This window comes from Myxine glutinosa, chromosome 12, assembly GCF_964187855.1.
Source record: "Myxine glutinosa chromosome 12, kmMyxGlut1.1, whole genome shotgun sequence".
NCBI lineage: Eukaryota > Metazoa > Chordata > Myxini > Myxiniformes > Myxinidae > Myxine > Myxine glutinosa.
The window spans coordinates 22,896,138-23,040,316 of record NC_136272.1 but is presented as its reverse complement, the minus strand read 5'-3'; the positions used below and the strand labels follow the sequence as shown (position 1 = coordinate 23,040,316).

Below are 144,179 nucleotides of genomic sequence, written 5' to 3'. Positions count from 1 at the left end.
CATATTTTGACTCTTAAAACGGTAATACGTGACCACGAAAGTTGAAGGTTATAAATGTGATATTCGATTGTAAAAATGGGAATAAACTCGATTTTAGGCAAATATAGATCACTGCCGACAATAATCACACATAGTTACTATAGTTACTATACCAAGACTTCCAATTGCAGGAACATCTAGTGTTGAAAGAAGGAACGATGAGACACCTTCAAATTTAGCATTGTTTAATTACATCAAGTTATAAAAAGTTGTTTTTCTTGACGAAATAGGCATTGGTGCCTCGGTTGCTATGGACGCCGAATTGGTTGCTATGCATTCACGAAACACGTTTGTTATCCGATGTACCATACTCTTACAGAGCGTTAGTTCTGACGGAACAGTTTGTTGGCTCGGGGTCATGCTGGGCGGGTTTGCCATCCCTCTCCCAGCAGTAGTTAGGACAGGTATTTGTAATTTGTTCATGGTGCCGGAGATAGCTCGCCTACTCTTCGCGAAGGACACCGTGGGATCTTTAACGTCCATTAAACTAATTCCGGCAGACGGGACGTCAAGGTTATCATCCACACACGTTGATGAATCACCCAGCCTGTGAAAAACCAGGATGGCAGTTTATAGCTGCGTCGGGATTCGAACCCAGACATCGAGGGGAATGTATGTTCCTCTCGGCTAATGCCAGCCCCCCTAGATTGTTCACTGCCTATAGATGCCGATCAGTGTACTACTCGTACATCCTCCAGGAAGGTGAGGAATGGACAAACACCGACGTTTTGAAGAGACCCTCTCGCAGATAACAAACTAGATGGTATTCATAGAATACTTACCCTGCGCAGTCAACTTGGTGTGAGCCAACTCTTCTATTTTTGAACGTTTCTTTTTTTAAAAATCTAATATGGCTGCCAGACCACGTGAGCGATGACATCATAAATTTATATTCTCTAAATAATTGTTGCATAGATCATGCTCAATAAATTTCAAACTGATCAGACTAAGCGTTGTCCCTGTCGAATTATGACGTCATAATTATGGCACCAATGACGTCATCGTTAAGAACACCTATTCCCCATATGGAGTTCTTTACAATGAGCCACGTTTAAATTTTTTCCATAGAGCGGTTTTTGGAGACATAGAAGTGCAACGTTTTTCGGTTTTTCCAAGATGGCGCCTGTTACACATGACCTATGACGTCATGATTATCATTAAACTATTCGAAAGGAGGAGGCGCTCCTATGGTGAAAATTTCGTGTCCATCAGACTAACTGTTGCTGAAAAAATATTAATAATGATCGGATGGATAAGTGTTGTATTTGTCGAATTATGACGTCATAACGAAGGCACCGATGACATCATCATTAACATATCTTATTCCCAATGGTGAGTTGTTGACAATGAGTCAGGTCTCAATTTTTTCCATGGAGCGGTTTCAGAGATATAGGGGTGCGAAGTTTTTCCAATATGGCGCCTGTACCACGTGACCTATGACGTCATAATAATCATTAAAATATTCTACAGGAGGAGGCCCTCCTAAGGTGAAAATTTTATGTCAATCGGACCAACGGTTGCCGAGAAAATGAATTTTAAAAATGCAGACACGGCACACGGCAAACGTACGCACATGAATGCTTAACCACGCTTTTCGCTTCGCGAGCGCACGATAACAACACAGGTATACAATCACCAATCCATACCACAATTGTTACCTGTCGTTCCTGCAATGTGCGTGCACCCATCTATCCCCATGGATTCTCGGAAGACATTTGTCCGTTTTTGACTTTGGTGGGAAGTCTCGGTTGGGACTCGGGTGCTGCGCATTTCTGGGTAAGGGCTCGGGCAGGAGTGCAGCTGCACCGCGGGAGGTTCGCGAGCGCGTGTAGTGCGCCAGGCATCTAGCGCCATGTCGGGTCCGCATAGCGCGACCACCGGGGTCGCCACGAAACGCTATAAGGTCGCGGAACCCGAGCCGTGGCGGATCGACGACGTGTAAAAAGGAAACTCGAATCCGGCACGCACCCCGAGCATCAAATATCACTCCTTGCGTCCCAACTCGGATGAATTAGGGTCAAGAGAACATTCCAGAACATTCCCGAAGCTGTGCGCTCACTCTTTCTGTTTAATGGAGGTGCATTCATAACAGGTTACCCGATCCGTGGCGTCTAATTCGACCAGGTGACGTGTGGTGTGGACAGGAGCATCGCGAAGCACACGTTCATTCATGGACAGGTGCTCTGTGTCTCCCGAACACACTAAAGGTCTTCATCACAGGACCAAGACCGCATGGGTTCATTGTATTGGGTTGAACCACGTTCCTTTGATCCGACTGATCATTTGTGACTCCTCTTTGCTCAAGATCCGAAAATTCCGTTTGTATTCAACAAGCGAACTTTAACCTGATGTTCTCAACATGTGCTTCCTCTACACCTTGAGGTCTACAGGTGTACTATCTCAGAGGGTACGGCTCCTGATATAGGCCATCAGCCAGACCCCCAAAATAGGGTCCATTGGTACCAAAATGAGGGAGTAAGCCTAATATTGATTTTTGGATAGGTCTTTACCCCTAGAATATGAAAATATGTGATAGCAAATTCAACCATGTAGCTAAATGGGTGTTATCACCTCATTTTCAAAATGGCCGCCAAAATGCATGTTTTTCTATTAAAAACACCATGTTTCATATTCTTGTAGGAATTTGTAACAAATAGCATTGCGTTTTGAGATGTTTAAGACTTTACAACTCTCTTAAAGTATGAAATACATCATCTGAACTTTAATCCAAGAAGATAGAATCCAATATGGCGCCCAATTTCACAAAATGGCTGCCATCATAGCAACAACTTTATGCACAAAATATGCACGAAAATAACTGGCATTCAGTAGATTTGCAAGTATACACATGGAAAAAAGTATCGCACCACCACGTATTTTCGACATAGTGGAAATGTATCAATGAATTTTTGCACCTTTTCGTTGCGGTGTAGGGTAATCTTGTGCAGCATTTTGTCCAGATGTTGGAACGCAATGAAGAGAACAAAATTGGGTGACACATTCCTGTTTAATGTGATTGTAACAAGGCCATTCGCAAAAGGGCGTTTTTGGTCCAAAATCATGCTTGACAAAAGTTTCAGTGTAAACCAATAATGCAACATGTTACAGGGGCCAAAAACTAAAGTTTGGCACCAAATCAATAGATGACCATCAATAGCCTCTGTAAGCACCGCCACAGTCAATATCGAGTGTAACCACCATTAGCTTGGATCACTGCCACAACACGTCTTCTCATTGATTGAATGAGACGTTGAATCTGGCGCTGTGGCAGTCTGTTCCATTCTTCATGCAAAGCCTGCTCAAGTTCATGCAAGTTCTGTACAGGAGGTTCCCTCCGACGTACTCGGATACCCAGAAAATCCCATACATGCTCGATTGGGTTAAGATCTGGGCTTCTTGCTGGCCATGGTAGTGTGGTGACTGCTTCTTGCTGAAGGAAATCAATAACTGCATTGATAGTTGGTAGATATCCAACCACATCTTCTGATATTGGCACCTCATCTCTGGTTTTGATATTGAACCCAGTCCAACTTGGGAGTGTCTGCTTGTCAGTAGTTGTTTGTCTTGCTACGACCCATAGTAGATTCTTGCTTCTGGCCTCTTGGGATGCTTTTCTGGCGTCTAAGACAAAGTTGTCATTATTCTGGAGAGGCTGGGGACCCACACGTGCACCAGCTACATATACTTCTAGCTCTTCGGACTCCATATTAAGGGTCCTCTTCTTGAGTTTCTTAGCTGGTGGAAGATTTGGTTTGGGAGGAGGAAGCGGTCCATAGATCTTGGATTGCACTGCCATTCCATTCACGCGATGTGATGTTCCCTTGCCTGTTAGTGTTTCTTCAAGTCTGTCTATGTTATCCCACGCCAACTGCGTATGGATATGAGGTTTGATGGATGTTGGAAGAGCAACTTGCTGGTTGAGTTCTGTTGCTAACTTTTCAACACACAGGGCTGTGTCATTCTCTTCTAGCTGGTCATAAGACACTCCATGTCCGAACTTGTTCAGTGTGCGTATGATCTCGATGTTGCCAGTGAGAGTTTTAACTGCGTACGAAAGCATCATATGTTTTGGTGGTTGGTGCTTTCCACGTGTCACAGCATATATCATGTCCTGACTAAATGACTGGACCAGGGTGGTTATCCTAGATGATTGAACCTTACTTGTCGGGTCTCCAGTTAGCAGCCCAATGAGAAACCGCTCCAGCTCATATGGAATAGGTGTTACATCCTCAGCATCTGATGGATGGTATGGCCAGGGTGTGGGTTTCATGTCGTCTTTGATTTTTGTACGAATTGTCGCTGATGTTTGATCTATGATCTTGTTGGAGTCTTTCACTTTGTTTTTCCATATTTTGAGTTCCCTTTGCAGACATTGATTTTGCAAGACAGCATCTTCCAATGATACATTGTCTGGTACCATCACCAACTTTCCCTTGTCATCTGGAAATATCTTCACCGAACTCCCCAGCTCATATTCAAGCGTTCTATGAACATGTTTCTTTGTGGACTGCGTTAGACAATCAATCCCATCAGACAGCATGTATTCTTCTAATTTAGCAGTGAGTGACATGACTGGTATGATGGTCTTGTTTGGGATTACGTCTGTTCTGATATAGGTGAGAAGTTTTGCATATGCTTCTTTCTCGATCCTCTGATACTGTGCAAAATCATCTGTCATTGGGTCCATCTGCACCTTCAACCTCAGGCTGTATACATTCTCTGTTGTAATTCCTGTAGCATGAGAAATGGTAACACGCTTCTGCTGCCACAATATCTCTACGGGTAAGCGCTATCATATCCTTGTCATTTTTCTTTATTGCACATTCTCTCAATCTTTCATCTGCTCTGAGTTGAACAACTTGTGAAAGTTTTTCACGTGTATGAGACCCCTTCACATACTTGTCTCTGCGACAGAAGATGCACTCCGTATCATACACTCTTTTCTCTACTGATGATCTCCTACATGGCCTTTTGGGAGCGCTGCTACCTCCTGCTTCAGATTCAGTGTCTTCATTGGCTTTCCTCTTTAGCATGTTTAAATCTCGTTTCATGGTGAACAGGCTCCTACATTTTCGGTGGTAGAATATTTCTGGCACTTCATTGCCCTCAAGCCCCTCTGCAATATTGATGATATGTTCATGGTTCCTAACCTTAGCCGCTTCCAGTAATGTCAACCAAGATGTGTAGTTTTGTGGGCTCACCAGATGATCATCGTCATCCGATCTTGTCATGTGTATAACGCATTCTTTGCTTTCTGTGGCGCTGTTCATTTTGGAAAATTAGTAGACCTCATCACTTGGTGTGTACTATTATTTCTATTCTAATCGTATAGCATCTACTCCGTTGCTCGTTGCTCCGACCACCGTTCCTACAGAAAAAAAAGCAAACAAAACAACAACAACGTTAAATTTTGTATGTAAAGTGGTGGCCATTTTGGACGCCATATTGGATTTATAGTTCTCATGAATATCTAATGACATTTAGAAAGTTGTAAAATCATTTCTAACCCCTAAAGCCAGGTATAAGATACCCAAATTTGGGGTATAGGGTGAATAGTGAAAAAAACACTACATTGACCATTGATATTTTGAGAAATTTGGCGGCCATTTTGAAAATGGGTGATAACACACATTTAGCTACATCGTTGAATTTGCTATCACATATTTTCTTATTCTAGAGGTAAAAACCTTGTCAAAAATCATTATTAGCCTTACTCCCTCAATTTGGTACCGGTTGACCCCCCTAGCTGATAGCCTAATATATATGTATATATATATATATATCGCTATATATAAAGGAGGAATGTCTGTCTGTCTGTCTGGATGTCTGCTTATAACTCAAGAACTACAAATCGGAGAAAAGTTTTAGACACAGATTCGGAATCAGCATAAAATCCCGGTGGTTATAGGCGACTTTTTATTTTAATATCAATGGTTTAAAAAACCGCGACAGCTGCAATTCCATGGTGTAGTTTGTGGCGGCGCTATTGCCCCTTTCCGATCCCATGACGCATGGCGGTTCCGATTCGCGATAAGGTCTATGCGCTATCACCGACACTTTTCCACCTTTTTCATACCTTTTAATCAGATTTACCTTATCGTCCATCGTAATCACATTATGCTTGGAAACACTAGCATTATCCTTCTTCGGACCCATGGCTAACACAGACACAGTAAAGGAATACTGTACGTCGCCGCTGTTGTGAATGCGAATCAGCGGTTGCGCGTACGTACAGTATACTGTACGTACATATTTATATATTTTTAATGTGCTTTTTATTGTATTTTAAATTGTTTTTTAGCTTCTTTTATTGTTCATTTATGTACTATTTTATTTATTTTAAATATATCTTTAAGGAAAACAAATGTTTTCACGTCCGTAGGAGTGACGTAAATTCACACATGACAAAATGCGCGCCATTTTTTCGCGCCAAGAACGAATAAACGGGTTTTTTTTTAGTTGAGATTTTATTCGAATTCAAATTTCATTAAATTCCAACTGTTGGAAACAATAATTATTTCAACTGTTGGAAATATTTTTTTGGTTAACCAACGACGGTCGATTTAATCTCGACCTTCCCCAAATGCGGAAGAGTGCGGCGCTGCAGGAGCGCAGGTGAAACCCAGGAAATGCACGTTGGTGTTCACAGTGGAAATGCCCATGGACGGCATCGTGGTTAACGGCATTGTGGTTAACGGCATTGCTACGAATTCCTTCTGGGAATCTGACCCAAGCCACAATCTCCCAAACCCATATCCGTGCAAGTCCTTCTCTCCCAGACACGGTAATGACTAACGTACCCTCCGACCTCCCCTCATCCTGCTTCCAGGCCCTGGGCTCCTCTGGCTTTGCCGATTGTGAGAGTCCAAAGCTTTTTAGCTCCAGTCAGAGCTGACTCGGTGCTGCAAAGTCTGCCATTTCAATCGTTGTGGGACGGGTCGGGTGTTGTGGGACGGGTCGGGTGTTGTGGGACTGGTCGGGTGTTGTGGGACGGGTCAGGTGTTGTGGGACGGGTCGGGTGTTGTGGGACTGGTCGGGTATTGTGGGACGGGTCGGGTATTGTGGGACGGGTCGGGTATTGTGGGACGGGTCGGGTACTGTGGGACGGGTCGGGTACTGTGGGACGGGTCGGGTACGTGGGACGGGTCGGGTGTTGTGGGACGGGTCGGGTGTTGTGGGACGGGTCGGGTGTTGTGGGACGGGTCGGGTGTTGTGGGACTGGTTGGGTGTTGTGGGACGGATCGGGTGTTGTGGGACGGGTCGGGTGTTGTGGGACTGGTCGGGTGTTGTGGGACTGGTCGGGTATTGTGGGACGGGTCGGGTATTGTGGGATGGGTCGGGTACTGTGGGACGGGTCGGGTACTGTGGGATGGGTCGGGTACTGTGGGACGGGTCGGGTACTGTGGGACGGGTCGGGTACTGTGGGACGGCTCGGGTACTGTGGGACAGGTCGGGTGTTGTGGGACTGGTTGGGTGTTGTGGGACGGATCGGGTGTTGTGGGACGGGTCGGGTGTTGTGGGACTGGTTGGGTGTTGTGGGACGGATCGGGTGTTGTGGGACGGGTCGGGTGTTGTGGGACGGGTCGGGTGTTGTGGGACTGGTTGGGTGTTGTGGGACGGGTCGGGTATTGTGGGACGGGTCGGGTACTGTGGGACGGGTCGGGTACTGTGGGACGGGTCGGGTACTGTGGGACGGGTCGGGTACTGTGGGACGGGTCGGGTACTGTGGGACGGCTCGGGTACTGTGGGACAGGTCGGGTATTGTGGGACGGGTGATGTTGAAGCGATCGTCAGAACGATGTTGTATCGAGACCAGAATCCCGCTCGGTTGACAGTCACACTGCCAAAGATAGGCAAAAGTGTCCTCAAGAGGCGGCTGGGAAATCACACCTTCGGGTATGGACGTTCAACGGCTCCCAATCGGCGAACCGCAAATTCACACTCAAAATCCACGTTACACACACACACCAGGTTAACGTCTGGATGCGGTGCAATGGTTGAAGCGAGGTGAAGAACCTGGAGCGATGCGAAATCAGGTGCGAGACAAAACGGCCAACGGTCCGTTCTCGAGACGTAACGGCACTCTAATGATTCTCTTCGGGAATCAACCGCAAAACCTGTCACGCAGGTTTATTTGTCACAGCGATAACAACTTTGTCGCAGGAATCCCTTTCCCAGGAAACCCCAAAGTTAACCAGAAATGTATACCAAGAGGTTTTGAGAAATTGAAAATTGACAAAACGTCATGTAGGCAATGTACTGTGATATTGCTCTAAAATATACATGTTCTTTTCATCATATATTTGTCTTATTCTTATTCAACCCGGGCGAAGCCGGGTACCTCAGCTAGTATGATATATACAGGCACGTGAAAAAGTAAGTACACCCCATGTAAAGTTTTGAATTTTTCAACATATTTCAACATACAGCTATTTGATCTTCATTTCAACAATATTGATAGATAAAGGTGATATAATATAACAAATATCATGAAACATTTACATTTTGTAGTCCATTGTATAATTTAAATAAACATAAATGCAAATTTCGCATGTGGAAAAAGTAAGTACACCCTTGGCTCTAATAGGTGGTATTGGCCCCTTTGGCAGAAACAACCTCAAGTAGGCGTTTCTTATAACTGTCTACCAGTCTCTGACATCGACTGGGAGAAATTTTTGCCCACTCCTCCATGCAGAATTCTTTCAGCTGTGCGATGTTTGAAGGGTTTCTTGCATGCACAGCTCGTTTCAAATCCCCCCACAACATCTCGATGGGATTTAGATCTGGGCTTTGACTTGGCCATTCCAGAACCCTCCATTTCTTTCTTTTCAGCCATTCCTTGGTGCATTTACTGGTATGTTTAGGGTCATTGTCATGTTGCAAGGTCCACCTTCGGTTGAGCTTCAACTCTCCGACAGATGGCCTCACATTATCCTCAAGCACCCTCTGGTACAATGAAGAATTCATAGTGGATTATATGATGGTGAGCTGCCCAGGTCCTCATGCAGCAAAGCTGCCCCAAACCATAATATTTCCACCACCATGCTTTACAGTTGGTATCAGGTTCTTGTGGTCAAATGCTGTCTTTGGTTTTCGCCAAACAAGTCTTCTGGTACTGTGGCCAAATAGCTCTACCTTTGACTCATCTGTCCAGAGCACATTGTTCCAGAAGTGCTGGTCTTTGCCGAGGTGTTCATTGGCAAACTTTATTCTTGCCCTGATGTTCTTTCGAGACAGCAAAGGTTTCTCCTGGCACACCTCCCATGTAGATCAAATTTGTGCAGCCTCTTTATAATGGTAGACTCGTGCACTTTGACGTCAACAGTGGCAAGAGCTACCTGTAGGTCCCGTGATGACATTCTGTGGTTCTTAGAGACTTCTTTCAGCATCTTGCGGTCTGCTCTCGGGCTGAACGTGCTGGGGCGGCCTGGCCTGAACAAGTTGGCAGTTGTTTGGAATCTTCTCCACTTGTAGATGATCTTCCGGACAGTCGAATGATTGATTTCAAATAGTTTGGAGATTTTTATAAATCCCGTCCCAGACGCGTCGGCATCTATAACCTTCTTTCTGAAGGCCTCAGAGCTCTTTTGATCGAGGCATGGTGACACCGCACACTTCAACAACAACGAGCAAACCAAACTAAATGTCTGAGGTTTAAATAAGACGGGTTCCTCCAAGATCCTCTCTGACGATGTTCTAATCATTTGCACCTGAGCTGGTGCACCTGATTCTAATTTTAGGTATTTGAAGTAGTGATAAATGTAGGGGTGTACTTACTTTTTCCACATGCGAAATTTGCATTTATGTTTATTTAAATTATACAATGGACTACAAAATGTAAATGTTTCATGATATTTGTTATATTATATCACCTTTATCTCTCAATATTGTTGAAATGAAGATCAAATAGCTGTATGTTGAAATATGTTGAAAAAGTCAAAACTTTACATGGGGTGTACTTACTTTTTCACATGACTGTATATATCTCTGTATATATATATATATATATATATATATATATATCTCTCTATATATATATATATATATATATATATATATATACATATATATATATATATATATATATATATACAGACTTGGCATTTAATATGGAATATATATTTTTTCTTGACTTGGGTATACTTTCTTAACTCAGCATATCAATCTGGTGAGTTTCTTTTACACTTTGGTGATTTATTTGTTGAAAGAACCATGTCACTGATTGTCTGTCGCAGCAAGAAGTCAACAACAGGATTATATCACAGGTGGCATGGCAAAATGTACGGACAGGTGCATTTGATGATTGGCTTCACAGTTGGGTATACAAGGGTTGTTGCGTTCTGTATTAGTGGAAAACAACTGCTGCACGTCTCCAAAAGTTATTGCCGCTTCCTCTGGAGATGGTCCTTCAACTCGATGTCATGGAGTGGTGGCTTTACGAAATTACGGCATGAAACAGTGTGCTATTGCTCGGCAGTATGGCATCACTCAAGGTCAGGTGTCAAAGATCCTGAAACGAAATGCTCATAAGGGTGTCCCTACTCCAATACCGAGGCCAGGACGTCCCCGCAGAACCACAAGGAGGGATGATCGCCAGCTGCACCGGTTAGTCCGCAATGGCCGTACCAAGTCAGCTAATCGGCTTAGGGCTGAGTGGCAGCAACTGACAAATGTGCCTGTATCCAGAAGGCTAGTCAACCAACGACTGGTTCAAGCAGGCTATCGTGCCAGGCGTCCCCTGAGAAAGCCATGCCTGACCAGACAACACTGCCAGCGCCGATTGCAGTGGGCCAGAGAGCACCGTCAATGGCAGCCAGGACACTGGAATCACGTGATCTTAAGTGACGAGTCTAGATTTCTGGTCTATCGTCAAGATGGCTGCGTCCGAGTGCGCAGACAAGTGCATGAAGTGTACAACAAAGATTGTATAGTGCCAAAAGTCCAAGCAGGAGGTGGTGGGGTGACCGTTTGGGCTGCTTTTCATGCAGGGCTTTTGGTATTTCAAAACTGACCGGGTTGTTCTGAATGGAAACCTGAACCAGTTCAAGTACAGGGTCATTCTGGAAGAAACATTGCTTCCATTTGCTCGTGCAGCCTTTCGAGCAAACTTTGTCTTCCAAGATGACAATGCACGGCCTCATCGTGCTCGCATGATCCAACACTTTCTTGCTGACCGTGGTGTAGAGCATATGGAGTGGCCTGCCATGTCCCCGGATATGAATCCGACAGAGAACTTGTGGGCAGAATTAACGCGTCAAAATCCACCACTTGGACCAGCAGCCGACCTCTGTGTGTGAATTGCAGCAGGCTATTGTCACTGCATGGCAAGCGATTCCTGTCCAAACCTTGGGAAATCTCGTGAACAGCATGCCTCAACGTGTACGTGCTCTCCTGAATGCTCGTGGGGGTTACACGAAGTACTGAACTGTAATTTTACTGTCCGTAATCCCAGTCGTAATTTAACTTTTGTTTTTGTGAATTTTTTTTTTGCCTTATGTGCAAAATAAAGATACAATCGTACCACGATACTTCTGGAAAACGTGCAGAAGTTTAACACAGTACTGTGCATGAATTGAGTTCGATATCAGTTTACATCACTTTCAAGGATCGATTTATTTGTTTCGAAATGTCAAATGTGGTTTTTGTTTCTTTTAAAGGTCACATTAACAAAATCTCGAATAATTTCAACATAATTCCAATGAACTTTTGGTTCTAAGACATCTTGAAAAGTAATTTCACTCCCACAAAAAAATATTCCATATTAAATGCCAAGTCTGTGTATATATATACACATATACACAGTCGTGGCCAATGATATTGGCACCCTTGCACTTTTTTCAAATAATGCACCATTTCTTCCAGAAAATTGTTGAAGTTAAAAAATCTTTTGGTATCCACAAATGTATTTCTTTAGTTTGCAGTGGAACAAAACAAAAAAAGCTGAAAAAATAATAAATGTTAGCTTATTCCATACAGATATCCTAAAATGACTCGGACAATATTATTGGCACCTTTTGGAGGTTGTCAGTAATAATTAGATTTCAAACAGGTGATTCTCCTTTACTTCGGAATTGAACTCACCTGTGGTGAGTTGCAGGTGCCTGCAATATAAAAATCACTCATTCAACCAGTTTGAATGGAGAAAAGGAGTCATTCTGCTGTTTTGTGTCACTGTGTGTACCACAATGAGCATGGAGAAAAAAAAAGAATACCAGAGAATTGTCTGAGGAGGTCAGACACAGGATTGTAGCCAAGCATGGACAATCTCAAGGCTACAAGTCCATCTCCAGAGACCTTGATGTTCCTGTGTCCACCGTATGCAATGTTATCAGGAAGTTTAAGCCCCATGGTACTGTAGCCAACCTCCCTGGATGTGGCCGCAAGAGAAAACTTGTTCGAAGATTACAGCGAAGAATTGTTCGAATGGTGGAGAAAGCACCTCGATCAACTGCCAAACAGATTCCAGCTGACCTTCAGACACAAGGTACGACAGTTTCAACTCACACCATCCGTCGCCAACTCAATGAAAGGGGGTTCTATGGTAGGCGACCCAGGAGGACCCCATTGCTAAGAAAGCCCGACTGGAGTTTGTCAAAACACACCTGAACAAGCCAAAATCCTTCTGGGGGAATGTCTTGTGGGCAGATGAGACCAAATTAGAGCTTTTTGATAAAGCACATCATCTCTATGCTTACAGAAAATAAAATCAACCTTCAAAGAAAAGAAAATCTTCCCTACAGTCACACATGGAGGAGGTACAGTGATGTTTTGGGGTTGCTGTGCTGCCTCTGGCACTGGGTACCTTGAATGTGTGCATGGCATCATGAAATCAGGAGATTACCAAGGCGTTTTGGAGCGCAATGTTCAACCCAGTGTCAGAGAGCTGGGTCGCCGTCGAAGGTCATGGATCTTGCAGCAGGACAATGACCGCATACACACTTCAGAAAGCACCCAGGAATGGTTCAAGACAAAACGCGGGACTGTTCTGAAGTGGCCAGCAATGAGTCCAGATCAAAATCCCATTGAACACCTGTGGGGAGATCTGAAAACAGCAGTTTGGAGAAGGCACCCTTCAAATCTGGGAGAACTGGAGCAGTTTGCACAAGAAGAGTGGGCCAATCTGCCAGTAGAGAGGTGGGGGAAGCTCATTCATGGCGAAAGGAAGTGATTGACTGCAGTTATTTTGTCCAAAGTCTGTGCTACCAAATATTAACTCTAGGGTGTCAATAATTTTGCCAATGCCATCTCTTTTAATTTCCTGATTTTAAAGGATATATTAAGTTCTGAATCAAAAACAAAAGTTCTGTAATATTAACAGTGAAATAAAGAATTGTGGAGACTAAATACTTTTGTAATTTCAATTTATTTTTTAGAGAAAATTGTGAGTTATTTGAAAAAAGTGCAAGTGTGCCAATATTTTTGGCCACGACTGTATTTATACATATTTACAGATTTGGCATTTAATATGGAATATTTTTTTTGTCGGGGTGAACTTACTTTTCAAGATGTCTTAGAACCAAAAGTTCATTGGAATTATGTTGAAATTATTCTAAGATTTTGTTGATGTGACCTTTAAAAGAAACAAAAACCACATTTGACATTTCGAAACAAATAAATTGATCCTTGAAAGTGATGTAAACTGATATCGAACTCAATTCATGGACAGTACTGTGTTAAACTTCTGTATGTTTTCCAGAAGTATCTCTTTATTTTGCACATTAGCCAAAAAAAATTTCAACAAAAACAAAAGTTAAATTACGACTGGGATTACGGACAGTAAAATTACAGTTCAGTACTTCGTGTAACCCCCACGAGCATTCAGGAGAGCACGTACACGTTGAGGCATGTTGTTCACGAGATTTGCCAAGGTTTGGACAGGAATCGCTTGCCATGCAGTGACAGTAGCCTGCTGCAATTCACGCACAGAGGTCGGCTGCTGGTCCAAGTGGTCGATTTGACGCGTTAATTCTGCCCACAAGTTCTGTATCGGATTCATATCCGGGGACATGGCAGGCCACTCCATATGCTATACACCACGGTCAGCAAGAAAGTGTTGGATCATGCAAGCACGATGAGGCCGTGCACTGTCATCTTGGAAGACAAAGTTTCCTCGAAAGGCTGCACGAGCAAATGGAAGCAATGTTTCTTCCAGAATGGCCCTGTACTTGAACTGGTTCAGGTTTCCATTCAGAACAACCAGGTCAGTTTTGCCCCCTGCATGAAAAGCAGCCCAAACGGTCACCCCACCACCTCCAGCTTGGACTCTTGGCACTATACAATCTTTGTTGTAGGCTTCATGCACTTGTCTGCGCACTCGGACGCGGCCATCTTGACGATAGACCAGAAATCTAGACTCATCACTGACGATCACGTGATTCCAGTGTCCTGGCTGCCATTGACGGTGCTCTCTGTCCCACTGCAAACGGCACTGGCGGTGTTGTCTGGTCAGGCGTGGCTTTCTCAGGGGACGCCTGGCACGATAGCCTGCTTGAACCAGTCGTTGGTTGACTAGCCTTCTGGATGCAGGCACATTTGTCAGTTGCTGCCACTCAACCCTAAGCCGAATAGCTGACTTGGTACGGCCATTGCGGACTAACCGGTGCAGCTGGCGATCATCCCTCCTTGTGGTTCTGCGGGGACGTCCTGGCCTCGGTATTGGAGTAGGGACACCCCTCTGAGCATTTCGTTTCAGGATCTTTGACACCTGACCTTGAGTGATGCCATACTACCGAGCAATAGCATGCTGTTTCATGCCGTAATTTCGTAAAGCCACCACTCCATGACAAACAGCATTGTCGAGTTGACGGACCATCTCCAGAGGAAGCGGCAATAACTTTTGGAGACGTGCAGCAGTTGTTTTCCACTAATACAGAACCCTTGTATACCCGACTGTGAAGCCAATCATCAAATGCACCTGTCCGTACATTTTGCCACGCCACCTGTGATATAATCCTGTTGTTGACTTCTTGCTGCGACAGACGACCAGTGACATGGTTCTTTTAACAAATAAATCACCAAAGTGTAAAAGAAACTCACCAGATTGATATACTGAGTTAAGAAAGTAAACCCGTCAAAAAAAAAAAATTCCATATTAAATGCCAAGTCTGTATATATATATCGTGAATAACGTACACAGGTGTTTAAATCGGTGCCGGTGTGCCATAATTTGTCCGTAAATTACTTTTTGGGTAAATTTATCGAATTACCTGGAAAGTGAGCAACATGCGTCCCATCTGGTTGCTGGTGATCTCATTCCATAAGTCTGCGGTGAGATCATCGTATCCCGTTTTGGGTCCCGGGAACGGCCACGGGCAGCTGTCACGGGCAGGTTTCCCGATACATCGGCGTCGGGTATCACGAGCCGCGCTCACAACGCTAATCACCCCGGGGGGGTCAGGGGGTCCACATAGTGAGGGTGGGGGGCAGGCGAATCCCAATTAGTAGCTCTTGTAACCCACTCGCTCGAATCAGCGGGGCATTGAAAGCGAGGTATGTGTTGGAACCTGCATCGCCCCATGGAAATTCCGTTCAGGTCAAGCACGCATCTAATGCGGACGTTTTGGGAATGTCTTTGGATATAACCAAACACCGAGTGCGTGCACCATTTACCACCAGTAATCCCGACACCGTTAATAACAACACATTCTCGCGTAAAACACGCACTTGTCAGATCGCACGTCAAAATAACGTGGCAAGTGCAGGAGGGATCCGTGTGCAGGGTTCTTGAAGTTCTACAACAAATCGCAGAACATAACAAAATTCAAAATTCAGTATAAGAAAAACTTTGGGATGTGACGACCTCCTTATGAAGCACCAATCCAACAGATCAGGGTCCAATCGGTAATTGAACCCAGGCTAAATAGCTCAAAATCAAATGTACCATCCAGTTAGACATTGACTATACATACGGTGCATTCAGAAAGTATTCAGACCCCTTCACTTTTTTCACATTTTGTTACGTTGCAGCCTTTTGCTGAAATCGTTTAAATTCATTTTTTCCCTCATCAATCTGCACTCAATACCCCATAATGACAAAGAGAAAACAGGATTTTAGAAAGTTTTGCAAATTTATTAAAAAGAAAAAACTCAAATATCACATTTACATAATAGTGGGGGGGCCAATGTAGCAGATTGAAATGCCCGGTGAAATTGCTTGTTAATTTTTGGACACTGGTTGGGCTGTCTTTAGGGATGATATAAGTTCTAGAAAAAATATGTCTCCAATTGTTTCAAGTTCTTTATGGCGGCCATTTTGGATTTTCAAAATGGCGGATGTCGAAAACGTAAAATTCCATTATCTTGGCTTCTAAATGACCTAGAGTTTCGATTCTGGTGTCCAGTTGTACATTTTTGGGGATAGAGAATTGAATGAAACCTTCTTTAATAACCTACAAGGGATAAAAATAGGTTTTTATGGCACAGCCGAACCAGTGTCCAAAATCTAACTTAATGCACATCTATCTTAATTGTTATTTGTTATTTGTATGTTCCAGATTCGTGACCCTGAGCTATGATGGAGCCAAAAAGCAAGAAAACCAAGAAAGAAACTGATTTCACACTTTGCATTCAGTGCCAGGATCCCCAAGGTGCACTAGTGACTGAGCCAGCACTGGGCTCATATGCAAAGTTTCTCCAGTTCATCCAGGAGAGGGCACGATATGGTGATGCCGACTTCAAACAGATCAGCGAACGATTAAGCTGTTTCACTGCCACTGACTTGAGGAACAATAAAGCAAAGTGGCACCGGGCATGTTATGGATCTACATGCAACACTGCTCACCTGGAGCGTGCTAGAGTTCGCCACCAGAAAGCCTGCGAACATGGCGACACCCAGCATCTTCATAAGAGGTGTGGACGTCCTTCTTCTGCACCTGCCGCTGCAAGTACCTCAGGTTCTACGCAAGACGAGACTCTTCGCTTCACACGTTCATCATCAACTCCATTCAACAGAGACCTTTGTTTCTTCTGTCAAGAGGTCACTAAGGAAAGTGTACATGTTGTATGCACGTTCAACGCAGGTAAACAGCTGAAGAAAGCTGTTGAAGAAGGCAGCAACCACAAGTGGAAAGTTCAGCTGAGTGCTGCCATCAGTGCACATGATGCTCATGCGATCGACGTCAAGTATCATCTCCCATGCTGGGTGCAGAATGTCCAACGTGCTCCCAAGAGTGGGACATCAAGTGATGACAAAGAACACATACTGCAAGAAACTAATGTTATCAAAATAGCCGCAGACATTGAGTTTGTCAGCCTTGTTCGCTCTCTACTCCAAGCTGGTGAAATTCTCAACATGTCTGACCTGAAGTCGGTTTACTCCAGGATTCTTGACAATAATGGTGTGCACAATGTCCCATCACCTACTACCCAAGGCATGAAGGAGAAAATCAACTCTCACATTGATGACGTTCACTTCATGAAACCAAAACGTCGAAACGAGTCAGACTGTGTATTCTCCACTGCCGTGCGTGATGCAGCTGTCGAAGATGCAATGACGAAGACAAATGAAAAAAACATCGAACAACTGTTTGAGAGTGCCTCTGTTCTCCGCAGTGCCATTGCTTGTCAGAACAAGCACCCATGGCAATTTGAAGGAGAAATGAACACTGATGATGCTGAAAAGCATGTACCCAAAGTACTCTATGCTTTCCTCCGCTGGCTACTGGAAGGACCAGCCACGAGCATTGAGCCAGAGACTATGCGCTCAGCCACTATTCATCGAGATGTTATAACCATCAGTCAGAACATCATGTACGGCTACAAGTCAAAACGCCAAGTCACGTACAAGCCCAAAGAGCCAGATGCACCATTCCGCCATCGCTTAGAATGGCCACAGCAGCTTGCCGTTGCCATTGTAGTCCATCAGTCCACCAGAAACAAGAAGCTTCTGGATTTCCTGCATGGGTTCGGTCTGTCTGTTGATTATAGTCGGATCTTGCGGTTGGAGACACAGCTGGCCAACTCAGTCATAGAGTCTACGACAGAACAGGGTGTATACTTTCCAAGAACCATGCGCATAGGGACGTTTGTCTTCTTTGCAGTGGACAACAGTGACTTCAATGAAGACACACCTGATGGGAAGCGGACACTCCATGCTACAGCCTGGGCACTCTACCAACGACGGGAACATGCACCCTCCACAGATGAACATAGAACACTGACACTACATGACCGAAAGGCCAGACACCGCTCACTCAAGGTTCTGACTGCTCCAGACTTTGTTCCTTGCCAAGCACCAAACAAACAATCTGCCACAGGTACCACGTATAGCTTCAAGACACGGTCAAACCCAGATGTCACCAAGCCGTACTCTGCGACGGACACAGTGTGGCTACTTTCACGCACAATCATGCGAACAGCTGAAGCTGAGGACGTACAAGACGACATCATCCCACCAGATGACCAGCTGCAAGCTGCAGAACCCCAGCATGCTGACCCTGTTGGGTCACTCGTCCACGATCCAAAACAACCACCTGGCAGTAGGATCAAGCATCACGATATCCCAACTTGGACAGCCTACAACTCACTGCTCTCCTCTTCGAAGCCTCTGACAGAGGTCAACGCCCTGCCATTGGTAGCAGCACCAGCCCATGAATGGCAAACACTGATAACAGTCTTGAAACAGACACAGCAAATCAACTGCATGGTCATGGGTCCCGATAGGAAGACAGTGATCACCTTAGACATGGCCCTGTATGAGCGAGCCAAACAGCTGGAGATGACCAGAGATGACTGCAAAGGCAAGTGGGTACTGCGACTAGGGGAGATGCACACTGTGATGGCTGCACTGAGGGCTGCTGGGAATGCCATAGAGGACAGTGGTCTTGACGAGGCTTGGTCTGAGGCTGATATCTATGGCCCAACAACGACCAGACAAATACTGGAAGCCAAGCACATGAAGAGGGCTTTGGAGGCCCACATCACCACTGTCCAAGCCCTCTTCGACCTCTATGTGGACGAATTCTTCCAAGAGCATCCCCATCTGAGGGGCCCATGTACCCAGTCAGCACAACAGGTTGCCCAGAGCTGTCATCTACACAACCGAGAGGAGATGACAAGCGCGCAGAACAACATGCTAGCTGTCCTCGAGTCAAACGAAGTCCTGGAGGCCATGGCAAAGTTTGATGAGAGGAAAGAAGCCAAGAGTCCACTGTTCAAGTTTGTGCGACGCTACATGCGGATGATAATGCTGATATACACATTCATCCGTGCCACCCGTGATGGACAATTTGAGCTTCACCTGTCTTCACTGGATGAGATGTGCATATACTTCTTTGCACATGACAAACAGAAATATGCCAGGCTGACTCCCCGGTACCTTGCAGAGATGAAGGCCCTGAAGATGACAGATCCAGGGATCTACCAAGAGTTCATGGATGGGAACTTCAGTGTCCATAAGAATGAAATCCCCTTCTGTGCTGTAGGTGTGGACCATGCACTGGAGCACATCAACAGGATCATGAAGGTGACAGGGGGTATTGTGGGCATTACCCAGAATGCCAGTGCCCGCGAAAGGTTCTTTCTGACAGCACCAGAGCTGAGTAGGCTTGCTGAAGAAGCCCGTCAGATGGCTGGCTCACAATCAGCTACACGCAAGGAGCACCACGACCTATCAACCACAGTCTGGGCTCGGCAGGAAGACAGCATTCGTCGACTGAAGAATGTGATCAGAGAGTCCATGAATCCCATGACGCATGAGGGTGAAGACCTGACGACTATCATCACCAAGGTGGTGATGCCAGCTGAAGTACAGAAGGATGTCTGCAACCAAGATGAGATTGGTCAGAAAGCGTATAACACGTTTGTTGCAGAGCGCATCAACACAAATGAAATCAACCTTTGGGCCAGAATGGGAAAGGTCAAACTGAAGATGTGGAAGAGTGCCAGGAAAGCTGTGAAGCACAAACTGGCAGACAAGGTTGTAGAGCTGAAAGACGACAGGTCACTGTTTGCGCGCATGCTGATCGTGGCCCGCTCACGACCAGAGATCAACTTGAAGGATGCCATAGGTCAATATGAATTCACCGCGCTTCCACGAACCCTCTTTGCAATGGCTGGGACACTACTACCATGCACAGACAAAAGCAAGCTCATGGGCATCCTAGAAGATCTACCCAAGAAGTCAACTGGCACTGGTCAGCAGCCAGACATATTTGATAATCCAAAATGGCCGCTATAAAGAACTTGAAAAAAATGGAGACATATTTTTTCAAAAACTTCTATCATCCCTAAAGACAACCCAACCAGTGTCCACAAATTAACATTTGAATTCAACGGGAAAACATTGGCCCCCCCACTATAAGTATTCATACCCTTTGCGATGACACTTGAAATTTAGCTCAGGTGCCTCCCATTTCTCTTGATAATCTTTGAGATGTTTCTACACCTTGATTGGAGTCCACCTGTGGTAAATTCAATTGATTGGACATGATTTGGAAAGGCACACACCTGTCTATATAAGGTCTCACAGCTGATAATGCATATCAGAGCAAAAACCAAGCCATGAGGTCGAAGGAACTGCCTGCAGAGCTCAGAGACAGGATTGTGTCGAGGCACAGATCTGGGGATGCTGCAAAAAAATCTCTGCTGCATTGAAGGTTCCCAAGAGCACAGTGGCCTCCATAATTCTTAAATGGAAGAAGTTTGGAACAACCAGGACTCTTCCTCGAACTGGCCGCCCAGCCAAACTGAGCAATCGGGGGAGAAGGGCCTTGGTAAGAGAGGTGACTAAGAACCCGATGGTCACTCTGGCTGAGCTCCAGAGATCCTGTGTGGAGATGGGAGAAACTTCCAGAAGGACAACCATCACTTCAACACTCCACCGATCTGGGCTTTATGGCAGAGTGGCCAGACGGAAGCCTCTCCTCGGTGAAAGACACATGAAAGCCCGCTTGGAGTTTGCAAAAAAGCACCTAAAGGACTCTCAGACTGTGAGAAACAAGATTCTGTGGCAAACAAAACAAGAAACAAGAAACAAGATTCACCAGTTGACAGAAACTCTACCATGAAGTCCAAGGAACTGTCTGTAGAACTCTGAGATAGAATTGTGAGAAGGCATAGATCTGGCTAAGGGTACAAAACAATTTCTAGAGTGTGGAAAGTTCCCAATAACATAATGAGTTCCATCATTAGGAAATGGAAAGACTATGGAACTACCCAGACTCCTCCTAGATCTGGCCATCTGACCAAACTGAGCAACTGGGCAAGAAGGAACTTAGTCAGGAAGGTGACCAAGAATCCAATGACCACTCTGACAGAACTACAGAGTTCCTTGGCTGAGATGGGAGAACCTGCTGGAAGGGCAACAGTCTCTGTAGCACTTCACAAATCTAGGCTTTATGCGAGTGACTAGACAGAAGCCACTCCAAAGAAAAAGGCACATGACAGCACGCCTGGAGTTTGCAAAAGGGCACGTGAAAGACTCTGAGAGCATGAGGCTAAATATTATGTGGTCTTATGAGCCAATAATTGAACTCTTTGCCCTGAATGCAAAGTGCTACTTCTGCAGGAAACCGAGCACAGCTCATCACTCATCTAACACCACCCCTACCGGGAAGCATGCTATGGGGATGCTTTTCAGCGACAGGAACTGGGAGACTTGCAAGGATAGAGGAAACAATGAATAGAGCCAAATACAGGCAAAGATTTACGTCCCAACAGGACATTGCCCCAAGCATACAGTCAAATCATCACTGGAATGGCTTCAGAACAAGAACGTGAAAGTCCTTGAGTGGCCCAGCCAAACCCCAGACTTAAATCCCACTGAGAATCTGTGGAAAGATTTGTAGATTGCTGTTCACCGACGCTCCCCATCCAACTTGACAGAGCTTGAGCAAATATGCAAGGAAGAATGGGAGAAACTCCCCAAATCCAGGTGTGCAAAGCTGACACAGACATAACCAAGAAGATTCAAAGCTATCTATAATCACAGACAAAGGCACTTCTACGAAGTATTGAGGGTGCGAAGTACCGATGCGTACGAAGTACTGATAGCAACTCTGGCCATGGTGGAGATATCGGGTGGCCTGCAAACTGATTCTCGGAGGGAGAAATCCTTGCTGGGGTGGTGGAGGATGGGGAGTCGGGGAGAGATGAATTGTGTGTTGGGAATACAAGCAAAATAAATTTCAAAAATATGGATGCAGACACCCTACAGGGAAAGCCCTGTGTCTGTGCAGCCACACAGTGCAGCCAGAATGTGCTATAAGAAAAGTGACTGTACCTCCTCAAATGGGACAAAACATCATCTCAAAGTGGGGTGGAGATCTGCACCAGGGCGAGAAGCTATGAAGGTACTACCTGCCTCATAACCATCAAAGGTAAAGCTTCAGATCAGAAGCTCAAATAAAGAATGCTGGAACTTGAACACGAACATGAACACGTGAACCTTTACTTCCGGATAATAATGTTGCATGAAATAAGGAACGAAGAAATATATGTCGGCATCATTGTTGACGTTTTTGTGACGACTGTCATCAAACGGAAAAGTAATATATCTTAACGGAAAAGAAAAAGCGAATTTTTAATATTTGTCGACATGTTGCCTCTGTCATGTTGGGCGGTGGTTCATCACACACACACATACATCGTGGCGCGATTTTTAAAATTATATATCTGCATTTTTCCGTGTGTGCGTGAATTTTCTCAATTATTGCTGACTCTCAACCGAGTCTAAAACCATCGATACAAATGAAATCAGATGGTGAGTTAGATTGGAGATAAAGGCATGAGAAAGCCTTTGAGAATTCATTTCGTTCTATAAACGGAAAGTTTCATCGGATTTTCTTCCCGTTTTTTTTTCCACCGAGTCTAAAACTATGTTAGCGACTGTGAAAAATGAAATGATATAGCGAATTAGAGTTGAAATAAAACTGTGAGAGAGCAAGACACCACGGGCCTAACAAAACAGGCCTCAAAGCTATGCGAGTTAATAAAATGGTGGACATTTGTTTATGAAGCCTCTCACAGAATGGGTGGAGCTACTCTCTAAACGGAGTAAGCCACATCCCCGGATAGACAGACAGACAGACAGACACAATCACCTACGGCTAATATAATATAGATATGTGTAAGCTCTTACATGAGCCTCGACTTAGTATACAACACCCCCACACCCGCCAAAACAGGAAATCGCTAACAGAGATGTTTACCTTGAGACCTGGTAGGTCTCTGTTCAATCTCCTGAAACCCACCCACATGCGGAGATAGCTGCCAACAACAGGAACTTGCACACACACACATATACACACACAAGGAGATGGATACTTTGAGACCTGGGAGGGCTCCATTACCTTCTGAAACCCACATGAGGAAAACAACCAATGACACACACACACACACACACACACACACACACACACACACACACACACACACACACACACACACACACACACTTTCCATCACATTTACGATTACGGGCTCCAATAATATTGTTATGTTTATGGGGGGTAGGCAATGGAATACCTTAGGCCAGGTAGGATTGTATAGGGTCGTGTGCTCCGTATGTCATGTAGCCACCTTCATGTACTTACGTCAGGCCGCATGTCTGGTAAGATCGTATATGTGTCTCCATGTGAGGGGTGGAGCTATGCTAATTAGTTAGGGTATAAGGAACAATCCACTGTATATAAATCGCCTCTGTTGTTTTCCCTTTGTTCCATATGACACTTGCAACACCAGCCATGCATTCCGCACCTAAATTAAATAACGTAACCGCTGTCTGGATTCAGACATTCGAACACTACTACTGACGCCACCAGCCGAGTCATCGCAAGGGCCAGCAAGAGGGGCAGTGAGGCCCCGCCCCGAGAGGTAATGATTGATCGTGGCCGTGGAGCGATGCAATGGCACTAGCTGATAGGAGAGCGCGTGGACGTCATCAGAGAACGTTCCAGCATGAAGAACAAAAAGGACATGTCCTGCCATTTTCCCTCTTTTGGCTCTGGGTTTTCATAGCGTGCAGTCGCACGCCTCACTCTTGCGCTGGGTTTTCGTTATGAACTGGTCGCATTTTCTCTCTTCGTTCTGACATTGGTCATAGGCGGTTGCATTCATGCTCACTCTCTGTTCCTGGCTGCGGGTGGAAGGCAGACGCATCCTTCTCTCTGATCCCGGTGGTGCTGGTTTCGTGACGGGGGTGTTCCGTGGCATGTGCGCCTGAGAGACCTCGGCGCTTTGTGGAGCGTGGGATGGCGGAGGAGACAGTTTGGCTGCCTCGCGCGGGCGGCTGGTGGAACGCGACCGCGCCAAGGCGCGTTTCCCGCGCAAGGGCTCGGGGACCCATGCAGCGGCCAGCGGGGTTCAGGGACCACTTGAGGAGACCACGGAGTAGCAGGCAAATGCACCACCCACACATTTTTACTTTCCTTTATTTCTCCCTGTGTCTGTTTCATGAGTCCGTGTGGAGACGTCTCAATTTAGGAATTTTAGTTTACCGTACATTTCTTTGTTCCCTGGCATTTATTATTATTAAACTTATTACTTGTTGAATTTTAATTTCCTGTCTGTCTTGTTTAATTGGAGGCACGGGTTCACGGACGGCCAAGTGAAACCCGTGCAGGTATGCCTCGTCACCCTCCACCCTCGCTCGTGCTGAAGAGATAACACCGCCATAGTTTGGGTACGCCCAGGTACGTTAAAGCTCGATTGGTCATCCGTTATCCAGGGGTGTGAATTCCGGCGGTGAACACGACAATATACTTATGTTCATATGCTAACAGTAGCTAACGATGCAGGTAAACATGTTCTGTGGAACATTTCAGTGTGTACCAGAATAAGGAGATAAGGTTAGGATTACAAAGATAGCTCCATTTTCACCTGTAATTTTCTGTTTCTGCTCAAAAACAAATGTAAGGAAACAATCTTTACCTCCGCCACCAAAGGTGGATGGAGGTTATGTTTTCACCCCTGTCTGTCTGTTTGTCTGTCTGTCCGTTTGTGAACAAAATATCTCAAAGTTGTGGACGGATTCGGACGAAATTTGGCAGAGATGTAGCGTATGTGACAAGGACGAAATGATTAGATTTTGGTGAAGATCCGGATTCGGATCCGGCTACTAGAAATTTTCAGGTGATTCTTCACCATTTAGTCACCATTCTGGCCAACCAGGCGGAGGTATGCTCTCTACTGAGTGCCGTTGTAGTTTTTATTCTGTTTTATGCTACCTACACAAATGCAAATAGAAACCTGAATAATTCCGTGCTCTGGTCTTCAATTTATTATGTGACCACAAGTGCAGAAAAGAACAGCCATCTTGCACAGGGAAGGAAAAAGCAATTTTTTTCTCAACATCGTCAATAATAGCAAAAAAAACAAAAAACGAAAACAAAAACAAACAAAGAAGCAATCAACATTTAACGGTTCCAAGAATTACACACAAAACGTATTCAGTAAGCAGACAAGGCATACAACGACATATTCCTCAGTCCAATAGGTCTCAGTAAGATGGGTCTCCGAAACCAGCATCCACCTGTGCCTGGGCGATCTCTGCGAGTAGACCATCATCTTGCAGGTGAAGCTGGCACACAACGTGAGGAAAAGGTAACACTGACCATCGAGATTTCATTGTCTTTTAGTGATGGAGGTTACGCACGAACCTATTAGTGAATCCGTGGTCTTACAAAGCATGAGAATAAAATAAGAGTGATTGCCCAGTTAATTAATTAAATTGTTAAAGGACTATTACAAATACATGTTCCCCTTGTTTTTTCTCTCTTTCTCTAAACAAGAACAAAAATGGATTCCTGGGAGATCCTGCCCTCTGTGCGGGGATAACCAGTGTCGCAAGTTGGCGTTTGCAGTTTCGACACATGTGCCCATGTACACAAACCCACCTTTTTACATCACAAACCTTCCCAGAAGTTCCCTGAATCCATCGTAGTTGGAGTTGTTGAAATCCATTAATCCGTTCTCAAGTTATAACATGACAAACAAACAGACAGACAGACAGACAGACAGACACGGCTCCTTTTATAATATAGACTAGAATATAAGACCCGTCGCTTCGCTGATGGAAATACCAATCTTGGCTGCGATGGGGGAAGAAAAAAAAAAGATTCCTGGGAGATCCTGCTCTCCGTTCAAGGATAACCAACGTCAGGTGTCGGCATTTGTAGTTTTCACATGGGTGTCCATGTATCCATAAAAAAAAATCCCAACTTTTTGGGGGGGGGGGGGGGGGGGGGGAAGAATCACAAACATTCCCGGGAGTTTCCCGAATCCACCGTAGTTGGATTTATTGAAATCCGTTAATCCGTTCTCAAGTTATAACAGGACAAACAGACAGACAGACAAACAGACAGACAAACAAACAGACAGACAGACAAACAGACAGACAAAACAGACAGACAGACAAACAAACAGACAGACAGACAGACAAACAGACAGACAGACAGACAAACAGACAGACAGACAAACAGACAGACAGACGGCTCCTTTTATAATATAGATGTTGGGGAATAATTGTAATATGTATAATGTTACTATAAGCACTGCGGTAAATATGTAAATGCCGCTCAGACTTATCTTTCCACGTGTTATTTGACGTTTATGTTGCATAATATTATGAAAATATTGTTGATAAAAAAATGTCTTTTTCGTAAAAAATATATTTTACTTTAAGTTGCACTTTATATGGACAATCCAAAATGAAACTGAAAAAGTTTTCTTGTTTTCTCAACGCAGATAATAGCCGTATAGGATTGATGCAGTGCGAACAGGTGAACTTTTACCATTGAAGCGCACAATCATCAAGCACGATCGCAGGTGTGGGGCCTCTTACGGTCAAGTAAAGAACTAGATGCGATTCCCCCGGTCGCTACAAACGAATGCGCGCTCGCTGATGTCATTGTCTGCGAGGCAGCGGCGTGGCGTGGCGAGCGTTTCCATGGCGACAGCGGCGGCTTCTCCGTCGTCCGGGGGCTCAGGAATGTCCCGGCGCCTTCCCTTTGTCCCGGCAACGGGCAGAAGGCGACAAAGCGGCTGTGCGGCGGGTCAGGACAATCTGGCCAGGGATCGGGCCAGGTCCAACATCGGGCCAGGGAACATCACGCCGTCCTCTCTTCGCGACGATGTGTAACGCCCATGCGGATTTTATTGACGAAAGCCACTTCTGTTTGAACCGAGTGAACTTTGCTTCACGCCGTCTTCCTTGAAAAAAGAGAGTACGGAACATTGCGCAACAGGTGTGTGAGGGCGCAGGATGTGAGAATGCAATTATTGGTGCATCACACTTTGAGAATGCATTGAGTTCCTTTGAGATGATGGGATGGGAGCATCACATGGAAGAGGTGAAAAATGCACCAATAACGAAAAAAGAAAAAAGAACCCACCTTACCCCACAACGAAGAGCAAAAAAACAAAAAATGGAAAAAACAAAAACCAAAAACAAAACGAAAACAAAAAGACCACGAAAGCCTTTTTGTTTAAAAAACGACTTTTTGTTAAAGGGGGGGGGGGGGGGAACAAAAAAAAATGACAAGCATTTTTGTTTAAAAACGACTTTTTGTTAAAGAAAAAACAAAAAACAAAAAAACGAAAACAAAAAAACGACTAAAGCCTTTTTGTTTAAAAACGACTTTTTGTTAAAGAAAAAAACCAAAAAACAAAACGAAAACAAAAAAACGACTAAAGCCTTTTTGTTAAAAAAAAACTACTTTTTGTTAAAGAAAAAACAAAACAAAATGAAAACAAAAAACGACTAAAGCCTTTTTGTTTAAAAAACGACTTTTTGTTAAAGGGAAAAATAAAAACGAAAACAAAAAACAAGCAGTTTTGTTTAAAAACGACTTTTTGTTAAAGAAAAAACAAAAAAACGAAAACAAAAAAACGACTAAAGCCTTTTTGTTTAAAAACGACTTTTTGTTAAAGAAAAAAAAAAAAAAAAAAACGAAAACAAAAAAACGACTAAAGCCTTTTTGTTAAAAAAAACTACTTTTTGTTAAAGAAAAAACAAAACAAAATGAAAACAAAAAACGACTAAAGCCTTTTTGTTTAAAAAACGACTTTTTGTTAAAGGGAAAAATAAAAACGAAAACAAAAAAACAAGCAGTTTTGTTTAAAAACGACTTTTGTTAAAGAAAAAACAAAAACGAAAACAAAAAAAACGACTAAAGCATTTTTGTTTACAAACGACTTTTTGTTAAAGAAAAAAGAAAAAAGAAAAACAAAACGAAAACAAAAAAAACGACTAAAGCATTTTTGTTTTAAAAAACGACTTTTTGTTAAAGGGAAAAATAAAAACGAAAACAAAAAAACAAGCAGTTTTGTTTAAAAACGACTTTTGTTAAAGAAAAAACAAAAACGAAAACAAAAAAAACGACTAAAGCATTTTTGTTTACAAACGACTTTTTGTTAAAGAAAAAAGAAAAAAGAAAAACAAAACGAAAACAAAAAAAACGACTAAAGCATTTTTGTTTTAAAAAACGACTTTTTGTTAAAGGGAAAAATAAAAACGAAAACAAAAAACAAGCAGTTTTGTTTAAAAACGACTTTTTGTTAAAGAAAAAACAAAAAACAAAAAAACGAAAACAAAAAAACGACTAAAGCCTTTTTGTTTAAAAACGACTTTTTGTTAAAGAAAAAAAAAAAAAAAAAAAACGAAAACAAAAAAACGACTAAAGCCTTTTTGTTAAAAAAAACTACTTTTTGTTAAAGAAAAAACAAAACAAAATGAAAACAAAAAACGACTAAAGCCTTTTTGTTTAAAAAACGACTTTTTGTTAAAGGGAAAAATAAAAACGAAAACAAAAAAACAAGCAGTTTTGTTTAAAAACGACTTTTGTTAAAGAAAAAACAAAAACGAAAACAAAAAAAACGACTAAAGCATTTTTGTTTACAAACGACTTTTTGTTAAAGAAAAAAGAAAAAAGAAAAACAAAACGAAAACAAAAAAAACGACTAAAGCATTTTTGTTTTAAAAAACGACTTTTTGTTAAAGAAAAAACAAAACAAAAAACAAAACAAAATGAAAACAAAAAAACGACTGAAGCCTTTTTGATAAAAACGACTTTTTGTTAAAGAAAACAAACAAACAAAAAACCCCACTAAATATACTTTTTATTTTTTATTTTTTAAATTTCTCAAGATGCTTGAACTATTACCTGGTTTCTAATGCACGACTAAACCCGGGTTAAAAAATCACCTTGTTGCTGATTCCAACATCCCGGTTTGTGTTTCTAAAGCGAGTTTGGCCGCACGTTAAACCGACCCTTTCCCAAAGCGTGTGGACTCATGATGACATGACGGTTGCCAGTCAGGAGAGATGCCACTGGCCTACACATATTGAGACAAAAGTCAAAAGGAGAGACGGTCATTTTTTGGCCGACGATAATCCTAATTATTCTTTGTCACCTTTTGAAACTACACAGTTGGCTGAAGAGAAGAGAAAGGTGGCAAAAGATGTAGATGATGAGGTGTTTTTCATGAGGAAACGATACACGTTCATGATCAAAAGTTGCTTAGACCCAGTTTTTCTTTTGGGCCTAGCAGCGCATCCCAGACCACAGGCTCGACTAGTGATCTCGGGGCAGGCGAGTTCAGCCCATCGGTTGACATGTGCTGCACGATTCGACAGAATGCCTGCGGGTGTGGATGGCATATAGGTTGAATGTGTATGGCCTCAAGTCCCAATCTCATGCCTCATCGTTTAATACTTTGCAACCTTTATGTTCTCTCCTGCCACCTTCGTGCTTTTAAAACGTGCCAAATGGTGCATTTCCAAATAGTGCTGTTGGTGTTTCCCCGCTTTCCTATGTTCTTTTTGTTGAGTTCTACTCTGTATTCGAGCATGAGCTTAGACTTTGTATACAAAAAAGAAAAAAACTACGATAATTAGAATTGCCGTATAATTTAATCTACGATATGCAAACACACACACACACACACACACACACACACACACACACACACACACACACACACACACACACACACACACACACACATGTATATTGCAGAGTAAAAGGCGAATGAAACCAAGAGAGGTAACTTGATCTACTCTGCTATTCTAGCAATAAGCAAATGAGAGCAGATCCGGTGTCAAGGCTGCGAGACCATATCTCCTCTCGCTTGTTTATTACTAAACTAGGGCATGCCCGTACTATATATATATCTAAAATTATATCCCCCCCCCTCTATTTACATGAAATGGTTTGGTCCAAAGCGAACGGCTTGCGAGTACGGTGACAATCCCCCCCCCTCTATTTACATGAAATGGTTTGGTCCAAAGCGAACGGCTTGCGAGAACGGTGACAACCCCCCCCCTCTATTTACATGAAATGGTTTGGTCCAAAGCGTACGGCTTGCGAGTACGGTGACAATCCCCCCCCTCTATTTACATGAAATGGTTTGGTCCAAAGCGAACGGCTTGCGAGTACGGTGACAATCCCCCCCCTCTATTTACATCAAATGGTTTGGTCCAAAGCGAACGGCTTGCGGAGTTTGGTAAAGAAATCGCCATAGCGTGCACAAAGGCGCAGGAAAGCGAAAGAATCGCAAATTAGTTTTAATTAGTTTTAAAACATAGTTTAACGGCAACATAGTTTGCCAACGTGAAATAAATGAATACGCTCTCAAATGTGCCGTCCGAGGCAGAGTCTGTTCGCCACGTTTGGCACACGTGATAGCTCGCTGCTCTCTGATTGGTTGAATCGTTTTTTGGACATAGCTCGGTAACTACTTGTCCGATTAATATGAAACCTTGAAAAGGCACATCCTCGGGTCCCCAGCAATATACCTGGCAAGTTTCAAGTATATCGGACCCGTGGTTGTCGAGAAACAGCGGTCACAGACATACAGAGATTACTGGAATTATAGATAGACTAGGGCATGCCCGTACTATATATATATCTAAAATTATATCCCCCCCCTCTATTTACATGAAATGGTTTGGTCCATTCGCAAAGCCAAAGCGAACGGCTTGCGAGTCCGGTGACAATCCCCCCCCTCTATTTACATGAAATGGTTTGGTCCATTCGCAAAGCCAAAGCGAACGGCAGTTACGAATCGCAGTTACGATGAATCGCAAAGTAGTTTTAATTAGTTTTAAAACATAGTTTAACGCCAACATAGTTTGCCAACGTGAAATAAATGAATACGCTCTCAAATGTGCCGTCCGAGGCAGAGTCTGTTCGGCACGTTCGGCACACGTGATAGCTCGCTGCTCTCTGATTGGTTGAATCGTTTTTTGGACATAGCTCGGTAACTACTTGTCCGATTAATTTCAAACCTTGAAAAGGCACATCCTCGGGTTCCCAGCAATATACCTGGCAAGTTTCAAGTATATCGGACCCGTGGTTGTCGAGAAACAGCGGTCACAGACAAACAAACAAACACACACACAGACACACAGACACACACACACACACACACACACACAGAGATTAGTGGAATTATAGATAGATTACTGGAATTATAGATAGATAACCAGGGTCGATCCAGTTACGTACCCGTTTTGGTTGTAATCGTCTTTTCTCTCTATGATGTGTAATCCCAACCACCTCAATGACATATGCAGTGTGTGTATATATACTGTATATATACATTATAAATGATATACGGTAGGTATATATAAATACAGTCGTGGCCAAAAATATTGGCACCTTTGCACTTTTTTCAAATAACCCACAATTTTCTCTAAAAAATAAGTTGAAATTGACAAAAGTATTTTGTCTCTACAATTATTTATTTCACTGTTAATAGGACAGAACCTTTGTTTTTGATTCAGAACTTAATATATCCTTTTAAATCAGAAAATAAAAAGAAATAGCATTGACAAAATTATTGACACCCTCAACTTAATATTTGGTAGCACAGACTTTGGACAAAATAACTGCAGTCAGGTGCTTCCTATAGCCATGAATGCGCTTCCTACACCTCTCTACTGGCAGTTTGTCCCACTCTTCTTGTACAAACTCCTCCAGTGCTCTCAGATTTGAAGGATGCCCTCTCCCAACTGCTGTTTTCACATCTCCCCACAGTTGTTCAATGGGATTTAGATCTCGAATCATTGCTGGCCACTTCAGAACAGTCCAGCGTTTTGTCTTCAACCATTCCTGGGTGCTTTTTGAAGTGTGTTTGGGGTCATTGTCCTGCTACAAGACCCATGAGCTTCGACGGAGACACAGCTCTCTGACACTGGGTTGAATATTGCGCTCCAAAACGCCTTGGCAATCTCCTGATTTCATGATGCCATGCACACATTCAAGGCATCCACTGTTAGAGGCAGCACAGCAACCCCAAAACATCACTGTACCTCCTCCATGTTTGACTGTTGGCGAGGTGTTCTTTTCTTTGAAGGCTTCCTTTTGTTTTCTGTAAACATAGAGATGATGTGCTTTACCAAAAAGCTCTAATTTGGTCTCATCTGTCCACAGGCCAGACATTCTCCCAGAAGGATTTTGGCTTGTTCAGGTTTGTTTTGGAAAACTCCAGTCAGGCTTTCTCAGCAGTGGGTTCCTCCTGGGTCTCCTACCATAGAACCCCCTTTCATTGAGTTGGCGAGAGATGGTGTGAGTTGAAACTGTCGTACCTTGTGTCTGAAGGTCAGCTTGAATCTGTTTGGCAGTTGATCGAGGTGCGTTCTCCACCATTTTAACAATCCTTTGCTGCAATCTTCGATCAAGTTTTCTTTTGCGGCCACGTCCAGGGAGGTTGGCTACAGTGCCATGGGCCTTAAACTTCCTGATACCATTGCGTACGGTGGACACAGGAACCTCAAGATATCTGGAGATGGACGTGTAGCCTTGAGATTGTCCATGCTTGGCTACAATATTGTGTCTGACCTCCTCAGACAATTCTCTGGTTTTCTTTCTTTTCTCCATGCTCATTCCGGTACACACAGTGACACAAATCAGCAGAATGACCCTTTTTCTCCATTCAAACTGGTTGAATGAGTGATTTTTATATTGCAGGTACCTGCAACTCACCACAGGTGAGTTCAATTCCAAAGTAAAGGAGAATCACCTGCTTGAAACCTTATTATTTCTTCTTGAAACTTCTAAAAGGTGCCAATGATATTGTCCGGGCCATTTGAGGATTTCTCTGTGGAATAAGCTAAGATTTAGTATTTTTTCATCTTTTTTTGTTTTGTTCCACTGCAAACAAAAGAAATACATTTGTGGATACCAAAATATTTTCTAATTTCAACAATTTTCTGGAAGAAATGGTGCATTATTTGAAAGAAGTGCAAGGGTGCCAATACTTTTGGCCACGACTATATATATGTGTATATATATATATATATATATATATATATATATATATATATATATATAATTGTGTGTGTGAATACCACAATTAGTGAACATCACATCATGCATTTCTTGCCTGCACTCACAGACAGATCTCTGTAGCATCAAAGATTGGTCTTTAACAGCCTGTTCCACATCAGCACCAAGGCCAGAGGGGAGGAGTGATCCAAATGTGAACGCGTTTCTGCCTACTGCCCTTCGTCAGTTTGATGTTGCCACTCCCTACTCTTCCTCCACCCCCTCCACATAAAGCCCAACCATTGATGCAGCAGAGATTGGTCCGGAGGCAGTGGATGACGTACTGTTCATCCATTGGGTGACATATGCACAAGGGACCTTAATTTCATTATATATTTTCAGACTGCTTCTACATTTAACCCTTTAGTTGCTTGGTTTGCCTATCCGGGTGTCGTTAATGTAGGAATCTTTTATTTCACGAAGGTACTGGCACACAATTACACCTACTCTTTCACAATGAATATTTATTTCAGATCTTTAACATCTCCTAGTAAATGCCTGCAGATGGGATATGAAAGATTGTTGTATATTGAGAATTTTAAAATAATTCCCCAGTGGGAGCATATATGTCAGCTGCCTGCAAGGACCTGCCTCTGTGTAGATGTGACGGCCTGGACTTGGCACCTACCTTGACAGCATACTTGTAGGACTGCTCAGCCTCCATCCTCCTGCCGGCCTGGCCATCCACAGAGAAAGAGGACAAGAGGAATAAAAACAGTAGCAGAACATTAGTAAGCACTTTCCCACCAAAATAAAACACAGTGGCACATTGTCTGCTTAAGATCCTGCCTATAAAGTGTTTATTCAGGGCAGAAAACAATGGCGGAAGAGGGGGAGGAAAAAGACTCCTTTTGACGCGGAGTCTGGGGCCTCGCCCTCTCGGATAAAGGCCGGAGAATCATTGAGCGGAGACATAATGGGGTGGCATGGTTTTGGGCTGCCTTGGCGATGCTTTGGCAGCTACTGACAGCACGAGAAAGAGCTCATGGGTGGGTTAATGGCGAGCCCAATCCAAGACGTTCAATCCCCCTCGGCCTTTCAAAGGGCCTGCCTCATTGAGCTGAGTGCAAGAGCATCACCGGGCAGCTGGGGTAGCGGTAAGAAGAGCCACTGGCCAGGCATCAGTGTATTATGGTACAATATGGAGGGTGGTACTCTGAGATTTACATTAGTGTGTCCTTTCTCTGCACACATTATTTCACGCAAGACTGCAGTGGTGCTTTGAAGTTTCTCAGTTTCGAAACAGTGAGGCTTAAAATATGAAGCAACACAAGTTATAGTGCAAATCATTCCTGGCTTACAAGAATATGCATGACATTGACATGCAGCACACAGAACCTTACAATTCGCACACATGGATCCCTAACCCTAACCCTAACCCTAACCCTAACAACTCGGTTAAGGTACACACGCCATTTTTGGCTCATGATTTGAAGACAGAGATGTAACGATTTCTTATGTTTTCAATCATCTCAAAATACTAACCAAAAACCTACATTGCTGCAGACGTCCGCTCAGACCAATAGAGTGATGTATCGGAGCAAGATGGAATGATGATAACATGATATTACACTGAGCAGAGATTTACGTTTCGTCGAAGGTCAATCCGCATACCGATTCCATGTGCTTGAACTGACCTTCAGGCAAACCAGAGACAGGTAACCCCACACCACGGCGTTGCTGTTGTCCAAGAAGTTTGCTTCTGACAGTGCATCCTCCGCTTCCTCAAGCTGTCCAAGCTGATACAAGACAGGCTGAATGAAACCATGTGAACATGCCTCCAACAACATTTTATCCTTAAAAGTTTTTTTGTTGAATGAACATCGTTTCTGTGTTATGAAAGAGACCACGAGATTATGATGATGTATTCGACATTATTTCTTAAAGATATTTATGCATTTCCTCCACTTTTTGATATGTGAATAAAATAGTTCTTAAATATTGTTACGTTTATGGGAGGTAGGTGAAAGAATACCGTAGGAAAGGTAGCACTGTATAATTATAGCATGGACTGTGGACGCGTAGGAGAAATCTCGATGTACTTAAGTAGGGAAACTGTAACTTAAGGTTGTTTAAATGTTCTTCACACAGGGAGTGAAGACATGCTAATTAGTGCAGGGATTAAGGCTAGTTTTCCCCAGTGTGTGATTCCCCCTGTGATCAACCCCTAACATTTTACAAACCAAGCTAGGCCAGCCCCATGAACACTTGCCGCCGACAAAAGCCAAGGAAGAGCCGATCGAACTAGCCCCGCCTCTAAAGGACCTAATAGGAAACAGGCCATGCCCCTGAAGGACATGATTGGCCCAGAGGATGTGGGCAGGGTGAAATGGGAGGGACGTTTGGTGATTGGCTCGAGAGAGAAAAGAAAAATAGTCGCTCTCTCTCTCTCTATCTCTCTCTCTCTCTGGAGACAAAGAGGAAGGCTTGGCCATTTTAGGATGCGCGTACTTTTGGAGCTTTTGCAACTCTTGCAGTGCCGGTGTGAGGATGTTTTGGTGGCTGTGATGCTCTTCCGGGGAGCTGGGCCGCGTTGTGCTTGCCAGGCAGGGTAAGGAAAAGGGAGGCCGTCTTGACTTGACTTCACTTGACTCTTGACTTGACTTGAAAAGGGAGGCCGGGCATTTTTGACGCGTGGCACTGCCGCCATTTTGTGGCACTTCGACGTGCAGGCCTTTCGTTGGCCGTCGTTGCCTTGCGCTGCCATCCTCACCAGGGGAACTAGTTGGACAAGCTAAGTGTGGACAAGTACGTGTGCGGATGTATGTATGTATCATTGTATGTATCTATGTATCCATGTATGTATAAATCTATCTTTGTTGTTTGTACATATGTATGTATGTATGTGTGTATGTATGTATTGTCGCATCCGTAAGCCGGTAAACACCAGTCTTGGATGAATAGCCAGAACGGTCCTTAATTCCGAGGCGTGTAGTCAAAATTGGCGGTTGGTCCGTTGCGTGCGGGAGAAGGAAACAAAGCGCTTACCTCAATGGAAGCACACAGGTTTAATCCGAAACCAACAATGAACAGACACGACAGAACAAATAAAATGCAACAATAATGATTCAATGAAAACAGAAATCAAAGAATGAAAGTGTCGATGTAAACTAATTGCAATTCCTACTTTGAGGATTCTCCACTCACACACAAATTTGAACACACAGGGGAAAATAAAATGAAGTAAAATGAAATAAAATGGTCTTTTCATGCACTTAGCTCGGCCCAATGAGTTATTTTGCAAAGGTGATGGTGATGGTCCAGTCCGATGTCCCCTGCGCCGGAGCGCCCCAAAATGGCGCCAGCACCACGCGTCGAAGACGCCGAGGCATGAGGCAAGCAGTCAAGACAGCCCTATTTCACCTTCACCATCAAAGGCCACGCGGACCCCAGCTCCTTGATGAGCCCACGTGTTCCCCACCTTTGTCGAGATGCTGCCGGTGCAGCAAAAGCTCCACGCTCCTTCCAAAGCGCACCAAAATCACCAACACAACAACGCAAAAAGATGGCGCCCTTCCTCCTCCTGCACAAAACCCCAGGAGAGTGATTCTTCTTTCAACTGTCCTTTTTCCCTGGAACTTTCTTGCTCTGATGTCACACTGGCCAATCACCGAGCCCCATTGAATCACCCCATGGTCGTGCTCGAACAATGACGAACTTCGGGCGCAGCCGTCAGCTTTGCTAGGCGTGAGCGTCATTAAGGCGTGGCTTACTTGTCAATTGGCAATGTTCGGGTATTGTCGGCATATCCGGTGGTTGTTGTTTAAATGGAGGTTTTTACAGCCAGAATTGTTGTAGTTGTAAAAATGTAGGGAAAAGTCACAGGAGGCAATCGCATACTGGGGGGAAACCAACCTTAATCCCTGTCTAGTTAACACAGCTTCACCCCCCGTGTGAAGACACATAAACAATCTTAAGCTCCAGTTTCCCTACTTTAATACATTGAGATGTCTCCTACGGGTCCACGGTCCATGCTATTACAAGACAATCCTATCTTTACTACAGTATTCCATCACCTACCCCCACAAACATAACAGTATGTATGTATGTATGTATGTATGTATTGTTATGATTTTTTGGGTAGGGGAATATATAGACTTAGGTAGACCTGAATAGGTATCGTGCTTCGTCTGTTGAGTTAGAACCGAACCCTAACCCTAACAACTCGATGTAATAAGTCCTGTTAGCCCGGTTTGTCGGATCAAGTGTGTACCTGTGATCATACGAGGATGATCCAGTGATAGGTAGAATAAGGACGAAGATAATTCCCCTGTATGTGAAACCTCGGTGATCATACCTGTGTCCCGTATGGCAACGCACTCTTATAGAAATTAGCTAGATCCATTAGGGCACCACATTAATTAAATCCCCCACTGCCACAAGACGATAAAACTTACAGGAAGAACAGGCAGGAAGCCAGTTCGGGGCACCGCCGATGGGGCCGCAGTCAGCCACGTCACCAGCTGCCATAGCAGGCAAACATCGACCAGGCAAGCTGAGAGCCATGTCCAGGGAGAACTCGTGATTGGCCAGGGGAGGGGCAAGCAAAGAACAGGCCACCGATTGGCAGAGCAGGGAAGGATGTGTGATTGGTCGGGGAAGGGACAAAAAGCTTCCCCATGATCCCCGTGAACAGTAAGGAAGGTGAAGGAGCGCCACACTGATTGGCCATCGACCGATGACACCAAGGCCAATCAGTGCAGAAGGTGTGAAAGATGACGATTAAATGACGCACTGATTGGGAGAGATAGAGAGTGACGTCAGAAGACGATCAGCAAAACAACTCGCTGACTGACATTTTCTCTCTTCGCCTCTGCCTGTCTTCGACTCCGCTTCTCTCTTCCCTTTGCCTCTTGCTCTGGACTGTCCCATCTTGCCTTTGGACTTTGGTGGGGCGACCAGCGCCGACGATTCTCTTCCCCTGCGTTCGCATACGAACGACGAGCGAGGCTTGCAATTGGAGCGCTGACGAGCGATCGCGTGGGCGTGCCAAGGAACGCTCAGCGCCAACGACCAGGCAGTTCGTGCCAACCGGGGCCGCGCTGGACGACAGAGCTGCACAACCAGACAATTCCTGACAGACGCTACACATCCAGAGACAGATAAGCTCGCATTCCACAATGCGACGAAACGTTTATTTTATTCATTTCCCCATTGTTTTGTATATGACGTCTGTGAGTGGGATCCCAACCGAGGATTTAGTTATCGTCGCGTTCTTTGTTATCGGATCCGTAATAAATATTCCTGCTGTACATTTTACATCCGCTTTTGCTTTGATTTATTGATTTTCAGGTCGAAGACGTCGAACCATGAAGATAAGCGGCATTGTTCATTCCGTCTCGTGTATGGTCCGCCATCAATTGAGAAACACCTCGTTAAGCTCGATTATCCATCCGTGGTGTACTCTCGATGTTAACTGAGCGAGCCGCATGACAACTGGTGTCAGGAAGTGAGGATTTGAACCCGACGGACAATTTTTTTTGTCCGCGGCGGGAGATCGACATAGTCGAGCGTACATTGCGCTCGGCATTCGGACGAAAAATTATCATAGTCGGAGGCGCGATAAATGTTTTTTAGTCAATTGGGGTGCACGAAGCGCGACATCGAGGTTCGGAAATGGAAATGCCAAGGTTCGAAGTGAGCCAATTATAGATGGGGTGGAGCATAGAAATGAAACCTCCCTCGCTACGGAGACGGTCCCGGACGCTAACCAGGCCTTCATGCAATTTATAAGGGACCAATTGGGAGGATTGGAGGATCGACGGAATAAAAACATGAAGGTAATGAACAACAAAATGGATGCTCAGAGTGAGCAGATAGCGGGATTGAATGAAAAAATGGATGCCCAAAGGAATGAAATGAGGGGAGACATGAGGGAAATGGAAAATAAAATTGATGGGTTGAAGGGAGAAATGATTGCCCAAACCAAAAACATTGAAGGATTAAAGGGAGAATTGGAGGTGCAAATTGATGGATTGAAGGAGGGATTGAAAGAACAAATTGAAGGAATGAAAAATAGAATTGATGGATTGGAGGGGGAAATGGAGGGGATGAATGAGCAAATGAATGAACTAGGGAATGAAATGAAGGAAAGGAATGAACAATTGGAAGGAAAAATTGGGGAAATGGCACAGCAGCTGGGGGAACGAATTGATGGCATAGAAGGGAGAGTGCAGAACCAAATTACGGACAGACTGGGGGAATTTGAGGTTAAAGTAGAAACTAAAGTGGGGGAGATGGAAAAGTCCATGGGGGTAGAAATTGAACTTAAACGGGAAGAATTAATGTCAAAAATAGAGGAGGGCATGACCCAGGCTGTCCGAATGGGGGAAAAGTTGGAGGATAGAATTAGTGCCACGAATACCCGAATTGATAAAGCAAATGGAGACCTGGAGGGCTATCGGGGCGGGGTGGATGCCAGAATGCGACAACAACAGGGGGGGGGGGGGTGAATTGACCGAAGAGGTAACGGGGTTGGAAGCCCGTGTAACGGAGCAGGAGCGGGGGTTCATTGAGAAAGGCCTGTGGGGGCCGCAAATGGATAATGAAAGGGTGAGTGATGTGATGCAGGAGCAGTTGGGGACCTGGGACAGTCCCATGGAGGACAAGTCTGACCAGGCCCAAAGTAGCTTGGGGGTTGAGGTGAGTCGGTCGGTTGTTGAGGTCAAGGTGACCGATGGGACCCTCACCATGCACAATGATTGGGTACAGGAGGCTCCGAAATTGAATACCCAGCAGGGGGAGTGTGTTGGCTCCGAGCTGGATTTGGACTTTGGAGAGTCGGGAGATCGAGCCTAAGACGATTTGGTCCCCGTAGGGAATTTGGAACAGCTGCAGGGAGGGGCAGAACAACCTGTGGTAGGGGTTGTTACCTGTAGCTGTGGTTGTTGGACACCTGGGGTCAAAATTTTTAAAAGGAAAAATAAAGTTAAATTGAAATGGGAATTGGATGTGGAGCAGCCATGGGGGGGAGTTGGTCCTCGGGCTGCGGAATGTGGACCAGGAGAGGTCAATGGGGATGGCCTCGGGGAAAAGTTTCCCCTTTCAAAATTTTGTAATGCCAGCCAGCTGAGGGGGCTGGGCTGGCAGGATTTGGATGTGGGGTCCAACCATGGGTGGCATGGTATGACCTGGGCCCCACGGGGGGTCTGGTGGAGTGTGGCGTCCCTTTCCATCGGGGCGCCGCCCAAGCGGGTGGCTCGGGCCGGCAGGGTCACCAGATCCTGGTAGGGGTTAAGACCTCCAGGGGGTCCGAGGTGGTTCCTCAGGTGCCTTGGATGGCATATATGAGGTCCACACTAGGGGGAGGTGTTGTGGGTCGCGCTTTGGTGGTGGCACCACAGACGGCCAACATGGGCCTGATGTGATGACTATCCGGGCATGCGGCCTGGCACCCTCTCCCTGAGACTCTGAGACAGCCAGCATGTGATGACCTGCCATGCTGTGCTGGTCTATGGATGCGGGTCGATCCGCATGGACAGGAATGGACATAGCGTGCCGGACAACCATTAGAGCCTCTGTGGAAAGTGATGGTGTGAGAGTGATCTTTCACAGATGTTCAGTTATGATTTGTGGACTCTTGGTTTGGGAAGAGAGCCATGGGATTGTTGAATCGGGAGTGTGTAACGTGCCGAGCATATGGGCCATGTTCGGCTGGCATGTGTATAGAAAAGCATCCTTCTTTGGTGAGATTAGTGAAATGTGAAAAATATTTGGACCAAGGAGACTGTCGTCTGGTGGACAACGCCTCAGCACCACCCCGACACACACCTCCACAACCCAACCCAGGAAAGTTACCCCTTGCTTTTCCTCATATTATCAAAGAATAGGGGTCCCGAAGGCTTTGCCCCAATCCCGTCATCCGGTGAGTTGTCCTGCTAAGGGCAGCTGCACTGGAGGTACTCACAGGAGTGGTTTTTTTTTTAGTTGTGTTATTTGTGCGTGTTGTGGAATGACATGTTTTTATGGTGGCCGGAGTTCAAATCCTGCCACCAACCTCCTGGAAAGAGGTAACCCGACTGCAGCAGGACGTCCTCAGACACAGTTGGGCACCGGATATGGAAGGCCGTTGGCTCACAGGGAGCTCCTCCACCCTTTGACAGGCTACGTTGAAAGTCACTGAGCTCTTCAGTATGGCCCATTCTACTGCCAATGTTTGTCTATGGAGATTGCATGGTTGTGTGCTTGATTATATATACCTGTCAGCAATGGGTGTGGCTGAAATAGCCAAATCCACTAATTAGAAGGGGTCTCCGCATACTTTTGGCCATGTAGTGCATCTGTAGCCGAAATAGCGACCCCCTGGTGCTGTGTGTGTTAGCCTAGAAGAGGATGGGAAACTGAAGCTAAAATTTAATCCCCTCCCCCTACCTTCCCCCCCATCCCCGGCCACCTCCTCCCCCCAAGCCCTCTCCCTCCCACAGATCTCCCGATGTCCCTGTTCTCTGTTGTTGTACTTGTGTGCTTCCCTCTCTCTCCCCAGCTTGTCTCCTGCTCCCTTTATTGTATGTTTGTGTGTACGTTTTTTTTTTTTTTGTAATTGATGTTAGCTCTTACACGAGCCTCGATCTTGTATACAAATTTTTTTGGGTAAATTGGAAAGGTATATGTCACACAAAATAATTTAATTTGAAACAAAGAAACAATTTGAAACAACGATCACAGAACATGGTTATATGAGCTGTTTGAGTAGCACTGTACTTCAGTGCCTGCCGTAGATGGGCCCTTGAGCTCGTCTTTACAATCTCTGCTGGAGTCGGCTTGAGGAAATTGGTGAAAGGGATTTCGGCATTATAAGTGGAGTATTCAAAAAGTTGTACGAACGAGATACAAGGATTGCAGACACGCTGAAAATGTTTAACGAGGTATATCCGTCACAATGTACCATACTCTGTTGCAGGGCATTGGTTCTCAGGAAGCAATTCTAGGCCAGGGTAATGATGGGTAATTGTTTGTTTGTAATGTTTGTTTGTAATGGTAATGTAATGTTGATGTAATGGGTAATAATAATAATAATAATGATGTAATGTAATTACAATAATGTAATTAATAATAATGTAATATATAATAATGTAATAATGATGTAATATGTAATAATAATGTAATAATGTAATTAATTAATAATGTAATAATTGTAATGTAATAATGTAATTAATTAATAATGTAATAATTGTAATGTAATAATGTAATTAATTAATAATGTAATAATGTAATAATTGTAATGTAATAATCTTACTATAATTCACCAAATGTCCGTCTGTCTGTTCGAAGGTACCGTAAAAACTGCTGAACCAATCGCAAAGATATTTTGGGTGGGTAATCCTGGGACCCCTGGGAGTAAAATAGACTATTTAGTTTTCCCAATTTCAGTTTTGGTCTCCAGCATTCTCAGGTTTGGACTCACGCATAACATTCGCGTTCGCATAACGTTCATTGTGACGATGTTCTCATTGTGACAATGTTGTGACGATGTATGTGTTCATGGTAGTGTTTGACGTGACGGTGTGAATGTAATTTCGTAATGTTTTTCATTTCATAATCCTTTAATGAACGTTAAATGTTTAATGAATGTTTAATGCCCTTCGATGTCCGGGGCCGCACACGCGCTACACTGGACGGGCCAGCATGTACGCGCTACACTTGCGCTACACTTGCCTTGTACGCGCTACACTTGCCCTTCGCCGTCAGGCTCGGGTAAACCGCTGAGCCCCATCCGTGATGGGGACTGGGGCTTGAGACAGTGTCCCACGAACGAGGAATTCCCAGTAAGCGCGAGTCATCAGCTCGCGTTGATTAAGTCCCTGCCCTTTGTACACACCGCCCGTTGCTACTACCGATCGGACGGTTTGATGAGATCCTCCGATCAGCCCCTGCATGGGCCGCTCTCAGCTCGTGCTGGTGCACCGAAAAGATGAGCGAACGTGACTGTCTAGAGGAAGTAAAAGTCGTAACAAGGTTTCCGTAGGTGAACCTGTGGAAGGATAATTATCGGGACAACATGAGAGCGAGCGAGACGCGAGACGTACGTGGTACGTAATCGTCCATGTACTGTTTAGCCATGTACTGTTTAGATTTTGATGATTTGCGTGTGATATGATTCAACGGATGTTTATATGAATCGTTTAAAACAAAAAAGCCTTCAATTTCTGATATTTTACCTTTTCATTTGGGCTTCCAAATTGAAGCCCCGCCCGTAGGGCGGGTACTGTTGCTAGTGTAATTAATAGGTAATGTAATGTTTTCCATCCCTCTCCCAGCAGTGGTTAGCACAGAAATTTGTAATTTGTTCAGAGTGCCGGCGACAACTCTCCTACTCTTCATGATGGACACCAAGGGATATTTAACGTCCACTCACTAATGCCGGAAGACGGGACGACACACATATTGATACCTGTGAAACACCGGAATGACATTATTATTAGGTTTACTCTCCATTAAATGGAGAGTAACCTATTATTACTGCTAGAGTTTTTCTTATTATTATTCTTCCGCCCTATTTTGCACCTCCGAAAACTTCATAATTAATGTTCTCAGCAACCGCTGGTCGGATTGACAGCAAATTTTGATCAAATGATCGGCTAGGCTCCTATAATTTTTTAATGCTAATTATGACGTCATAGGTCACGTGGTATGGGCGCCATCTTGTAAAACACATTCAACTTTGCCCCTCTGTATCTCCCAAACCGCTCAATGGAAAAATTTGAGGAATGGCTCATTCTAAAGAACTCTTCAATGGGAATAAAAGACATGTGTATCGAGTATATTAGAAATGCTAACGTTAAGAGGTTAGAATTCGTCAAACAAAACATTTTCTCCCCCGAAAATGGGATTTTTTTCCCAGTTGCTTAGTTAAAAAAAACTCAGAATGCAAAATATTTGGCAGTCATACGTCACATGGTTCGGCCGCCATCTTGTCTTTCGTGAAAAAACACAGAAACCCCTTTTTCTCCGCAACGGCTGAACGGATCGAGCCCAAACTTAGCATGCATATTCGCACACCCATGACGCACAAAAAAGCCTCCGAGCATGATGTCATCCGACACATGGTTTCAGAGTTATGACGTTTTTAAGCTCAAACTAGAAATGATATCACCTCCATAATTTGTGGAGATATCGAGTGGAAACTTTACAAAAATGTTCCTCATGGGGGCATGTTTCAATGTTACTTGAGACGTTTTGATAAGTCACATGGTTTGGCCACAATAAATAATGGAAGTTACATTTTAAAAAGCTTGTAACTCTTGAACCACTGCATGGATCGACTTGAATTTTTAATGCAATGTAGTGCGCATCAAGCGGAAGAAGTATGCAAAATTTCCAGATGATTGGATGTATGGTCTCGAAGCTATAAGTCTTTATTGTTGAAAGAAGAAGAAGAAACCTACCATTTTGTCCTTCCAGAACATGGTCACGACAACGCGATCTCCCGCGGTCATTTGAACCTCAAATAAAATTTCAATTGCAGATTTCTCAATAGGTGAGGCATATAAACAAACGAATGAAAACAGATTTGGTGAAATTCTGATTTTTTTTTTAATCGATCGCAATTCACACAAAGTCGTTAGCAAACTAAAGAAGAAGAAGAATCGTTGTGTCCTCCAGGACGTGATCACTGTCACACGATCTCCCGCGGTCATTTCAACCTCAAATGAAATTCCAATTGAAGATTTGTCAATAGCTGAGGTCTATTAACAAAGGAATGAAACAGATTTTTTTCAAATTCTGATTTTTAAAAAATCGATCGCATTTCACACAAAGTTGTGAGTAACTAAGGAAGAAGAAGAATCGGTTTGGCTTCTCAGATAAAATAATTAATTCTGTCTGCAATTTCATGTTAATTTTCTTTTTAAAATGGCTTTTTCTGCAATCAGTGCATGGATTGACATGTGTGGATGTGTGTGTGGGTGTGGGGGGGTGGGGGGGAGGGATGTGTGTGTGTGTGTGCGTGTGTGTGTGTGTTAGGGGTGGGGGGGTGGCGGTATGTGTGCGTGTGTTTGTGTGTGTGTGTTTGTGTGTGTGCGTGTGTGTGTGGTGGGGGGGGGAGGGTGTGTGGTGGGGGGGAGGGTGTGTGTGTGTGTGTGGGGGGGGGGGGGGTTCTGGGGATGTGTGTATGTGTGTGTGTGTGTCTGTGTGTGTGTGCGTATGGAGGGGGGGGCAGATGTGTGTGTGTGTGTGTGTGTGTGTGTGTGTGTGAAGGGGGGATGTGTGTGTGGGTGTGGGTGTGTGTGGGGGGAATGTGTGTGTCGGGATGTGTGTGGGGGGATGTGTGTGTGTGGATGTGTGTGTGTGGATGTGTGTGTGGGTGTGGGGGGGGGGGTGGATATGTGTGTGTGGGGAGGGGTTGGGGTGTGCATGTGGAGGAGGGGGGGTTGGATATGTGTGTGTGTGTGTGTGTATGTATATGTGTGGAGGGGTGTGCGTGTGTGTGTATGTGTGTGTGTTGGGGGTGGGGGGATGTGTGTATGTGTGTGTGTGTGTGTGTGTGGATGTGTGGATGTGCATGTGTGTGGATGTGTGGATGTGTGTGTTTGTGGGTGTTAGGGGTGGGGGGGGGGGGAGTGTTTTGTGTTGTATTGTGGGGGGTGGGGGAGTGTTGTGTTGTGTTGTGTTGTGTTTTGGGGGGTGGGGGGTGGGGGAGTGTTGTGTTGTGTTGTGTTGTGGGGTGTGGGGGATTGTTGTGTTGTGTTGTGTTGTGTTGTGTTGTGTTGTGTTGTGTTGTGGGGGGTGGGGGAGTGTTGTGTTGTGTTGTGGGGTTGTATCAAAAGTGGGGTTGTATCAAAAGTGGGGTTGTATCAAAAGTGGGGTTGTATCAAAAGTGGGTGCGAGTAAACCGGTCATCACTGCCAGCAGTTTTAAAGTGGCAGTTCTAGTTATTATTATTAATATATTTATTTTAGCTAGATCAGGATTCAAACCGAGACTGTGCATACCTACAAGGCCATCCTGTTAGCCCAACTAGGTATATTTATATATATATAATTTTTATAAACAGAAATTTAATTCCTGCGTAGGTTAAGTGTGAAAAACTCTGACTCAACACGGGACTCGAACCAAGGGCCTCCATCACTTTCGCGGTGACAGCCCACTGAGCTATTGAGCCATCTGAATTCTCCTCGGAGATTTTCCACACTTAAGACTGCGAGCTTTATAATGGCCGATGTCTTACGTGCCTGCTAGGCAGACCCCGGATGTGAGCGTAAGTATATGTATGCGTATGTATGTGTATGCAAGTATATGCAGAAGCGCATTGGAGACTAACTCATCGGCAATTTTTATAAACAGGAAACAGGAATTATTATTATTATTATTTTTTAGCTGGATCAGGATTCAAACCGAGACTGTGCAGTGTGCATACCTACAAGGCCATCCTGTTAGCCTAACTCGGTATATATATATATATATATATATATATATCTTACAATATCTTACAATATCTTACAAATAATATTGTAATATCTTACAATATTAAAAATTAAAGACCCCTCTGTATATACTGTATGCACATCTGAAAATCATAGAAAAAAGCAGGGCTGGCCTGATCTCCACCAAATTTTGCATACGTGTTGGTAGTATGCAGGGTTAGGTCACAGGCACAAGCAAACAGGCGGGGGGACGTTTTTGAACTTTTTGAATGTCCCAGGACACGCATTGGTAGTCTTGTCATCTCATCCTATTGTGTTGTCTAATCAGAGTTCAACTGACTATATAATGGCACCCAATGAGTGCACCATCCTTTGGAGGATGCGGTCTTAATCTCGGTGGTCTGCAAACAATGACTGGTGTATGTTAAAGACCCCTCAGTGTCTTTCAGAGGAGTAGGCCATTGCGTTCCGCTCCTCTGGATAAATGGTACCCTAACCTACAGCAACCTGCGACAGTGAAGACTGATCCGAGGTCGATTCTCAGCCATGGAGACATAACTGGAGTGTCCGGTGCTCTGTCAAGAGTGTGAGCTGACCCCAACTACCTATTATTTAGACATGATTTCGACAATACATTATTACCTATTATTACCTATATTCGATTTAGACAATACATTATTCAGGTTCATATTTTCTCGTTTTACAACCATTAGAAAGCGATGTTACAAGGTTGAGAAAACGTTTTCCTTACCCTGTAGCAAGCGATTCCAGCTCCTAGGCAGGAAAATTGGGATGGATAACTTTTACAAGCCAGGAGATACATTTGCTTGGCTTTTTTAAACTGCAACGATAAAAACAACATTGTTGTGGATGTAATACTGTCTGGGGTGTTTTTGTAGAGCGTATTATGTATTAACATCGTACACTATGCAGTAACATCACATGGTTGTGTTTCAGTCACCGGTGAGGAATACAGTCAATGCATTTTAACCAAGTTTCAATTTTGACATGAGCTTCAGATATGAATCCAAATGACAGGAACTGGTTTCGTCTTTCCATAAAATTGCACATTAATATGATAACAAAGTACTGTATTGTATTATCATATTGTACTTTCACACACGATGTTTACATGTATAAATCATCCGAGGTTAGCATTCCAAAGCATTCACCCATTTATTTATTTATTTTTATTTTATTTTTTGGGATACAAGATCGAGGCTCATGTAAGAGCTGGCATTAATGACAAAAAAAAACAAAAAAACGGACACATAACACGAAATAAAGGGAGCGGGAGACAAGATGGGGAGAGAGGGGGAAGCACACAAGTAAAACATTTGAGAGCAGGGACATCGGGAGATCTGTGGGAGGGAGAGGGCTTGGGGGGAGGAGGCATGGGAATGGGGGGGGGGGGGGGGAGAGGTATAAAATACAAGGACACCAAGGACTTCCAGGAAAGAAGTCGGAATTTCAAAAAAGTGGATCTGGGGTGAATTAGCGGGGGTAGAAAAGATCAAGGTTTTGGATGGGGGAAGATAAGAGATGGTGGTGAACAGCTGTTTTAAAGACCTGGAGGGAGGAGTGGGATTGAAGAGAGTGATGGAGTTTGTTCCAGAGGCGGGAGAAAAGAGGAATGAAAGAGTGAAGGTGAATATAGAGTCTTGATTTTGGCACCCATTGTAGTGAGAAGTTTTTTTTTTTTCTATAAAGAAACAAGGCCCAAGGAAGAACAAGATGACAGAACAGAGAATGAAATGGTATTGTGAGTATGTTGACGCTGAGGCAGTGAGGATCAGATGTGTATTGTATAAATGAACAAACAAGTAAAGGTGATATGGACGACAGATGTGAGACCAGAGACAGAGAGGCAGCTAAAGTGTCTGCGCTTGAGAGAACAGCAAACCTGGTGCCTTGATCACTGCTGTCATCACTGCATTTACCATAGCTGAGATCACTGAGGAAGATTTTACCTTGTGAGTAATGCCGTCTGTTCCTGATTTTCAAAGCCCAATTTGGAAACGCGTTTCCAGAAGACTTTGTGGTGTTCACTGAAAACCATTTTTGACAGTAAGTAAACATTTGTATGTTTCTTATTTTGATTTTATACTTTTACAACTTGACAACCTGTACTTTTTAATGCACAACTAGACAAGTACACGTGGTGCCCTGAAGTCACAACCTGGATTTTGGGAGTTATTTTCCAGAAGAGGGTTACTAGGAGATCATGTGCACTCTGCGGAAACCTGGGGAAGTGGGGGATTGGGGGAGGGAGACAAAGCATGCATAGGGCAGAAGGTGCAAGACCAGAAAGGAGGCGGTAGCAGACAGTGAGACCTGCACCCTGTCTGCAATGCAAGAGTAACAGGTCCAGAGATCAGCTTCATCACAGGAGATTTTAATCATTTTGAGGGCCGTGGTCTCCACGGCATCGAGGTGTGAAGTGAAGGTGTGAAACAAGGTGTGAAGCATGGCAAAGGGGATGGCAGTGAGCTGCGAAGAAGACATTGCATGTTGCTAAAGGTTCGAAAAGCCTTTGTACAACAGAGGATGCCCAGAAGTGGCTTGGAAAGTCAAGGATATGTGATTTGTCCAAGAGAGATCATGGATGAGGGTACAAGGCCCAAATGTTTTGGTGACTGAAATTGTTCAAGAAATTTGTTAAGGAAGTGAATGAAAGGGTTTTCCAGATCAGAGAGACAGATAGCGAGTGTGAGATTTGTCAGGGTTTGAGGAAGCATATTCCATGTGTCGGGCCAGCTCCTGATTGTATCATGGTTTGCAAAGAGTGAAGAGGCTGTGGTCTGCCTATTTCATGGGATTATGGATGAAATATTACATGAGAAAAAGTGGAGTCATCAGCGAAAAGATAAGAGTATTTTTCCAGATAATCACAAATATTGCTGATGAAGATGAAGACCAAGACTGGATCTAAGGCACTACATTGGGGGCACTTCAGCCTTAAGGGAGAGATGGGATGATCCCATTGAGAGCCAGGAACTGACAACGAGGGAGGAAGTGAGTAAGCCATGAGAGGAGCTGTCCTTGGATGCTGTAGGCTGAGAGTTTGGATGGCATGGTGGGGTGGCAGACTGGGTCAAGTGCTCGAGATATGCCCAGAAAGACGGCGCTAACATCTCTCTGAGACTGCCTCCATCCATTGTTGAGAGAGCGGTAGAGTTTAGTCATCAGCTCAGTGTGCTCGGTCCTTGGAGTGACTCCAGGGAGAAGCTAAACGAATGAGCAAAAATGAAATATCCAAAGACTGTTGTAAAAACTCTACTGTATTTGAAAGTCTGAATTGAATCAGCATTGAAACGTAAATTCAAAATGATGACCCTGAAAAAGACAAGAATTTCGAATTGTGCAAACGCTGCCCCACGGGGCTTCAGATGACATATCACATGCTCCCTATACGCAAACGCTATTTGGAGGAGAACTGCCTCACCACCCTGCCACTTCCTGCCCTTCTAAAGGCAGCTGCATCCCCGGACACCTGACACTGGGTTGGAGCATTTGAGGGAATGTTAATGACACCCGCCCTGCTGTAAACAGTGTGCCAGCGTGGAGTCCAGCACTCGTGTCACAATTAGTGTGCTGTATTTAAACGCCTCGACTGTCACGCTGTTGTCATGGAGTTCAAATGACCACGTGGATATAATGATTGATCTCAATGCCATCTTCTCTAACAGCAATTATTTTCGTGGAAAAAAACCCATATGTATTGATGAAGGTCAATTAAGGTTGGCATTGTGCAGATATTTTAAATTGATCAGGCATCATTCACCACATCTAGACCTCAAAATGATTTGATATCATTTGCACTGATATTGTGGGATTTAAATTAGAATTTATATTGTTAATTGAATTTAATATTCAATTAAATTGAATAGAAATTTTACTGAAATTGATATTACTGAATGATATTAAATTAAATATTATTGATAATAAAATAAATATTATTGATAAAATTAATGATATTAAAACTGAATTGATATTAAATTGAATTGATATTGTCATTGAATTTAATATTCAATTAAATTGAATAGAAATTTTACTGAAATTGATATTACTGAATGATATTAAATTAAATATTATTGATAATAAAATAAATATTATTGATAAAATTAATGATATTAAAACTGAATTGATATTAAATTGAATTGATATTGTCATTGAATTTAATATTCAATTAAATTGAATAGAAATTTTACTGAAATTGATATTACTGAATGATATTAAATTAAATATTATTGATAATAAAATAAATATTATTGATAAAATTAATGATATTAAAACTGAATTGATATTAAATTGAATTGATATTGTCATTGAATTTAATATAAAATTTAATTGAATTGAAATTTTACTGAAATTGATATTACTGAATGATATTAAATTAAATATTATTGATAATAAAATAAATATTATTGATAAAATTAATGATATTAAAACTGAATTGATATTAAATTGAATTGATATTGTCATTGAATTTAATATTCAATTAAATTGAATAGAAATTTTACTGAAATTGATATTACTGAATGATATTAAATTAAATATTATTGATAATAAAATAAATATTATTGATAAAATTAATGATATTAAAACTGAATTGATATTAAATTGAATTGATATTGTCATTGAATTTAATATAAAATTTAATTGAATTGAAATTTTACTGAAATTGATATTACTGAATGATATTAAATTAAATATTATTGATAATAAAATAAATATTATTGATAAAATTAACGATATTAAAACTGAATTGATATTAAATTGAATTGATATTGTCATTGAATTTAATATAAAATTTAATTGAATTGAAATTTTACTGAAATTGATATTACTGAATGATATTAAATGAAATATTATTGATAATATAAGAATTATTATTGATAAAATTAATGATATTAAAACTGAATTGATATTAAATTGAATTTATATTGTTATTGAATTTAATATAAAATTTAATTGAATTGAAATTTTACTGAAATTGATATTACTGAATGATATTAAATTAAATATTATTGATAATAAAACAAATATTATTGATAAAATTAATGATATTAAAACTGAATTGATATTAAATTGAATTTAAATTGTTATTGAAATTGATATTACTGAATGATATTAAATTAAATATTATTGATAATATAAGAATTATTATTGATAAAATTAATGATATTAAAACTGAATTGATATTAAATTGAATTTAAATTGTTATTGAATTTAATATTAAATTAAATTGAATTGAAATTTTACTGAAATTGATATTACTGAATGATATTAAATTAAATATTATTGATAATAAAATTAATATTATTGATAAAATTAATGATATTAAAACTGAATTGATATTAAATTGAATTTATATTGTTATTGAATTTAATATTAAATTAAATTGAATTGAAATTTTACTGAAATTGATATTACTGAATGATATTAAATTAAATATTATTGATAATATAAGAATTATTATTGATAAAATTAATGATATTAAAACTGAATTGATATTAAATTGAATTGATATTGTCATTGAATTTAATATAAAATTAAATTGAATTGAAATTTTAATGAAATTGATATTACTGAATGATATTAAATTAAATCTTATTGATAATAAAATTAATATTATTGATAAAATTAACGATATTAAAACTGAATTGATATTAAATTGAATTTATATTGTTATTGAATTTAATATTAATTTAAATTGAATTGAAATTTTACTGAAATTGATATTACTGAATGATATTAAATTAAATATTATTGATAATATAATAATTATTATTGATAAAATTAATGATATTAAAACTGAATTGATATTAAATTGAATTGATATTGTACGGTAGCTGAAATTTCAGGAAAGATGAGGTTGTAGATTATTCGGTGTCCAAGTAACTTGTATACCTGTCCATCTCGCAAATAAATGGATGCAAGTTGAAGGTGGACAGTGTGTATCTCCGAGGTATCCTCAACAAAGCTGCATGTCCGTTCATAGCAGTCCTGAGCTTGGGATGGCCTGCCCATTTTGTAGTAAAGATGCCCCATGAAAGCCCAAGTGTCGGGGTTCTGTAAAGGTATTAAATATCAAAACTATATCGTTTAATTAAAGTCATGAAAATAAGAGAAAAAATTTCTGCTTCTGTATTAAAGATTTTTGCACTGACAAAAGGAAAAATAAAATTATCACAAAATATGTTTGTCATGTTCATGACCATAATTGTCATGCATATGTCATGCCAGTGGACATCTGAAAGGTAGTGTATTTTGGGTAGAACCTTGTGATCGTGCTGGGATGCCTTATTCAAGTGAAGTTCAGCTTGTTCGAAGTTCCCGCGTAGCATATGTAGTTTTCCAAGAATTAAGTGGTACTCGGACCTCTCCGAGTCTAGCAACTCCAGGGCTGCACATGACAATGCCCTCTCAGCAACCTGTGAGGCAAGGTGAAACTGATTACTGAAATCATTATATCAATGAGCAGAAATATTAGCAAAGTCCGGATCCTCCAACAACCTCATCCTTATAATAACTTTATGATTCCTATTTGAAAAGTGTACGCATCCTGAGCAAAATTGTGGATTTAAAGCACAAAAATACACCCAAGTTGACATTTTGTCTGATAACATAGGTTCAGAAGTCTGTTTTGATCACGGAATGGGCTCCAGATGGCACCTGCGGAACATGTGCTTCAACCAGGAAGTTTGAGGCTTGCAATAAGCTGTTAAGTGCACGTGGAGGGGTGCCAAAGCGTTCTCTTTTGGATTCGTCCTGGGTTACGCCTTCTTGTGGTCGGTGATTCTGATCCTGAGTGTTCACGTACACATCACTGCTGCCACCTGCAGCAAAAATGCAGTGAGGTCACAAATATGGCTCCCTGAAAATAACATGTTTCAATGAATTATTAAGAGCAGCTCAAGGGAAAATAGCACGATTGATGATAAACACAAATAGTGCTCCAGAAAAATCAAGAGGTTAGTGATTATGTCATTGATTATTGTTGTTATTATTATTATTATTATTATTATTATTATTATCTCACCTGGACTTTAGTCCGGGGAGCTTGTTTATGCGATTGAGCAGTGTCTATAGGTGAGTCAGTGAGTGAGTCTGTAAACACTTCAGTTATTATCGCTTGAACCAAACACACGATTATGATGAAACTTGGCCACAAGTTTCATATCTGAAGCCTAACGAAGGTGTATTGACCGCAACAAAATCTGTGCTCATTAACGGGTTGAAATCAGGCCTAAAACGCTCAAGAAAATTCCTGTCCTAACCTACAGAGGGCGTTGCATCAGCAGCACAGCCATGCCCTCAGCCAAAAACATGATGGGTAACCTGTAAAAACATGATCTGTAAACATATATCGCTGTAATCAGCATCGAGAGGGCGTCAGTTCAACCAATCACATGATCAGATTCTGTGCATGAACCAAATTTCAATATTTCATGATGTCACTGACTGGTGCTCCCAATCCAGGTAAGCTTCAGGACTAATGGTTCAATTTTTAATATTATCGTCAGAGTTGATACAATGTTCCGCCTGTTTATGTGAGGATTTATACTCCTCCAAAACTGAAGCTGAGTTTCTTACAAGACATTTAAGGAACTTTTCTCATGGATGTTTCTTTTCAAGCTTGTTCAATTGTAATTCACTTTCGAAGAGAACCTTCACATCTTACTATAATTCACCAAATGTCCGCCCGTCTGTCTGTCCGTCTGTCCGTTCGAAGGTACCGCAAAAACAGCTGAACCGATCGCAACGATATTTTGGGTGGGTAATCCTGGGATCTTCAGGAGTAAAATGGGCTATTTAGTTTTCCCAATTTCAGCTTTAGTCTCCAGCATTCTCAGGTTTGGACTCCCGCATAACATTCGCGTTCGCATAACGTTCATTGTGACGATGTTTTCATTGTGACGATGTGAACGTAATTTCGGTGTGAACGTAATTTCGTAATGTTTTTCGTTACGACAGGAACGGGAGTACATACGTATCGGGAGGGAGTACATACATAAAGGAAACACGTATCGGGAGTACATACGACATAGCGATTGTGAATGTGACAGCTCTGAGGCGTCTTTCGCTTCGCATCAAATTATTCATTACATTCATTCATTCATTCATTCATTTAATGATCATTACGCTCATTCTTACGCTTATTAAACGTTCATTAAACATAAAACGTTCATTCAACGATTACGAAAATAAAAACGAATCACCTGCTTGAAATCTAATTATTTCTAACAACTTCTAAAAGGAGCCAACAAAATTGTCTGGGCCATTTTAGGATTTCTGTGTGGAATAAGCTAAGATTTCGTAATTTTTTCACTCATTTTTGTTTCGTTCCACTGCAAACCAAAGAAATACATTTGTGCATATGAAAAGATTTTTTAATTTCAACAATTTTCTGGAAGAAATGGTGCATTATTTTTTTTTTAAAGTGCAAAGGTGCCAATAATTTTGGCCACGACTGTATATACAGTTTGGGCCACTGATGCTGAATGGGTAACAAAAAGTAATATACTTCATGTGTTTTTCCTGACGACAATGGATTTGGGCTCCATTTTCCCAGAAAACATATGGATAGGACTCCATGTGGGTGGCAGATTCTAACTCATTGGAAGCCAACATACTCCTCAGACTTATAGGTGTTACTATTATTTGTTGTTATAGACTATTGGTATATCAGATACATCAGATATCAGATACTGTATGGAGTAAAACAAACTACAGTGTTTGACTCTTGTTTCCAAAAATGAAAGTCTTTGGAGGTTTCTTACCTTCATGCTGTTCATTATCACAGCTCTTTACTGCAGGATCCACCACTGGTTGAGCACTGCATTCTATGGCTGCAGCCGGGTTGGTCTGCTGCGCCTCTGAAAAAGCCAACTCTGCAAGGATGTTGTTTTGTTGTCCAGTATAAACGAGACCTTTAGAAGTAACACACCAAGGAAGCCAACCCATAAACAGGTGGTAAAGCAAAATTTGTAAAAAGGTACAACAGGGTTACATACAGTCTGTGACATTACACAACCACTTGTTAAACTAACATTAAAGTCAAAAAAGGAAATCACTTCCACATAAACCAAGAAGAATACACATTATATGCAACGTATTGTTACGTGGAAAGGGGGTGGGCAATACATCGTTAGACTGTGGTAAGTGTAACATGGTCCATGTGTTTTGAGTAGGTTAGATTGCTATTTATCAGGGATCGTCCGAGTAAGTCGTTTTGTTACACGTGGCGCTGAGGAGGTAGCATATGGAATTTCTAGACAGGGTAGAGAGTAAGATTGTAAAATATAAGGCAAGGCCAGGCGAGGAATCTGAAGTTTTCAAGGAGCATGGAAGTGGCTCGGAAGGACTATTACAATCTGTCTGGCCAATGTGTGCGAGCCATGGCAGTGAAATAGGCTGTGGAGACGACTGAACGACTTCTTTTTATTGCGGCCTCCCTGTCAGTGGATCATGGGGTCTTACTACTATTGAGAGGAGTGGTCCCAATTGTATGACCATGCATTGTGGCCTTTCGGGGGCATGATGCATGTGTTTGAATGACCATGTGGTTCAGCCTTGGGGTTGAGGCACATGTGTAATGTTATTGGGACAGCCTTGTTGACGTTGTGCCTTGGCCATGGGGTCAAGGTGCACGTCCAAGGCTGTTCAAATGTTTGACTTTTTACCTTTTTTCATAGTAAAAAAGGCAGGCCTTAGCTGTGGCCTCATAACAGCTTGGAATATGGACCTCCCACAATGATTGGACCCGTGGGTGGAATAGGCAGTTCCAAACTCGGGAGCGTGCCCCAGTGGTCCGGGGTGAAGGAAGAAGGTGGAGACATCAGACAGAGAGTCACAGGGGCTGGAGCTGGAACGCACCAAGAGTTGGAGCTGAACTTTAAAGCTTTAAGCATCTCTCACCTTACCTCTGCTTGGCCGCCATATTTTTTCTTCTAGTCGTCCACCTAATCCTCTTCTGTCGTCTTTGACCGCATCTTCTTCCTCTATCCTTGCCTGTATGCCAGCAACGTGCATATACCAGTCGTTTTGTGCCATCCAAGACCTCACTTGCCCCATTGTACTTCTTGTGAATTGGTATTGTCAGTGCCTTAACGGGGTGTATTTATTATTCATTGTACAGAAGTTTGCATTCCCCCTCATTCCATCTGTGTCCACCGATCGCTTGTTCCGTACAGTTTATGATAGCATCTCGTCTACCCTATTCCCTGTACTTTTCTTGATAATAAACACCCTTATAATTAATTATAAGAGACATCTTCGTGCCTGTTCTCTCTTGCGCATGTTCCGCCGCCTTGTTAGGTTTTTATTGAATGAACCTTGGGGAATGGTAACCATATTAACCATATAAGTTACAAGTCAGGAGACGACGATGGTTCACGAGCGAGCGGCATTCAATGACAAAGGACGGACTGTAACCGAAACAGGCCGGGACAGGCCAGGGCCCGAAATGTCAAAACGAAGGTTACTGACCTTGAAATGAGATAGAAAAGAATGTATAATCAGTTATGAGGTTAGTTAGCTACACAATACCGAAAATTCGGTGAAAATTGAAATGAAAATAAATAAATAAATAAATTTAAAAAATGAAAAAAAACAAAATGAAAAATCCAGCTCCGTGGGGTTAAACACATGACATTGGCCTAACCAAATATCGAAACCCCTGTCAGATTCCACCAAACCCCTCGGAGAAGATGTAGCTTGAACTCGATTACCCCCTAAAAAGACATATTTTTCGGGTGTGGCTCCGCCCACAATGGGCGCAATACGCCCACACTACGCAGGACACAACTAGATCATGATATCAACCTCCCACCCAAGTTTCATCAATACCGGATGATATCATCGGGTAGTTATGCTGCGGACAGACACACACACAGACAGACGCACACACATGACGAATATAGTGGTCACTTGATAACTCGTGAACCAATAACTAAACGCAGTAAGAGACCATTTCAGACATCCACTGAGGCATTCACAAGACCTCCGGCGCGAAGGCAAACACGTCAGTGAGCCTCAGACGTGACAATATGTTTGACACACTTGAAAACTCCCTTAGATTTTTCTCAGAAAGTCAAGAACTATTGACATTCATGATGCATTATTCACTTATTCAAATCTATTACTAGAAGGAGAAACATCCCTCTGTGTGTCCGTCTTAAAAAGCTAATAATGGATTTACTTGGAAGAAATATTTGTGTCTGTTTAATAATGGAGACACCAGTTTAATGCAGCGGATCCAACGGTAACACTTATTATTCTACGACAGCAAGAACTCTTTAGAAGGACACGGAAAGATTATAACAACAGACAGATTATATAATAATACTAACAGATTATATAGTAATACATATTTAAGCAAGATAAAATATCTCTTAAAGTACACAGAAGGAGCACACAAACAACTACAATAACCACAGCAACAACAACAGCTCCACCTCGTTGTTGTTGCTGGGGGTTCTTGTTGGGGGTCGATTTTTGAAATGTGCACCCATTGGTCGGACAGCTGCCGGACTCCACCTACATTTGTCGCTCGACTCCATCCACCATGGCACCCAGACAAAATAATATGGCCGCCATCTTGGTTTTCTTGTGGGCCTAAGACATCAGGCCTGTAGGCCTCTGCTGATTATACACTGGCTGGGTTTGTTTGTGTTAGATTTCCATTGACTTTGTTTGGGTCGAGTGTTACGATGAGGGACCCTGAAAAATCTAACCATAGGTGGAATAAAAAGTATTAGTAAGTATTGTGGAAGTACAGCTCATACATATGCTAATGAGGGACCGATGACGCAGCGTCGCTTTCCTGTGACGTATGTATAATAAAGTAGTTCCATCATGGCTGCTCACTGAACGGGTGTGTCTCGATTCATTCCCGGGCTTTCGGCTACTGTTACAGGAAATATAAATATTTTGTGTCACAGGTTGTGACTCCATTGCGGTCATTCTTGTTGAAGTACGACATGCTGTCTTTTGACTAAACCCGTCAGCGAAGTGACAGGAAGGCACGCCTATTTTACAATCAAAATAAAATGCTTATGTCCACTGCAGGGAAGAAAAACTAGTTTTGTCGGTGTTTTTTTTGGGGGGGGGGGGGGGTGAGGGGGGGTGTATACAAGATCGAGGCTCGTGTAAGAGCTAACATTAATCACAAAAAGACAAACTGACACATAAAACATAAGATAAAGGGAGCGGGAGACAAGATGGGGAGAGAGAGGGAACGACACAAGTACAACATTTGAGAGCAGGGACATCGGGAGATCTGTGGGAGGGAGAGGGCTAGCGGGGAGGAGGCACGGGAAGGGGAGGGGGTGGGAGAGTTATAAAACACATGTACACTGCTAGGACTTCCAGGAAAGGAGTCGGAATTTCAAAAAAGTGGATCTGGGGTGAATTAACGGGGGTAGAGAAGATCAAGGTTTTCGATGGGATGTTTGTTTTGGATGGTGTTTTGGTGTCCCATGAGTTTATGTTTGGCTGGCGAGATATCCTAGAGATACATACACTCACATATGAGCTCTCAAGCCTGGATGTTAATAGTAAGGGAAACATATGAAAATCTGTTAACTAAATTGTTACCAAAAACTTTCTTCACCAATATGTTTGTAAAGGTGTGTAATAACATGTGTTAAAATGTTGAAGGTCAACTCCCGTGGGAAACCCAGAAAAAAAGCTGTTGAATTCGGGTACTGAAAAATTATTTTCGAGAATTTTTATTTTTTTTAATCGGCCCTTAAGTAACTTATGAGGGGTCAAATAAGGGTTTTTCATGATTCTGAGTTGATTGTTAACATTTATATTTCACCACAGACACTCCTTTGTGGAAAAATAATTTCTAAATATATCTCATTTTCTACTTTGCAGGACATGGAGTCTAGCAATATGGATGAAGACGTTACTCCACCTGTGCTCAATTGCTTCATCTGTGCACGCTCGGATACACCAGCTGAAAGGCTCATACAGGCCAAAGGGATACTCAACTTTATTGAAACAAGCAGAAACTGTCGAAAATGTTACTGTTGTGGAACGTATGAAGGAGGCTCAAAAGGAAGGAAAACTGAGGTACCACCAGAAGTGTAAAAATGATCTGTACAACAACTTTGTTGCAACCACCAAGAAGTCAGCTCAAGCATCAAAGGCAGAGAAAGAGTCATCAAAGTTGAAGAGAAGACGCACTACTTGTGAGTTCAGTTCATCAACTGGCTGCAGTTCTAGAAGATCACAGTCAGTTGACCTCCTGTATAAGGATGTATGCATTCTTTGCAACCAACCAGCCCAGCTCTACAAAAATAATCCAGCACAAGCTAGAAAGAAATACAGAGTGCCAGATAATTTGACTGCAGATACACTGAAGGCAAGCTTGCTGAAGACAGCACGGAGTCGCGGGGATGACTGGGGCACTGAAGTCACTGGACGCCTGGAAGGGATCAACGACTTGGTAGCAGAAGAAACACTGTACCATTTGCGATGCAAACTTATGTTTGCGAGAGGTGACAGTTTGTCCAAGACTGATGAGGAAGGAAAAAGGAAGAGAGGACAGAGGAGTATTGATGAGGAGCGAGAGGCAGTTTTTATTGAATTCTGCGAATGGTTAGACTCAGAATTAGAGCATGGGGTAATGAACATGGACCAAGTCCATGAAAAGCTGCAGGAGTTTGATCAGTCACCAGAGAAGAGCCTTTCTTATTCAAAGCATTGGCTAAAGATAAAACTTCGAGAGAAATACGAAGACACCTTGTATTTCACAACACAGGAAAGAAGGGCAGATGTACTCTGTCTCAAAGATGGCACCGACAATATTCTGCGAGGGCATCATGCTAATCTTGACCATGGAGATGAGAAGACTCAGATCATAAAGACGGCACTCAAGTTCATATCCAATGATATTGCCTTGATTGATTTAGGTCCAAAGTCATACCCCACCACACACAGTATGACTGACATCGATAGTCAGCTGACACTTGTTCCTGCAAGCCTTCAGATGTTCTTGAGACCGATTGTCAAGACAGACGAAAGAGTTGCCGTTTGGGGGCAGAATTTTATTAAGGCCTGTCGACCTCGGTCTGGAGTATTGCCACACCAAATGGGGCTTGCCATACAACTTGATCATAGATTTGGGTCAAAATGGATGCTCAACAAGTTCCACCGGCTGGGATACACTGAGTCTTACACGGAGACACAAAACTACAAATACTGCTTCCTTAATAGTAGGAGTGGAGATGATGTTCCAGATACTTCTGGCACTCTTGACACCATTGTGGAGGAAACCGATGAACAGATCAATGATGAGGTTGCGGTTGATGCTGCGCTTGAGGATCAATCAGTGATGACAGCCAAAGTGCCAGCCAGTGAAAGTGAATTGTCAAGTAATGATCAGGTGGTCTTTATGGAGGTTGGGGAAACAAACAATGCAGTCACTCAGTTTGTTGGAGACAATATAGGTTTAAACATTGTCTCTATTCACGGAAACACTCCCTTTCACTCAATGGGTTGGATCGAAGTCACCTCTCCGGCACCACCTTTGCCAGATCCACAGACAACAGCAGCTTTCCCCCGGGTGAAGTTGAAGGCACTCGACAAAGCTAAGATCCTGAGAGGAACTGAAGTAAAGATTATTCCATTTACGAACAGGAAACAGATAGGAACGAACGCGATCATGTTTCTCCCCCTCGCTGAGCTTTCCTCCTCCCTGGCTCATGATCAGCCACTCCTCACTCCAGGTGACACACTCTGGGCAGCGGGGTGGGTGATCAAACCAGAGACTCTACCTCCAACAGAGGGTGCAGCTGCACAACATTCACTCCGTGCCTACCTGCAGACCCGGGACTGGATCCTTCTACAGAGCATGTCTCTGAACCCCAGTGACTATGGATGGACAATAGGTGTGCATGGGTATGAGCCAGTTCCAACACTGGACCCCACGGCTCCTGAGGAGCTATTGCAGTTCACGAGCTGTAATTGTCATGGAGATTGCAGCAACCGGCGATGCAGCTGCAAGAAGAATGGGGTCACGTGCATCTCGGCCTGTGGAGTCTGTAATGGCATTACATGCAGAAACTGCAGTCATGATGTTGTTGAGTCTGAAGAAGACATAGACAATGACTGTTGAAACTTCTGACATTGTGAATGAGAAATAACTCTTGAGTATTATATATGTATGTGAAATAAAAGCTACTTTGTGTGTAAATGTAAAAGTGAAAATATAAATGTTAACAATCAACTCAGAATCATGAAAAACCCTTATTTGACCCCTCATAAGTTACTTAAGGGCCGATTTAAAAAAATAAAAATTCTCGAAAATAATTTTTCGGTACCCGAATTCAACAGCTTTTTTTCTGGGTTTCCCACGGGAGTTGAACTTCAACATTTTAACACATGTTATTACACACCTTTACAAACATATTGGTGAATAAATTTTTTGGTAACAATTTAGTTAACAGATTTGTGAAATATCTCATAAAATGCCCTTACTATAAAGATCATTCAGTGTCCTCCGTGAAGAGTAGGTGAGCTATCGCCAGAACCCTGAACAAATTCCAAATGATTGCTCTGAATTCCTGTGGTGGAGTGGCGACTCGTCCAGGCTCGTAACCCGAGGCAAGAAATTGCTTCGGCAGAATCGATGCTCTGTATAGAGCATGGTACATGTACATGTCTATAACAACAGCCTTGTGCTGTATTGAATATGGAAATGAGGCTACCCAAAAAGACAACACCACAAATGAAATGCTATTGGGTGGGTGCTCGGATCTGTAAGCATGCAAATGATACCAAGCACGGTCCACGCCAACATGCATCTGGGATCCTCGGATGTAACCTTCTCCAACAGAATCTCTGCCTCCTCGTATCGCTCATCCATCACACACATCACGCCACATAAAATCAATCTGAGACAAAAGGAGCAAACAAAAATGTCAAAATATTTCTCCGAATTGAATGCCTCTTCTGCAGATATAAAGCCTACATTTCAACCAGCAATGCTCTCTTTTAATTGTTCACCCTAACACGTTGTTCTGGTCAACAGCTACAGCTTCCCTGAAGCACTCCTCAGCCCGAGTAGCATCTCCAGTGCGTAAGCAGAACAATCCATAATCAATCCAATGTTCTGGGTCCATCTTGTCCTGCAAAAGCACCTGCAACAAAGAAAAGTCCTCGGGCAAGAGCATCTGATTTGGGATGTAACGACCGACCACGGCATATAGCACATACTTCCTAACCATAACCCTAACCCTAACCCTAACCCAAACAACCCTAACCCTAACCCTAACCCTAACCCTAACCCTAACCCTAACCCTAACCCTAACCCTAACCCTAACCCGAACAACTCTTGGGTTTAAAAACTTTCTTTCAAATCACAGAACTAGTAATAACAGTCCTACTGGGAGTGAAGTATGGTGTCAATATACCCCCATCCCTTCTGGAGGTTCTGCTTTTTCTTTGCTTGGATGTGGAGGTATGAGATTATATTGAGATCGGTAAATATAAAACTTCCAACGCTATTGCTCTTTTACATTAACCCCCCCCCCCCCCCCCGCCCTTCATGCATTTAACAATAACCCCTTGTTGATTATACACTTTAAGAGGAAGATTTAAGTTATTTTCGTGATTACGAGTATTTTCTGGCGGATGTGCTGGTTTGGCGGATGTGTTGGTTTGGCGGATGTGTTAGTTTGGCGCATGTGTTTGTTTGGCGCATGTGTTTGTTTGGCGGATGTTTTAGTTTGGCGGATGTTTTAGTTTGGCGCATGTGTTCGTTTGGCGGATGTGTTAGTTTGGCAGATGTCTTAGTTTGGCGCATGTGTTTGTTTGGCGGATGTGTTAGTTTGGCGCATGTGTTTGTTTGGCGGATGTGTTAGTTTGGCGGATGTGTTATTTTGGCGCATGTGTTTGTTTGGCGGATGTGTTAGTTTGGCGCATGTGTTTGTTTGGCGGATGTGTTTGTTTGGCGGATGTGTTAGTTTGGCAGATGTCTTAGTTTGGCGCATGTGTTTGTTTGGCGGATGTGTTAGTTTGGCGCATGTGTTTGTTTGGCGGATGTGTTAGTTTGGCGGATGTGTTATTTTGGCGCATGTGTTTGTTTGGCGGATGTGTTAGTTTGGCGGATGTTTTAGTTTGGCGGATGTGTTAGTTTGGCGCATGTGTTTGTTTGGCGGATGTGTTAGTTTGGCGGATGTCTTAGTTTGGCGCATGTGTTTGTTTGGGGGATGTGTTAGTTTGGCGGATGTGTTTGTTTGACGGATTTCTTAGTTTGGTGGATGTGTTAGTTTGGCGGATGTGTTAGTTTGGCGGATGTGTTTGTTTGGCGGATGTTTTAGTTTGGCGGATGTCTTAATTTGGTGCATGTGTTAGTTTGGCGGATGTGTTAGTTTGGCGGATGTCTTAGTTTGGCTCATGTGTTTATTTGGCGTATGTGTTTGTTTAACGGATGTGTTAGTTTGGCGGATGTCTTAGTTTGGTGCATGTGTTTGTTTGGCGGATGTGTTAGTTTGGCGGATGTGTTAGTTTGACGGATGTCTTAGTTTGGCGGATGTGTTCGTTTGGCACATGTGTTTGTTTGGCGGATGTCTTAGTTTGGCGCCTGTGTTAGTTGGGTGGATGTGTTAGTTTGGCGGCTGTCTTAGTTTGGTGCATGTGTTTGTTTGGCAGATGTGTTAGTTTGGCGGATGTCTTAGTTTGGCGCATGTGTTTGTTTGGCGGATGTGTTAGTTTGGCGGATGTGTTATTTTGGCGCATTTGTTTGTTTGGCGGATGTGTTAGTTTGGCGGATGTCTTAGTTTGGCGCATGTGTTTGTTGGGTGGATTTGTTAGTTTGGCGGATGTGTTAGTTTGGCGCATGTGTTTGTTTGGCGGATGTGTTAGTTTGGCGGATGTCTTAGTTTGGCGCATGTGTTTGTTTGGCGGATGTGTTAGTTTGGCGGATGTGTTATTTTGGCGCATGTGTTTGTTTGGCGGATGTGTTAGTTTGGCGGATGTTTTAGTTTGGCGCTTGTGTTTGTTTGGCCGAAGTGTTAGTTTGGCGAATGTCTTAGTTTGGCGCATGTGTTAGTTGGGTGGATGTGTTAGTTTGGCGGATGTCTTAGTTTGGCGCATGTGTTTGTTTGGCGGATGTGTTGGTTTGGCAGATGTTTTAGTTTGGCGCATGTGTTTGTTTGGTGGATGTGTTAGTTTGGCGGATGTGTTATTTTGGCGCATGTGTTTGTTTGGCGGATGTGTTAGTTTGGCAGATGTCTTAGTTTAGCGGATGTCCTAGTTTGGCGCATGTGTTTGTTGGGTGGATTTGTTAGTTTGGCGGATGTCTTAGTTTGGCGCATGTGTTTATTTCGCGGATGTGTTAGTTTGGCGGATGTCTTAGTTTAGCGCATGTGTTTGTTTGGCGGATGTGTTAGTTTGGCGGATGTGTTAGTTTGGCGGATGTGTTAGTTTGGCGGATGTGTTAGTTTGGCGGATGTCTTAGTTTGGCGGATGTCTTAGTTTGGCGCATGTGTTTGTTTGGCGGATGTGTTAGTCTGGCGGATGTCTTAGTTTGGCACATGTGTTTGTTTGGTGGATGTCTTAGTTTGGCGCCTGTGTTCGTTGGGTGGATGCGTTAGTTTGGCGGATGTCTTAGTTTGGTGCATGTGTTTGTTTGGCGGATGTGTTAGTTTGGCGGATGTCTTAGTTTGGCGCATGTGTTTGTTTGGCGGATGTGTTAGTTTGGTGGATGCGTTATTTTGGCGCATGTGTTTGTTTGGCGGATGTGTTAGTTTGGCGGATGTCTGAGTTTGGCGGATGTCTTAGTTTGGCGCATGTGTTTGTTGGGTGGATTTGTTAGTTTGGCGGATGTCTTAGTTTGGCGCATGTGTTTGTTTCGCGGATGTGTTAGTTTGGCGGATGTCTTAGTTTGGCGCATGTGTTTGTTTGGCGGATGTTTTAGTTTGGCGGATGTCTTAATTTGGTGCATGTGTTAGTTTGGCGGATGTGTTAGTTTGGCGGATGTCTTAGTTTGGCGCATGTGTTTATTTGGCGTATGTGTTTGTTTGACGGATGTGTTAGTTTGGCGGATGTCTTAGTTTGGTGCATGTGTTTGTTTGGCGGATGTGTTAGTTTGGCGGATGTGTTAGTTTGACGGATGTCTTAGTTTGGCGGAAGTCTTCGTTTGGCGCATGTGTTTGTTTGGTGGATGTGTTCGTTTGGCGGATGTCTTAGTTTGGCACATGTGTTTGTTTGGCGGATGTGTTAGTTTGGCGGATGTCTTAGTTTGGCGCATGAGTTTGTTTGGCGGATGTGTTAGTTTGGCGGATGTCTTAGTTTGTCGCATGTGTTTGTTTGGCGGATGTGTTAGTTTGGCGGATGTCTTAGTTTGGCGCATGTGTTTGTTTGGCGGATGTGTTAGTTTGGCGGATGTCTTAGTTTGGCGCATGTGTTTGTTTGGCGCATGTGTTAGTTTGGCGGATGTCTTAGTTTGGCGCATGTGTTTGTTTGGCGGATGTCTTAGTTTGGCACATGTGCTTGTTTGGCGGATGTGTTAGTTTGGCGGATGTCTTAGTTTGGCGCATCTGTTAGTTTGGCGGATGTCTTTGTTTGGCGCATGTGTTTCTTTGGCGGATGTGTTAGTTTGGCGGATGTGTTGGTTTGGCGGATGTGTTGGTTTGGAAGAAGTGTTGGTTTGGCAGATGTGTTGGTTTGGCGCCTGTGTTGGTTTGTCGCATGTGTTGGTTTGGTAAATGTGTTGTTTTGTCGGATCTGTTGGTTTGGCGAATGTGTTGGTTTGGCGCACGTGTTGGTTTGGCGCATGTGTTGGTTTGGCGCATGTGTTTTGTTTGGCTGATGTGTTGGTTTGGTGAATGTGTTGGTTTGGCGCACGTGTTGGTTTGGCGCATGTGTTTTGTTTGGCTGATGTGTTGGTTTGGCGGATGTGTTGGTTTGGCGGATGTGTTGGTTTGGCGCATGTGTTGGTTTGGCGCTTTTCTTGGTTTGGCGGATGTGTTGCTTAGGCGGATGTGTTGGTTTGGTGGATGTGTTGGTTGGCGGATGTATTGGTTTGGCGGATGTGTTGGTTTGGCGGATGTGTTGTTTTGGAGGATGTGTTGGTTTGGCGGATGTGTTGGTTTGGCGGATGTGTTGGTTTGGCGAATGTGTTGGTTTGGCGGATGTGTTGGTTTGGCGGATGTCTTGGTTTGGCGGAGGTGTTGGTTTGGCACATGTGTTTGGTTTGGCAGATGTGTTGGTTAGACGGATGTGTTGGTTTGGCGGATGTATTGGTTTGGCGGATGTGTTGGTATGGCGAATGTGTTGGTTTGGCGGATGTGTTGTTTTGGCGGATGTGTTGGTTTGGCGGATGTGTTGGTTTGGCGGATGTATTGGTTTGGCGGATGTGTTGGTTTGGCGGATGTGTTGGTTTGGCGGATGTGTTGGTTTGGCGGAGGTGTTGGTTTGGCACATGTGTTTGGTTTGGCAGATGTGTTGGTTAGACGGATGTGTTGGTTTGGCGGATGTATTGGTTTGGCGGATGTGTTGGTATGGCGAATGTGTTGGTTTGGCAGATGTGTTGGTTTGGCGGATGTGTTGGTTTGGCAGAGGTGTTGGTTTGGCACATGTGTTTGGTTTGGGGCATGTGTTGGTTTGGCGGATCTGTTGGTTTGGCAGATGTGTTGGTTTGGCGGATGTGTTGGTTCAGCGGATGTGTTGGTTTAGCTAAACTTTAGCGGATCTGTTGGTTTGGCAGATGTGTTGGTTTAGTGTATGTATTGGTTTGGCGGATCTGTTGGTTTGGCGAATGTGTTGGTTTGAGGCATGTGTTGGTTTGGCGAATGTGTTGGTCTGAGGCATGTGTTGGTTTGGCGGATGTGTTGGGTTGGTGGATGTGTTGGTTTGCTGGATTTGTTGGTTTGGCGCATGTGTTGGTGAGGCAGATGTGTTGGTTTGGCGCATGTGTTGGTGAGGCAGATGTGTTGGTTTGTTGGATGTGTTGGTTTAGCTAAACTTTAGCGGATCTGTTGGTTTGGCAGATGTGTTCGTTTGGTGGATGTATTGGTTTGGCGCATGTGTTGGTTTGGCATATGTATTGGTTTGGTGGATGTGTTGGTTTAGCGAAACTTTAGCGGATCTGTTGGTTTGGCAGATGTGTTGGTTTGGTGGATGTATTGGTTTGGCGCATGTGTTGGTTTGGCATATGTGTTGGTTTGGCGAATGTGTGGTTTTGGCGGATCTGTTGGTTTGGCGAATGTGTTGGTTTGGCGCACGTGTTTGTTTGGCACATGTGTTGGTTTGGTGGATGTGTTGGTTTGGCGGATGTGTTGGTTTGGAGGATGTGTTGGTTTGGTGCATGTTTTGGTTTGGTGGATGTGTTGGTTTGGAGGAGGTGTTGGTTTGGAGGATGTGTTGGTTTGGTGGATGTGTTGGTTTGGAGGATGTGTTGGTTTTGCGGATGTGTTGGTTTGGTGGATTTATTGGTTTGGCAGATGTGTGGTTTGACGGATGGGTTGGTTTGGCAGATGTGTTGGTTTGGCGGATGTGTTGGTTTGGCGGATGTGTTGGTTTGGCGGATGGGTTGGTTTGGCGGATGTGTTGGTTTGGCGGATGTGTTGGTTTGGCGGATGTGGTGGTTTGGCGGATGGGTTGGTTTGGCAGATGTGTTGGTTTGGCGGATGTGTTGGTTTGGCGGATGGGTTGGTTTGGCAGATGTGTTGGTTTGGCGGATGTGTTGGTTTGGCGGATGGGTTGGTTTGGCAGATGTGTTGGTTTGGCGGATGTGTTGGTTTGACGGATGGGTTGGTTTGGCAGATGTGTTGGTTTGGCGGATGTGTTGGTTTGGCGGATGTGTTGGTTTGGCGGATGGGTTGGTTTGGCGGATGTGTTGGTTTGGCGGATGTGTTGGTTTGGCGGATGTGGTGGTTTGGCGGATGGGTTGGTTTGGCAGATGTGTTGGTTTGGCGGATGTGTTGGTTTGGCGGATGGGTTGGTTTGGCAGATGTGTTGGTTTGGCGGATGTGTTGGTTTGGCGGATGGGTTGGTTTGGCAGATGTGTTGGTTTGGCGGATGTGTTGGTTTGACGGATGGGTTGGTTTGGCAGATGTGTTGGTTTGGCGGATGTGTTGGTTTGGCGGATGGGTTGGTTTGGCGGATGTGTTGGTTTGACGGATGGGTTGGTTTGGCAGATGTGTTGGTTTGGCGGATGTGTTGGTTTGGCGGATGGGTTGGTTTGGCAGATGTGTTGGTTTGGCGGATGTGTTAGTTTGGCGGATGGGTTGGTTTGGCAGATGTGTTGGTTTGGCGGATGTGTTGGTTTGGCGCATGTGTTTGGTTTGGCGGATGTGTTGGTTTGGGGCATGTGTTGGTTTGGCGGATATGTTGGTTTGTCAGATGTGTTGGTTTGGCGGATTTGTTGGTTTGGCGCATGTGTTGGTTAGACAGTTGTGTTGGATTGGTGGATGTGTTGGTTTAGCAGATCTGTTGGTTTGGCAGATGTGTTGGTTTCGCGGATTATTGTTTTGGTGCATGTGTTGGTTTGGCAGGTGTGTTGGTTTGTCGCATGTGTTGGTTTGTCGAATGTGTTGGTTTGGCGAATGTGTTGGTTTAGCAGATGTGTTGTTTTCGCGGATCTGTTGGTTTGGTGAATGTTTTGGTTTGGCGGATTATTGTTTTGGCGCATGTGATGATTTGGCAGATGTGTTGGTTTGGCGCATGTGTTGGTTTGGCGGATGTCTTGGTTTGGCGGATGTGTTGGCGCATGTGTTTGGATCGCATATGCTTTCCCCAAGCCGTCTCCCTCCCACAGATCTCCCGATGTCCCTGCTCTCAAATGTTGTACTTGTGTGTTCTTCTCTCTCCCCATCTTGTCTCCTGCTCCCTTTATCTTATGTTTTATGTGTCATGGAGGTTCTGCTTTTTCTTTGCTTGGATGAGGTATGAGATTGTATTGAGATCGGTAATTATAAAACTTTCAACGCTATTGCTCTTTTACATTCACCCCTTTATGCATTTAACATTAACCCCTTGTTGATTATACACTTTAAGAGGAAGATTTAAGTTATTTTCGTGATTACGAGTATTTTCTGGAAAAGTTATCCTGAAGCCGTGATGCCTTCGTTTGTCCGTCTCTGATTTTTTTAGTCGATTGCCCTTTTCGGTACTCCCACCTGAGTCTTTGGCTCATGATGCAGTTCATATATCATATGCAAGTGCTATGTTCATTCGACCATCTCCTAATGTTTTTTGTAACTCATCTGAAAGTACACTGATGTGTTCTAATACCCTCGATTTATTTATGGGATATGTGTGGCAAGCTCTTCAAGCCTGAGATCACAGCAGAAGTCAAATGTACCAATGATTTTTTTTTTTAACAAGATCTAAGGCTCGTAGTGGAGGTGTCTCACACATGTCCCACTCACATGGACATACAGACGAATACATGAGACACAACATATGACTGTTAGGTGAGACAAACACAGCAAGTAAGCTTAGAAGGGCACTCTGGGTGCCAGCGACGTCACAACAATGGTGCTGAATTTCTCACCGCAGTCAGCGGGGTATTTCCTCAGGAGGAATTTCCTCCTCCACATGGATGCCAGCCTATGGGGGTTGTCTGTACTCTTATCCTTTTAAGTCCTGAACATCAAGCAAGGAAGCAGCACGTATCATTTTAAAAGTCTTTGGGATGATTCAGCCAGGGTTTGAACCACTGACCTCCCAGATTCGGAGTGGACAGATGCTTTATTTGGACCACTGACCTCCCAGATTCGGAGTGGACAGATGCTTTATCATCTAGTTCCTCGTGGCATCACCATACTCGGACTCTTTCCTCGAGTTTCTTTCATTGTCTCCTCATGAGAAAATTGCACCTTTTTCTTTGTCTATCTTTCTCATGTGTTCTCGCTGTCAGAATTACTTTTTGCTGCCTATCCAGTACGAACGTGAAAAACAATCATTTAACTAGAAGGGCACTTGGTAGAGCGTATACCTCCGCCAGGCTGAACAGTTTATGTTTTGTATCCACTGATAGGCTGGATCTGGATTCGGAGCTGAACCAAAATCTAATCAGCTTGTTCTTGTCACCTCACCAACTCATCCCACAAGTTTCGTCATAACTCGTCCATAACTTTTTAAAATATCATCTATATATATAAAACACAGTTTGTGTGTGTGTGTGTGTGTGTGTGTGTGTGTGTGTGTGTGTGTGTGTGTGTGTGTGTGTGTGTGTGTGTGTGTGTGTAATGTTACCGATAGACTCATAAACGGAGAGGCTCACGTACTTGATATTTGGCACAAACATGGCCATTGAGACTGGGAAGAACATGGCCGACCTAAAAATTTATTTCATAATATTTTTTTCCCATATTTTTACCTCAGCACATTTCAGCGAGGAATATTATGACAGGAATGGCAGAGCAGCGCGCTGATTCGCTCAGAGCGATCACGTGATGTTCCTTGCCGCCATTAACTCAGTTACGCGTTCACACGTAATTCAGAGCGAAAAGCGATTGCGTTTTTTCACATTTCAGCTAGGAACATTGCCATTCACACCACATAGGTTTTTTTTTCTTTCATCTTTAGATCCATATTTTTTGCCATAACGTAGCGCATTATGGCTCTCTCGAGCTCGAGTTAGCCAATCACCTGCGAGCATGAGGCCACGTTGGCCACGCCCACGACACGACGCAGAGTTGCAATCGATCGCTCAGAGCGATCACGTGATGTTCCTTGCCGTGCGATTGCGTTTTTTCACATTTCAGCGAGGAACATTGCCATTCACACCACATAGGTTTTTTTTTTTTTTTCATCTTTAGATCCATATTTCTTTTCAGCGAGGAATATTATACACGGAATCTGAATCGGTGGCAGAGCAGCGCGCTGATTCGACGATTCACGCGCCCTCCCCCCTCCCCCTCCCCCTCCTCACCCTCCCCCCTTCCCCCTTCCCCCTCCCCCTTCCCCCCTCCCCACTTCCCCCTCCCCCCTCCCCCCTCCCCCTCCCTTCCCCCTTCCTCCCTCCCCCTCCCCCTCCCTCCCCCACCCCCTCCCCCATCACCCTCCCCCTCCCCCCTCTCCTCCCCTCCCCCCTTCTCCTCCCATCCCCACTCCCCCTCCCCCCTCTTCTCTCCTCCCCCCCCTCTTCTCCCTCCCCCCCTCTTCTCCCCTCCCCCCCCCTCTTCTCCCCTCCCCCCCCCTCTTCTCCCCTCCCCCCCTCTTCTCCCCTCCCCCTCCTCCCCTCCCCCCCGTTCCCCTCCCCTCCCCTCCCACGCCCGGCAATGCCGGGTACTTCTGCTAGTGTTATATAATCGATCGCTTTTCACCCGATCTCTCAATGGTGAAGAATCACTTAAAAAATTAAATAATTCCCGTATCCGAATCCATATTCAGATCTTCACCAAAATCGAATCGATTCGGTCTTGTCAGACACCAAACCTCTCCACCAAGTTTCGTCCAAATCCGTCCATAACTTTTTGAGATATCCTGCTATGTATCGTTTTGGCCCTATCTCCCAATGGTGAAGAATCACTTAAAAAATTCTTCTAGCCGGATCCGAATCCGGATCTTCACCAAAATCTAACCATTTTGGCCTTGTCCCATAAGCTACCTCTCCGCCAAATTTTGTCAGAATACGTCCACAACTTTTTGAGATATACTGTTCCCAGACAAACAGACAAACAAACAGGCATACAAACAGACAGGGGTGAAAACATAACCTCCATCCACCTTCGGTGGTGGAGGTAAAAAGTTAAAATTGGTATGCTTAGTGGGTTTTTCGTTGTTTGCCTGAAATAAAACCTGCTTTGAATGATACTCTTTGGACCAAATTCTTCAAATACGTTTCATAACCCTTATTGAAAATATCACCTGACAAATTTGTGGACCAAAGTATTTCTTTCCTTTGAGCAATACCATGGTGGAATGCCACTACAATTAAGGCTTACAACCCCAGAATGCTCAGCCATTGCTCAAGACAGAGGTAAGAGTGAAGCCTAACATACCAAATGCAGTAAGGAATGAATACCTCCTGAAGATACTTGATGGCAAGTTCATTGTGTCCAAGGATTTCTGCATCTTTGGCAAAGTTCCTTAGCTGTATTGAAGTTGTTTGTTGGATAGGTGTCGAGGAACTTTCATCAGTTGACATAATCTGGTGGGAACGGGGAATAAAATGTATTTCGTACAGTTACTGATCGGTGTAACGTTGAATGTTATGACGTCATTGATAGTACACGTGGTGAGAGTAAATAGTTCAGTTGGTGTAGCACGTTTGCCATCGAGCTGTATTATTTTTTCTGCACGTCCCAAAACTTTACTGTGGTTTCTGATGAAATGCGCTAGAGGGAGCTGCAGCTCAAATATGTGGATGTGGCACAGGAGGCCTGGGATGTGGATCTGCACAAACGTTCATGATTGGCCAAATGGCTTTTACTTGTCCCCTTTATCATCCAGTGGCAAATTGCAAATCAGCCTTGATTTAGAAACATACAACCCGCTCCATATAGCTCACCTTGTTCAAGACGATGTGCGTTTCGTCCATGAGAAAAACGTACAGATCGCTCAGGAAAACATGAAGCTCATCCTCGTCCTTAAACGTAGTTCTCTTAAGATACTTCTCCCGCACAATGTCTATTATGGAATGCTGTGGACAAACAACGTTCAATAACGTATTCAAGTAGAGAATAACCTGTGTAAAGATTTGCAACACTTCCATGCAAGAGTTCAAGTAATTTGAGAACAGTTTCCAATGTATATAATACAAGTCAGGAGACGACGATGGTTCACGAGCGAGCGGTATTATCTGTTATGAGACTAGTTAGCTACACAATACCGAAAATTCGGTTCGATTCCGACAACTTCGAAAATTTGACCTTTGTGACCTTGAAATGTCAAAACGAAGGTTACTGGCCTTGAAATGAGATAGAAAATAATGTATAATCAATTATGAGACTAGTTAGCTACACAATACCGAAAATTCGGTTCGATTCCGACAACTTTGAAAATTTGACCTTTGTGACCTTTAAATGTCAAAACGAAGGTTACTGACCTTGAAATGAGATAGAAAATAATGTATAATCAGTTATGAGACTAGTTAGCTACACAATACCGAAAATTCGGTTCGATTCCGACAACTTTGAAAATTTGACCTTTGTGACCTTGAAATGTCAAAACGAAGGTTACTGACCTTGAAATGAGATAGAAAATAATGTATAATCAGTTATGAGATTAGTTAGCTACACAATACCGAAAATTCGGTTAGATTCTGCCAACTTTGAAACTTTGACCTTTGTGACCTTCAAAGGTCAAAGATTCTGAAATTTGTTGGAAAACTTGTATTTAATCATGTATGTGATAATATAAGATCATGTATGACATTTCACCCTATCAGGAAGCGAACAATGTAATAAAACCATCAAAAATCGACTTTTCTAAATTTCGTGACCTTGTGACCTTGACCTTGGGGCGAAAATGAAAAATCTAGCTCCGTGGGGCTAGACACATGACATTGGCCTAACCAAATACCGAAACTCCTGTCATTCCACCAAACCCCTCGGAGAAGATGTAGCTTGAAATCGATTACCCCCTAAAAAGACATCTTTTTCGGGCTTGGCTCCGCCCACAATGGGCGCAATACGCCCACTCGAGGCAGGACACAACTAGATCATGATATCAACCTCCCACCCAAGTTTCATCAAGATAGGATGATATCATCGGGTAGTTATGCTGCGGACAGACAGACGCACACACATGACGAATATAGTGGTCACTTGATAACTCGTGAACCAAAAACTAGTCTTGCTCCCTTTGCTCTTGCATTTTTCCATCCCTCATCCCCAGTCTCTCCAGGTCATAATGTGTTCTTCCAATAACCCCTTCCTTGTGAAACTCCCAAAATTCAGGCTTACTGCCTGTCTCCACTCTTCTTTTTCCTCTCCTCCCGTTTGCGGAATCACCTTCCTCAATCTTTTCAATCCCATTCTTCCTTTCAGCACTTAAAGTTGGAAGTGCACAGCCTCCACGTGTTATACTCTATCCCTACCCTTGATCTTTTCTACCTTCACTATGAACCATCCCCTAACCTCCTACTTGCAAGGTGCAATGTTTCCTTCCCTCTCCACTATCCTTATGTTCGTTCATCCTTTCGTTTGTTGTGTCTATGTACATTGTCGCACGACCGCGCTGTCAATGTGCTGCCTTCTTCTCTCCATCACCTCACTCTTCCATGAGCCTAGAGTTTGTATATAAGAAAAAACACAGCATGTGGGATTATCAACCTGGGAACCGCAGCATCACGAGGTCTGAACTCAGACGAGACTACCACAGTACCACACATAGAAGCTCACATATGATGGATACTTTTTTAACAACGGAATAATGAAAATATGAAATAGAGATCAGGTAACCTTTAGTTGTTCTTTAAATGCATAATAAGCCCCCGAGGAATTGAACTCGTAAAAGAGTTTGGATTTGCGGTCTTCCTGTGACTTGTAGTCATTTGGCAATCCATCTGCATCCTCCTTGAGCATGTCGTGGTACTTGGCGATGAGCATGTCTGCTATGCTATGGATCTGTGCGTGGAAACTCTGCACGGCCTGAGGGTGCATGGAGCATCCAAAAATAAAGAAAAATCACAAACAGCAAAATGTACAATTTGGTCTATCCTTGCTGTTCCATAACGGTAAGCATGGCATACACAGATAACTACATATTAAACAGGCCTGAACATCATATAAATGACATAAAAGCACTTTCCGCACACATTAATAAATCAGTGGAATAAAAGCATACACCCTAAATTCCTGGAACAGTGTGTAACATGAAGCATTATGGAATGAGAAAATAAAATTATATCCAGAGGGAAAAAATAATAATACAGAACATATTGTGATGGACGTCGCCTCTGGATAAATTATTTAAGAGACCATGTTCGTCAGTCACCCCAGAACTCCCTGCAGGATCCCATGCCCAGAGTCGTGTTACCATATGCAAAAGCCAGAGTGCGAGCGGGTGCCAGCCGTGCCGGCGGTATGCAACAGAACTTAATCAGTCGACCGAGCGGAATTTGTTAGTTTCTCCGATAAAAGTTGGGATGTCCCAATAACAACTGCTATGTTGTTATTGGGACATCCTGCTATGTATCGTTTTTGGCCCTATCTCCCAATGGTGAAGAATCACTTAAAAATTCTACAAGCCGGATCCGAATCCAGATCTTCACCAAAATCTAATTATTTAGTCCTTGTCACATACGCTACATCTCTGCCAAATTTCGTCCGAATCTGTCCACAACTTTTGGAGATATTTTGTTCACAGATAAACGGACAGACAAACGGACAGACAAACAGACAGGTGTGAAAACATAACCTCTATCCACCTTGGGTGGCGGAGGTAAATATGAGGACAATATTACAGCTATTGCGGTTGAAACATCAACCTTTTTGTATTGCCCAGTGTACGAGTCTATGAATCAAAGTAATGGCCTTGTAGCTGTAATGTTGCATTGGAAGTAATCCCACAACGCCATGATCTTTCCTTCAGCAGAAATAACAAGCACACACGTACAGAAAAGATACACGGTAATGTTCCCATGTTTCCTGGTTGTTGGACCTATTTTCAATCTTTATAAATCATGAGATTTCAATATATTTTGGGCTGCCAAACGGTGCCAGAAGCTCCACATCTTGGCTTAAGAAGGGAGGGGATAACCCTTCCCATGTCCTTTTCCTTAAAACTGCCCTGGGGTGAAGGGTCATATGAACCCTCCAGTTGAAACCCCTGGAAATAGCAATTTTCAGGGCATGTGAATTTCTATTGTGTGTGCGCGACAGGGATTGTTACCAAAAATGGCTCAAAAACTTCTAAAAGAAGCTGAAAACATTTGAAAAGTACCTGAGAGAAGGCTGGGGTGTGGGGTTGAGTGTCTACCCAACAAAAGAGCTTGAGGGAGACACCGTATCTGGTTTGGGTGCTTCTGAGCACCAATGGGAATGACCTATCTGGAGCTTGTGAATGCGCAGGGTAAGTTTAAAAGCAAATAAAAAAAAGATGATATTTACTATTAATCATGTTTGGGGGATGGGGATTGAGAGCTCTGATGGCTTTAGTATAAATATATTGTTTGTGTGGTTCTGGCATCACAAGAGAAATTATACTAAATGTTTGCATCCATTGCAAAAAGGAGAAGCGTGAATTATGGTTAATCATCTTGAAATTGCCGCTTCTTCATTTAAATACTGAAAATTATGTTTAAAAGACTAAGTAACTTTGATTTTGCGTTGGCAATGGCAGATTAAAAGGGCCCATGCTAGCAGAGGCGAGATGCTGAAATCGCACACATAGCACATGTGCAAAAGGCTTCATGAGCATTCATATGTCATTTTGAAAGTAATGTGAGAGAACATCACCTCTTGAGCACCATATATCTTTTTGGGCAAAGCAGACCTGGATGGAATCAGTTCAGAGACCCTGGTTGAGGCACAGACACAAAGAATGAACCACAAGGTTGTAATGTATACTTTTGTACACAAACAAGGCACGAACGAATAAAACTCTATTCACTATTTCCAAAACGTACCTCATTGTCAGCTCTTCTGTTGTCCTTTTGTGGATGAATGGTTTATCAACAAAGAATTCAAGTACGATGTAAGTCTCTGCCTCCAAGTATGGCTGCCACCAGGGAAGGGGAAATGCATCATCTATTTCCACCAATAGGGTATATTGACTTCCACAATTACTTTTTTATTATATACAAAGTCGATGCTCATGGAAGAGCTAGAACACAGAATGGGCCAGATCATAACAGAAGAAGAAGAACATAGTGGGAAGGGGGTAGGAGGGTGTTAGCACACCAACAGCAGGGTAGAGGGACGCAACGAGTTAGTTTGATCATTAAAAATGAGTTAGTTACCTGTGTTTCAGCTTTTATGCAGCTAACAGATTCTCCTCCATCGAATTCTAACTCACTCGTCTGTTTCACGATTGTCATCTATGCAACAAAAAACCCCAAAAACATTTATATACATTAAGCCATACAAAATACCGTAACTACAGTAGTAGCAAATATGAAATTAATGGGAACACATTAATGTTATGAGTAGTGTAGAGAATGGAAATAAGTAAAGACAGGAATGGAAGAGAGGAAAACAGGTCAGGATTTGGGCTGACAGGATGACCTAGAGATATGCATACTGTCTAGTATGGATGTCTAGCCTAAGACCGAAAAGGTCTGGGTTTGAATAAACGGTCATCCCGGTTTTTCAAACGCTGGGTGATTCATCAATGTGTGTGCCGTCCCTCAGACGGACGTTAAATGAGGAAGGCCCCCCCGTCTGCCGGCATACGTCGGTGGACGTTAAAGATCCCATGGTGTCCTTCGCGAAGAGTAGAAGAGGTATCGCCAGCACCATGGCCAAATCCCAAATTCCTGCCCTAACCAGCAGAGGGTACTGCATCAGTGGCACAGCCGCACTGTCAGCCAATGATGGTACCATGCAGCGTTGTTCTGCATATTAATAGAGAAGAAGGTAAGGATTTGACAATAATATAAATAATAAAAGCTGTGATTAAATATGTTGTATTATCTCGAGCTGAGTGAAGAGACGATCCGCGTGAAGGGATGACCTTAAGGGAGCTTATATAAACTGTGCCCATTCGGTGCGCATCAGGTGGCATTCTGTATCCCAGTGATGTAGACTACTGAGATTTAACAGGTACGTAAATGCTTGCTTGCAGGAAACTAGAAGGAGATGTATGCTTTGATTGCTTTCTTTATGGAACTAATAATCTGCATTCTTGTGTTGTAGGAATGGGTAGAGAAATAGTTCAATAAAGCCTCATTTCTGGGAAAAGGTCTGAGTTTGATTTCACAACAAAAGCTAAGGTTGTAGAATGAACAATAGGTAAAACCCTTTCACCACTACATGGGATGCATTACAGTATAATGATCTGATAAAGTACATTATGGTATGGGGGCAGTCATAAGGTTCGAAGAATGGGACAGTCAAACAAGCCAAAACTCTGGGATCAAATATTCACTTAAAAAACAAAAGCAAATGTTCATATAATACTTTACTGATTCAACAAAACCAATGGAACCATGGGTCATAATTATTGTGAAAGCCTGTGGTTCTACAGTATGGGTCTCTACTTATGTGCTGGTCATTGTAAGAGGTTCTGGGAATGAATAAGACGAAGATGAAAATAATACGTCTCAAGTTGTACAGTAGATACATTTCTAGTCCTTGCTTTACTCGTGGCGTCCCTTGGTGGTTTCTCATCTTTGCTGATGCAACTCACGGCTTGCCGAGGAACTCCTGAGGTCAGTGTAGACAAAACGCTCAAACACCTGATTTCACCCTCTGTCTGCAATGCATCCCTCGCGACTCCACAAGACCGGTTTGTCTGCAAGCAGCACAGCGAGTGCGAGATGAGCATGCGTGCTGTCATAATACTCCAAACGTTCCAATTCTGATGCATCCTTTGAAGAGTTCTAAAAACAAACCTTCTCAAACAAAGCAGTGTCAGAGTAAGGTGTAACTTGATAAACCCCGTGCACACGTTGCGCTCCTGGGTACAGGAGTGACGCCATGTCCACAAAAGCCACTCCATGGCAAGAAATGGGAAGGCTTTCTTCCATCTGTAAATGTCAAGAAAAGTTACTCTCTTATTTAACCACAAACATGGCAGAATAAAATATCAATATGCATTACATCGACAGAAATATCTGTAAATTGTTCAATCTGCCCTACTTTCACCTCCTCCTGTCTGCCAACATCACTCCGATTCATACGAAGGATACATAAATACCCTCTCAACTATAGACCAGTAAGCTTACTTCCCATTATAAGCAAAGTCATGGAATCCATCATCGCTGTTGATGTCAAGGCTTTCCTTTTTTTTCAAACAGTCTGATCTCTGGAATATCAGTTTGGATTCTGTCCTCGTCACTCAAAGAGGGACATGTTGCTGCTTCCATCTCCTTGCGATGTGTGTCAACTCTAAACATGCTGTTGCTTCTATCTCAGAAATGGTCGAAGGCCCTAAATATCAAACAAGCAGTCAGGACCGTCTCCCTAAACTTATATATTAGGCATTCGACATAGTCTGGCATTCTGCTTTGCTTGCCAATATCCTTGCTTGTGACATCCAATGCCTCCTCCATACCTCACTTTCTGAATCCCTCCATTTGCGCAGTCAACGTGTTGCTATCAATGTAACCCTCTACTCGCCAGTGAAGGCTGGAGTGCCCAAAGGCAGTGTCTTGCACCCAGTCTTGTTCCTCTTTAACATCAACGACTTCTCTAATGCTCTAGCAGACCCCATCTTCCTTTTTTCAGATTAGTCCACATTGTGTACAGTACCCCAAATCCCTGCAATTACAGGCAAATCTTCTTCACTCTCTGCTGATCTGGAATTGGCTAAATGCTGTTCTGATAAATGGAACGAGTCCTTCAAACCCTGAAAATTTTCAGTCTCACCCTGAATATCCAGAAGGATCATCAAGCTAACCCACCCATCTATTTCCAAAATCAAGCACTGGATAGTTTCAATCTCTCAAACTTCAATTCTCCATCCCTCCACATGACCTTTTCTATCTATATTAACCCTTCCATAACTCTCCCCATTTCTTTGCAAGATACTATGTTTCCTTTTCACCCCTCATCCCAAATTGGGCTAAGGGGTATTGTCGTCACGGGCATCGTCCGGGCGGGCGTCCGTCAACTTTTGGTTTCCGTCAATTTCGAGCAGAACAGCTTGTCCGATTAAATCTATTTTTGCAGTGTGTGTTGGGGTTGAGTATAGGAAGGTTCCTTTCGAAAATGGGCGCGCTGCGATTTTCAATATGGCCGCCACGGCAGCCATCTTGAAATTGGTTTTCGTCAATTTCGAGCAGAATGGCTTGTCCGATTAAATTCATTTTTGCAGTGTGTGTTGGGGTTGGGTAGAGGAAGGTTCCTTTCGAAAATGGGCGTGCTGCGATTTTCAAAATGGCCGCCACGGTAGCCATCTTGAAATTGGTTTCCGTCAATTTCGAGCAGAACGGTTTGTCCGATTAAATCCATTTGTGCAGTGTGTTGGGGTTGAGTAGAGGAAGGTGCCTTTCGAAAATGGGCCCGCTGCGATTTTCAATATGGCCGCCACGGCAGCCATCTTGAAATTGGTTTCCACCATGCATGGGCTGAGGGGTTACGCCCGCTTTGCGGTGCTATTTATTTCTTCTCTTTCCTCTTCTTGTTCGTTCATTCCCTTGTTGCATCCCCATCTTGTCCTAATCCCCCAACGTCAATATGTTGCCTTTTTAAGCCCCGTCACCTTGTTCTTCCATTAGCCAATACTTTGTATAGAACAAATTCAAATGATGTGAACCACAAATTAAGATTTTCTATGAATTCAGGTCAAATCAATCTGACGGGATGCCCGTTTAGAGTCCATCTGAGGGACGGCACACACATTGATGAATTACCCCACCATATAAGCCTGCTGTCTGCTTAGCGGTTAGGGAGCAGGCTTGGGATCCTAGGATCCTGAGTTTGAATCCCAGTCGATCGCTGAATTAACGCCAGGGTGGTTGACTTCCCACTTCAACCATCCTTCCGAGGTCGGCAAATTGAGTACCAGCTTGCTGGGATGAATGATCCTGGTGTGTACCCCGATTTAGAATAGGCACACCATATCCCTGCGCATAGTAAGAGGCGACTAAGGGTTGGCGTCAGGAAGGGCATCCGGCCTTAAAAACATTGCCTCAAAAAGGAAACCATGAGGTCATTGGGCCCGCAAGGCTAACCCCCACTCTAGCGGGGAAAATGGCCATAAAACGATCATTCAATCAATTCATTCATAGACCACCCCCACCATAGACCACCTTAGACCCCGAATTTTTAAATGCCGTGAACAAGCTTTGGTACAACACGGGTGATTAAGGTTGTGGTCAAGTTTCATCAGAATTGCATGTGTAGTTTCTGAGAAGAAAGCAAATACCTATTTTGGGGAACAACACCCCCCCCCCCGTAGACCCCTGAAGGGGCAGGGGCAGATTTTTTCAACGCCATGAACAAACTTTGGTACATCATGGGTGATGAAGGTTGTGGTCAAGTTTCATCGAAATCGTGTGTGTAGTTTCAGAGAAGAAAGCAAATATCTATTTTGGGGGGTCAAACATGGACCCACTATGACCCCCGGTAGACCCCCTTAGACCCAACTTTCTTTAATGCCGTGAACAATCTTTAGTCACAACATAACGAATATCATTTGTGCCAAATTTGGGTGCAATTCGTTTTGGTACCCCCGTAATCCACATTTGGTATGCCTGTTAATACACCGCAAATCCACCTCTTTCAATCTCCGACTTCATTCCTGAAATTCCTAGTAGTGTCAGTTTGTTTTATACCGTGTATCCCTTCCCTCCCCTTCCCTACCCAGGACTCCCCCTCCTACAGATCTCCCGATGTCTCTGTTCTTTACTGTTATGCTTGTGCGATTCCCCTCTCTCTCTCCCCATCTTCTCCCCCTCCCTTTATTGTTTTATGTGTCCGTTTAGGTTTTTTTTGAGTGTTTTACGTGCTAGCTTTTACACGAGCCTCGATGTTGTATACAAAATTTTTAAAGTAAACTCCCATCAGCGGTTTCGGAGAAGAAATTTCAAGTGTTTACGGACGGACGGACCGACGGACGGACAACGAGCCATCGCATAAGCTCCCCTGAACTTTGTTCCAGGTGAGCAAAAAAGTAAGTATAAAGTGGCGTGTACATTCAGAATGTGTGATAACACCATGCATTGTGTAATAAATTATACAATTGGCAACTTTTCAGAAGTGAAAAAAGTCAAATTTTAATTCGTATCTGGTAGCTCTATTCAAGCCAACCTTTTCAACCTTTCCTTTTGATCCTTTGCCCATTACGGGAACAGTGGTCCGGAAAATCTCGACAGGCCACAGTCTGTTGTCTGCGATGCTTTTCTGCAGACTGCAAGGTGTCCCGACACAGATGCGTTCATTACAACAAAATGTGGCCTGGTTATCAGATTATCTCAGTGATAAAACTGTATTACATTACCATCGTAGCAAGGTTTAGTCGAACAATTCAATCATACCAAGGTTTCCTGTGACACACGCAAGGTAACTTTCTCTCAAATAACATTGAAATAATTGTGAATGTTCTTTATGCTGTTCGGAAATAATCATTGTTACAGCTCGGTGCACCTGGCAGCAGCTCCACTGTTCAGGTAGCAACGACGCTCTGTATACCAGGAAATACAATTCAACTCCATCTCTGCCTTCATTGGAAACTCCTTGGACTGTGAACAGGAAACAAGAAACTATGAACACATAGACCCTCTTTGGTGTATATTAAGGCTCCCCCTATGGCAGGGGGGAGGCTTATACATGTTGTAGTGTTTGTTTCTACAATTAGTGCTCACAATTTGTTATGGTACCTCAGAGTTTCTGAGACGATAGCCTGGTGTTGCCTTAGCGGTTAGGGTGCCGGCTTGGGATCCTAGAATCCTGGGTTTTGCTGAACGAGTCGATTGCTGAACTGTCGATTGCTGTCGATTGCTGAACTAACGCCAGGAGGGTTGACTCAGCCTGCCATCCTTCTGAGGTCGGCAAATTGAGTACCAGCTCATTGGTAATTCCCTGTGTGTTGCAAGAGGCGACTAACAGGGTTGGCGGCAGGAAGGGCATCCGGTAAAACATTGTTTCAGAAAGGGGAACACAGTGCCCAAAAAAGGCCAACCCCTGCTCTGCGGGGAAAAATGGGACCACGGTGCCTAAAAAAGGCCAACCCCTGCTCTGCGGGGAAAAATGGGACCACGGTGCCCAAAAAAGGCCAACCCCTGCCCTGTGGGGAAAAATGGGACCACGGTGCCCGAAAAAGACCAACCCCTGCTCTGCGGGGAAAAATGGGACCACGGTGCCCGAAAAAGGCCAACCCCTGCTTTGCGGGGAAAAATGGGACCACGGTAGCCGAAAAAGGCCAACCCTTTCTCTGCGGGGAAAAATGGGACCACGGTGCCCGAAAAAGGCCAACCCCTGCTCTGCGGGGAAAAATGGGACCACGGTGCCCGAAAAAGGCCAACCCCTGCTCTGCGGGGAAAAATGGGACCACGGTGCCCGAAAAAGGCCAACCCCTGCTCTGTGGGGAAAAATGGGACCACGGTGCCCGAAAAAGGCCAACCCCTGCTCTGCGGGGAAAAATGGGAGCACGGTGCCCGAAAAAGACCAACCCCTGCTCTGCGGGGAAAAATGGGACCACGGTGCCCGAAAAAGGCCAACCCCTGCTTTGCGGGGAAAAATGGGACCACGGTAGCCGAAAAAGGCCAACCCTTGCTCTGCGGGGAAAAATGGGACCACGGTGCCCGAAAAAGGCCAACCCCTGCTCTGCGGGGAAAAATGGGACCACGGTGCCCGAAAAAGGCCAACCCCTGCTCTGCGGGGAAAAATGGGAGCACGGTGCCCGAAAAAGGCCAACCCCTGCTCTGCGGGAAAACATGGGACCACGGTGCCCGAAAAAGGCCAACCCCTCCTCTGCAGGGGAAAATGGGACCACGGGGCCCGAAAAAGGCCAACCCCTGCTCTGCGGGGAAAAATGGGACCACGGTGCCTGAAAAAGGCCAACCCCTGCTCTGCGGGGAAAATGGCCTCTAAAGGTGGTTCAGAGTTTCTGAGACCCCTATGAAAACGAAACCACCATTTAGGGGTTTTTTCTTTCCCTTTTTTCTGCCAATTTCCGAGGTGTATCTCGGAGCCGGCTGGGGCTTTCATAATTAAATTTTCCATCAATAAAGGGAATACAAAGTATGCAAGGTTGACAGAATTATTTGGACCTTAAACTATTTTTAAGGTCATGACCTAATTATAGTCATTTTTACAGTTTCCACCATAACTCGACTAAGGTTTGTCAGATCGGAACAAAATTCACCTATCTAGATAGCATATAGCAAGGTGCATTTAAACTTAATTTACATCATACTTCTACGAACTAAAGCTCAAGGTCGTAGACCCACAGGAATACTAAAACCACCATTTAGGGTTTTTTTCTTCCTTGTTTTTCTGCCAATGTCTGAGCTGTATCTTCGAGTCGGATGGGACTTTCGGAATGAAAGTTTACATCAAAAATGGGAATACAAAGTGTGCGGGGCTGACGTATTTTTTGACCTTGACCTAATTTTGAGGACCTAACTTAATTAGACATTTTAACATTTTTACCATAACTCGACTGAGGTTTGTCCGATTGGAACAAATTTCCCTCTCTAGATAGCATATAGCAAGGCGCATTTAAGCTTAATTTACATCATACCCCTCCGGGTTAAAGGTCAAGGTCAAACGACGGTCTGGAAATAACGTGTTTTTTGTCATCGGTCAATTTTGCCAATGTGGGATCTCAAAGACCGCTTGGCCTTCCAAGATGTTCTTGTATCAGGATAGTGTACCTGCATCGAAACTGTGCACCTGGTACTTGATTCGGGTTTTTGACCTACTTTTTTGGATTGTGACCTAATTAACAAAAAGAATTTTTGATAAAAACTTGAATAATTTTCCTCCGATTTCCAAGATGTTGAGTTTTATGGATAGAGTGTAGATGGGGACACATTTTTTTAATTTACACTCTACCCCTAAATGGTGAAGGTCAAGACCATATGGTGGTCTGGAAAAAGAATGCCCATTATTGGATCGGGGGGGTCCCAGGGGTGAGGGGGGGGGGGCTCACCCTTGGCGATTGCTTTGTGATCGCAGATATTTCGTTTCATATTGTTGTTTACTTTGTCAATCCACACCTCTTGTGAGTGCCCATTGCAGGTCGATTCGATGAGTGTGCCCTGGATGTGCGAAGCTCCCGCCGCACGAATGTTTCTCTGGGGCCAGCACTTAGGCTTGGGTGATGCTTTGCACTCTGCAAAGGACTGTGGGACTCCATTGGCCATTATCAACGGAATTTCTTTCTGGCAAAAAAAAGGTTTAAAGCAAAATATTTCCACTGCCTTTGTTTCGAGGGACTTCTGTATCCTTTCACAGTGTTTGCATTAAGGTATATCTAGATATTGATTCGAAGGACTTGGAAACAATAAGCGTACCTCTGAGGAGACTGGCATTGGCAATGCGATAGCATAGATGTACTGTGGGCTTGCTGAAGCATAACCGTCTGGTACAGAGAAAGCAGCCTCCACGGTCACTCTTAGCAGGTTGCATTTCTCAATGTGTTCCTGTGGTAAGAGTGGCTCCGATGTCGTCACCATCAACTCCAGACTTGCCTGGGAACAGTTATTTTACGAAGTGCAGTTTATTACTTGCAAAATCGAAGATTTTTCAAGTATATTGGTCGGCTCCGTTTGTGGTTCTGTCTGTTTGTCACCGGCCTACAGGTCACAATTCTAAACCGATCGTCACGAAACTTCACCAAGTTGTATAAGTCGTCCCAATCGAGAAGCCAATTGATTTTGAGGTCAAAGGTCAAAGGTCATCTGGAGGTCAAATTTCTAAAATCGCCATTTTACATCCAATTGACTTGAAAATTGAATAGCATTTGTATATCAAGTCACTAAATTGGGAAATGGACTATTTTTGAGGTCAAAAGGTCAAAGGTCAATTTAAGGTCAAAATTTTAAAATCAACAATTTTCATCTAAAAAGCCATCAATTCTCAACAGATTGACTTGAAAATTGAACAGCATTTGCATATCGAGTCACTAAATTGGGAAACATACTATTTTTGAGGTCAAAGGTCAACTCAAGGTCAACCTTCCAAAATCATCATTTTCATCTGAAAAATCGTCACTTTTCTTCCTATTGACCCAAGCTTTGATCAAGATTGTCAATTTTAATCTTGATGAAATGGACAATTTGCTGTATCAATGGAATTTTTTTTCTTGGGGAGGGGGAGGGGGGGGGGCGTATTTTGCAAGTATCGTGCTCCGCATGACATCTTCTTGTTTTCTCATTATTGCTTTACACATGTAAAAATCCGATTACACAGGGATGCTCCTGATGCTGCATTCGTATTTACAGCACTCGATGCCTTATTGAGGGAGAAGAGGAAGGAATCTGGGCACCAAAACCAGAAAATTAATTTAATTGAAATGCATATATTTAATGATAGTCTGGACCATTCACATCGAAAGGTGCATTATCCCAACAGACACAACATTCTTACGTTTTGAGAATCTGCAGGAGGGAGTTTTATCGGCGATTCAGGCGTAGGGTGAATTGTACTGATTGATTTGATACATGTCTCACCTGGAAGACACAACAGCACCTGGTGTATTAATGCCACAACGAGCAGTTGCATTTCGGAAAGAAAAACCTGTCAACACATCAGCTATCGGTCTATCTTATGTACAGACGACGAATGACTGCATTATCACATCATCTTCACTGCATCACCCTGGCTTGATTTGTGCTTCACCACAAGTGGTACTTTGGGGTCACTAATTCATTTCAGACTTAGATATGGTGGAAATTTTGAGACCTCCCCATCCCCTCACCCTCACCATATGCTCCACACACACACTCTTTACCCTTCTCTCCCCACTCTTATATGCTCTCTTTTCATTTCAAAGTTTTCTCAATTCAGCCCCCCCTCCTAAAGAGGCAATACATTATCAACAGACAAAGGTGCAATCTAACCCTGAAGCAGGGGCAGCAGATCCACCGTCAGCTGGCCAATCAGAACGACGCTCCGTTCCTTCTGCTTCTTTTCTTTCGGAAGAACCTCAAAGACAGACACTGTCAGAAGGGAAACATCATTGCATCTGCATGATCCTTTTCTAAACGTTGTGATGCTTATAGATGACTAAAAGTCTAAATGTCCTTTGCAGCTTTGGTGCGGGTGTTCCTAAATGTAAACGAACCACTCCAACCAAAGTTGTAAAACAATGGGTGACCTGGACATAATTGCTTCCAGGTAGAATCTTGTCCTGGCTCGTGGAGTAACAATGCTTGATGCCTTCAGCTATAAAGAATCTAAACTGCTTCCCATTAGGGACCTGTTTGCACAGCTGTGAGAAAACAATGAATATCATTGATTGTACCTTGGATATTCGTTTGTAGGCACTGAAAGGTGAGTTATAGATGACAGAAAATACACACGAGACAATTGCTTGCTATAATCTTATAGACTAGACGGATTTATGGAAAAAGGCCATGTATAAGCTCTAGGTGCATTTTAGGGTAAAAGTTGGGAACCTCACTCATAGAGTGATGATCCGACCCCTTGTATGAATTTGATGTAGTTTGGCAAAACAACATGTGTGACATTCCTCAATGTTTGTGCTTCATGGCCATGTATACTTAATTTTAGAATAAATGGTTGGATGAAACATTGTCTTATTAAAACCATTTCCCATTTAATGGGAAATGGTCACCAACCATTTCCCATAAAATCCCATTTGTCGCCAACCATAATATAGACTAGACGGATTTATGAAAAAGGCCATGTGTAAGCTTCTAGGTGCATTTTGGGGTAAAAGTTGTAAAGTTAAAGTAAAAGAGCTGCATGCATATACAATTTAGACATGATATATAAATGCTTGTTCAAATAAATTGTCCAAAAATGGCAATTTGGTGGCCATTTTGTTTATGCTAATTAGAAGGTCAAAAACTCAAAATTCGGCTTGGGAACCGGATAAATCGAATTCAGCATACCCTAATTATGTTAACAATCCTAACTTTTACCCAAAAATACACCTAACATTCACATTTCTCAGAAATCCGTCTAGTCTATTATTCAGTAAACACACAAAGTAAATTCTGTAAAGTAAAATCTATGTGTCTTCATACTAGAAACAAAATGAATATATCACACCACTCACACAATATCTAACCTTCCCAGCTCATAACAATAGCCTTCGTATCATCAGAGTCGATAAAATACAATTAAAATGTAATAAATAACTCAATCTTGTGTGTTGGCAGTGCAGATGGTAAAGTGTATATAAAATAAATAAATAATGATTCCCAAAAGCATCTACAATCCTTTATTGTCTCCCGTAAATTTATTTTAATTCCCAAAACTCCAAATTGTCTCCGACCCCAAAATCATTCCACTTGCCTCATGCCCAGATGTTAGTGCAAACATGTGCTGAATATGAAAGAAATAGGTCGAGTCGTTTTCGAGGAGAGGCCCCAGATAGATAGACGGACGGACTAACAGGACCCAATATATAAGACCCCATCCAGGCTGGTATCCAGAGTTGGGGGCAAATAATATCACTTCAAATAACGTTTCTTGGATAATTGTGTTGCCCTTGGAAAAAAAACCACCAGCATGAGTTGTTGATTTTCCCAGTTATGTCCAGGCTCTGCCATGGACTCCAGATCCTTGGTTGATTATGGGGTGCCAGCTGGAGGCCAAACTCAGGGGGTTTGACTTTGTAGAGCTGGTTACCCTCGCCAGAGGAGAGGATATTGCATTTGAGTCTGTTTGTCTGTTTGTCCGCACAGAATAAATATGATTTTCTCTGCAACCGTTGGTCCGATTGACAGGAAAATTTCACCATAGGTGCAACTCCACCTGCATAACTTTTTAATGATAATTATGACGTCATCAGTCACGTGGTTCGGCCGTCATCTTGGAAAAACCGAAAAACTTTGCACCTCTATATCTCCGAAAGCGCTGAATAGAAACAATTGAGACATGGCTCATTGTAAAGAACTCTCCATGTGGAATAACATCTGTTAATGATGATGTCATAGGTGCCTCCATTATGACGTCATAATTTGACAAGTACAAAACTTAATCCTATCAAGATGAAATTGCTTGACCGTCATGTCGGCATAAATTGGTGGAGAAAAAATAATGATGACGTCATCGGTCACGTGGTTCGGCCGCCATCTTGGAAAAACCGAAAAACTTTGCACCTCTATATCTCCAAAAGCGCTGCATAGAAAAAATTGAGACATGGCTCATTGTAAAGAACTCTCCATGTGGAATAACATCTGTTAATGATGATGTCATAGGTGCCTCCATTTGATGTCATAATTTGACAAGTACAAAACGTCATCCAATCAAGATGAAATTTCTTGAGCATAATCTAGGAATAAATTAGTGGAAAAAAAAATGATGACGTCATCGGTCACGTGGTTCGGCCGCCATCTTGGAAAAAACGAAAAAGGTTGCACCTCTATTTCTCGGAAAGTGCTGCATAGAAAAAATTGAGACAAGGCTCATTGTAAAGAACTCTCCATGTGGAATAACATCTGTGAATGATGATGTCATAGGTGCCTCCATTATGATGTCATAATTTGACAAGTACAAAACGTCATCGATCAAGATGAAATTTATTGAGCATAATCTAGGAATAAATTAGTGGAGAAAAAAAAAATTATGATGACGTCATCGATCACGTGGTTCGGCCACCATATTTGTTTTTACACAAAAGCCTTAAAAACCACTGAAAATACATCTTGCCAAGGGTTTGCAATCTCTGATTGCTATTTTTCTTGTTGGAGCTGTACATTGGCCAGGGTCGAAGCAACAACTTGTCTTCTCTTCGTTGAAACACACTCTGGGATCTTGAAGTCCAGTGGAGCAATAAATGCTGCCAGATAGGTCCAAAGCTCAACGTCCATTGGAAGGATGACGTTAAAAAAGTACATTAAAAAAACTTCTTTTAAACATATTTTTCGTGTTTGGAACACGAAAAGAAAACACGTTTAAAACACTAGAAATTTTGTAAATTCACATTTACAGATGTATCATGAAAGCGTCTTACTCTCTCATATGCAGCACATTACTGTGAGTCATATCATTGACTGAGGGGGCGTGGCTGTGCAGCTGATACAACGCCCCCTATAGGTCAGGGCATGAATTGGTGTTCATGTTTTTAGGATTTGAAAAACATCACAATGAAGGAATCAAAATGTTTACTTCTGTACAAATGCTTTCACTGAATTCACACTCACACAACAGGGGCTTGTGGACAAGATTGTCCAGGGAGATGACATCATCGGGACAGCATTCTAGTTTACAAGTGAAGTTGTATTCCACCAGGGAACAATGGGCGTCCTCATAGTACGGAGATTCCCCAAGTCCGAAGCTGCCGTGCTCAACGCGTACGAATGACGTCATCACGTCCCCCTTGCTGCCACGCTTGAGAACATGGAAGGTAAATAGTATAGTCTTCAATTACACAATTAATAATCATGATAATAGTAACAATTAGTGACAACAGGATGAAACCTTACACCTTTTTTTGTCAGGCAGATGTGGTGTTAAGAGAGTTGATCATTACGTAAACCCTACAAGGGCTCTAAGGCTCTTTAGGGTTCTAAAACCCTAAAATAAAAAAATATAAAATTAAAATAATAAACAAGGGCATTCCAGGTGTTTAGTTCTTGGTTATCAGTAGCTCCATGGGCTGATAATTACCTCCACTAATGAAGGTGATTGGAGGGTATGTTTTCACCTTGGTCTGTATATTTGTGAACAGGATATCTCAAAATTCGGACGTGGACGGATTCGGACAGTATTTGGTGGACAGGTTGGGTATGACAAGGACAAGTGGATGGATAGAGATATTTCAGGAAATGGGTTAAAGTTAAACAAGGAAGACTTAATCCACAAATGTAAAACAATATAACGGCAAAAAGAATGAGACATATGAAGAAGAGACAAATATTCCTATAAATGTTCATACCAAATTGATGCCTCGAATGACATTGATGGTCACTGGAATCGTCTTTGAAGATGCACTCTCTGAAGAGTCTGAACATAACGACATACCTAAACAGATAATGATTAACATCGTTAAGTATGCACACATTTAATGCCATCCTTCTACCCACATCTTGCCTAACTTTTGAGAGAGATGTTAATCCATAGGAAAATACAGTAATCGTGGCAAAACATCACAGTATACAGTCTTGATTCTCACAATAAACGAGCATGAAATTACGCAAAAGGGTGATGAGCAGTGATTATTCCCTAAGGAGATGAATCACGAACGATATGATCCACTAACGATATGAATCCTGAACGATATGAATCCCTATCGAGATGAATCACTAACGAGATGAATCCCTAACGATATGAATCCGGAACGATATGAATCCGGAACGATATGAATCCCTAACGAGATGAATCCCAAACGATATGAATCCGGAACGATATGAATCCCTATCGAGATGAATCACTAACGAGATGAATCCCTAACGATATGAATCCGGAACGATATGAATCCCTAACGAGATGAATCCCAAACGATATGAATCCGGAACGATATGAATCCCTATCGAGATGAATCCCAAACGATATGAATCCCTAACGATATGAATCCCTATCGAGATGAATCCCTAACGAGATGAATCCCTATCGAGATGAATCACTAACGAGATGAATCCCTATCGAGATGAATCACTAACGAGATGAATCCCTATCGAGATGAATCACTAACGAGATGAATCCCTAACGATATGAATCCGGAACGATATGAATCCCTAACGAGATGAATCCCAAACGATATGAATCCGGAACGATATGAATCCCTATCGAGATGAATCCCAAACGATATGAATCCCTAACGATATGAATCCCTATCGAGATGAATCCCTAACGAGATGAATCCCTATCGAGATGAATCCCTAACGAGATGAATCCCTATCGAGATGAATCCCTAACGAGATGAATCCCTATCGAGATGAATCACTAACGAGATGAATCCCTATCGAGATGAATCCCTAACGATATGAATCCCTAACGATATGAATCCCTAATGATATTAATCACAAAATAGATGAATCCCCAAGGAGATGAATCACTAACGAGATGAAACTCTAATGAGATGAATCACTAACTTGATGAATCACGAACGAGATGAATTACTAACGAGATGAATCCCTATCGAGATGAATCCCTAATGATATTAATCACTAAATAGATGAATCCCCAACGAGATGAATCACTAACGAGATGAATCACTAACGAGATGAATCACTAATGATATTAATCACGAAATAGATGAATCCCCAACGAGATGAATCACTAACGAGATGAATTACTAACGAGATGAATCACTAACGAGATGAATCACTAACTTGATGAATCACTAACGAGCTCAATTACTAACGAGATGAATCCCTATCGAGATGAATCCCTAATGACATGAATCCCTAACGATATGAATCCCGAACGATATGAATCCGGAACGATATGAATCCCTATCGAGATGAATCCCTAATGACATGAATCCCTAACGATATGAATCCCGAACGATATGAATCCGGAACGATATGAATCCCTAACGATATGAATCCCTATCGAGATGAATCCCTAAAGATATGAATCCGGAGCGATATGAATCCCTAACGATATGAATCCGGAGCGATATGAATCCCTAACGATATGAATCCGGAAATATATGAATCCCTAACGATATGAATCTCTATCGAGATGAATCCCGAACGATATGAATCCGGAACGATATGAATCCCTATCGAGATGAATCACTGACGATATGAATAACCAACGAGATGAATCACTAACGAGATGAATCACTAACGTTATGACTCCCTAACGATATGCATCCCTATCGAGATGAATCACTAACGATATGAATCCCTAACGATATGAATCCCGCACGATATGAATCCCTAACGATATGAATCCCGCACGATATGAATCCCTAACGATATGAATCCGGAACGATATGAATCCCTAACGATATGACTCCCTATCGAGATGAATCACTAACGATATGAATCCCTATCGAGCTGAATCCCTAACTATATGAATCTCCAACTAGATGAATCCCCAACTAGATGACTCCCTAACAAGATGAATTTCTAACGAGATGTGCCCCTAACCAGATGATTCTCTAACAAGTTGAATCCTTAACGTAATGAATCCCTAACTAGATTAATTCCCAACTCGATGAATCCCCTGGGATTATGGATGAAGATGAAGCCAAACTGGGCGTCCCATGTGCCCTCATTAGTTGGTGGACATTAAAGATGTGACGATGTCCTTCGCAAAGAGTAGGCGAGTTATCGCCGGCACCCTGAACAAATGACAAATTCCTGCCCTGACCTACAGAGAAAATGGCGTCAGTGGCATCGCCGTGATCCCAGATGTGATACAAAACAGCAAAAAACCAAACAAAAACAAAGCAAAAACAGCAATACAGCAGCAGACAAAAGAGGAAGAAGAAGCGAAATGGAACAGGGCTCAGATGTTTCCTTTATTGAAGTCTTCATCCAGGTGTTTTGACAGACGAAACACGAAGAAGAAGAAGAAGAAGAAGTGGAAGAAGAAGCGTAAATTGAACAAGGGCTCGGATGTCTTTATTGAAACCTTCATCCAGGTCCTTTCCACTGACTGTAGATTGTCTATACTCTATACTGTACCATACTGTAGATGCCATTTGTATAATGTCTGAAACACAACAAATAGCATGAGAACCCAGACATTTCCGCAAACAAATTGAGAGTAGGCCTGTACCTGCAAGCTCGTGGGAACACCTCGTCGACCTTTTCCTGCCAAGGTTACCCGCGTGGTGACGTTAATGTCGAGATGATCCTCACAGGTAAACAAGCTCTCCGTTTTGTAAACACGCGTTGTTGATCCGATTAGAGTCGCCAAGAGATGCCTAATTATCTCGAGAATAATGCAAACAACGAGGGAAGTCGTTTAAACGCGATAATAAACAACTTAAACGAGTTCGCGATCGCAATGTGCACGCAGCAACAACTTTACGAACGGCATGACGTCACAGATTGGCAATATGTACACAGTAACAAAACCAAAGAACCGTATGACGTCATAGGGAGAGACATTTGTCTTGTTCACCTCAGCTTTTGACAATGTGTAAACAGTAACAACCTCAAGAACGGCATGACGTCACAGACATTTGTCGAATTTACCTCAGCTGTGGTATCAACAAGTGCTGTGCGAAAAGCTCAATTGGTGTTACAGGTGAGGTAATTCAATGTTCGCCTTTAGGGAATAATATGCAGCCGCACTTACTGCACAGAATGGTAGCTTTACAGCTGAGTTCGTTCGACGGAGAGGATGACGCCTTCCAAGTTCCACATATAGTTCTTGGAGAGATTTAAAATGGCGGACGCCACCGTCGAGAAAGCGTCTCCATGGCAACCAGGAACGCTCCGCGAATGGCAACGCAGGCGCAATGGGGTTATGTTCCCGTTTTATACTCCTCCTTTCAACGTAATAACTCAGAATCATCTATCTATAATTCCAGTAATCTCTGTGTGTTTGTTTGTACGTTTGTACGTTTGTACGTTTGTACGTTTGTACGTTTGTACGTTTGTTTGTTTGTCTGTGACCGCTGTTTCTCGACAACCACGGGTCCGATATACTTTTAACTTGCCAGGTATATTGCTGGGGACCCGAGGATGTGCCTTTTCAAGGTTTCATATTAATCGGACAATTACTTACCGAGCTATGTCCAAAAAACGATTCAACCAATCAGAGAGCAGCGAACTATCGCGTGTGCCGAACGTGGCGGACACACTCTGCCTCGGATGGCACATTTGAGAGCGTATTCATTTATTTCACGTTTGCAAACTATGTTGGCGCTATGTTGGCGTTAAACGATGTTTTAAAACTAATAAAAACCCCGGGGGGATTGTCACTGTACTCGCAAGCCGTTCGCCGTTCGCTTTGGCGTTGCGAATGGACCAAAACATTTCATGCACCAAACCATTTCATGTAAAGCGTTCGCCGTTCGCTTTGGCGTTGCGAATGAACCAAAACATTTCATGTAAATAGAGGGGGGGATATAATTTTAGATATAGATATAGTACGGGCATGCCCTAGTTCTTTATAAATGCTTCACTCCGGTGGGAGATTATTTCTGAGTCGCAGGTTTTTCCCATCGTTCTCAGATCGCGGAATGCACTTCTAGTTCTACAGTTTGTGTGAACAGGCGCCATTTTCACATCCACCATGTAGTTTCTATATCCGAGAATGAATAACTATGAATATACTATTATTAAAATTAAAATAACTTGCGTTAGACGGACTTTTGCATTCACACACTTTGACGAACAAAGAAAATGGACTCTAACTTGAACATAGTGTTTCTAAAAGAGAGCCTTTCAGGTAGCACACTGTCGTCATCTGTGATGCAATTCATTATTTAATAATTTTATCGAAATAAAAGCTTTCTATGAGTTGACCTAGGTGGCAATGCAGTCTGGACCTATGCGGCATTACAATCTGAACCTGCATGGCATTGCAATATGGGCCTGCATGGCATTACAATATGGGTCTGCATGGCATTACAATATGAGTCTGCATGGCATTACAATATGGGCCTGTGTGGCATTGCAATCTGGGCCTGCATGGCATTGCAATCTGGGCCTGCATGGCATTACAATATGGGCCTGCATGGCATTGCAATCTGGATCTGCATGGCATTGCGATATGGGCCTGTGTGGCATTGCAATATGGGCCTGTGTGGCATTGCAATCTGAACCTGCATGGCATTACAATATGGGTCTGCATGGCATTACAATATGGGCCTGCATGGCATTGCAATCTGGATCTGCATGGCATTGCAATATGGGCCTGTGTGGCATTGCAATCTGGGCCTGCATGGCATTGCAATCTGGATCTGCATGGCATTGCAATATGGGCCTGTGTGCCATTGCAATCTGGATCTGCATGGCATTACAATATGGGTCTGCATGGCATTGCAATATGGGCCTGTGTGGCATTGCAATCTGGATCTGCATGGCATTACAATATGGGTCTGCATGGCATTGCAATATGGGCCTGCATGGCATTGCAATATGGGTCTGCATGGCATTACAATATGGGCCTGTGTGGCATTGCAATCTGGATCTGCATGGCATTACAATATGGGTCTGCATGGCATTGCAATACGGGCCTGTGTGGCATTGCAATCTGGATCTGCATGGCATTACAATATGGGTCTGCATGGCATTGCAATATGGGCCTGCATGGCATTACAATATGGGTCTGCATGGCATTACAATATGGGCCTGTGTGGCATTGCAATCTGGATCTGCATGGCATTACAATATGGGTCTGCATGGCATTGCAATATGTGCCTGCATGGCATTACAATATGGGTCTGCATGGCATTACAATATGAGTCTGCATGGCATTGCAATATGGGCCTGTGTGGCATTGCAATCTGGGCCTGCATGGCATTGCAATCTGGGCCTGCATGGCATTACAATATGGGCCTGCATGGCATTGCAATCTCGATCTGCATGGCATTGCAATATGGGCCTGTGTGGCATTGCAATATGGGCCTGTGTGGCATTGCAATCTGAACCTGCATGGCATTACAATATGGGTCTGCATGGCATTACAATATGGGCCTGCATGGCATTGCAATCTGGATCTGCATGGCATTGCAATATGGGCCTGTGTGGCATTGCAATCTGGGCCTGCATGGAATTACAATATGGGTCTGCATGGCATTACAATATGGGTCTGCATGGCATTACAATATGGGCCTGTGTGGCATTGCAATCTGGATCTGCATGGCATTACAATATGGGTCTGCATGGCATTGCAATATGGGCCTGTGTGGCATTGCAATCTGGATCTGCATGGCATTACAATATGGGTCTGCATGGCATTACAATATGGCTCTGCATGGCATTACAATATGGGCCTGTGTGGCATTGCAATCTGGATCTGCATGGCATTACAATATGGGTCTGCATGGCATTGCAATATGGGCCTACATGACATTACAATATGGGCCTGCATGGAATTACAATATGGGTCTGCATGGCATTACAATATGGGTCTGCATGGCATTACAATATGGGCCTGCATGGCATTGCAATCTGGATCTGCATGGCATTGCAATATGGGCCTGTGTGGCATTGCAATCTGGGCCTGCATGGAATTACAATATGGGTCTGCATGGCATTACAATATGAGTCTGCATGGCATTGCAATATGGGCCTGTGTGGCATTGCAATCTGGATCTGCATGGCATTACAATATGGGTCTGCATGGCATTGCAATATGGGCCTACATGGCATTACAATATGGGCCTGCATGGAATTACAATATGGGTCTGCATGGCATTACAATATGAGTCTGCATGGCATTGCAATCTGGACCTTCATGGCATTGCAATCTGGATCTGCATGGCATTGCAATATGGGCCTGCATGGCATTACAATATGGGCCTGCATGGCATTGCAATCTCGATCTGTGTGGCATTACAATATGGGCCTGCATGGCAATACAATATGGGCCTGCATGCATTGCAATCTGGATCTGTGTGGCATTACAATATGGGCCTGCATGGCATTAGAATATGGGCCTGCATGGCATTGCAATCTGGATCTGTGTGGCATTACAATATGAGCCTGCATGGCATTGCAATCTGGATCTGTGTGGCATTACAATATGGGCCGGCATGGCATTACAATATGGGCCTGCATGGCATTGCAATATGGGCCTGCATTGCATTGCAATCTAGATCTGTGTGGCATTACAATATGGGCCTGCATGGCATTGCAATCTGGATCTGCATGGCATTGCAATATGGGCCTGCATGGCATTACAATATGGGCCTGCATGGCATTACAATATGGGCCTGCATGGCATTGCAATCTGGATCTGCATGGCATTACAATATGGGCCTGTGTGGCATTGCAATCTGGACCTGCATGGCATTACAATCTGGACGTGTATGCCATTGCAATCCGGTCCTACATGGCATTGCAATCTGGACCTGCATAGGTTATCTGTTTAACTCCATCGTGGTCCGGAGGTCACATTGGAGTATTATTTTTTACTAGTGGGATCACCCGTGGGAATCCCACGGGCATGGAGGTGTATCGTTGCGATCGGTGCAGCTGTTTTTGCGGTACCCGGGATAATAACGTTAGGCGGGAGTCAAAACCTGAAAATGCTGGAGATCAAAGCTGAATTTGGAAAAACAATGTAGCCTGTTTTACTCCAGGGGATCCCAGGATTACCCACCCAAAATTTCGTTGCGATCGGTTCAGCCGTTTTTGCGGTACCTGCGAATGGACGGACAGACAGACGGACAGACAGACAGACGGACGGACATTTGGTGAATTATCGTAAGATCATTCGTTTGTGACAGTGTACATCCACAGCTTCACAGCAGTGCCCTTCTTCTTTTCTTCTTCTTCTTCTTCTCTTCCTCATTTTGTTGGAATACATCCTTTGTTAACGAGAAGCTGCATGTGGTCATCAGAAGCGCGCTCCATAGCACTTAGCAATTTGGCAAATAACTCCGCAGGCGGGCAGTTTGGGGTTCGTGTCAAAGTTCTTGTAAAACGAATCGTTTGTCAGCTCGTTCGGCCACTCTTATCAGGAGGATTGCCCTTGTTCTTGTGATTTTGAACACCGATTCACACTCAAATTAACCGGAGGACGCGGGCACTTTTTCGACCCTCACCCGCCGGAGATGCGATGGTCTTTGAAGACCCGAGAAACGGTAACGGTATTTTTAAGTTGGGGCTGAAATTCCTTGTCCATAGCATCCAAGAGATGTATCGCACAGAGTTCCTTCATTTATAGATAGAGGATTACCTTCCGAGGGAGGGATATAGAATGTCTGCCATCAAGGACAATGAGTGACTTGTGTGATGAAAGCCATGATTCAGAGCAGAACTGGATGCCACTAGCTTAGGAGAAAAGTTGCCAAGTATAGACCTCGGTGGCAAAGACATGGATATTTCGAGACACTGTTCTCACTTGAGATTCAAGGCTTTGATTCCTCAAAATGACAGCAGAACAAGGAAGTCTCAATTGGATACTGATTCCAGTGCAAGACTGTCGATAAAAGGAATGTCTTAAGCTTCTCCGCAATTATAAATTCCTCGACTCTTCTTGCACTTTAACTGCATCTAAAGAGGAAGTTTTCAAACTAGATGGCATTCATAGAATACTTACCCTGCGCAGTCAACTTGGTGTGAGCCAACTCTTCTGTTTTTGAACATTTTTTTTCTTTGATCCAATATGGCTGCCAGACCACGTGAGCGATGATATCATAAATTTATATTCTCCAATATAATTGTGGCATCGATCACGCTCAATACATTTCAAACTGATCAGACTAAGCGTTGTCCCTGTCGAATTATGACGTCATAATTATGGCACCAATGACGTCATCGTTAACAACATCTATTCCCCATATGTAGTTCTTTACAATTAGCCATGTTTCAATTTTTTCCCATAGAGCGGTTTTGGAGATATAGAGGTGCAACATTTTTCGGTTTTTCCAAGATGGCGCCTGTACCACATGACCTATGACGTCATGATAATCATTAAAATATTCTAAAGGAGGAGGCGCTCATATGGTGAAAATTTCGTGTCCATCAGACCAACCATTGCTGATTTTTTTTAAAAATAATGATCGGATGGATAAGTGTTGTATTTGTCGAATTATGACGTCATAACGAAGGCACCGATGACATCATTATTAACATATCTTATTCCCCATGGGGAGTAGTTGACAATGAGCCGGGTCTCAATTTTTTCCATGGAGTAGTTTCAGAGATATAGAGGTGCGAAGTTTTTCCAAGATGGCGCCTGTACCACGTGACATATGACGTCATAATAATCATTAAAATATTCTGAAGGGGGAGGCCCTCCGAAGGGGAAAATTTCATGTCAATCGGACCAACGGTTGCCGAGAAAATGATTTTTTTTTAAATGCAGACACGGCACACACACGTACGTACGTGACTGAATGCTTAACCTCGGTTTTCGCTTCGCGAGCACAGGGTAATAAATACAAGGTGCATGGATTATAAGCCTCCAATCAATCATACGTTTGGAGCAGGTGGTAGCAGCACAAGAGCTATTAAGGTAAATTTAAAAACATCATGTTTGTGATGACATCCGAGTCGTGCAAAACGTTGCAAGGAAAAAGTTACACAAAATGCCTCGATTCACAAAAATGCAACTACTGTGTTGAAATCTTGAACACAGGTAAGGCTCAAGTCTGATGCTTCAACCACCGAGTGGCTTTCGTCACCGGACTGAACCGCAGACTGCATGGCGAAGACCACAAGTCGGTTGCCACGTCTGACTTGATCCTTCGCCTTTGTGCGAGACTAAAAAAGTTGGTTGCTGCTGATATATATTTTTTGGGAAGCATGACAAATCCCGACCACAACAATTTTTTTGTTGACCATAGAGTGCCTAAAATGCCTTATAATGACCTCCAACACCGAAGGTCAACAGAGGTTGTTTTCACCACTGTCTGTTTGTTTGTATCTCTGTCCGTGAACGAGATATCTCAAAACGTTGTGGAGGGATTCGGCCGAAACCTGGTGGACAGGTTGGGTGTGTGACGAGGAAGAATTGATTCAATTTTGGTGAAGATCCGAATCCTGATCAGAATTTTGTTTCTAATGTGATTCTTCCCATTATATATAATAAAAAATAACCACCTTTAGAGGCCATTTTTCCCCGCAAGCGGGGGTTGGCCTTTTTCGGGAACCGTGGTTGTTGTTGTTTTTTTGGTCCCCTTTTTGAAGCGATGTTTTGCGGCCGGATGCCCTTCCTGACGCCAACCATTTTTGCCGCCTTTAACGACAAGCAGGGAATTACCAGTGAACTGGTACTCAATTAGCCGACCTCGGAAGGATGAACAGGCTGAGTCAACCCCTCTGGCGTTAATTCAGCGATCGACCGGGATTCGAACCCAGGATCCTAGGTATCCTAAGCCGGCACTCTAGCCGCTAGCCCAACACCAGGGTTATTCCCATTGATAGGGCAAAAAAACGATACATAGCACAACATCTCAAAAAGTTGTCGATGACTCATGACAAAACTTGGTGGATGAGTTGGGTTGGTTAGGCGACAAGACCAAGCCGATTCGATTTTGGTACAGGTCCGAATCCAGATCCGGCTTACCATGGAATGCAAAAAGTAAACTGCTCAGCCTGGCGGATGTTTGCTCTCTCCCGAGTGCAGCTCTAGTTCCAAGTGTACTGGAAGCAATTGCACAGGTTTCTTCACTTCAAAAATGGCAAAGGCTCGCACACAACATGAATATACATTTCATAAGGATATAGCCTGAATGTATGACATAGAGCTAGTGCATTTACCTTTTAGTAGATTGGGTTTGATGTACGATCTGACTATATAAACTGTTGGAATGGTGCTTCCCTTGCATGGTTTTGGATCATAATGTGCACCATCACTTGCGTGGACATTAAACTGCGAGGTGTCCTGTCTACTAGCATTAGTTGGTGGACGTTAAGGATCACGGGGTGTCGTTTGCATTGAGTATGCAAGTTTTTCTTCAAGTAATGCCACGGATTTTCAATTGGATTTAGGTCGGGGCTCTGACTGGGTCACTCAAGGACATTTATCTTTTTGTTCCTTAGCCACTCCAGTGTAGCTTTGGCTGTGTGCTTCGGGTCGTCATGCTGAAAGGTGAACTTGCGTCCCAATTTCAGCTTTATTACAGAGGGCAGCAGGTTTTCCTCTAGGATTTTCCTGTATTTCGCTCCATCCATTTTCCCTTCTATCCGAGCAAGTGCCACAGTCCCTGCTGATGAGAAACATCCCCATAAGATGATGCTGCCACCACCATGCTTCACAGTAGGGATGGTGTTCTTTGGGTGATGAGATGTGTTGGGCTTGGGCCAAACGTAACGTTTTACGTTTAGGCCAAAAAGTTCAATCTTGGTTTCGTCAGACCACAAAATGTTTTGCCGCATGGTTTCAGAATCTCCGCAGTGGTTTTTTTGCGATTCCAAATTTCTGCCACCTTCAGCTGAATGCAAGCCTTGGCCAACCGGTTCTTGAAATATTTAAGCCAAAAATGTATCCTTGCTGATCCTACAAGAAGGTGGCAATAATTTGGGACATTGAGAGAAGGCATGTGTGTATAACACCACACATACAGGAGGCACAAAACTGATGGAACCTTGGCATGGAACCACACATAGCATGTGCATATGCTTTATTATAATTTATTTATACTAGGGCATGCCCGTACTATATATATATCTAAAATTATATCCCCCCCCCCTCTATTTACATGAAATGGTTTGGTCCAAAGCGAACGGCTTGCGAGTACGGTGACAATCCCCCCCCCCCTCTATTTACATGAAATGGTTTGGTCCAAAGCGAACGGCTTGCGAGTACGGTGACAATCCCCCCCCTCTATTTACATGAAATGGTTTGGTCCAAAGCGAACGGCTTGCGAGTACGGTGACAATCCCCCCCCTCTATTTACATGCAATGGTTTGGTCCAAAGCGAACGGCTTGCGGAGTTTGGTAAAGAAATCGCCATAGCTCGGTAACTACTTGTCCGATTAATATGAAACCTTGAAAAGGCACATCCTCGGGTCCCCAGCAATATACCTGGCAAGTTGCAAGTATATCGGACCGGTAGTTGTCGCGAAACAGCGGTCACAGACAAACACACAGACACACACACAGACACACAGAGATTACTGGAATTATAGATAGAAGATAGATGCATGTACACATTCGTAGTGTCTCGTGATGCCGAATCAATCTGTGATCGGTGAGCTACTCCTCTGTTCTCTAGCTCACATTGACTCCAATTCCCATATAATATAAAATAAAACTAATAGATAGAGGAGAAGACGAGAAGTGGAGGAAACCGGATCCGTGGGACGTGTGGCCCTCTTTGCGAAATGTACTCATTAATCCCTTCGTTACATTTTGTTCATGTATGCACCTTCACAAAATACATATGCGGACGTGGCATAATATCCACAGCTAGAACTTTGTCTCTCTTTAGATCTTGAGCTCTCTACTATTTCATCCCACTTACATCTTCTCTAATCCTGCATGTTGCACTTGTTCCTTGCAAAACCCCAAAACCTCCTCCTTTGTAAACTTGCAAAACCCCAAACCTCCTCCTTTGTAAACTTGCAAAATCCCAAAACCTCCTCCTTTGTAAACTTGCAAAATCCCAAAACCTCCTTCTTTGTAAACTTGCAAAATCCCAAAACCTCCTCCTTTGTAAACTTGCAAAATCCCAAAACCTCCTCCTTTGTAAACTTGCAAAATCCCAAAACCTCCTCCTTTGTAAACTTGCAAAATCCCAAAACCTCCTCCTTTGTGAACTTGCAAAATCCCAAAACCTCCTCCTTTGTAAACTTGCAAAATCTCAAAACCTCCTCCTTTGTAAACTTGCAAAATCCCAAAACCTCCTCCTTTGTAAACTTGCAAAATCCCAAAACCTCCTCCTTTGTAAACTTGCAAAACCCCAAAACCTCCTCCTTTGTAAACTTGCAAAACCCCAAAACCTCCTCCTTTGTAAACTTGCAAAATCCCAAAACCTCCTCCTTTGTAAACTTGCAAAATCCCAAAACCTCCTTCTTTGTAAACTTGCAAAATCCCAAAACCTCCTCCTTTGTAAACTTGCAAAATCCCAAAACCTCCTCCTTTGTAAACTTGCAAAATCCCAAAACCTCCTCCTTTGTAAACTTGCAAAATCCCAAAACCTCCTCCTTTGTGAATTTGCAAAATCCCAAAACCTCCTCCTTTGTAAACTTGCAAAATCTCAAAACCTCCTCCTTTGTAAACTTGCAAAATCCCAAAACCTCCTCCTTTGTAAACTTGCAAAATCCCAAAACCTCCTCCTTTGTAAACTTGCAAAACCTCAAAACCTCCTTTGTAAACTTGCAAAATCCCAAAACCTCCTCCTTTGTAAACTTGCAAAATCCCAAAACCTCCTTCTTTGTAAACTTGCAAAATCCCAAAACCTCCTCCTTTGTAAACTTGCAAAATCCCAAAACCTCCTCCTTTGTAAACTTGCAAAATCCCAAAACGTCCTCCTTTGTAAACTTGCAAAATCCCAAAACCTCCTCCTTTGTAAACTTGCAAAATCCAAGAGCATTCATTGCCTCCCTCCTTTGGTCCTCTTTTCTGCCACTCATAACACCTCCTTTTCAGACTGTTCAATACCACTCTTTCAGTTAGGCAGTGGACCACCACTTCAGGACATCCTCTATTCAGGACATCCTCTATTCCTACCCGTGATCTGAGCATTCGCCATCTTTTTCCGGATGCCATGTCTCCTTCCCTGTTTACTCTCCCCATCCTGTTCATTCACCACCTTGTTCAAGCCACCTGTAGATCCACTGCCCCAGTGTCAGTACGTTGCCTTCTTCCCTCTGTCGCTTCGCTCGTCGAAGAACCGAGACATTGCAGAAGAAAGAAAACTTGATATTTCCACACATCAGATTGGAATCTAACATGTATTTCCAAACTTAATTGGTCGATAACCAATAAATCATCTCATAGTATGATGGCATTTCACCCAAACAGGGCACGAGAAATGCAAAACATGAAACGTGTCAGAATCATGCCTGGAATTCTGATGTCATTTATTTATATACATCTGCCTTCCTTTCTCATGCACCCCTTTAAAAGGTAATGAAGTTTATTCCTGGGAATTACATTTCATTTGAGAAAAGAAACATGCACAACCATCCTGACTTCCATCATGGTTTGTTTGACTTTTCCATTCCGAATCATAATAACTCCGTGGGAAAGTTCAGGTTTTGTAACTCTGGGAAATGTATTATATTAAGGCCATGCTTCCTCTCCACCAAGTTTGCTTATGTTTACGAACTTTGGATTCTCTTTCACACTCCCATGAGAAGACAACTTGTTTCCTAAAGTTATTCTCGAAATAAACTCAAACAAAAGCAAAAACTAAATGCACTTAGTGTTGCGGGAAATTTGTTAAAGGATGGTCAAAAAAGGTCAATTGGCTCGTTGTGTCAGTTCCGTATCCACGTCGCATTAACTGAATAGGTGGATTTTCTTTCATTTTAGCTGAGGCCTTTATATCGGGTTTTATAAGAGCTTTGACACCAATACAGATTTTTATTAGGCATCAAAAAGGCAAAAAAAAAAAAAAAGTTTATTAGGCAAAAGGGGAAAAGCAAAAATAAATAAATAAATAAATAAGGCAAAAGGTTTATTAGGCAAAAAATAAATTGATGCCCTAGGCATCAAAAAGCTACATAAATCGAACAAACAGTTTCAAACGGAGCACCTCGTCCCATTAGAACATTTGAATTGCATCAAATGTGGCAATAAATGGGAATTGTTGCTCCCAGCTTGCTGGCTCGATGATAGAAAACGCCATTTGTATTTTTGCCGCCTCCATCCCGACTCCGTATGGAATCCAGCGTCTTCCGGAAAAAATGATCACTGTGTAAATTTGAGATTTTTTTTGCAGTTTATAGCACAAAAACTCTCGTGTTGTCCAGCAAGGCCAAATATAATTACAGTATGTCCCAAGTTTTTTCAAGTGTACAGCGCGTTCCAAAGAAAGTAGAACTTTCTGGAAAATTCACCACTTTAAATTGCCCACCAAAGGTGAGCGGAGGTGGACCCTCCCACCCAGAAGGCCTGGATGGTGGGAGTGCTGATGCTAGTATAACCACCTTTAGAGGCCATTTTTCCCCGCAAGCGGGGGTTGGCCTTTTTCGGGAACCGTGGTTGTTGTTGTTTTTCGGTCCCCTTTTTGAAGCAATGTTTTACGGCCGGATGCCCTTCCTGACGCCAACCCTTTTTGCCGCAAAGTATAACAAAGAATAAACGAATAATGTCTATATTGAGCTTAGGTTGTTGCCAGGGTACAGTATAAGTGGCCTTGTTACCTGCTCAAAAGAATAAGCATGGTGGGGTGGGCGGCAATTTTTATGCCCACTTTGATTTCAAAGACTTCAGCCGATTTAAAGTATTCTTCGAAGATTGACATGCTCCATGATGCGGTGCTTCTTTCGGCAGAAGATGGATACAGGCCTGGCAACTGTAAACGAAATGAGCGGAAAGTAGGCAAATTCTTGCGTCATCCAATCACTTCCATGAACATACATTATTTAATTACCTCCATCACTGAAGGTGGATGGAGGTTGTTTTCACCCCTGTCTGTTCATTTTCTCAACGTCTGTGAGCAGGGTATCTCAAAACGTTATGGACAGATTCGGTAAACTTGGTGGACAGGTTGGGTGTGTGACAGACAAAACTGTTCGATTTTGGTGAAGATCCGAATTTGGATCCGGAAACGAGATTGAATTTTTTTTAAAAGTGATTCTTCACCACTGAGAGATTTTTTTTTTGTTTTGTATACAAGATCGAGGCTCATGTAAGAGCTAACATTAATGACAAAAAAAAAAACCGGACACATAAGACGAAATAAAGGGAGCGGGAGACAAGATGAGGAGAGAGGGGGAAGCACACAAGTACAACATTGGAGAGCAGGGACATCGGGAGATCTGTGGGAGGGAGAGGGCATGGGGGGGAGGAGGCGTGGGAGGGGGGTGGGGATGGGAGAGTTAAAAACAAAACACATGGACACTGCTAGGACTTCCAGGAAAGAAGTCGGTATTGCAGAAAAGTCAGATCAGATCATTCTCTAAAATGTGGACATCATGCTGATGGAATAATGTTTTTCAGTAAATAAATCTGCACCGTCTAACTAGTTATTGTATATTATCCTCCATAACAATATAGAAACTGAATGAATGGAGATTACTAATGTATGGAAACTAATGGAGGGAAATTGTGGTTGAAAATGAAAGTCTTGTAGTTGTTGTCGATCTTTGTCGCTCGCTCCTTTTTTGACGTCACCCGACTTTGATTTCATGACCAAACAGTGGTTCGAAACCACCCTTACCCACAATCCATCCTTAACCACATTATTTATTAGCCTTGCTTGAGGAGAGGGTATTGCATTTGAGTCAGTTTGTTCTTGGCAAATTGTTGTTGTTTTTTTTTAACAAGTATGTTGATCACTGCGGTTTGTGTGTGTGTTTGTGTGTGCGTGTGTGTGTTTGTTTGTCTGTCCACTCACTTATACTTGCCGACAGGTCACAATTTTAAACCGATCTTCACAAAACTTCACCAAACGGTAGAGTTCGTGGTCTGACAAAATCCGATATATTTTTGAGGTCAAAAGGTCAACATAGGCCAAAGGTCACATCTTTTCAAATTTCTAAAATCCTAAATTTTCATCCGATTGACTTGAAATTTGAATAGGATTTTCACATCAGCTAACTGAATTCAACCACAAACTATTTTTGAGATCAACATTTTGCCAAAAGGTCAACATAGGCCAAAAGGTCAACATAGGCCAAAAGGTCAACCACATTTTTCACATTTCTAAAATCCCCAATTTTCATCCGATTGACTTGAAATTTGAATAGGATTTACATAACAGCTAAATGAATTCAACCACCAACTATTTTGCAGATCAACATAGGCCAAAAGGTCAACATAGGCCAAAGGTAAACAACCATTTCAAATTTCTAAAATTCTCAATTTTCATCCGAATGACTTGGAATTTGAATGATATTTTCATATAAGCGAACTGAATTCAACGACCAACCATTTTTGAGAACAACATGGGCCAAAAGGTCAACATAGGCCAAAGGTCAACCACTTTTTCAGATTTCTAAAATCCTCAATTTTCATCTGGTTGCCTTGAAATCTGAATAGGATTTGCATATAAGCGTACTGAAACCAACCACTAACTATTTTTGAGGTCAACATAGGCCAAAAGTTCAAAATAGGCCGAATTTCTCAGATTGTCAATTTTCATCTGATTAACTTAAAATTTGAAGACGATATGCATATCTGGTCACTGAATTCAACCCCCCAACTATTTTTGAGGTCAACATAGGCCAAAAGGTCAACATAGGCCAAAAGGTCAACATAGGCCGGATTTCTAAAATCCTCAATTTTCATCCGATTGACTTTAAATTTGAATAGGATTTTCATATCCGCTAAGTTAATTCAATCACCAACTATTTTTGAGATCAGAATAGGCCAAAAGGTCAACATAGGCCTAAGGTAAACCACTTTTCCCCAAATTTCCAAAATCCTCAATTTTCATCCGATTGACTTGAAATCTGAATAGGATTTGCATACCAGCTTGCTGAAACCAACCACCAACTATTTTGTAGGTCAACATAGGCCAAAAGGTCACATAGGCCAAATTTATAAAATTGACAATTTTCATCCGATTAACTTAATTTGAAGAAGATTTGCATATCAGGTCACATTATTCGACCACCGATTATTTGTGAAGTCAAAAGGATGCTCTACCGAGTGCCATTCCACTTTGTTCTCTTTTGCCAAGTGTCGCTCTATGAGTGATTTTTTCATTTGTCTGTCTGTCTGTTTGTTTATTCACACAGAATAAATATGATTTTCTCTGCAAACGTTGGTCCGATTGACAGGAAATTTTCACCATCGGTGCAACTCCACCTGTATAATTTTTAATGATAATTATGACGTCATAGGTCTCGTGGTATGGGCGCCATCTTGGAAAACCGAAAAACTTTGCACCTCTATATCTCCGAAAGCACTGCATAGAAAAAATTGAGACATGGCTCATTGTAAAGAACTCTCCATGTGGAATAACATATGTTAATGATGTCATAGGTGACTCCATTATGTCATCATAATTCGACAAGTACAAAACTTCATCTGATCAAGATGAAATTTCTTGAGCATCAACTAGGGATAAGTTGGTGGAGAAAAAAAAAATTAAAATAATGATGACGTCATCGGTCACGTGGTTGGGCCGCCATATTTGTTTTAACACAAAAGCCTTAAAGAAACACTGAAAACACGTCCTGACGAGGGTTTGCAATCACTGATTGCTCTTTCTCGTTACCCTTGTGAACCCTACCTAACACAACCACCTTACTTGCAGGATGCTGTGTTTCCTTCTCTCTCCTCTCTCTCTCTCTCTCTCTTTTCCTGTTCGTTCATTCCCTCGCTTATTATGTTCAAGAGTTGTCCCAGAGTCCCAATGTCAGTTCATATGTCTTCCGTCACCTTTCTCAACCCACGAACTTGTAGAGAATGGAAATAAACCAAAAAAAACATTTAAAAATGTCATACTATTATATCTTCACTCAGTTTGGAGTGAGTCTTGCACTTGAATACAACATGATTTCCATTTTACAACAACTGTTCATGCTCTTAAATAACTGCCTCAATCAATGAAAATGTTAATAAGAGTCCTTTTCTGGGTTTGCTCCATTTTATACGAATTCCCATAGAGGGAACGACAATGCAGGAGGAGGCCATTCGGCCCAATCAAGCCTGCGAAATGGTTGCCAACCTATGGTTGTTTGCCCATGCTCTATCCTTTTAAAATGTATTAAGCATCAAGGAAAGAAGCAGCACCTACCCATTTTCCCCATTTTCCCCATTTTTAAAGTTTTGGTATGACTCGGCCATGGTTGGTATTCGAACCACCGACCTCCCAGACTCAGAGCAGACCCTCGAACTGTTACATCGCCGACGCTGATCCAACCTAGTCCCAAAATTGCCAAAAAAAATTCCTCTTACTTCCTTCCAAACTACCATAAGTTTCTCTGTACTCTTCTTCACTCTCATACTAAACAATTTGCTCCAAGAAGCACAATATGCAAATTTTGACAAAACAGGAGTGTCGAAGGTATTATGGATAACATTTTATTTTTAGCACAATATAATGAACAGTCAAAACAAGCTAGGCAACATCACAACACGCAATTGAGCAAATGACGTCAGCGGCTGGAGATTGCGTCATTCTTAGTGCTGGTTGGGATGCGTCCCCTCAAAAGGTCTCTGGCGGTAAGAGTCGAGGTGTGACAACACCCAACCACTGGGCCCCAGGAGAGCCGCTGCGAAGGTAATAAACCCCACCAAAGTGTCCTTGAAAAGCAAAAACAATAGAACATCGAAATTGAATTAGAAATTTACAGGATGTTTGATACAGTTAGTCTGATATATAAAGTGGATTTGATACTGGCTCCACGAAATAACCAGGCTGTCGTGTTGTAATTATCATAATTAAGTTCAAGAATACTCTGCGGTATAGTGTGTGGTATATCATTTGGGTAAATATCTAAGGGGCAATACAAGGACACCTTCAGGGGCAATTATGACTTTTGAGTTTTGGGAAGGTGGTGTTGCATGTTTTGTCACTCCTACATCATGGTGACATATCTTTAAACTGTCTAGCCAGGTTTTGAATCCCGGCCCAGCTATAAACTGCCATCCTGGTGTTTCACAGGCAGGGTGATTCATCAATGTGTGTGCCGTCCCTCGGATGGACGTTAAACTGGCTTCCAATCTGCCGGAATTAGTTGCTGGATGTTGAAGATCCCATGGTGTCCTTTGCCACGAGTAGGCGAGTTATTGCCGGCATCCTCAACAAATTCCAAATTCCTGTCCTGACTTCCTGAATCGGAGTGGAAACTCGACCAGGATTGTTGCTTAGTAATTGCTTAGGCATGGTACATGATGATGATGATGATGATGATGATGATGATGATGATGATGATGATGATGATGATGATGATATCATGGCAAATGAGTATGCTGCTCTTTTGTTTGTCTTGTAAATTAATTTTTTGCTAATACAAGTAATTGGTTCCCCGTGGGATATCGGACAATCGGTAATTCTCCAGTGATTTATGCTGCGAGGCATACCTCGGGGGTCGCAGTATTGCTCAACGTGATCATGATATCAGTGTTTTGCTTTATGTGAGAAAACAAATGAATTTGTATTATGTTTATATATGTATATGTGTGTGTGTGTGTGTGTGTGTGCATATACACACAGCATATTATATACGGTGTGTATATATATGTATATATATATATATATATATATATATATATATATATATATATATACATATACATATACATATATACATACATATACATGTATATGTATACATATATATACAGTCACGTGAAAAAGTAAGTACACCCCATGTAAAGTTTTGACTTTTTCAACATATTTCAACATACAGCTATTTGATCTTCATTTCAACAATATTGATAGATAAAGGTGATATAATATAACAAATAATATGAAACATTTACATTTTGTAGTCCATTGTATAATTTAAATAAACATAATTGCAAATTTCGCATGTGGAAAAAGTAAGTACACCCCTGGCTCTAATAGGTGGTATTGCCCCCTTTGGCAGAAACAACCTCAAGTCGGCGTTTCTTATAACTGTCTACCAGTCTCTGACATCGACTGGGAGAAATTTTTGCCCACTCCTCCATGCAGAATTCTTTCAGCTGTGCAATGTTTGAGGGGTTTCTTGCATGCAAAGCTCGTTTCAAATCCCCCCACAACATCTCGATGGGATTTAGATCCGGGCTTTGACTTGGCCATTCCAGAATCCTCCATTTCTTTCTTTTCAGCCATTCCTTGGGGATTTACTGGTATGTTTAGGGTCATTGTCATGTTGCAAGGTCCACCTTCGGTTGAGCTTCAACTTTCCGAAAGATGGCCTCAGATTATCCTCAAGCACCCTTTGGTACAATGAAGAATTCATTGTGGATTCTATGATGATGAGCTGCCCAGGCCCTGATGCAGCAAAGCTGCCCCAAACCATAATATTTCCACCACCATGCTTTACAGTTGGTATCAGGTTCTTGTGGTCAAATGCTGTCTTTGGTTTTCGCCAAACATGTCTTCTGGTACTGTGGCCAAATAGCTATACCTTTGACTCAGCTGTCCAGAGCACATTGTTCCAGAAGTGCTGGTCTTTGCCTAGGTGTTCATTGGCAAACTTTAGTCTTGCCCTGATGTTCTTTCTGGACAGCAAAGGTTTTCTCCTGGCACACCTCCCATGTAGATCAAATTTGTGCAGCCTCTTTCTAATGGTAGACTCGTGCACTTTCACATCAACAGTGGCAAGAGCTACCTGTAGGTCCCGTGATGACATTCTGGGGTTCTTAGAGACTTCTTTCAGCATCTTGCGGTCTGCTCTCGGGCTGAACTTGCTGGGGCAGCCTGGCCTGAACAAGTTGGCAGTTGTTTGGAATTTTCTCCACTTGTAGATGATCTTTCGGACAGTCGAATGATTGATTTCAAATTGTTTGGAGATCTTTTTAAATCCCTTCCCAGACTCGTAGGCATCTATAACCTTTTTTCTGAAGGCCTCAGAGAGCTCTTTTGATCTAGGCATGGTGACGCCACACAATTCAACAACAAAGAGCAAACCAAAGTAAATGTCTGAAGTTTAAATAAGACAGGTTCCTCCAAGATCCTCTCTAACGATGTTCTAATCATTTGCACCTGGGTTGGTGCACCGGATTCTAATTTTAGGTATTGGAAGTAATGATAAATGTTGGGGTGTACTTACTTTTTCCACATGCGAAATTTGCATTTATGTTTATTTAAATTATACAATGGACGACAAAATGTAAATGTTGCATGATATTTGTTATATTATATCATCTTTATCTGTCAATATTGTTGAAATGAAGATCAAATAGCTGTATGTTGAAATATGTTGAAAAAGTCAAAACTTTACATGGGGTGTACTTACTTTTTCACATGACTGTATATACATATACACATACATATATATATATATATATATATTGTTGCGGAACCCAACGTCGGCCTCTTTCCCCCTTATCGAGGGGGGATTAATCCCCTCGTCCATGACTGACCGACGTGGTCCCGGGGGTATGACGTCACGCCCGGTCAGCGCTGGGTAGGGTATTAGGCCCAACCGTCCTATGACCTAAATACTAGCGCCTCCCGGTACGCAAGGAAACACCCCCCGCTCATGGCCGCAGCATAATGGACTGGTTGTGCCGAGCGAAGCGAACTGCGGCGTGAGCCGTTTATCGAAGGGGCTAAACCCGATTCATATTCGTTGGCCGAATCGCGCCACGTACATTCAATTTGGAAACCTATAAAGTGACCGAATGTGAAGAAGAAGACAAGGTAGGAAGAACAGGGATTTATTACTAATTATTATTATTGTACACAATCAAAAAGAACCAAGGAGAAGGAAAGATAACGAAAGTAACTGGAAGAAGAAGAGGAAGACACAGTGCAAATACTAGCTTATACTACAGTCTTACTTATACCACAGGACAACATAAAAGACGGACGACAATCAGACTTACACGGGGGATGAAGGCAGGAACGACTGGCAGGAGGTGGATGGCTGGACGGATGAGGTGGGATCCCAGGGCGAGCAGGATGCGGGTCCGGTTAGTGTGTGCTCGAGGTGAGCAGCCGCCGACCCTGCTCGAGCGGCTTCGCACGGCGACGTTGCTTCACGACCGCGGGTCGAACCGCCGTTAAAGCTCAAAGCTGCGGTGGTTAAAGCTGCGATGGTTCAAGCTGCGATGGTTCAAGCTCCGGTGTTTTTTTTTTTGTTTGTTTTTTATCAATTTTGCCATCCACAAATTCCAACTAATCAAAAAATTTCCAATCACTGCCAATCATTCTACCAATCATCAAATTTTTGCCAATCACAAATTTTGCTTTTCCAATTTGCTACTGTTACCACCCTCACACGTCTACTCACTTGAGCCTCTCGGTGTGCCAATTCATTTCCAAAGCTCGGCTTCTCAAAGCCGAGCAATGAATGCGTTTGGTTCGTTGCCGGCGGTTGGGTCCGTCCGGCATTCGGTGCAGGGAAGGAGGTTTATTCGGGCCGTGATTCCACACACCATCTCGGCACGGAACCGTCCGATGGCCCGATCTCGCCCTGCCGGAACGCCTCCACCACAAGGGGTCGCCGTGACGACCCTTCCGACCGGGTCGCCCGCTCCGCATAGCGGAGCACGGACGCGACCGTTCGGAGCGAGGCCCGGCGTGGATCCCGTATGGCGGTTCCTTCAAAACCGCCGCGGTTATGATCCCCGCTGGTTCCCGCTGCGCACAACGCCCGGCACGAACCGAGGGCTCGCTTCGGCTACAAGTCGATCTAACCGCTATCCCGTTTAACGTCGATGCTCCACTTGCATGCTCACACCCCGCGTTCCGTTCCCTGTCCATCCAGCTGTCTCCGTGCTCTCCATCATTGCACCTTCTCTTACACAACACCCAGGTACACTCATTCCGCTCACAGACTTTGTCACAGACATGACCACCGCACACCTTAGCACACACTCGTCGTTCGCACACCTCACCAACACACCTCTTCGCGCCCACTCCTCGGTCACATTCTCTGTGACAACCACGGGTGTGCTCTCCTCCGCACACCCAATCACGTGCTTCACTACTAACTCCAGTGTGCATTCCCACACGCGCTCGACCATTCCAGGTGTGCATCCTTCCATTCCAGGTGTGCATCCTCTCTCACCTGCTACAACCAACTCGTGCTCCATGTCACTCTCACCACCACACTTGGTCGCGCATTCACCCTTACTCTTGACAGCGCACTCTGTAATCATGCACTCCTCTGTTACACACCTTTTTCGCGCATCCTCTCATGCACACTCTCCCGTTACGCCCTCCGTAACACTCACCACAGGTGTGCATTCTTCCGTTACATCCCCTGTAACACTCCCCATCACGCGCTTCCATGTGCCCCCCCGCACACGCGCCACGACCAACTCACTCTCGACAGCACACTCACTCCTCGGCGCGCACTTTCTCCTCACACACCCCATAGTCGGACATCCTCGCACACCTCCTCCTTCACACTCTGTACCTGTCGCACACTTTACCAGCGGCCTCTCACGAACACCCGGGTTTAACTCAACACCCAAGCCGACTGAATCTCCCCTCACACCATATACATTTCCGAGTATATCGCCACTCACCTTGGCACCTCGTCGTCGCTCCTCTTCCGTCACCTGCAAACTCCTTATTTGGTCAGTAAGCACATCATCATGATTTGAGCACAGACCTTGTACATATTCCATCACCTCCTCCTTTATCTCCCTCTGAGTTTCCCTCCGTCTCTTCTTAATTTCACTCACCCTCTCTTCCACATCCTCAAATTTTTGCTTCACCTCTTTCATTTCCCGGTGCGCCCCTCAATTTCGTCCTCTAAGGCCACCTTGATAGTTTCTATGTGCGTCCTCACCTCCCGTTCTTTCATCTCCATTACTTCTGTTACCTCGTCCAACCTCTTTGTCAACCCCTCATGTACCATCTGACATTCCCTCTTTGTCGCTATAAGTTCCTCTTTTATCTCTTTCTGCGTCGCCTTCAACCCCACGATTACCGCAGTGTTCTTCTCCACTTGCTCCCCTAATTCCTTTTGTCCCACCGTCAGCTGTTCTACTTCCCTCGTTAGATCTTCTATTCCCCCCTGTAACCTAACCATTCTATTTCTCACCTCTTTCTCCATACGCTCCTCACCCCGCTTTACCTCCTCGCGTACCCCCGCGAACTCCTCGCTCACACCCCGTCTGATCTCCTCTCCCATTTCTCCCATCTCCTTGGTAGAGGCTGCCCTCATCTGCTCCAAATCATTCTTCTGGGCATCCAATTTAGTTTCCAACCCAATTTTCACCTCCTCTATCTGATCTCCCATCTGTTTAATTTCCCGGCCGGATTGCTCCCCTATTTCCCTCAATTTGCCTTCCATAGTGTTTTCTAACCCCGTTAACCCATTCTTCACCCCTTTCATCCCATTGTCTAACCCCTCAAATTTGTTGTCTAAACCCCCAAATTTATTGTCTAAATCCTCGAATTTACTGTCTAAACCCTCAAATTTGGCTTCTAGGCCCCCGATTTTGCCGTCAAGCCCCCGATTTGGCTTCCCATATCATTCCTCAATTCCCCTGTTTGATTTTCTAATCCCCCAAATTTACTGTCCAACTTCCCAATTTGGGCGCTGGTACCCCGCGCTTCGTCCCTCATTGCCCCCATTTGGCCCCACATTGCTCCAATTTGGCCCCCCAATTGCTCACCTTGAGCATCCATCTTATCATTTAGCTTCTCCAGGCTTGCCGCGAGTTGAATCAGAAAGAGGTTCATGTCTATCGGCGCCGTGGGCTCGGCCTCCGCGGCGCCGCCCCTTTGTGCACCTGAAACCTCGTGCGTGAGGGCGCCATCTTGTGCACCTGAAGCCTCTGCAACCACATCCTCACTGCTCTCCTCCTACATTTCTCCCACATACATTTCCCTGGGGTCCAGTGTCGCTTCTAAACCATCTAACTCTACCCCCACCAGCATCCGATCGCCTTGACTATCCATGGCACGACTCCATTTGGGATGTTAAACTAAATTTCGGCCGCTCGTAATTTCGACCAAATTTTTTTTCAGATGTTAAAAATTTGGTTCGGGTCCAATCCCACACTCCTGGCACCAATTGTTGCGGAACCCAACGTCGGCCTCTTTCCCCCTTATCGAGGGGGGATTAATCCCCTCGTCTATGACTGACCGACGTGGTCCCGGGGGTATGACGTCATGCCCGGTCAGCGCTGGGTAGGGTATTAGGCCCAACCGTCCTATGACCTAAATACCAGCGCCTCCCGGTATACAAGGAAACACCCCCCCGCTCACGGCCGCAGCGTAATGGACTGGTTGCGCCGAGCGAAGCGAACTGCGGCGTGAGCCGTTTATCGAAGGGGCTAAACCCGATTTATATTCGTTGGCCGAATCGCGCCACGTACACTCAATTTGGAAACCTCTAAAGCGACCGAATGTGAAGAAGAAGACAAGGTAGGAAGAACAGGGATTTATTACTAATTATTATTATTGTACACAATCAAAAAGAACCAAGGAGAAGGAAAGATAACGAAAGTAACTGGAAGAAGAAGAGGAAGACACAGTGCAAATACTAGCTTATACTACAGTCTTACTTATACCCCAGGACAACATAAAAGATGGACGACAACCAGACTTACACGGGGGATGAAGGCAGGAACGACTGGCAGGAGGTGGATGGCTGGACGGATGAGGTGGGATCCCAGGGTGGGCAGGATGCGGGTCCGGTTCGTGTGTGCTCGAGGTGAGCAGCCGCCGACCCTGCTCGAGCGGCTTCGCACGGCGACGTTGCTTCGCGACCGCGGGTTGAACCGCCGTTAAAGCTCAAAGCTGCGGTGGTTAAAGCTGCGATGGTTCAAGCTGCGATGGTTCAAGCTCCGGTGGTTCAAGCTGCTGTGGTTCAAGCTGCTGTGGTTCAAGCTGCGATGGTTCAAGCTCCCGTCTCTGCCGCATCTGACGCATCCCTCTCATCTTCTCGTGGGGGCGTTGCGTGACGGGTTATATAGGCCACACCCTCGAACCTTCGCGAACCTCCCCGATCGCTCTCTCTCCGCCCTCTCAAGCCAAACCCCTCGTGCTTGGTTGGTCGGCAAGGGCTCTCCTGGCTCCACCCTCTGATGACAAGGTGGAGACATGCCTTTCTTCTCCGAGCTCGAGCACGTGGCAATGGCGGCAAATGCAGAAAACCGCCCCATGCAGTTGGCAATGAAGGCTGGCAATTGAAAGGGGATCTATCTTATTTGAATTCGATGCAACGCAATGAATTAGTGGACCACAGAGCCTTATACTGACATTTACTAAGGACATAACTACTGAGGGAAACATGATTGGCTACGTGTGTGCGATGGCTTAACTAAGGACGACCTTTGACCTTTACAATTGGAGGTATTTACAAGGAATATTTGCAGCACACAAAAGGGTATATTTTACAGCAAATTACACACACAGTTCCCAAATCCTCAACAATATATATATGTATTGTTCCGGACTCGGCCTTAATGATTGTGGTTTTGAGTATTGTTGCTGGTTCGAAGCATTCTAGATATTATGCTTATTGTGACTTAAGGGAAAGGGTTGTTGTGAGTAGAAGGTTTAAAAGCCCTCCTGGTAAAATGTGGCCGGAAATCCGGATCGAGACCGGAAGAGGTGGAGCGAAGAAAAGGAGGTGGGAGGAGATCGTCAGGAGACGTGGTGGTTGAAGCTCCGTAGCGAGCATTGTCGAAGGAACGTCGCGAGGGAACTTTTGAGCCTATAAAGGAAGTCCTGCCGTCAGCGTTGTGATCGCTGGGACTGTTCACATCTGCGTGTCCGATCGACGTCGGATTCGGATGAACCCTCGTCGCATAAGTTCGCCTCAAGTACAAGCCCGCCGCCATTGGGACTCGTGCGCGTTGCACGACGTTCGCAGAATAAGGTTGCCGCGTCTGCTGGTTTCGCCTTCCTCGCTGGGTTGCCAAGGACGCGTGTGCGTGCCAGCGGCCTTTGAAGGAGAAGGTGCGGTTTGCGGCTGCATGGTGTACGTGCATGTTTGGAGCGTCTTTGGAAAGCGCCCATACCACCACCATTGTGCGGGAACTGGATCACGTGATCTCGGGGTTGTTTCACTCGACCAAGCCTCAATTGACTTTGAGCAGCCATTGATCCAACGATCGCCGGAGCGACTCGACGTCGCCTTGGAGGAGTACAGAGACATTGGGGGGAAGTGCCGTGAGTTGGGTTAGAGGGATATATAAGGTGGTACCATCTTAAATATTGTGATTGTAATCGTGAATTGATGTATTCACCCTTGATGTGTTTGTGATTGTGAAAATATCCTTGTTCGTTCATAACCCTTGGTGTGGTCTCCTTAATGATCTGATTGGTTTCACCCAAGGATAACATATTTTTCTGCCGGGGCTCCTCTCGAGGTTCGGGGGTCACCGAGACCAGGTAAATAGGGGAGGACCCCGTAACAGAAATTGGGGGCTCGTCCGGGATCTAAAAAAATTCCTAAATTTAGTCCGGGAAGGAATTCCCAAGTTTGGAACTTTTTCCAAAATTCCCAGATTTTTTCCAAAAACCAACAACGACAAAAAAGAAAGAAATAAATAATAATAATACTTTTGTTTTTGTTTGTTAAAAATTTCTTGTGTGAAGGTTAACAGGTGTTACAAGTAGTCACTATGGCATTTGACGCAGAGAAGTTTACGGTGACCCCGAGTGAAGCACAGTTCAGAGCATTAGTAAAATCGGACCTCTGGAAATTGGCCAAACATTTTAGCTTGGAGGTCTGAACTAATATGAAGAAGGCAGAGTTGCAGACAGTGGTGATACAATCTATGGTGGGATTAAAAGCATGGGAAGAGGTAGCCTGGGATTGGTTACCAGAAGAACCAGAAAATGTGGAGCTCCGGAAACTGGAGATGCAATTACGGAGCCAGGAAAGGGAAAAAGCCCAGGAACGAGAACTCCAGGAAAGGTTAAAAGCACAGGAAAGAGAACTCCAGGAAAGGTTAAAAGCACAGGAAAGAGAACTCCAGGAAAGGTTAGAAGACAAAAAAAAAACAGAGGAAAGGAGAGCTGCAAGAGAACTCAAAGCAGAGGAGAGAAGAGCCGAAATGGAGTTAAAGGACCGTGAATTGGCGCGTCAGCAGGAAATTAAAATCAAGGAGCTGGAGTTAATAAGAGAACGGGGAGAGGTACCATCCCTGCAGACTGGCTCGACACCGAGTCAGAACCCTGGGATGTTGGCAGACATGTGAGGCTGGTCCCACCCTTCAATGAGAAGGAGGTAGCCAAGTTTTTTCCACACTTTGAGAAAGTGGCTCGACAGTTAAACTGGCCTGAGGAGTACTGGTCCATACTAGTGCAAAGTGTTCTGGTGGGTAAAGCTCAAGAGATTTATTCGGCTTTACCGATTGACCAGTGTGCAGATTATGAGGTATTGAAGAAACACCTTCTCAAAGCCTATGAATTGGTCCCGGAAGCTATGGGGCAGAAATTCCAGAATGCCAGGAGGAGGGAGAGTGAGACCCACGTGGAGTTTGCCAGATTGAAAGAAACTATGTTTGATAGGTGGTGCGATTCGAAAGGAGTTGGGAAAGACTTCGAACTATTGCGACAATTGATCCTGGTGGAGGAATTCCAACAGTGTGTCCACGAGGACATTAAAATACACCTGGAGGAAAGGAAAGTACCAAAGTTGTATGAGGCAGCGACCATGGCAGATGACTATGCCTTAACCCACAGGATGGGGTACCGCAACCCCAACTTCTCGCCTAGACTTAGCCAGGGGAGCTATGGTACGGCAGGGGTGGAGAACGAAAATTCATGGGGGCGGCCTCGAGAGGAAGACCACTCTGATATCAAGACTTCTAGAGGTCAGAAGTCAAAGGTTTCAAGGCAGACGTATCCTCCGTGGGCCTCGAGGCAGACCACGAGGTTCTCCTCCGGGCCTACTTGCGCTTTTTGCCATAAACCAGGACACTTGATGTCCCACTGTCATGCTTTGGGAAAGGAAAATCAAGAGCGGAGTCCGACTAGTACAACTCCGAATGCGATGGCAACCGTGAGAAACCGCCCGCAGAAGAGTTACCAACCATTTATTTATGAGGGGTTTGTCTCACTGGAGGGAGACTCGACTAACCCAAGACCTGTTAGGGTATTGAGGGACACAGGAGCACATCAATCCTTAATGCTTGAAGGCATTTTGCCATTGTCGGAGAGTACAGCAACTGGTGATAGTGTTCGGTTACAAGGGATCGGTGGCTGGGTTAGCGCTCCCCTTCATGTCATCAATCTAGAGTCTGATTTGGTGTCAGGACCGGTCACCGTGGGGTTACAAGCCACTCTTCCTGTAGAGGGAGTATCAGTTGTGGTTGGGAATGATTTGGCCGGGGGCCAAGTTTCTAGTAACCTGATGGTTGTGAAAGAGTCCGATATGGGAAATAACACCACACCAGTCAGGGATGGAGGCAAAGTTGGCAAGTTTTTGTCGGTGGACTGAACTTCAAAACAAAGGAAGAGGTTCTGGAGTCTACCTTCAACCAATATGGACAGCTTCTGGAAGTGCTGCTGATAAAAGACAGGGAGAGCCAAAAGTCAAGAGGGTTTGGCTTTGTCACATTTGAAAACTCAAAGGACACCAGAAATGCAGAAAAGGATCTGAATAACCAGGAGTTGGAGGGTCGGACCATAACAGTAGGGAAGGCATTTTGTCGGCGTCGAGGGGGCTACAGAAGTGGACAGCTTGGCGGTAGTGTTGGTGGTGGCCGCAGCCGATAGTGCTATGGAGGCTCCCAGAGTTACAGCAGCTCCCGAAAGAACGACTATCAGGGTAGCGGCCGAGAAGGAGACCGCTATTCACTTCGCTCTCTGTACGCACCTCGTTCAGAATTGCCTGTTTTGATGTGTACCCTTGTGACCTTACCCCTCGCTCACCTGTCTTCTGTTCCCCTGTCTCCCACCCGAGGACTGTGCTCTCTGGGCACCGAGGGGAGCGTGCGGGAGTCTGCCATTGTGTGCCCGAACTCTCGCAACCACAGCTGCCTGCATCGATGCACCACTTATGGACCACATGTCTGTAGCTGAGCACCACTCATGGACCCCACGGGTTGGGGCATGGCCCCTCTGCTGGAACCGGCCACGAGGGCCCAGGATCTTGCTTGCGGACCTCGGTGACGTGGCACCTATGCCATACAGGTGAACCACCCCTAGTCGGCCCTCCTGGGCCATAAATAAAAAGTGGACACGTTTTGTGCTTTTTATGTCCAAATAGGCCGCAACCAAGAAGATAAGAATGACAACATCAGGAAGAACATTGGCCAGCAGAGGGAGCCGAAGAGGAAGACCAGCACCAGGGGTTTGTTTTCTTTATTACGAACTGTGATGACTGTGCACTGGTTGGTGCTTTATGGTGTTTTGGTGCGTTTTTGGTGCTTTATGGTGCGTCGATGCAGTGCAGGCTGTCTCCCCCCCCAGAAAGAACAATCACAGGTCCTGGGTTAGTTTTGTAAATACCAGCCTCAATTGTAAATAATGCTCCCCACCGTAAATGTGTAGTTTGAAAACCATTCCGCAATTCGGTTAGCTGTGGGCGTAAATCTGTTAGGCAGGGTGCAATGCAGCAGCAGGACATATTTATCTGTGTTTTAAAATTGTCGCACTCAGGGTCAGGTTAAATGTAGAGGGAATTACACCTACGTGCCACATTAAGCTAAAGTTTTATAGGCCGGAGCACGTGCCTAGGAGGATGAGGGTGCAGTGTTGTGGATTTGAGAATTGTTGTGGTTTTGTATTGTTGTAAGTGTAATGAATTGTTGTAAAATATCACCCTCCGTGTTGTGTGTAAAGGTCAAAGGTCGTCCTCCTAGTTAAGCCATATACAATCACGTAGCAAATCATAGATTTCCCTTTTCAGTAGTTATATCCTTATTATGTGTATTAGTTTAAGGCTCTGTTCCAAATAGTTGACACTGCGTTGCCCTGATGAAGCCCCAACAAGGGCGAAACCAGGTCGGTAACTGTGAGTTTTGCATGCACTTGTGACAGTATCTGTATTTATAATCCATAATGACGCACTGCTAGATGGTTCCTCTGGAACTTTGCAGGCAAGGCGGACGTGCATGGCGATGACGTCATGTTGTCCGCTCATTAGGTTGGAGAACCAGATTACAGATACCATTATTAGTAACTCCCAACCGCAACCAGGTCGACTCCATATGATGAGTGGATACCAGAGATAACGTCACTGCATGGCAGGCGGTGCTTATCGCTCCCAGCAAGGTGCAGCAGCAGCTGTATGGGACACCTTGCTGGCGGTTCTCCACTGATGATATGAAGGTCGCATAGTGACTGATATAAAAACCGAAAGGGTCACAGAGTTACAAGTGTATGGAAAGCCTCACTGCGTTGCCCTGATGAAGCCCCAACAAGGGCGAAACCAGGTCGGTAACTGTGAGTTTTGCATGCACTTGTGACAGTATCTGTATTTATAATCCATAATGACGCACTGCTAGATGGTTCCTCTGGAACTTTGCAGGCAAGGCGGACGTGCATGGCGATGACGTCATGTTGTCCGCTCATTAGGTTGGAGAACCAGATTACAGATACCATTATATATATATATATATATATATATATATTGTTACGGACGCGGTTTAGATGTTATTTACCGAGCGGTGGTATTGCCGCGACCTAACAGTTCCCCCGATTCTCCCCCAACTCACCCGATTCACCCAGACGTTGACCAAATCGCGCTATGCCAAATCAATGATATAAAGGACACGACGACTGGGAAAGAGGAAACGACGCAAGGGGTACAGTTCTCAAGACCTCCGGAGGAGGGTATAATTACAGTGGTGGAGAAAAGGGGGTAGATTACACGGCAGAGTGAGGTAAAAGACACAGAAGAGATGGGCACTTAAATACAATCTTATCTATTCCCGGACAGACCACAGACAAATGGAACAAGGCTGACTTACACAGGGATTGATGGCAGGGAGGGACAGGTAGTTCGATGGCACAAGGTGCACCTTGGCTCGGGGACAGGATAAAGCACGGTCCAGTCCAGAAGATGCGGGGAGGCCTCACAGCGCTCGGAGGTGGTCTTGCTTGCTCCAAGCTCAGCGCGCATCTGACGTCACCTCCCTCTCCCTGCGCATGCTCAGCGGGGAGTGACACGCCTTCGGCTGGTTGGCTCCGCCCCACTGGGGCCGGTCCGCCGCTTCCATTGGGTGCGGGGGTTACTGGGCTCCGCCCTTGACGAGGAGCTGACAGGGAGCCCCTATTTGGTAACCCCGTCGAGCACATGTTCGATGGCGGCTCGTTGGGAAGGCCTGATGCCCTCCCAACACCCCCTACCAACCAAGCCGGAGTGAGGACGCGCACTTCCCGCGCCCGCCGCTGCCGTTGCTGTTGTTGTTGTTGTTGTTGCTGAACCGTGAGGAAGAGCTGCGGGGAGGTATTGGGAGGTCCTAAACTTCCTAACGGTGCCATACAATCACATTCTGGTGCAACGAAGGGTCAGAATTAATGGAAACGAGTCCTTAACTGACATAGACTAAGAATAACTAGCAAGATGTCCTATAGTTGTCTTACATGAGATGCGGTGAACCTGGGCACGACATTTAATGGGGGAAATAGGGGGAGGTCGGGTCTACAGAGTGTTGTTTACAGAAAATGGGACTAGGGAATGGGGGATTGGGGATAGTTGGGAAGTATTGAGGAAATAGGGGAATATTTACAAGCGGATATGGATGGATGCAAATCCCATATCCGCACCAATATATATATATACATATATATATATATATATATACATATATATATATATATATATATATATATATATATATATATATATATATATATATATATATATATATAAATGTCGAGATCATGCCTTTTATTGTGCCTTATGTAATTGTGGTTTGCATTTAATAATGGTTGCTTTGTGAAAAGGATAAGGGGGAAAAGCCCAGGAACGAGAACTCCAGGAAAGGTTAAAAGCACAGGAAAGAGAACTCCAGGAAAGGTTAAAAGCACAGGAAAGAGAACTCCAGGAAAGGTTAGAAGACAAAAAAAAACAGAGGAAAGGAGAGCTGCAAGAGAACTCGAAGCAGAGGAGAGAAGAGCCGAAATGGAGTTAAAGGACCGTGAATTGGCGCGTCAGCAGGAAATTAAAATCAAGGAGCTGGAGTTAATAAGAGAACGGGGAGAGGTACCATCCCTGCAGACTGGCTCGACACCGAGTCAGAACACCTGGGATGTTGGCAGACATGTGAGGCTGGTTCCACCCTTCAATGAGAAGGAGGTAGCCAAGTTTTTTCCACACTTTGAGAAAGTGGCTCGACAGTTAAACTGGCCTGAGGAGTACTGGTCCATACTAGTGCAAAGTGTTCTGGTGGGTAAAGCTCAAGAGATTTATTCGGCTTTACCGATTGACCAGTGTGCAGATTATGAGGTAATTTTCCCCCTGGATAAGGGGGAAAGAGGCCGACGTTGGGTTCCGTAACAATATATATTGTTGTGGATTTGAGGACTGTATATATATTTTTTATTGTGTGCTGTATTATTATTATTATTGTTGTTGTTGTTGTGCTGTGCCTCCTGCCTCCGGAGCTGTGTAAGATCAAAAGGGCGTCCCATAGTTCACAAGCATACATGTCAGCCAATCATAGGATATTCATGTTCGATAGTTATATCTTATTCTGTGTATTAGTGTAAGGCTGTGTCTTCCATTAATTGAAATACTCCATTGCACCAGTAAAAGAGATAGATTCCCTTCATTCCCATTCCCACAACCTCCATTCCCCCTTTTCGTCGTTTGGCAATTACCTCCCCTCCAAAACCGCCATTGAACCTGTGCTCGGGTCGGAGAAGAAAGGCGTGCCCGCCCGTCGTCATCAAGGGCGGAGCCAGAGGGTCGCGCGACCAACCAGGGCCGAGGTGAGCACCCCCGATGGGCGTGTCCAAAGCGCCGGGGGGCGTGATCGCTGGGGGCGCTATAAAAGGGCGCAACCGGAAGTGAGCTGGAAGAGATGCACTCTGGGTTGGTCGGAGAAAGAGAGAGAGAGAGAGGAGGAGTTGGTCGCACCGAGAAAGAGAGAGAGAAGAGTTGGTCTGAGTCGGTTGCAAAAGGAGGGTCAGTGGTCACAGTTGGTTGCGGTGGTGAGGAGTCGGTGGTGAAAAGCGAGTGAGACAAGTCCTGGGAACGCAGCGGACGGAGGCCGCAGCCGCAAGACCACCCAACCGCCAAAGGGGGCCTGAACGGCGGTTTGGAGCAGGGCCAAAGAGGAACGGCGGCTGCTGAACGCGCCGGTTGTGCTGCGGGACCCCCTTTGGACCTCTCCCTCTCCCTCCAGCCATCCACCTTCTGCCATTCCTGGCATCCCCCGCGTGAGTCAGCGTTCTGTTTGTTCTGTCCTGGGATAAGTTAAGCCTGTAGGTAAGCTAAATTTGCACTGTGTCACCTGCGTCTTATGTGTTGTAAATAAAACTTGATTGCTCCTTTTTGCTTGTGTGTGTAAATAATAAAACCCATTACTCGTCTGTACGTCTTCTCGTTTTATTCCTTTTCCTCTTTGCATTCGTCGTTTTTGTCTTTTCCCCTCATTGAGCAGCTGCGGTGCGATCCGGCCAAAGTCTGGGTGAATCGGGTGAGTTTTGTTAGGTCGCGGTCTTACACCACCGCTCGGTCTATAACATCCAAACCGCGATCTATAACAATTGGTGTCAGGAGTGGGATTCGAGGCCCGACCAAATTTTTTTAAAAAAAGGAATAGAGGAAAAAAAAAAAATTTGGTCAAAATTTGGAGCGGCCGAAATTTGTTTTGTTTTACAAAACCTGAATTTTGAAATCGCGCCATGGCTGTTCAAGGCGACGGGATGCCGGTGGGAGAGATAGAGGGGTTAGAAGTAACCCAGGATCAAATGGAGGGGAGCAATGAGGAGGCGGTTGAGGGGGTATCAGACGCACAAAATGGCGCCTTTGCGCACGCGGTTACAGCGGCACCAAATCTAGCCGCGCCCGTGACCGTAGTAGCGCCGCTGGGGAATTCGGACCTTTTTATGATGATACAAATGAGGGCCCTTATGGAGAGGCTAGAAGCAAAAATGGATGCCATGATAGACAAAACAAGTTGTGATCGGGGAAAATTGGAGGGAATAAATGACCGGGCCAAAGAAGTAAATGAGGGACTGGCGAGGGACAGAGTCGCATATGAAGCAAGGGAGGAGCAGAGGGACAGAGACCGCAAGTTGGGCGAAAGGGTCCCAGGGGTGCATGACGAGGTAAAGCGGGTCGAAAAGCGCTGGTTGAGCGAAGCAGAGGAAAGCACGGGTACAATGACGGGGGTAGAAATCGCGACACGGGCTTTGGAAAAGCCGGCGACCGATGAGGTAGAGGAGGGTGTTTTATTAAAGCCAACGGTCGCCGAGGTTAATAAAGAAAAAGCAGGAGCGGGAATTAAAATTGAAGAGATGACGGAGGTAGCCCGGGAATTGCAGGGAGAAATGGATTATGTACAAAGTCCCTGCTCACATCACGATGCTGTGCTTAACCCGAATGGAAGTTTGCAGGTTCGCGTGGAGAAAAGGATCCCCCAGGTGAGTCGTGCTGTTGTGTATTGTGCGGGGAGATTTTGTAAGAGGATGTTTAGCGACAAAAGAATTGTCGCGCGATTGGGATCGATATGGCACCCGGGCGTTGGTGAAGGGTCCCGTGTGAGTGGAAATGGCACGCGTGGGAGAAAAAAGTGTGCGTCGGCGAGTGGGTGTGTTATAAAGTGTGGGAGTGAAACCGAGTGCGAGCGAGAATGCACGTCGGGGTGTACGGAGTGTGACACGAATAGTGAGTTGGTGGTGGCGCAGGTGCGAGAGGGCACATCGGAGCGCGAGTGTGAAACCGAGTGCGAGCGAGAATGCACGTCGGGGTGTACGAAGTGTGACATGGAGAGTAAGGTGGTGGTGGAACGTGTGCGAGAAAGCACACCTGAATTGGTCATGGCGCGGGTGTGGGAGAGCCCATGTGAGCGCGTTAGTGGGTGGATGCAAGAGTGCACGCCCATGGTGAGTGTTACGGAGGACGTAACGGAGGAGAGGTGTGGACCAAAGTGTGCGCGAGAGGTGTGGTGTGTAACAGGGAGAGCGTTGGTGGAATGTACGGACGGCGTTGGAACGCCAGGTTTTGTGAGGGTGAAAGGGGTAGCGTATGCTTGTAAGCATGCAAGTAAAGCATCGATGGTAACCAGGTTAGCGGTTAGGGCAACGGATAGCCGATGCGAGCGCTCGGTGCGAGGGGCGGTGCTTTGTTGGGTGCGAGGCCCGGCGCGGGTCGATGCTGCGTCGCTTCTCTTCGAAGCGTCGTTGCCGATTCGGGCTTGGCCCCGCCCCGCACGGTCGAGTCCGGGCTTTGTCGGGCGAGGTGACCGGTCCGGTTCAAGGGCGAGTGGGAGGAGGCGGAACGGTGCCCCCTCGTGGGGACGGGGTTCCGACCGGGGGAGATTGAGCCATCGGGCCCGGGACCGCAAGGTGCCGCGCCGAGATGGTGCGTGGAGCCTCGGTCCAACCAAACCACCTCCCTTGAACCGAAAGCCGGACGGATTCAACCTGCAGGCAACCAAACCACCCGAATTCATTGCTCGGCTTTACGAAGCCGAGTTTAATGATGTCATGACGCACCGAGAGGATGTAATAAGTAGACGGATGATGATGGTAGTGATTTGAAACGAAATTTAGAAAAGTGAATAGAATTGGCAGTAAATGGAAAATTTTTGAATTGGTTGGAATTTGGACGAGCAAAATTGATAGAGAGACCCCCGATGTGGTGGGATGGCAAATCCACCATCCCTCACAGATGGGGGGCAAAGGAGCTATAGCTTATGGGGTGTATGGCAGTGAAAACTAGCGCGGGTGGGTTAGGATATATCGTGTGTAGGGCCCTAGAAGAGATTGACATTAGGTGACGTTAAGTTTAGTTAGTGACTGATACCTGTAGCGGGGACGCAGGTAGATTAGTGTGGATGATAATGACGAGGGAGCGCAATAGTTTAAAGGGACGACTGGGAAGCGCGAGTTTCAGAGGGGAGTAGTTAGCTGAGATGATGCCGTGTGTGTGAGAATTGAACAGGTGTGATTGCACAGGTGTGCAACTGGACAGGTGAGTGGAGCAGTGTATGAGGGAGTAGTGGTGATTGCGTGTTGTGTTGACCAAATGGTCCAGGAAGAAAGGAGGGTGCAGGTGGCACCAAGAATGAGAGCACAGGTGTGCAAGTACAGGTGTGTGGAGAGAGTTGGAGTAAGTGGTACGGAGTGGTGTGCATGGTGCGAAGGTGTGGATGGGGGAAGAGTGGACCCCCATCACGGATACCCGGGGCGGGTAGTGTAAGTGTTAGGTAGAGGGTACAGGTAAATTGTGGTTGGATATTGGCATTTGTGGTGCGGGTGACAGAATGGTATTGTGGATGGGTGCATTAGTGTCGTGGAAATGGCTGGGCGTGTAGCCTGTTAGTGTGTGTAGTTGGTTGGGCACTCCACCACTGTGAGGATGTCGGCCAGGTGAGGCCGCAGGTGGGCTCTGGGAGCCGGTAGTTGTGAGTGGGTGCCTGAGGATCCCGGGTGTGGATCGGGCAGCCCAGTGCCAGAGAGGGCACCGAGTGGGGAGAGTGCCAGAGGGCCTTCCCCAGGTAGTTAGGTTAGGGTAAGGAGCAGGTAAGCTCGGAGGCAACTACAGTGGTGGAGGTGTGCAGGTGGGTAGACCCGCTGGGAGAGGTACACGTCGCGGCCCAGAAATTGTGCGAGGGCACCGGGAGATGAATCGGGGGAGTGAGACCCCAAATTGAAAAGCACCACAGTTGGCCAATGGGAATTGGTTTTTAGAACCCATAGTGTAAGAGGGCCAATGGTTTGGCCGGAGAAAGACCCCGGGTAATGTAAAGTTGTTAAAGTCATTTAGAAAATAGTTAGGATGAAGGATCTCCTCGCACCATCTGCATCCACTCACCTGAGGTGACAGGTACTCCACACCATGCCATGTTTTGATTATTTTTTATGATGCAAATGTTTGGATTGTGAGACGCATCATGACGTGGGTGTGACATTGTGCGTAATTCCATCTCTCCCTCCTTATGAGGATTGATGATGAATTGGTGATGGCAAATTTTGAAGTAGAGGGATTGTAGAGACGAATATGGTATAGGGGAAATATGGGGAAGACGTGACAGTAGTGACGAATTTGTAAATGTGTAGATTTTTGTACATATGGGGTAAGGGCAAGGGTAGGGTAGGTGACAGGGGGGTGACGTACGGTAGGGACGAGCTTTCTCACTTCGCCCTCCGTACGCATTTCGCCTTGCATTGCCTTATTGATGTGTACCCTTGTGACCTTACCCCTCGCTCAATTGTCTTTCTTTTGTCTCCCACATGACCTGTGCGCCGTTGGGCGCCGAGGGGAGCGTGCGTGGGTCGGCCATTGTGCGCCCGAAATTCCCAGAACCAGCTGTCTGCATTGATGCACCACATTATGGACCACATGCCTGTGGCCGAGCACCACTTATGGACCCCATGGGTTGGGGCATGGCCCCTCTGCTGGAACCGGCCATGAGGGCCTGAAATCTTGCTGGCGGACCTTGGCCACAGGGCACCGATGCCCCACAGGTGAACCACACATAGTCGGCCCTGTGGGCCATAAATAAAGCAAATAAAAAAGGACACATTGGGCACACTTTATTGAAAATAGGCCGCCAGTAAGCAAAGCAAAATGAAAATGACAACATCTGGAAGACAAATAATAATCACCAGCAGAGGGAGCCGAAGAGCAAGAGACCACCTGCAGGGTTAGGGGTTGTTGATTTTATTTTATTGTTGAACATTGATGAACAATGGTGACTGCACCGATTGGTGCTTGGGCTTGTATTGGTGCGTTTTTGGGTGCGTTCATGGTGCGTCGATGCAGAGCAGACTGTCTCCCCCCCAGAAAGAACAATTACAGGTCCTGGGTTAGTTTTGTAAATAAAAGTAGCGTCAATTGTAAATAATGCTTCCCACCGTCAGTGTATAGTTTGAAGACCATTCCGCAATTCGGTTAACTGTGGGCGAAAGTCTGTTAGGCAGGGTGCAATGGAGCAGCGGGACACTTATTTATGTTTAAACTGTCGCACTCAGGGTCAGGTTAAAAATAGAGGGAACTACACCTACGTGTCACGCTAAAGATAAAAGTTGTAGGCCCGGGACGTGCCTAAGAGGAGGAGGGTGCAGTGTTGTGGATTTGAGGACTGTATATATTTTTTTTATTGTGTGCTGTATTATTATTATTATTGTTGTTGTTGTTGTGCTGTGCCTCCTGCCTCCGGAGCTGTGTAAGATCAAAAGGGCGTCCCATAGTTCACAAGCATACATGTCAGCCAATCATAGGATATTCATGTTCGATAGTTATATCTTATTCTGTGTATTAGTGTAAGGCTGTGTCTTCCATTAATTGAAATACTCCATTGCACCAGTAAAAGAGATAGATTCCCTTCATTCCCATTCCCACAACCTCCATTCCCCCTTTTCGTCGTTTGGCAATTACCTCCCCTCCAAAACCGCCATTGAACCTGTGCTCGGGTCGGAGAAGAAAGGCGTGCCCGCCCGTCGTCATCAAGGGCGGAGCCAGAGGGTCGCGCGACCAACCAGGGCCGAGGTGAGCACCCCCGATGGGCGTGTCCAAAGCGCCGGGGGGCGTGATCGCTGGGGGCGCTATAAAAGGGCGCAACCGGAAGTGAGCTGGAAGAGATGCACTCTGGGTTGGTCGGAGAAAGAGAGAGAGAGAGAGGAGGAGTTGGTCGCACCGAGAAAGAGAGAGAGAAGAGTTGGTCTGAGTCGGTTGCAAAAGGAGGGTCAGTGGTCACAGTTGGTTGCGGTGGTGAGGAGTCGGTGGTGAAAAGCGAGTGAGACAAGTCCTGGGAACGCAGCGGACGGAGGCCGCAGCCGCAAGACCACCCAACCGCCAAAGGGGGCCTGAACGGCGGTTTGGAGCAGGGCCAAAGAGGAACGGCGGCTGCTGAACGCGCCGGTTGTGCTGCGGGACCCCCTTTGGACCTCTCCCTCTCCCTCCAGCCATCCACCTTCTGCCATTCCTGGCATCCCCCGCGTGAGTCAGCGTTCTGTTTGTTCTGTCCTGGGATAAGTTAAGCCTGTAGGTAAGCTAAATTTGCACTGTGTCACCTGCGTCTTATGTGTTGTAAATAAAACTTGATTGCTCCTTTTTGCTTGTGTGTGTAAATAATAAAACCCATTACTCGTCTGTACGTCTTCTCGTTTTATTCCTTTTCCTCTTTGCATTCGTCGTTTTTGTCTTTTCCCCTCATTGAGCAGCTGCGGTGCGATCCGGCCAAAGTCTGGGTGAATCGGGTGAGTTTTGTTAGGTCGCGGTCTTACACCACCGCTCGGTCTATAACATCCAAACCGCGATCTATAACAATATATACTGTATATATAAATATAATTTTTTGTTGTTCACATATAGTAATCAAAGATCATGGAAGGGAAAATTCTAATGCGCTATACTCTGTCAAATAGCGTCTCCGCTGCCAAAGCAGTTTTTTCACATGGGTTATATTGGGCCTTTTTTTGAAATTTTTGAAAAGAAAAGTTGGATTTTCTTTGGAATTGTTCTATAGTACCGAATATAATCCGTTGTAGCTCTGTGAAAGGTAATATTAAATGATCTCCAACCCCATTCGTTAGTGAGTGTAGTGAAGAGTTTTCGGCCCGCAAACAAAAAAAAATCGATTTCTTCAAAATATCAACAGGATGAGACCATCAACCCTGCCAGTACTAACTAAGGAAAGCACAAATTAAGAGAGGGTAAGTCGACAAAGAACAAGTGAGAAAATAGGAAAGTGGACAGATTAATCTGAAATTCCATGTAGTAATTACCTTATCTCAATGCCTAGCGTCACACCTGGAGACCAGGTATGTGTTCAGTTACCAAGTTTCTTGTAGAGGGCTCTCCAAGTGATTTCGGCACTCAAACAAGCACTCCAGGCGAAACCGTTGATAAGGAACGGCTCGCTTGGCAAGCGCTAGCAAGCTGCTTGGTAACTGACCACACACCTCTGATTTAACTTTCTCGAAGCAAATCCAGGACACATGCAAATTCAACAAAACAACACAATTAATATGAATAACTAATTAAAAATGTATTTTATAAAGCCACCTGTACTATAATGGAATAAGATAAAATAACGCATCGTATAAATAGAATACGAATTTTTTTTTTTTAACCGAATCATATATCAGTTTTAAATGATGTTTAACGTCTTTTAAAAGTGCACCCGAGAGGGTCTTGTCTTACCCGGACCCCCAGATACTTGTCGTCCCCGGAGTGGGCGGACATCCTCCTGGAGTACAGGAACTCCCGGGGGTATAAGCGGCACACACTTCGCACTGGGATCGACATGGTCGTGCTGAGAGTGTGTGTGAGTGTGCGAGTGACGAGTGTGCGAGACAAACTCTTTCCCTGGTCCCACCCCCACCTCCCTCTTCCCCCCACCAATCCGCACCCGCACCCGCTCACAGCCCTCCCCCCGCCCCCGCCACGTTCATTGGCTCTGATGCTCAAGAGGCAATTTAGTGCGAATCTCTTAACATTCACGACACGTAAGGAAAACTTTCATTGAAATTGCGATACCTCCATCAAAAAGTTCGTAGAACGGGTGGGAATGTGACAGAGAGCTGTGCGCACACGCTCGTCTCTAAGCTGTCGATCCTGGGTTCGAATCCCGACGCGGCCTTTCGTCGGCAGGGTGCGAGAGGCGCGAGACTGGCGTCCGCAGACATTCGTTGGTGGACGTTAAAGATCCCACGGTGTCCTTCGCGAAGAGTAGGCGAGCTATCGCCGGCACCCTGAACAAATTACATAATTGCCGCCCTAATCTACAGGGGGGCACTGCATCGGGGGTACATTGGTGCCCGTCAGCCACTTAATGCCACCCGCAGCCATGTGCTGCATACAAAACTTCATAGAATACTTACGCTGACTAGTGAACTTGGTGCGAGCCAACTCTTCTGTTTTTGAAGGTTTTAAAAAATTTGATCCAATATGGTTGCCAGACCACGTGAGTGATGACATCATAAATATATATTCTATAATATAATTGTTGCGTTGATCACGCTCAATAAATTTTAAACTGATCAGACTAAGAGTTGTCCCTGTCGAATCATGACGTCATAATTAAGGCACCAATGACGTCAGTCATCGTTAACAACACTTATTTCCCATATGGAGTTCTTTGTAATGAGCCATGCTTCAATTTTTTTCCATGTAGCGGCTTTGGAGATGTGGAGGTGCAGTTTTTCGGGTTTTCCAAGATGGCGCCTGTACCACGTGACCTATGACGCCATAATCATCATGAAATATTATACAGCAGGAGGCGCTTCCATGGTGAAAATTTCGTGTCCATCAGACCAACGTGTACTTGTCGAATTATGACGTCATAATGAAGGCACCGATGACATCAACATTAACATATCTTATTCCCCATGGGGAGTACTTCGCAATGAGCCTTGTTTCAATTTTTTTCCATTGAGCTATTTCAGAGATATAAAGGTGTAATGGTTTTTCATGATGGCGTCCATACACGTGACGTATGACGTCATAATTATGGATTTTAAAAAATTATACAGGCGGAGGCGTTTCTGTGGTAACATTTCGTGTCAATCGGACCAATGGTTCCCGAGAAAATGAATTTTTTTAATGCAGACATGTACACAGACGAATGCCTAACCCTACTTTTCGCTTCGCGAGCGCAGGGTGATGAGAAGGCAATAACCTGGAAAACTTGGAAAAACAACCGAGTCGGAGTGGCGACCGCCCCAGAATTGTTACCCAGCAACTGCTTCAGCAGCACCAACGTTTGGCATGGTCCATGATTGATGACGACAGTTGTTACATTGGTTAATGGGACTCTCTTTTACATATTAAAGATACAATAGTGTTTTGTATTCTTCGATGTATTCTACATATTACGTACGCGAGAATAGTGCAATATTTAACCCCCCTCCACCTTCGCAAAAACATCCTAACGTTCTCCTCTAACCACCCCACCCTTTCCATTTTTCTCACACTTATCCCCCTTACAACCTTCCATTTTGTACATTTTATAAAAATAATGACCCTCAGGTACATCGCGTATGTACACGTCACAGCAACAATCACAATGATTTGAAACCTGTGAAACACCAGGACGACAGTTTATTGCTGGATCGGGATTCGAACCCAGGATACGGTCCGCGCCAACTGCCGAAGGGCTAAGTTCAGGGATGCCATAAGGGATTATGGGTGAAATCTGCAGAATCATTCAACTCCGTCCATTGCCAAGTGTCCATTCCTCCGGGAGGGATGTTTTCGTAAATCATTGGTGAGAGCCGAATCCCAAGACTTTTTGTACATGACAAGTATATTTACTCGTGCAAATTTACTAGTCCCTTGATGATACCTCGTGCGTACGTATTTTATAGACGTACGTACGTACTGATGTTATAGATGCAGTACATGTATTTCACTGATGGACATATTTTTGTAGTACGTACTTTATAGACATGCTTCAAGCAAATGGATGAGTTTTGTGTGTGTGTGTGTGTGTGTGTGTGTGTGTGTGTGTGTGTGTGTGTGTGTGTGTGTGTGTGTGTGTGCATGCGTGCGTGAGGCAAACTTTTAGTGTCGATTAATTACGGACGTCCATTTATTAATTACGTACAAAAAAGATGTACCTATTAACCCTTTAGTCTACTGAGACCCCTTTGACCTTTGAAGAGCCTTTAAGACGTCCAAGATCCTTAAGACCCCAAATACCCCGAAATACCTTAAGACCCAAAAGACCCAAGAGACCCCGATGACCGAAAAGATCTGGAGGAGGACCTAAAATACCCCGAGGACCAAAAACCAAGGCATTTTGTTTTCAGGTTGTCTGTGCATGCGTCCGTCCCTCTGTGATAGTGTTTCTTTTCCACGATAACTTGAGAACGGCTGAAGGGAGAGACGTCAAACTTGGTGCAGGTATGTATAATGAGGTAAAGATTAACTGATTCAATTTTTGGGTCACGAGGTCAAAGGTCATGCTCGGTAAAAAAAACCTGTTAGACCGTGATGACTTGCGAACTAGTGATGTTATTTTGAGCAAAGTTGGTACAAGTATGCATGATGATTCAAAGATGAACTGTTTCGATTTTGGGTTCAAAAGGTCAAAGGTCAGGGTCTGTAATATGTTTATAACTTGAGAACGGCTAAAGGTATATGAGTCAAACTTGGTACAGGTATATATAATGATGTAAAGATAAACTGATTAAATTTTGGGGTCATTAAGTCAAGGGTCAGAGGTCATATTAGGTAAAATGTGGTTACTGTGATCACTTGTGTACCAGTCATGGAATTTTGACCAAAGTTGGTAGAAGTATTATTATGATGCAAGATGAACCAATTTAATTTTGGGGTCAAGAGGTCAAAGGTCAGTGTCTGTAATAGGTGTTTGTTTCCCTGAAAACTTAAGAACATCAGAAGGGAACGAAGTCAAATTTGGTACAAGTATGTATAAGGATGCAAAGATGAATTAGAATACAGGGTCAAGAGGTCAAAGGTCAGAGGTCCTGTTTGGAAAACTTATATGACTGCACTAACTTGTGAACCAGTGATGGGATTTTGACCAAATTTGGTACTGTAGCGGCTGCCGCTGGGGTTTCACAATCGCCTTGCACCTATCAAGGACGCGGAGCGATCACCATGCCGGGCTCGTCCAGGACGCCCGGGCAGGCTCGCCCTCAACTTGCCAGGCCGCAGCCAGGACGCTGGGCCACGCCCCCTGCCGCCGGGCCTGGGCAAACCCCCTGGGTTAATAGATATATATTGCTGACCGATAAACGCGTTTTCAGAGTGCCTGAGTGTTTGATTTCAATAAAGCAACTCAGATGAATTCCAGCTTTTTGTCGCGTCCATTCTTCTGATCGACGTGGGAGCCCCAGCTCCTTCATTGGTGACCTATCGACATGGACACGGCAGTCGCCCTTAAACTGCCTACCTTCTGGGAGGCTCACGCTGCGGTTTGGTTCGCACAGGCGGAGTCCCTGTTCGCCCTGCGAGGCATCACGGCCGACGACACCCGCTTCCACCATGTGGTAGCTGCGCTCGGGTCGGCTACCGCAGCCCGCGCCCTGAGCCTCCTCGAAAGCCCGCCAGCCGCTGACAAATACGGCGCGATTAAGCAGCTTCTCCTCGATGCTTTCGCCCTCCCATCGGCGGAACGCGCACGGCGCCTGCTCGAACTGCCTGAGCTCGGCGACACGCGCCCTTCCGAGCGAATGGACTACATGCTTTCACTGCTCGGCGAGCACTCTCCGGCATTCCTGTTCCGGGAGCTGTTCCTCCGTCAGCTGCCTAACCCGGTACGCCTCGCGCTGGCAAGCACGACGATCACAGATCCCCGGGCCCTTGCCAGAGAAGCCGACAAGATCTCCGCTGCAGGACGGCGCATCGCAGCGGCGACATGGGACCCACCGCCGTCCGACGCAACAACCATGGCGCCCGAGCACCCGGCACGGTCGACGGCCGAACTGCCGACGCAATTGGCGGCCGCTCTACCGTGCCGACCACCTCCACCCGACCAAGCGTGGTGTTACTATCATGCCAGGTTCGGACAAAAGGCCCGGACATGCCGACCCCCGTGCACCTTCGGCAGGCCGGGAAACGGCCGGGCCGGCGTTCATTACCAGCCATGAGCGCCGGCCATACGGGCAACTTACTGTTCATCACGGATAAAGCGTCCGGACGGCGCTTCCTGTGCGACACCGGCGCCCAACTGAGCGTCATACCCGCCTCTGACCAGGACAGGCAATCCGCGGTTTGCGGCCCCTCCTTAGTTGCGGCCAACGGATCGACTATCCGCACCTTCGGCCCGCGCAACGTCACCCTCTGCTTCGGCGGCCAACGCTTTGCTTGGACGTTTGTAACCGCCAACGTGCCCGTGGCTCTGCTAGGCGCCGACTTCCTCTGCGCACACGGACTGCTGGTGGACGTCCAACGGCGTCGTTTAATCAACGCTGAAACCTTCAGCTCCCTGGTATGCACATTGAGCAGCTCCGCGCCGACCGAGCTGGCATGCGCCGTCCCGGCGGCGAACGAGTTTGCTCGCCTGCTCACGGAGTTCCCGGCCCTCACGCGGCCGACGTTTTCGGCCGTCGCAGTACGGCATGGGATCGAGCACCACATACCAACCACGGGCCCGCCGGTCTACGCCAGGGCCCGCCGCCTCGACCCAGCCAAGCTCGCCGTAGCGAAGGCCGAATTCGACGCGTTGGAGCACCTCGGCATCGTGCGGCGCTCCGATAGCGCGTGGGCCTCGCCACTGCACATCGTGCCAAAGCCGGGGGGTGGATGGCGCCCGTGTGGCGACTACCGCCGTCTGAATGACGCTACCACCCCCGACAGGTACCCGATCCAGCATATCCAAGACTTCTCCGCCCGTCTGGCGGGACGGGTCATTTTTTCGAAAATTGATCTCATACGGGGATATCACCAGGTACCTGTCAGGGCGGCCGACGTCCCTAAAACGGCAGTCATCACGCCGTTCGGCTTATTCGAATTCTTGCGGATGCCGTTTGGTCTCAAGAACGCGGCTCAGGCGTTCCAGCGCTTGATGGACGGCGTGCTGCGTGACCTGCCGTTCCTTTTCGTTTACCTGGACGACATCCTCGTCGCCAGCACGTCCCGGGCCGAGCACCTCCTCCACCTCCGAACACTGTTCGAGCGCCTCAGCGAGCACGGCCTCATCGTCAACCCGGCCAAATGCCACTTCGGCACGACGGCCGTTGATTTTTTGGGCCACCACATCACCAAGAACGGGGCCGTGCCGCTGCCAACCAAGGTCGAGGCCATCACCACGTTCCCGCGTCCCCGCACCATAAAGGCCCTGCAGGAATTCCTGGGAATGGTGAATTTTTATCACCGCTTCGTGCCCCGCGCTGCTCACCTCATGCGGCCCCTCTACGAAGCCCTCCGGGGCAAGCCGGCCAAGCACGACATCGTCTGGTCCGCAGCAATGGATGCGGCCTTCCAAAGCTCAAAGCGGGCCCTCGCCGACGCAACACTGCTCGCTCACCCGGTGCTCAACGCTCCCATCGCCCTCACCACGGATGCCTCCGACTACGCGGTGGGCGCCGTACATGAGCAATGGGTGAACGGGGTTTGGCAGCCACTCGCTTTTTTCAGCCGGCAGCTCCGGCCGAACGAGCTCAAATACAGCACGTTTGACCGGGAGCTCCTCGGTCTACACCTGGCCGTCCGCCATTTCCGCCACCTCCTGGAGGGCCGACCTTTCACGGCGTTCGTCGACCACAAGCCGTTGATTTACGCCATGGCCAAGGTCACGGAGCCATGGTCGGCCCGCCAACAGCGCCACCTCTCCGCCGTGTCGGAGTTTACCACGGACATCCGGCACGTCGCCGGCAAAAACAACGCCGTGGCCGACTGTCTTTCCCGGGCCAGCGCGAACGCGGTCCACCTGGGCGTGGATTTTGCGCTTATGGCGGCGGACCAAACCACCGACACCACGGTGCAAGCCCTCCGGGCGGCGGACATGGGCCTCCGCCTGGCCGACATCCCCTGCGCGGACACTGTCCTGCTCTGTGACGTCTCCCAAGGCCAGCCTCGCCCCATCGTGCCCGTCACCTGGCAACGCCGCATCTTCGCCTCCCTCCACGGCCTTTCCCACCCGGGCCGGAAAGCTTCCCAGAAGCTGGTGTCGGCGCGTTTCGTCTGGCACGGCCTTCGTCGGGACGTCCGCGATTGGACCAGCGCCTGCACGGCCTGCCAACGGGCCAAGGTCCACCGACACACCCAGGCCCCGCTGGCACCTTTCACCGTGCCCGAACGACGTTTCGACCACGTCAACGTGGATCTGGTGGGCCCCCTCCCCCCGTCACGGGGGTTCACACACCTGCTCACCATGGTGGACAGGACCACCAGGTGGCCGGAGGCCGTTCCCCTCGTCTCCACCACCACCGCCGACGTGGCGCAGGCTTTCATCGCCACCTGGGTCGCCCGCTTCGGCGCACCGGCGGACATCTCGTCAGACCGCGGACCACAGTTCACCTCCGAGCTGTGGGGCGCGGTCGCCCGCAACCTGGGGGTCAAGCTCCACCGTACTACGGCCTACCACCCCCAAGCAAACGGGTTGTGCGAGCGATTCCACCGCTCCATGAAGGCCGCGCTCATGGCCGGCCTTCAAGACGGCGGTTGGGCCGACCGGCTGCCGTGGGTCCTTTTGGGCCTTCGCACGGCCCCCAAGGAGGACCTCCAGGCATCCACCGCCGAGCTGGTCTATGGCCAGGTGCTACGCGTCCCGGGCGAATTCGTGCCCGACGCTACCAGTCCCTGGTCCGCAGCTCACCAGCGCTCGGACCTCCAGGAGGCCGCCCGACGGTTTGCCCCCGTGCCGACATCCCACCACGGTGACCCCCAGTCCTACGTCCCCCCAGCACTCCGCACAGCGGAGTATGTTTTTGTGCGTCACGACGCACATCGGTGGCCACTCCAGCCGCCGTACGACGGGCCCTTCCGGGTGCTACGGCGGGACGACAAGTCGTTCGTCATCGACATCGGCGGCAGGTCGGACCGGATTACAGTGGACCGCCTCAAGCCGGCGCACGTGGACGTCGACCACCCACCACGGGTGGCCCTTCCGCCGCGGCGAGGCCGCCCCCCGTCCACGGGGCCCCCCACTCGACCGCCCACCACCTCACCGGACCCCCTCCCACGACCCGCCAGGGGTCGCTTCGGCCGGGTCATCAGGACCCCCCTCAAGTTGACCCTGCCGGTGCAAGTCGATTCTGGGGGGACGTGTGTAGCGGCTGCCGCTGGGGTTTCACAATCGCCTTGCACCTATCAAGGACGCGGAGCGATCACCATGCCGGGCTCGTCCAGGACGCCCGGGCAGGCCCGCGCTCAACTTGCCAGGCCTCGGTCGGGACGCCCGGGCATGCCCGGGCATGCCCGGGCAGGCTCGCCCTCAACTTGCCAGGCCGCAGCCAGGACGCTGGGCCACGCCCCCTGCCGCCGGGCCTGGGCAAACCCCCTGGGTTAATAGATATATATTGCTGACCGATAAACGCGTTTTCAGAGTGCCTGAGTGTTTGATTTCAATAAAGCAACTCAGATGAATTCCAGCTTTTTGTCGCGTCCATTCTTCTGATCGACGTGGGAGCCCCAGCTCCTTCAGTACGAACATATATTATGATGAAAGGCTGAACGGATTGTTCTTCAATCTTATTCCTGTACGACCCACCTAAACTTGGCGATGACAGAGCGCAGACTTTTCTTCACCCCCTTGAGGGCGGAGCCATCCTTCTGCAGGAATGAACGCTTCTTCTTCATCGAAAAAGCCTCCACTCCAGCAGTAATATAAGGTTTGTTATTGTGAAACATGCCAATGGTTCTCTCTGTGGTCACGAAGTTTTTACAGAACTTCACCTAATCTGTGATAGTCTCAGTAAGTTCGTCGGGGTCCTCACAGGAGTGGAAAAATCCATCCCAGTCTGTGCATATACGTCTGTGCATATACATACTCGTGTTAAAACCCACGGTGGCTTTCCACTGGTGGGGTGGTGGACTCACTCCTATGGAGGAGGGGTCCAATTGTATGACCATGCATTCTGGCCCTTCGGGTTCAGGATGCATATGTTTTGAATGACTATGTGCTTCAGCCTTGGGGTTGAAGTGCATGTGTATGCTAATGGGACAGTCTTGATGGACGGTGTGCCTTGGCCGTGGGGTCAAGGTGCACGTCCAAGGCTGTTTAAATGTTTGATTTTTTAAAACCTTTTTTATTAAAAAAAACAAGGCAGGCTACGGAGCTGGCCTTAAAAGCTGCATATACGAAACAGCCCTTCAATTTTATAGTCAATAAAAAAAATTATAAAAAAACTCAATTTTATCTGTACTCTTTGACGAAGGTATCCCACGGTATCATTCGTGAAGGGTAGGCGAGTTATCGCCAGCATTCTGAACAAATGACAAATTCCTACCTGAATCTACAGGGGCACTGCATCAGCGGCACAGCCACACCTTCAGCCAATGATGCGACCCCAAAGCCATGTGCTGCAATCGAAAGAAGAAGAAGAAAAACACTGTGAAAGAAAGATACTCCTTCGGAAGGAGGGGGGGGGGGGAGAAGGCGGGGGGGGGGGCGAAGAAAGAAAGGCAAACGTGAGAGGCGATGTTAAAGAAAATTCAACCGTGAAGGCCCGTGCCCTGCGTTGGAGGACAGGAAGAACGACAGAAGGAATCAACAAAACGTTCATCAAAATATGGGAACCGATGTGGGAAGAAAGGACATAAAGTACAGGAGAACCCCGATATTCGCGTTTATACAATGTGAGCTACTCACGGTTTATACAGCTACTCGCGGTTTATACAGCCACTCGCGGTTTATACAGCTACTCGCGGTTTATACAGCCACTCGCGGTTTATACAGCTACTCGCGGTTTATACAGCCACTCGCGGTTTACACAGCTACCTACTTGCGGTTTATACAGCCACTCGCGGTTTATACAGCCACTCGCGGTTTATACAGCTACTCGCGGTTTATACAGCCACTCGCGGTTTATACAGCTACTCGCGGTTTATACAGCCACTCGCGGTTTACACAGCTACCTACTTGCGGTTTATACAGCCACTCGCGGTTTATACAGCCACTCGCGGTTTATACAGCCACTCGCGGATCATACAGCTAGTTGCGGTTCATACAGCTACTCGCGGTTTATACAGCTACTCACAGATTTTACAGCCACTCACAGTTTTTACAGCCACTCGCAGTTTATACAGCTACTCACGGTATATGCAGCTACTCGTGGTTTATACAGCTACTCGCGGTTCATACAGCTACGCGCGGTTCATACAGCTATGCACGGTTTATACAGCTACTCGCGGTTCATACAGCTATGCGTGGTTTATACAGCCACTTGCAGTTTATACAGCCACTCGCGGTTTATACAGCCACTCGCGGTTTATGCAGTTAGTAGCGGTTTATCCAGCTACTCGCGGTTTATACAGCCACTCGTGGTTTATACAGCTACCAGTGGTTTATACAGCCACTTGCGGTTTATACAGCCACTCGCGGTTTATACAGCCACTCACGGTTTATACAGCTACTAGCGGTTCATAAAGCTACTCGCTGTTCATATAGCTACTCACGGTTTATACAGCTACCCACGGTTTACACAGCTACTCGCGGTTTATACAGCCATTAGGGGTTGAGGTTCATACAACCACTCGCAGTTCATAAAGCTACTCGCTGTTCATATAGCTACTCACGGTTTATACAGCTACCCACGGTTTACACAGCTACTCGCGGTTTATACAGCTACTCACGGTTTATACAGCTACTGGCGGTTTACACAGCTACTCGCGGTTTATACAGCCACTCGCTGTTTATACAGCTACTAGCGGTTTATTCAGCTACTCGCGGTTTATACAGCTACTCACGGTTTATACAGCCACTCGCGGTTTATACAGCCACTCACGGTTTATACAGCTACTCACGGTTTATACAGCTACTAGCAGTTCATACAGCTACTCCTGGTTTATACAGCCACTCGCGGTTTATACAGCCATTAGGGGTTGAGGTTCATACAACTACTCGCAGCTCATAAAGCTACTCGCTGTTCATATAGCTACTCACGGTTTATACAGCAACCCACGGTTTGCACAGCTACTCGCGGTTTATACAGCTACTCGCGGTTTATACAGCTACCCATGGTTTACACAGCTACCCACGGTTTATACAGCTACTTGCGGTTTATACAGCAACCCACGGTTTGCACAGCTACTCGCGGTTTATACAGCTACTCGCGGTTTATACAGCTACCCATGGTTTACACAGCTACCCACGGTTTATACACCTACTCGCGGTTTATACAGCCACTTGCGGTTTATACAGCTACCCACGGTTTACACAGCTACTCGCGGTTTATACAGCTACTCGGGGTTTATACAGCTACGCACGGTTTACAAAGCTACTCGCGGTTTATACAGCTACTCGCGGTTTATACAGCCACTCGCGGTTTATACAGCTACCCACGGTTTACACAGCTACTCGCGGTTTATACAGCTACTCGCGGTTTATACAGCTACCCACGGTTTACACAGCTACTCGCGGTTTACACAGCTACCCGCGGTTTACACAGCTACTCGCGGTTTATACAGCCACTCGTGGTTCATACAGCTACTCACGGGTTATGAAGCTATTCGCGTTTTTTGCGGCCTTAAACCTTGCTCCACAATGGTCACATTAGCCACGTCCCTCCATGTACCCACAATCCCCTGCTAGGCTCCGCCTACACAGTGTGTCCTGGGTTTGACCTGCACAGCGTGTCCTGGGTTTAACCGTTGACCTGTTGTGATTCCTCGTGTTTGTGAACTCTTGTGCTCATCGTTTCAAGTCGATCATGGGGCCGAAGCGCACGACTACTGCAGGAGATGCGTCTGCTCCCAAGAGGCAGAAAGTGGAGCTTCTTGATCGACGAGAAAGGGGTGAGAGTGCGGCCGCTGTGGGCAGACATGATGGCGTGAACGGGTCCACGGTCCGGAACGTAAAGGAGAATGCGATTC

The 144,179-nt window shown here is 44.8% G+C and overlaps 1 protein-coding gene and 1 long non-coding RNA gene across 2 annotated transcripts; both read right to left on the bottom strand.

The window, feature by feature from the left end:
* Window positions 1–25,246: 25,246 nt before the first annotated feature.
* Window positions 25,247–90,712, bottom strand: CFAP70 (cilia and flagella associated protein 70). Its single transcript, XM_068133068.2, has 25 exons — window positions 90,531–90,712; window positions 87,255–87,353; window positions 86,782–86,864; window positions 85,707–85,883; window positions 85,410–85,574; window positions 82,834–82,928; window positions 82,498–82,597; window positions 79,137–79,271; window positions 78,866–79,036; window positions 77,544–77,621; window positions 77,211–77,302; window positions 77,041–77,101; window positions 75,043–75,231; window positions 73,149–73,280; window positions 72,663–72,788; window positions 62,690–62,823; window positions 62,462–62,577; window positions 55,453–55,602; window positions 53,345–53,508; window positions 52,951–53,103; window positions 52,580–52,741; window positions 47,418–47,507; window positions 34,943–35,044; window positions 33,934–33,981; window positions 25,247–25,555 (listed from the first exon to the last, which is right to left on the bottom strand). Exons 1-25 carry the CDS (start codon window positions 90,694–90,696, stop codon window positions 25,475–25,477), a joined length of 3,069 nt encoding a protein of 1,022 aa, XP_067989169.2. The 5' UTR covers window positions 90,697–90,712; the 3' UTR covers window positions 25,247–25,474.
* A 19,323-nt stretch (window positions 90,713–110,035) lies between these two features.
* On the bottom strand, window positions 110,036–133,013 carry LOC137437402 (uncharacterized). The gene is made up of 2 exons (XR_010986524.1): window positions 132,879–133,013; window positions 110,036–110,280 (listed from the first exon to the last, which is right to left on the bottom strand). It is a non-coding gene; the product is annotated as an uncharacterized LOC137437402 (long non-coding RNA).
* Window positions 133,014–144,179: the final 11,166 nt, after the last annotated feature.

Bases quoted from the DNA above. Each gene is read 5' to 3' on its own strand.
- CFAP70 (XM_068133068.2), bottom strand. From the start codon at position 90,696: ATGACGTCATTCGTACGCGTTGAGCACGGCAGCTTCGGACTTGGGGAA. The intron at 79,272-82,497 runs GTTGGCTTGAAT...TGACATTTACAG, and splicing joins CAAAAGGAAAGGTTGAAAAG to ATGGAAGAAAGCCTTCCCAT. The intron at 79,037-79,136 runs GTTTGTTTTTAG...TGCTGCTTGCAG, and splicing joins ACACTGCTTTGTTTGAGAAG to ACAAACCGGTCTTGTGGAGT.